This window comes from Larimichthys crocea, chromosome I, assembly GCF_000972845.2.
Source record: "Larimichthys crocea isolate SSNF chromosome I, L_crocea_2.0, whole genome shotgun sequence".
Taxonomy (NCBI): domain Eukaryota; kingdom Metazoa; phylum Chordata; class Actinopteri; family Sciaenidae; genus Larimichthys; species Larimichthys crocea.
This window is the reverse complement of record NC_040011.1, coordinates 11,520,315-11,664,493: the sequence shown is the minus strand read 5'-3', so window position 1 is coordinate 11,664,493 and position 144,179 is coordinate 11,520,315. Positions and strand designations below refer to the sequence as shown.

Genomic DNA, 144,179 nt, shown 5'->3' with positions numbered 1-144,179 from the left:
CGTCCTCGGTGATCTCTGTTGGCATTCCTGTCAGGATTAGTGGTGTGAGGACAGAATAAAAGTCAGCTAGGGGCTCTCTGGGATATAGACTTATTATAAGCTTGTTTAGAGTCTTCTTCCCTCCAGAACATCTTTCGAATGTGTTATCACCGCCATATTTTGACTATACAGAATACCTCTTTGGTCTTAAGAGTGTCTGGGGTATGGCGATAAGGAGATGTTGCGTGAGGACGGAGAACAGGAAAGAAAAACACGAGTAAGTGAACGTTTCATGATCAAGAAGCTTTGTGAAACTGAGCTCTAGATTTGGACACCAACTCTGTCTCTGATCATATAATGTGATAATAATTGTTATTTATGAGGTCATTAGAGTAGATCGATCGTTTGTTTGTACTTCGAAAGTTTATCAGCCACAATTTCCTCATCAGTCAAATCAGTCAACCTCATTTGTCAAGGTTTCCCTGAATAAAGAACGGAAATAATAATTTATGACACAAATGTGCCAAAGATTTTCTGATTCCAGCCAGACGACAACAACAACAAGCTGTGTAATACCAAACTGTGTTTTTAATTATCTTCATTTAACTTTGTGGACCTTTATTGAATTAATTCCAAAAAATAATGAACAGCCTGATTTTATTCTGAGAGGCTATAAAGGTTAGACAGTTTGACAAATTATTATCCAAACAATCTTATTATTGAATTGAATATTTGAGCTTTTTAATCATTCAGAGTTTAATAATAAAGTTGCACTTTATGTGTTTGTCATTAAATTGTAGGGTGTTCTTTTCTTTATCATTTTTATCCTTTTATCCTGAAAGTTGATCGACCGCCGTCGACATGTTCAGTTGTTTTTAAATTTCCTGCAGAGAGTTGTGTCAAAATAAAAGTTACTGGATTTAAATCCCACTTCAGGAAAAGTTGTTTTTCACCAAGACGTGGAAAAAAACTTTGGGAATGTTGTTGCTGAATCTCCCCACAGGCGTCATTAAAGTTTCATCTAAACACTAAAAAAAGTTTTGTCTGTACACTGATGTGCTCAGCTTTGGATTCGTCATTGATCCGTCCATCCGTTCATGAATTCACTCCTTCCTTCCTTTTTTTAAACTTCTGATGGACTTTGTTCTTTTGCTTTTTTTTCAGCTTTTTCCAGTTGAAAATATCAAACAAATCTTTAAAAATATGTTTCTCTCTCTGTCTTTGCAGTCTCAGATGTGAGTTCACACATTACATTCAGTTTACAGCACGTTTCATCTGCAGACTCAGCTGTTGCATTTAGTGAAATATTTAAATCTGAAGAGTCTTTAGAGTTCAGAGACTCTACAAAAATAACCAGAATTTGATTTCAGTGCTAATAAATGATCATGTGCTGTGCTGTTTAAACACATTAACTAAAGTTAAACATGCATAAACTTTTACATCCTACTCAGAATTTAATGATTCTAAATCTAAACTAAAACTTTCCTAAACACACAAAGAGTCTCTGAGACTGAGCGGACCTTCGATAACATGCAATCAAATGATCTAATGTTGCTCGGGGCAAAAGTTTTTAATGTTTTAAAGGTTTATTTCAAAGGTTGACCTTTGAAAAACTCTCATCGTGTTACAAAGTGAATCACTAGTTTGTTTCACAGTGAAGGAGACCTGGAGCTTCGTCTTTAGTCCTTGAAACATGTGATGTAGGTTTGTTCGTGGCTGTACTCTTCCCTGTGGGTAGGTTGTGGAGATCTCGGTTTGTTTATGAATGTATGCAATCAGTGGATTTGTTCAAAGCTCATTCAACGTTCGCGTCCTTGTTGTTTGAACATGCTCCCTTCATGCCTTTGGCTTCAGGTGTGATTGGTGATGTGAGGAAGAAGACCGGGTAACTGATGAAGACTGATGAGCTTCTGATTCATCATCAGGCTGCTCACGTCGGCTTCCCTCATGTTTCTGTCTTTCAGAGTCGGCGGTGAGGTTCGACGGTAAATCCTACCTGAAGTACCTTCACAGGATGGACGAGGACAGCCAGAGCTTCAAACTATCGCTGAGGTTCAAGACTTTCCAGGAGCAAGGCCTCATCGTGTCCACCAACAGCACCAAGGACTGGGGAACGTTACAGGTATTCTTTCTTTCTGAGGCTGCACGCAAAGAGGAACAGATGATTTGTTTTGAACAATTTGTGGCAGATGTACTGTTCTTATGATTTCTTGTTTGTTATTAACAGATGGAGCCTGTTTTTCTTTATTTTCAAAGTTCAGCCTGGAGTATCGGATGTTGTTCTGTGCTCCTACAGCTGTTCTTCTGTAGCTTGTTCTTAATACCACACATATATTTAAATATTTTAAGTCCTGGTTTGAAGTTTTTCTACTTTTACCCCGCTACATGATCAGACAGATACAATTACTAGTTACTTTGACGATCCAGATCTTGAAATATGATTCTTTGTTACACCAGGGTTTTAAAGGTTGAACCTGTCCCACTATAGTCTCATAAATTATTAAAATCTGAACCAGGTCAAACATTAAAATGCTGCTTAAACCCACTGACAGTATAAAGAAAGGACGGCGTATGTGTGACGTCGGCTTCACCTCACAGCTGCTTGAATACTCCACATTATCAGTATTAATCCAATATAACAATCAATAAATAAAAATCAATATTATATAGTTTATTTATCTATGCTTTTTTTTTTACCACTGAAGAGTTCTGAATTTGTTTTTAATATTACATGAAGATAAACTCCAATCCAAATTCATATGAATGTTTCCTGAGGCGATTTAAAAGTTGACGCACGCTTCAGCTCGATTAATTAATGCAGGCAAAGTCGTCAAAGGTCCCAGTGGTGAAAACAGTTTGACTCAGTGGTGCTGGAGGATCAGGCGTTAGCAGTGAAGCATAAAACCAACAGAATCAGACTGAGTTCATACATTTTCAACTCATTAGATTCTCCTGTCACCGGCAGTTTGTTTGCATCGGCCGGCTCGCAGCAGCACTGCGGCATTCATCTCAAAGTAGTCCAAGGACGAACCGAGCGGAGACGACGTGCACGCCCGAGCCTGTTGTGTTCACCAGGCATAAAACTCTCCTTTCAGCGCGTCGCTTGGAAACGTCACAGCAGCTCAGGATGATAAAAACACACGAGCAGCAATTCAATTATGACTAACTGAACAAGAGAATCAATATTTTCATTCATTTGAAGGTGTAAATATTTGTTGCGTTCGAGCTGGCAGGTCATTTATTTTTCTGCTGCTGAGAGATTAAATCTCTTCCTGATTTTCTGCTTCTGTCAGTGTAATGTTGCTGTTTGACACTAATTTGCTATCAGGATGATAAAATCCGAGTGTGGCTGATTTCATCTACGGGAGTTCTCAGCGGGGAACGGGAAAGCTTTTCAATCCAAAATGTTTCCTGCTCCTGATCCACAAACACTTCAGCCGTGCCGACTGATATCATCTTTAATGTCAATATTATATCTGCCAGCAGTCGTGTTATCAACGCAGGTGTCAAAATGGCAGGTGTTTAAAATATCTGCTGAACATTTTGTGTCTAATCTGTTTGTCCTTTTCTGTGTTTACTGAAAACGCAGATCTTCTAATAGCAGAACGCTCCCGTGTCGCCTGTTGACACCCTCGGGGAAGTAAAATCAAACCCGATTTCAACTTGTGCAATTGCAGCAACAGTGACATTTCAGGCACTGTGCCCTTCTTCAGCGTGAAATACCAGCAGCGTCCTGGGCCTTTTCATATTGTGCCAGTGTGACAGTGAGAGAAAGATTCTGTTGTCAACTTTGTGATTTCCTCGTTTTTCTCTCCAAACCTGCCAAATCCTGCAGACGATCACACGTTTGAGGCTTGTCTGTCCTTTATCTCCGAGCGGCAGATTGTTTCATGTTTTTGTGTGTGTGCTAAATGCCTGATTGAATATCAGAGGCGGCGGTGAACTCCCACCCAGCACAACATTTCCAAGTTCCACAGCGGATTAGGAAGCACGTCCGGGTTTATTCTTCCCTGTTTTGTGTTTTCCCAGCGTAATCAGCTCATCAATGCCCTTTTTAAACTGGAGTTGTGATGACTGCTGGCACGTGAGCCACATGTTGCCCTTTCCACGCTGAGGGAAGCAGCGAGACTCCTGCAGGAGTCCAATTGAAAAAGCAGTCCTCGTGATTTATTGACGTGCTTCTTTGGAATTGCAGAGGAAAAAGGAAGATTCATCTCTGCGCTGCAATACAAGCTCTACTGTACCATATTAAACGTGCACGTTGAAAGGGAATAATGAATTGTTATATTCTTTGGGAGGCATGAATAATTCTCTAAAGCGATCACAAAAAACTCTTTCTATGGGACTGAAATGCAACGTGACGCCTTCCCTTGTGGGCTCTTCTCATTTGTGTCACATCCGTGTGCACTCATGCAGAATATTCAATCATTTTGATTCTCGGAAAAACTTCAAACAGCAGTGTTCAGTCTTTCCCAAGGTTCCACCTCTTGGGTTTTGGTTCTCGGCTCACACATGCATGAACGAGGTCCCTGCCTGATTTCACTGTGAAAACAAATGGCTTCAAAGGGAATATCTGAACATGGTCATCTGAGAAGTCCCTCGCCTGTTTCCTTTTTTCTTTTTGTGATGACTTCAGAGAAACTTCCTGGAGTTACAAGACGCTATTTGTGCGTTTCATACCCCTCAGGACACGAGCCGCCGTGCATCTCAGTCACTTTAAACCAGATCTCGCCATCAGAACGCTCCGTCAGGAGGCTCGTCTTCACAAAATACAAATTAAAGTTCAGACTTATTAGCTCATGCTAATTCTCTTTTATGTCTGGACGCCTCTTACTCCAAGTCGTCACTTTTGAAATGGAAATGTGGCGAGCCGGGCGGAGGTAAAGGTGACCTGTCAGTGGAGAGAAAACGTCGTCCTTGATGAAGATTGACAGCTAAGTGCTGACAGCAGAGCGGTTTGTGGACTCGACCAGGATGTAGATGAACACTGGTGTAGCATCGGTGGACCGACACTCATCCCACACTGTAATCTCTATAAACAGATCTGAGTAGTATTGGCCAATCATGTTTGAGCATGCTTATCCAAAGAGGGAAACAATCAATCTACAGTGCAACTAGGACACGTTAGTGCAGAAATAAGTACAGTGACAGCTCTAGAAGGTCGTTGATTTATCATCCTTAGTTGTTGGGAGAGGAGGTACTGAAGAGCTGGTGCCTGTATGAGGGCATTCAAGTAGCTGGTTGCAGTACCAGAGATGACTTTGTAGCGATTATTTGAATTTAATGCAGGTTTCTGCAGGTAGCCAGTGATCAGCGGGGTTGATTTTGGGGTTGATTGAAGACCAGGCACCCTGCTGCATTCTGGATCATCTGAAAGGGTTTCACTGTGCAGGCTGGGAGGCCCGTCAGGAGAGCGAGATGATCACAGCCTGTATCAGGAGTTGGGTAGCATGTTGAGTTACGTACGGCCTGATTGTTCTGATGTTGCGTGCAGGTAAACAGTCGAAAAAAGGCCAAAATGACAAAATTCTGGGAAACTGGAAACCAGCTGTCGTCTGACAATGATTTATCTTTTTATTACATTCATATGCAGATAAATGTTTACAGAGATTAGATTATGGATCTAGATTCTTGCGTTGCAAATTCATAATCTGACAAAAACTGGTGCACAGGCGATCAAGTCTTGGCCTGGATATTTATTATCTGTAGCTACAGTGCAACCCACAAAACTGTCATCAGATGATCACGGATGCGTTCCCGCGATCTTCCTGCGAGCAGGAACGACCTCAGCGTCTTTCTCAAGGACAAAGTGTGGAGAGCAAAACGTGACCTTTCACGTAACGGACAAAGCTTTTCCTGTGATACCAAAGTTATTATGTAGCACAACAAACGAGTGAGCGTGCTCAGTGAAGCCTCCTGCATGCTCTGCTGTGCACATACATCACATGCAAGCACAACACATGATCGTAGCAGCCGTTACTGAAGACTGAGCTTTGCCCGGCAGTATTAAAGCTCCCTGCAGGAAGCTTGCAGCGTTTGCGCTCAGGGTGTGTGATTTATGGAGTCATGAAGCACTGCTGCTGTAGAGTTTCAGTCCCTGCGGAGTTTGACTTGACACGGTGCCCGCGCTGCATCGGCTGTGCTGATACTGTAAAAATCCTGAATGCGTCACACCGTGCTATCTGCCTTCAAATATCCACCATAAATCACACCAAGCCATGTGAAATAGATTAAAAGACAAGCGACAGGCGCCTCGGATGTCTTGAGATTTTGACTTGTTCTTCTGCCAGCGCTTCAGCATCTTCCCATGATAAGCCAACGCCAGAGCAGCCCTCATCTCCCTCCTCTCCTCTCCTCTGTATGCTGTCATTGATCCCTGTGAAGATTTTGGGTGATCCGTCTCTACAAAAATTAATCATCCCTGTTGGATGTTAAATCATCCCAGCCACAGGGGAACAGTATCGCTTCGAGAACACCCTGCAGAGCCTGAATGCTCAACGACCTGTCCGCGCTATCCCTCCGAGTTTTATAGAAAGCAGAAAAATAAAAATAGATCTGCCAAAAATAAATAAAAAAAGAAAAGAGCTCATTGTCCTGCAGCAATTAAAAAAGCAGGAGCCGAGCAGGTCGGTATCAATAATTCATCACAGCTCCCAGTTTGATGGGGTGGTGCTCGGCAATTTTGCAAAATACACACTTCATCTGTTTATTTAATGGGGAAGATATGAGGAGCTTTCCGTTACATAAAGAAAACATGAATAAAAAAAATAAAAGAATCTGCTGGCTTGTTAGTTTGTGGGAACGCTGAGCGTGCAGAAATGTTAAGAGGCTCCCGCTCATGTTGCTGAAATGCTGAACAAATGTGTAACTGCGCCCTGCGTGCCGCTGGACAGGAGGAACACGTGGAGCTGACAGCATGAATGTAATAATATTGATAATAATATTTAAAAAGGTGTTTGTGTCAGAGATTTGAATGTTGGAAGGGAGGAGGGCAGCTTCAGAGGAGGCTCTGGTTCGGTGCTTGGTCCTGGGTGATGGAGTCAGGACGTTAGTATCAGATGAACGGAGGAGGCTGCAGGATGTGATTGTGGCGATGGAGTCAGTGGGGTAGGAAGGGGCCTGGTTCTGGAGGGCTGTGGAACCAGGAGCCAGTCGAGGTTCTGGAGGACAGGGGTGATGTGGTCGCCCCGGGTGCAGGTGTGGGTGAACAGACGGAGTTTGTACTGTAGTTTATTTAAAGTTTTGGATGGTGTGCCGTCAGTTCTGGAGGTGATGAAGGAGGATGAGACTGATGAGGGTGTAGCTGTCAGGATGAAGCATATTCTGGAGACCATCGCAGTGGGTCCCTCTTTCATGGAGTCCGCCACGTTGAACCACCATATTTCTACAGTAGCCCAGAATGGACAAAACAACTAAAACCAAACACTGGATCTACATAAGTCCTTTTGTGTTTATATCTAGTTTTGCAGCCGCTGTAGTTTCTCCTTCCTTCTCCAACTTTGGTACATGCATACCAATTTTCCATCTCTCCATACTAACACAGGAGGGTAAAACGTCTAAATATCGATATCTCAAAATAAAGAAGGTTCAATCTACAACATGAAATCATGCCATTTAACAACGATTATGTAACGTTCTGCATTCAACGCATTTTCACCAAGACGTCTTCTGACCTTCAAACCAACCAAATCGATGTTTCCGGAGCAGAAAATTTGCTGTAATTTGAGCAAAAGAAATCAATATAACATGTTGCATAACCATAAAACAACAAAGAATAAAACTGCACGTTAAATGTCACAGAATGTGTAAACACATGAGGACGAGTGCGTTTAACACATCCAGATGTTTAGCAGAGGACGTCTGGAACTGAAACGCGTCTCCTCCGTTTAATTCAATCAAGTGTAAATAAAAGAAAACGACCGCGCTGCTGCCTGAAGGCAAACATCCATAAGACAGTGTTGTGTTTAGACATTTATACTTTAGAATAACACAGTTCAAAACAATATTACCTGAGAGATTCCTCTTTATTGAGTTTGTTATGAGCATATAAACAATATCAAATTAAACTGACAGTTCGGTTTTCCCATAAGCAAAGACAAATAACTTCAAATGAAAGTTTGAACTCCGTCTCTCGTCCTTAACTTCCCTCACACTCCCAGACGAGGGAGAAAGAATGAATAAAACTCTTTATATAACGTGTTATCTGGATCCTCCACAAAGCTCATCGGTCCATCATATCTAACTTGACAAGTTTCAAGGTTCTGGGTTTATTTCCTTCATTGGGCCTCAGCTTCGATGTTTCTGGTAAATTAAAAGTTTTGTTTCTTCTCTTGTTGCTCGTTTTCCTTCTTCAGCTGACGGATGGACAGCTGTGCTTCAGGTACAGCTGTGGAAACGCCTCCCCCGGTTCATTACTGATCAGATCTGATCCAGTGTCAGATGGCCAGTGGCACAGCGTCCTGCTGGAGGTCAACTCCACCACCATGAGACTGACCCTGGACCAGCACCATCCAGCCTTCACCAGTCTGTCCGAGCCGTGCCGCCTGATGCGCTCCCACGGTGCTCTGCTCTTCGCTTCGTCCTCTCCGGAGGTCCATCAGCGTCCACATAATTTCATCGGCTGCCTAGAAGCTCTGGAGCTGAACGGGGAGCAAATAAGAGTCGGCGACACGTCGGAATGGGCCGGGCCGGGGAGCAGGAGGGTGTTCGGTGTGTACCAGTGCTGTGGCAAGGCCGGAGCCTGCGAGAACAACCCCTGTCAGAACGGAGGGGTCTGTGAGGAGGAGACCAGCGGAGGTGAGTTCACTGAAGAGGTCTCAAGTCTGAAAACTTGACCTGCTTCATCCGGACTGTTTGATTTACAGTGGCCTGGCAACATGAGCAGACAGTGCACAGGGGTTATGTGTTATGTCACCTTTTTTCCAGCCATGCCCACGTCACACCACAAAAGATCTTGTGAGATGTCTTCAGTAGGAACCATTGACATACTGTATATAAAGATGGATGACATATTTTCTCACAAAATAAAGTCAAAATGTCCCAGATACGAGCCGAGCATCAAATAACTTTATGAACCCAAACGTATCCAAGAAAAGAACACTCCAACATACATCAACTACCTAAAGGGCACATCAGTTACATCAGGTTCTGTATTATTACACAGGCGAGAAGTCGAACTAAAAAGAGTTTTCAGACAGATTTGTTTCCTCATGGGACTCTTAGCTCTTTATGGCCTGTGACTGCGAACTTTATTACCGTCAAATTGGCTGAATGCATCAGTTCAAAAGCTAAAAAACTGGTGTCAGAGAGGAGCAATTACATTGTCTTCCTTTTTTTTTGCATTGTGTATCATAAAATAGGATGTCTCGTGGCCTTATTCTTAAGGGAGAACAGCATCCGATAAGCACACCTGCAATTTTACAGATAAAAGAGCAGGAGCTTTAAAATAATATTATTCTTGTAAGTCTCTGTGAGATTGTGGCACAGGCGATGTGTTCTTTTTCTCAAAAGGTGGATATGAAACCAAACATAAAGCTGCGAAGACGATACACATCTGCGTGCTTTGGGAGAAGTGTAAACAATCGTACCGCACAGTTGTTATCGGGAACCTGACGCCTGCTGGGGGATTTACCTGTTGGGTCACTGAGCGGCATAATTTTAAGAAAATCTCTTGTTGGCCCCCGTGGACTCAGGACACGAGGTTACAGCCAGGTGTTACTTTCTCAGGATTCTCTTCATCATCTCGTCAAATCACATTTTCTGTTATGCTTCAGGCTCAAAGCGAGTAAATATTATTTCCCAGAAGATCCTTCCAGGTCAAACAAATGTAATCAGACAGGCGGCAGAAAACAATGAAGGCCGTGGATGTTTCTTTATTTCTTCAAGTCGTCCCCCTGCTGCTTCACTGAGGCTGCAGGAAGTCACAGAACAGACGGAGACAGTGAGGCTTCACTTTTGAGGTCTTGATTTATTAAGTGAAGTAACAAAGAAACTCCACAGTACTTCAGTGAAAGATCTACTTACCAGCTTTTGGTGCTTTCATTATGCCATGTTCTGTTTCTGCAGTGAACTGGTGTGTGCTCATATTGTATGCATTAGCTCATTAAAGATGTACCAGTCTGGCTTTTGTCGAGGTCGCAAAGCCAATTATTGGAACTTCAAGCTTAAATCAGATCAGATTTTATTTGTAGAGCCCAGAGTCACAAAGTCCATTTTCCTCTGAGGCTTTACAATCTGTACAGGGAGTGACACCCTCTGTCCTTAGACCCTCGGTTCGAGTGAGGAAAAACTTGCCCACAAAAAACTTTTAACAGGGAAAAAAGGTGGAAGAAACCTCAGGAAGAGCCACAGAGGAGGGATCCCTCTCCCAGGACGGACAGACGTGCAATAGATGTCACGTGTACAGGACATTTATGTACAGTGTAGCTATAAGAGCTAAATTTCAGGTGGTCGGACATTAAGTGTGCGTTTGGTGGCTCGATCCATCGACCCGATGTTTCTTTGATCAGAAAAAGTCGACCAGAAGACAAATAAACAGACAGATCATCAGTCAATAAAATGAATCATTTTTCCACCTCTAACTTCACAGCCAGGGACTTTACACTGAGGAGTAATTCACCTGTTTTGTTTTTCCAAATCTCCTTTTTATTAGTAATAACATGAGAGTGAGAGTCCTATCACTTCCTCAGGAAACAGCTTGTGTCCTTCTGGTCCATTTCAGACTCCGCTGGGTGTAAATTGGTCCGCTGTCCTCTCAGGTGGTTTTCTAATAAATAATAAAAAGAATTTTAAAAAATAAAAGCTCTTATGAGGAAACGTGATGTTGATTTTTCTCTTTACATCAGTGAGACTGTTTCTGTAGACGGACACCTGTGTCGCTGCTCATTACATCTGCAGCAGGAGCAAAAACAAATGACATGAACCTGCTGTTGAACCGTGTTGGAGGTTTAACTATCAGAAAGACGTTAGTGTTGTCTGGCTGGATCAGGTTGACCTTTGCTTTGATTATTTACTGCCTGCTGGGGGATCTTTGATCAGTAGCTCTTGTCTCAGACGTCTGGGTGTGTTTTATTTACTCCGCAGAGCTGCGCTGCAGGTGTGCAGGACTCTTCCACGGCGCCCGCTGTGAATTGGCCGACAACCCGTGTGCCTCCCAGCCATGTGCCCACGGCAGGGTGTGCGTGCCCAAGGCTCAGGGTTACATGTGCAACTGCTCGCTGGACAACGCTGAAGCACGGTAAACAAACACACACACACACATTTTATTTATTCACGTTTTAAATCAATAATGCATCATGTGTTTGCTGTGTAAAACTACAGCTCATGCTGTAAAAGAGGAGTTTGGTTTCACTAGTGTTCGTGTCTTCTTCATGAAGAAAATGTAAAAAAAAAAGATGTTCAAAACATCTGAAGTGATTCATTATCGGCCAACGAGACACTAATCAAAGATAGTTTGATCACTAATTAGCCGTTTATGTAAGAATTACAGCTACAACATGTAAGAATTCAGTTTAACGTGATAGGTATTACTCAGATTTTCATAAAGTTTAGAACAAATTGGGGTTTCTTGGCTATGAACACGATTTCCTGCTTCAAAACATCTTTTTCACTTCTTCATCACACAGCTTCTGTTTATTTGAAATGACGGCACGCACTGATAAAGTCACACATCTTATAGTGGCTGACTCCAAATGGAAAAGGTCTCACTGTCTCTGCCAATACTTGATAATATAATATATAGAATAATAATCTGCAGTCAGCATCACTGTCCCCTGAGCAGCACATTAAAGGACTAATGTGGTCAACAAGACTTTGGTCCAGTCCAAATTATTGTTCTATGTGTGTGTGCGACAACACAAACCTAGAAATGAAACATTTTCTGTTGCTTTTGGTTGATCCGCTGTAGCTGCACAAGAAGAAGCATCTTGTTAAAGTCAGGGTACATGGATGAGACTACAACCTGAAGAGCAGATGAGGACAGAGAGAGGAAGGTGAAGCAGCTGCTGTAAGACTGCAGAGCTCTTAGTGCCAAAACAAACTTTTAATGGACGTAATTTGACCGTGCACAATTGCCAATAAGGATTACGTGGTGGCTCGTTTCACGGCTGCAGGCTGCAGCGCTCTCATTCAATACTGGTCCAAATTCAAAAGCTGTTATCCCCATTTGTCACTTTGACACAAAAACATGAGAAAATAAGGCTCAGGTTGAAAAAGTGACCCTTTAACAATCAGAGAAGAAAATCCGCTTTGTTTGTGTTTTTGAAATATGAGCCGTTACGCTGCCTGCGCAGACAGCTCGCCTGATTAAAGTAAAGCGTGGTCAAACAGATGACACGCACGCACATGGCATCATAATTACATACACAGACACTTTATCACGATTCCAGCAAGGCCAACCAGCGCAACCCTCATTATATGCAGCATCACTTTCACCAAAGCACATGCCTGCGTTCCGAAAAAGCCGCTTATGGCCTTGAATTTGCATGCATATATGATTGGGCTCTACCTATAACACACGCTGTCAGACGCACACATCGCCCTCGCAACCAGCCAGCTGTATTCCACTCACACCACCGACGGCTGACAAAGAGAACAGCCGCGTTCAAATGAAATTACAGCGGCACATTTGCATATTCCTCTTTTCATTAAAGCAGCCTGTGGAATCACGCCTTTCCTTTGGGGCATTAACAGGCGTCCACGTTCGCGGGAAGGTTTTGATTAACTCTGTGAATGAAAAATGACCACCAGCGGATCGTAATTGGAGGAAGTGGTGGAAAACACGCAGATGTTTTATCACGCTTTTTTTTAAGCAGCCTAATAATTATCTTAACATGTGCATCACATACTAATCAGTCTGCGCCGTGGATGGCAGCACATATGCTCTCACTTTGTCTTGTAACTGTTAGAATATTCTTTCAGTGCAGTACGGCGCGTGAATCCAACACCCTGGACATGAGTGGGTGAAGCTCAGCAATGTAAAATAAAATGATGCAGCAGCACTTTGCAATCAGAGCTCTTGCAAGTGGGTCCTCGGGGTCGTGTGTGGGGGGCCCAGGAAGATGGAGGGTGAAGCTCTCGGTATCATCAGCCAAACTCAACATTAACTCATGGACGAGCTTTTGTCCCCTGCTCTTCACTGGAGCACTGCTCAGACCTCTTCACAGTCATATCGCAGTGATTTTTTTTGGCCACAATCTGGACGATTTACTGAGCTGAAAAGTTCAAGTGATGGAAAAACACGCACATAAATGTTTGATCCTGAACTTTTTGATCCTGAATTAAATTTCAGTTTCAAGTGAAGGATAGCTTTGATTGATGTGTAGCCTAAAGGGAAAAGTCCCCTAGCTTCAGGCCATTTCAGACTCTTTCGAAACTCGAGCCTCACTTTCCATCGTTTTTTTATTTTTTTTTTACTTTTGTCTTGTCAAGCTGATATTTTATCTTACCCTTCATCATCAGACAAATTAGTCTGGAACCTCTCAATACATTTTTGTTTTTCAAGCCCAAAATTGCCCAAGTGGTTAGACCTACAACCAGTCAGAGCAATGCAACGTGTGGTTGTTTAACTTTGACAAATCCAGTTGGAATCTATCTTGGCAGCCACCTTGTTGTTTATGAACGTGCCTCAACAGCCAGTAAGGCGACACTCCTCTGTACAGTCATTGTATCAAACCGTACTGGATTAACGGTTGGGATTTGCCCAACAGATGGGTGGCCAAACACATCTGCCAGAGCAAGTAAAGGTTTTGTTTGGGGAGCTAACATGGCTACAGACCTACATGACCTACAGACATTTAGTTAACGTGTATAACCACCATCCACCAAATAACATAACATTACATGCACACAAGAAAAAGCACAGCAGATTTAAATCTTTTTTTATTCTTACAGGTGCCACAATCTGATCGAACTCTGTTCACCCAATCCGTGTCCCGGAGGCTTCGACTGTAAAGTCACTGACGGCTCCATCCACTGTGACCCGCTGCCCCAGGTCAGTCAGAATATCATGATACATCATATATTCTTTCAGTGCCTTTGTCGAAAGTGGCACAAATTTCTATTGTCGCGTCCGTCCATCAGGTATCTCCCATGATCGGCTATGTAGAAATCATGGAGATCGGCGCCAGCGTGCTCGGATTGCTCTTCTTGGTCGGCATCTTTGTTTGCGTCAGGAAACGTTACGTTCAGCAGAAGAAGAAAAAACCCGTCTGTGTCCAGGACTCCAACGGGTAAGAGCTGATTTTTCTGTCTAAAATATCCCCATTAAAAAAAAAAACATTACAAATGCTGTTTCAAGTGTTTAAACAACGTGTCAGGAGATTTCAAACTCCTTTCTAGTAGCACAAATAGAAAAACCTGTCCTCCAGCTTTCTTGACTTTCTGTATATAATGTTATAAATCCTTTGAACATCCAAGGGGAAAGTAGCCAACAAGGAAGAGAAAGAAACTTTTATTCCATCAACAAAGAATTTCTTCAATTATACAACTGTGAAGCTGTTCAGGGGCGTCAGAGGAACCTCTTGGAAATATGTTTCACTTGCAACAGAGCAGGCTAAAAATCGATCCGCTTCCCAGTTTCTGAAACACAATTTTTTACATTCTCCTCCGACATCCCAAACATGTAGACAGGCACATAGCTCAACTGTGCATCCAGCTGTCACTAAGCAACACTATCCTCCATTTGGAGTCCGTGTTTCTGTCCATAAACAACAATGATACACTCCATAAAGATTCATATTTAACTGAAAACATATTTGTTCACACTTGCAGCTACTTCCAGCACAGCCTGGCCAAGAGCCTCAAAGCCAACAACCAGGAAGGCAACCCCATAGAGATGAACTCGTTGGTCGGCCCCATCAACGACCTCGATCACTCGCCGTTCCGGTCGCTTCGTCCGAAAAGTCAGATCAGTTCATCGGGAGGCGTGGTTTCCTCTCCGAAGACGCAGGGTCCGGTCGTGTGCAGCGTTGCTCCAAACCTCCCCGCCAGGCCACCGTCCAGCTCCGACACTGACTCCATCAGGAAGAACCACTGGGACATGGACTACGAAGGTGAGTTGTGACGTTGTGTTTCTTCTGCAAGACCAAGATGCACTGATGTTGGTTTTTTAAATACACACCGGCATCACAATTCTTTAAAAATGAAGTAAAATTACAAATATCTGTGTCAAAATGACAGTACTGATTGGGTTATTGTTCTTATAGTTCCAGGAAAATACTTTATATAAAAGGAGAAACTGAAAAATGTCACAATATGTTCTTATTTTTGGTTTTCTGAGAGGCTTTTCCATTTGTTCCAGCTAATAGTAGCTCTATTTTATTTGACGGTATCGTCAGTAGCTCGAGTACATGCTCCAAAGCCAGGCGGTGATATAGGAAAGGTCAGGACGGGCTGCATTATTCAGTCATTCAAGGTCACTGTAAACAAGCATTTCATTTTCATGCAGAGTGGTGCATCATGGGAAACACTGAACCGCCTTTAGAGTCATCCGTCAACACCTAACGCTGATTAAACTCCAGACGGAGAAGCGTTCATATTCAGCCTGATGGGACGCGATAACATCAGTAAACAGCCAGATTTCTCTGTTTTCATCTCTCAGCATGTCTTTATTTTCCACTTTCTCTCCGTGATTGATCCTCTCTCCTTCCCCCCGTCTCTCTCCTCTTCTACGTTCTTCTATCCCGTGTGATTCCCTCCTTTATCCACATCTTCTGTTTTCTGCTTTCCCCTCGCTCCCAACCTTTTCAAAATCCCTCTCGTTGGGCTTCATGCAAGAGTCATGAACAGATTTATTCAGTCAGATGTGCCTGAAGTGAAATCGATCCATCCAGAGTAAATAAAAAGAATGCATTAAATCACGAGATTTAGTTTTAAAGTGCAGCTTTTATCGCAGTAAACCGAGATGATGACGTCAAACATTCAGTGTCTCATCTTGTATTTCATTTCCACCTCGCGCCTCCCTTCATCTCCCTCCAGTCCGTTTGTCTCGTCCTCCTTCCATTCATCACACTTACTTCATTCCTTTCTCCTCTTTTGTTCTCCGTCACTCTCCTTTGCCTTCCTCACGTTCTTCTCCTGCTTGCAGCAATTATTATTTTTTTTCTTCCATTGAAGAAATCAATACAGCTCAGCCGTGACTCATATTCATTCACCGCAATGGGCTTTTTTTTTCGAGGCGGATCAGGCGTTCGTCATGCAATCGCTCTCCAGGCAACGCCCGCCTGGCAGGTCATTCATCTGCTTGACCTTATCGCGGAGAATGAAGGACACGTTCCTCTCGTTCTACACTTGTTATCCAGGCTCCTTCTTAGAGGGCACGGCAGCTGAATCCGCTACGCAGATCCCGGTACTATGAGCTAAATCTGTGACATGCTCTGCAGGGGAGTTCAGGTGACTCACCTGAGATGCCCCAAAAACAGCATCAAAGAGTTGCAGGATGGGAAAAAAAAAAATTAATTAGGCCTTCTTCTATCACCATCACTATTAAATTGGTGATAAAGCATCCAATCAAACTGTCAGCCATCATGAAACGATTTATCAAATGTCAAGATATTAAATTATATGTTGCCGGAGAGAGAAAAAAAAGAACATACGAGCACGAAATAAGATTTTGTACCAGAAATTATAACTTTTTAACATGAGGCTGTCGACAACAAAATATTAAAATATTTGTTGTCAACATCCCTGAGAAGCAGCTTCATTTAAAAACGTCCAAAACTTAAAGACATGTTCAAAGATGCAGTGAGGCGTAGTCTATATTTGTCTTGCCGTGACCAAATGAAATTAAAAAACACCAAAACCGGGGCAGTTGGTAGCGTAGTGGTTTATGCGGCCGACCCGTGTGTTGAGGCTACAGTCCTCGCTGCAGCCGGCCCCGGTTCGAGTCCCGCATCGGACGGCCTTTGCTGCCTATCTTCCTGTCTATCTTCAGCTGTCCTATCGATAAAAAGGCATAAAGACCAAAAACACTTTTCCGACCTGCAAAAACATGAACACAGTTTCCTGTTTTTAAAAAACTCACTGCTGTGTTTAACAGATACGCACTGGAGGAAGAAATAGTGCATTCGTTGGGGACTATTTTCAGCGGCGCATTAATCCACATTTGATGCGGCAGCAGGACAGAGTCTAAATAAACTTCAGTGTTTTCAGAGTTATGAAGAAACCCAGTTTGACTCGCTGATGTGTTTTAATGCACCTCTGTGGCTCAGAGCAGGAGACTTTGTTCATTTCATATCCCGTTTAAATAGAAAAGTTTTACCTCACTGTCAAAGTGCTGATTACTTACAACGTCTCTGTTTGGTCGAGTCGGTGCAGAGCAGGAGGATTAATGCTGATGCCAAATATTTAATTAATCATCCAAATTTTCTGACTGGAAACTGAAATCCACGTTGCTCTGCCGTCAAAACATGCAGAAAGTTCCAGATATTCGCCTCAAAACCAAATTTTAAACATGCAGAAAGTTCCAGATATTCGCCTCAAAACCAAATTTTTTACTTTTAAATGGAAATTTCATTAACAAATTAAAATTTTTGTCTTTTTTTCAAGGCAGTTTAATAAAGCATGCCTCGAGTCGTGTCACAAATTTGGTATTTAAAAATAAATGATGGTGAATTTGAATTTAAATTGTTTGAATTTAAATTATGCTCAAACCAACACTGAAATAACCTCCTGGCATCCGGCATAAATAATTATGACTTTCATTTTCCTTTATATGCACCGTGTCACTGCTCAGAGTCTCCAAACTGACTTCACAGGTAAAATGCAAAGACCTTAACAAATGAACAAAACTGTGAAAAAACAGTTTCCTTCTCATTTCACGAGGCCTTGAATTCTCTTTTCATTCTCTCTCTTTCTTTCCCACTTGGATTAAGTTTGACAAACGATTCAGCTTCAGGTGAAAAGTTGGCTCCAAGTTGAGCTCGGTTTAAGTGAACACATTATTTTAAATTAACGAGCGTGCCATTCATTATCGATATCACAGCCCGAGGCTGATCCGTGACTTCGTCAAGCGATGGCTTCCTACTGAGACCGCAGTGTAAGAGATGTGGCACAAGATCCACAGTCCTCATTATGCGCAGAAACGAAAAGATACAAACTGCAGACCAAGCTGCTACACAGCAGCAGAAGGGAGGTGGACTGTGTGGATGCTGGGCATGCAAATCCTGAGAAAGTAACAGGAAAAAAGAAAGATTGAAAGATTCTGGCTTTGGTTAAATAAAAAGTGAACACATTCTTTCTTGGGGGGAAGCAAACTCAGACCCCAGCCTCCTCTCGAGGTGAAATGTTTTCTCTCGGGGCGTCTAACAGCGGGATGAGAGGCTAGTACTGTACAACACACACCACGTGTCCACCATCAAAAGTTTCCCCCGCTGTGTGTCGTCATGCTTCCACCACCAGTGACCGATTGAATGTGAGCTCCTCCTGAAAGCTCTTGAAGATATTGAGCTGAACTTCTCAAATTTATTTAATGAAAAGATGGTGCAGTTTGGTGGGTGTCTATTAACATTACAAGGCCTGTGAATAGATGGCACTCCGCGGCATAAAAAATCCACTTCAAAATAAAAGCACAGGATTTTGTTCTTAACATTTTTTTTCCCAGGCAAAGGCCCACGACCCACTGAGAACGGGTCCGCGACCCACTTTTGGGTCGCGACCCACCAGTTGAGAATCACTGATCTACACAGTGTGAGGAAACATGCTTGTTACCTCTGTTATATATTATATATTTGCTGTTGCTTGTAATATAAGTTAGAATTTAAATGATCGCAGAGTCACGGACTGCAGTGCAGAAACAATCCTTTAAAATCCTTTTAATGTTTCAGTGGCAGAAAAGATTTAAAGATGCTGTCGGTTCTTCGTCTCTTCAGCTTGGAAACATCTTCATCACTGTGTAAATACTAAATCCTCTCATCTGTTCTTTATGCCTCTCTTTCTTCTCTCTTTCACTCCATCTATAACTCTTGAATTCTTCCCCTGCTTCTTTCGCTCCCACATTGTCACCTGTCGTTCCTCACCTCTTCCTTTTGATTTTTCTTTTGCTCCACCATTCATCTCTCAGCCTCGTCTTCCCTCTAAGTCTCTCTCTCTCTCTTTTCTAACTCCCTCTGCCACTTTGTCTCATTTTCTCAGCTGGGGGTCTGTTTAGTATTCTCAGTGACTCAATTAACAGCAGGAGGCGTTTTTAATGTTGTCTTGTTTGAACAAACGGTATAATATGTCTGCCTTGTTGCCTCGCCTGGTTTGAGACTTTGGGGGGTTGAAGTGCAGGAATTTGAGGAGGTAATCCTCGAGGATCCTCGTTTTGTTTTCAGATTTCGCCGCTCGTCACCGCGGGGCGTTTCCTGTTTGTCAGAACAGCGTGAGCCGTGAACAGAGAACTGACAACAATGGATTTTTAAGCATTTAAAGCTGCTACACGACAACTTTCACTGTGTTAGCTGTAGTGTTTCCATCACCCCGTTCTCTGATTGAGGATTCGAGCTGAGAATAAGTTTGTAGAAATAGATATAAACATAATTACTTTGCTTGTGCAATGTGAAAAATGGTAAAACATTCCTTCTAATAGCTCAAACGGTCTCAAAATGTATTTCTTGTTTTGTCAAACCAAAAGTACAGGCTGAGATTTAATTCACAGCGATATAAAATAAAAGGCAATTAACTCATTCATCAAGTTAAAATAAGTTGTATTAATATTTATTATTCTATCAGTGCGAGTCAACGAGTTCAAGTGCCAACAGTACGTTTTCTGCTTTTCTTGACTGACGACACGGCGCTTCAAAGCATTTACACGAATACAAAGACCAGCCGTGCGCACAGATAACACCATGAAAGGGAAAATAACTGAATCACGGCAAGGTCGTCGACAAGCTGTGTCCTCCATCAAACTCAGAAAAACAACTCTTCACCTGCCACCGCTCTTAAACCTGCTGAAGAGGATTTAAGGAGTCTACCAGGTGTAGCTTCTTATTCAGGATTAGTGCATCGAACAGGACATAATTTACCATTAAGTGTTTCAAGGTTGGGTAAAATATATAAGTGATTAAATATTAAGAGCACACAGAGCGATGTACGAAAAGCTTGAGGCTTAACATCAAGGTTACCCTTGAATCGTCAATGTTAGTTGATGATAATTCTTTTGATCCGAGAAGAGATTATTCTGCTTTTGCTGTCATTAAGAGTCTGGATCTGTCATTTCTCTAAAATATTAAATGAACGTGGTGTCTGTAGACATCTACCCTCCTCCTGTTCCACTAATCAAACCCACAGTGAAGGATTTAATATGCAAATAGTCAAATCTTCTTTAAACCCCAAATCCATCCTGAACTCCCCACACAGCAGAAACCGTCACAGTGTTTCTTAGTGTTAATCTTTACGTGTCAAAGAGTGTTGATTATTATTGTTGTTAAAACTATTTTCACGTGCAAGTGTGAATTTTGAATATGATCATTTTGTCATATTTGGTTTCGATACAACTGATTGAGTTTCTACAGTGGCTTTTAGAGTTCAGAGCTCCTTAGAAAGGTTGAGTCTAGTAGTGTTGGGAAGCTCGAGTCTTTTAACCGACTCGGATCTCTGCATGAAAATGAACGAATCACTCATTGAGACTACTCATCACTCCCGATTAGTTCATATTGAACGAATCGTTCACGGCCGACACACCACTAGAGCCTGGCCATGATTTTTCTTCAGTTCTCCTCTATAAACCTTTTGATTATTTCAAAGTTTGGATAAAAATATTAAGAGTTTCAATGTTTTCCTCTCTCCTCAGTCTATCCGGCAGACCCGGACTACTATGGCCGTCCAGCAGTCCAGGAGTTCCCCCAGTTTGACATCGTAGAGGACACGTACTCCACCTCCACCATGGACTCGCGGAGAAACTCTCGATTCGGCGGCTTCCCATTCCCACTGGATCGCTGCGACCGCCGCGCTCCCCTCCCGCCCTGCTACAGCAACCAGAACCTGGACGACTTCCTGGGTCCCGACGGGCTTCCTCTTCCCAGCTCCCAGTGCCCCAACGAGTACACGGCCATCAGCTACTACCCCACCCAGCACACCCGCAGCCTCGACAACGTCTCGGGTGGCTACAAAAGACTCAGCATGCGTCTGAGCGTGGCTATGCCGTCGTACGCAGAGCAGGCCAGCCCGCCGCCGGCGCCGAACCCCGCCCAGCCTCAGACGAGGCCAGCGGGGCAGAACCCGCGCAGCTTTGACGGGTCGAGTATGGTGGAGAGCGATTATGGAAGCTGTGAGGAGGTGATGTTTTAAGACCAAGCTCTGGTTCAAACCTTACATACTTTTGTGTCAATTAGCGTCCTCTCCAGTGATTATTCACTTTTAGTTTCATCTGGGAACCTAAAACAGTAGAAGTACATGTCTCTGTGTTCTACTACCCCTCTCTAAGGCAGCTTTGTGTAGAAGTACACTTCTCAGATGGGACTCTTTGAACACCAGCTCAGCGGTTTCTCGCTGTGAGATCTGAGTCCTTTTTTTTTTCTTCATTTCTCTGATGGAGATGAAAGCAGCATGTGAAACAATAGTTCAGATGTCTTTCATTTGTTGGACTTTTTAAAGCAGTGTAGTCTCGCTGTGCCAGACTAGACGGGGGTAATTCAGGACCGCGGAAGGAGTTCAGCTGAAGTTCATCATCTATTTGTCAAAGAAAAAAAAAAAAAACACAGACGCCACTCCTTAACTTGTCCGGGTTATGAAACCATGGACGGTTATTACTGACTCGACTGTTTCAAAGTAGAGTCTGACTTCAAAACATGCCTGTACTGCAAACACTTCTTCTTCTCACACACTTGTCTGTTAAGCCGAGCACTCTAAAAAAAGAAAAGCATCAGCTCCAGCTCTGCCAGGCGTCGATAACGGTGTGTTTACTACGCAGCGTCTGATGTGACTGAACGTGCGACAGCAGACACTGTTGCCATGACGGTGGCCAGCATGACATTCAGACAACAGCGCTCATTCAGAAATGCCTTTTCTGATGAAATCCCGATAAGGAGCTTTGATGAGGACTGTTGCATTGTGTGAAAGGTAAATGGGGTTTATCGTATCCACATTCTGCTTCGTGTTTTATGCTCGTGCTCATGAAAGAAAATCAGAAAAACACACAGGTGTGTGTGTGTGTGTGTGTGTGTGTGTGTCTAACACTGGCCCACTATTTCAAATCGATCATTTCACGCAGGACAAACATTTCAATCTGCTCAGTGTTGCTGTTGTTTATTATCGCTGTCTGTTACAATGAAGGGGGCTGGATCCTCGTCTAAAAAAAAGGGGGGGTGCGGTGATCGTGATGTATGTAGATGTATTTGAACTTTCCGTGTTGCTCGTATCACGTGCCGTGATACCGTACACTCTGTAGATTTTGCTCCTCGTGGACTTTAATTAGTGTGAACTACAGTATTTTCTTTTGGAGGAGTCATTAGTGTTTGTGATAAAGTTCAGCTCTGCGGCGCTGCTGCCCTCCGTGATAAAGGGAAAGCTTAATGTGGGGTGGTTTCTGCAGCGGGAGCCAGAAGTGTCTATGCAGCCATTTTAAATGGTGTAAATATGCAAGCGTCAGATAAAAGAAACGCTTGTTTTGGTCAAGAACTTCCAGAATGCAGCATATCAAGAAGTGAATGTGTTACACTGAAGAGCAGAGTTCGGCCTGAACAACATTTTCTAACATCACAGTTAAGAGCGTCGATATTCACGATCAAACAAACGTTTTATAAAGAACGCGAAGCAGTGATTAAAAAGGTGTTCCTTAAATTCATGTCCGTGCATAAACTTTTAATTTCTGGTCTTATTTTTCAGTGAACTTGCTCCTAAATTCTTTATTATAAGAAGAAAAAGTATTAACGTGATGTGAATGGAGAAAAACAAGTAAAGAGTTGTTATTGAGTGTTTTCTAACCGTCTAAACTCACTGAGCCATGTAACCTACTGTGGAAGTCACGCAATGTCCCTTTTAGTAAACTGAACAAACATACAGTACGACGGTCTGTGTACTTTGTTCAGGTACTCTGCATACTGTGCATGCTCGCACAACAACCATCGTTACCATGTGATTATCCAAACAGCAGCGCGCTGTGATCAGGTGGATTCCAGCGCAGATAGACTAAAATCAGATTCTCCAGCTGTTTGGACAGTTTGTTTGTGTACACAGTGTTTACCGCTGCCTCCATGTGAGCGTGCTGGGGATGCAGATGATGTTTGTAATATCAAGGATCGCATCTACAGCTCAAGGAGGCAGATAAACATGAGGGCACAGCTTGTGATAGAACGAGGCGTTTGTCGAAACGCGTGGCTGTTAACGGACATCAGCGTGATTCAGACAGGCCTGGGTGGGTTTAAAAAGAAGAAAAAACATTTGTTGTTAATGTCCCAACTGCCAAGTTACTCCAATCTGGCACCATAGCAGTCAAAGCACGCGCTCAGTACATGTTTCAGTCATGTATTATTGCTGAGATGCTGCTGAGATTTGGCACAATTTCTGGAAAAAGAAAGACCAGGGTTTGGAGACTCGCGTGGCTTCCACTGTACGTACAGTCTCGTGGAGTTTGTCTTTTCAGCCGATGATCGCTCCTCATATCCTCGTCTGAAATGGGGAAATCTGTCTTGCAGCAAAGCACATTTTAAAATCACAACAGGGCCATGTCAGAGGAAGACTTGATGGATATTTACTGCCTCAGCAGCAGCTGGATAAGAGGATTAATATCAGTTTTATCGCTTCAAGCTCAATGAAGGACTGTAGCTTTGTGATGGGTTTACTGATTTGTTGCTTTTTAGCTTTCTCTCTCAAACATAAAACATGAGATATGTGTATTTGTGCTCAGCTGAACGCATCACAGAGCTATAAACCGACATCGCTCCTCTCATTAGGTCTCGCTAACTGATTTACAGTCTTACTTTAATGATAATGTCTTAAAGTTACGCAAGAAGAAACAACTTTAAAATCTGAATAACGGGACAGAAAAAAACTTGTCAATCATTCTCACGGTATCCAGAAACTGACACCAAATTATTGTCGAGAAAGATTTGCATGCACGTCTTTGAAAAGTGCTTTGACGTTAATATCCTGGATGAATAATCTGGGCCTTAATGAATCAAAGTTCTGCAGTTTTCTGTCATAAACTTGAGTGTCACTGGAGCAAGAGTTAATGTTTCAGGTAAAAAATGTATTTGACTAATCATAACTGGACTAACTTCACTCCTGCTGTTCTCAGACTTCTTGGACGCTCGATGTCATCTCCACTTCAGATTTGTATCTGCCATTGTTGTTGTAAATTGTGGGTTAATGCACAATGTCTGTCCTATCACTGGTGGTTTAACTGTGACTGCTGTTTAGATAAAGTTTTTTTTTCAGTCTTTGTACAAAGATCTTATAATCTAGAGATATTGTGTTGTACATACTGTGTGTAGCTGTCGTAGGTTGTTCCCTTGAATGTACGGTACATTTGTTTTCATTCATAAAGTTTATTTTTGTATCAATGTGGGCCTCCCCATGTTTTGCTCTGTTGTTTCTCTGTGAGAGATTTTTATTAAGATGCCGTCTTTGCATTTTGTTTTTCCAATATTGTAAAGAGAATATGAATAAAGATATTATCTTCTATGAGCACTGATTGAAGAGATCAGACCTCTTGCTGCTTTGTGTTTTAATATATTAAAAAAAAGAAAACATCTGTGGGCTTATCACAGTCTGGAAAGAAGTTTTTAAAAAGACTTTTCCAGACAGGATTAGTGTTATCGGAGGAAATCACGGGTTGCTGGAATTTGCCCACATGCACATCGCTGACGTGAGTCATCCAGACTTTTTTGGGGTAGTCTCAAAATGACCGCCTACTGTTCAGCACTCTCAGCTTCAGCGGGCTCCATGCTGGAAGCTTGTAAAAAAAGATTTATATGTAAGAATGGGTGGGCTTGCTGGAGTTTCAGGATCTCGTGATGGAACTGGAGCCATGCTAGAAAATTCCCAGTTGCACCACAATTTCAAAAACACCCACGAGGAAAAAAAAAGACTGAAGGATGGGACAGACGGGTGCACAACTCATGCTCATGTGGAGCATCTCAGCCCATCCTGCCTACACAACAACTTTAATAAAAGTGATTGACACCGAATAAGTTGAAAGTTTTGCCTAAACGTTGATAGCAGGGGCGCCATTTGACTCTACGACAGGAAACAATATCAGAACTCATGGAGCGACTCTTGTTCAATCAAACTACTTGGTCGGAACCAACCGCTAATTATTTTTCTTCACAGATGGCTGAGGGTGGAAGAGTGTGGGACTACTTCACCAGAGACCCATCTGATACAGTCATCTGTAATATCTACGCAGGATCTGTCAGGGAAACAGAAAAAATACCACCAACTTATCTTAAAGATAAGATGCGATAAGAAGACAGCCCACACTACAACAAGGCTCTGATAAGACCACAAAGTGGACCCCAACACACCCGACATCAAAGCAGCTGGACGTTGATCATGGAAATGATATCCAGCCAAACCCGAGCTCAGGTTCCCTCTGAAGAGTATTTCCAAACTTTTTCTGCATTGTCCTGGATTGACTGCCCTTTGTGTCTTAAAGTAATGATGGATGGACGTTTCTCTTTACTTAGCTGAGCCATGATATGAACTTCTAACACAACTAATGGTCCTAAATACATTAAGAAGGCAAAAAAAGTCCACTAACAGTTTATCAAAAAGCTTCCTCATGAGGGTGACTGAGAGAAAAAAAAAAATCTAAAATATATTTTACTTTGTTTACACTTCATTGGTCAAGCTCTAGTATAAAAAAAAAAAACAGAGGCACCCTTCAAAAGCAATAAAAAAGGCAGTCACATGAATCCAGCACCAACACAAGGCAGTTTAAGAACTTCCCAGAGGGTAATTTAGTGCGGTACAAAGCTCTGAAGCCAGACTGGAGTTCATCAGAAATGTTGATGGCGTAATTTAAATGGGGTAGAACTATTTTATCAAGGACTTTGAAGCTGAAATGGGTTTGAAGTTAAAAGCTTCAGGTTACAGGCTGATCCAATTGCCTGAAAGTACTTTTGAAGTACGCCCATTGATGACGATCAAAGTCTTTATAGAGTCTTAACAAAGAGAAGTAAAATATGCGGCGGCATGATGCAACATTTGCACGCAGTAAGTGTGTCTTCTCCCCGAGTAAAAAGTGAAATGACTTACAGGATCAATTAAGCGGCGTTTCAAACTGATATCTCCTTTTTTTAATTTTCTTTGCCGAGTAATTCATTAATACGCTGAATGATTACAGTGAAAAACAGCCAGGGAATGCAGGAAATTAATACATGCAATTAAACTTATTCTGCCACCGCGAGTGCAGCTCAGGCCAAATCCTAGAGGAGCCAAGGCCTGCGTCTGGCAGTCTGAGATTTTGTGAACGCTTAAGTGTGACGGGATGAAAGAATGTGTGAAACAGAGAAACAGAAAGTGAGAGATGGAGGCGTGGAGATAGAGGTGAGACAGTTATTTCTCTGCGTGCTTCAGATTCTCATTACGACAGAAGCGGCTCTTATCTGACCCAGTCAGCAACTTTCTGCCAGATCCAGATAAGCCGTGTGTGTGTTTGGAGGTAGCTATAGCACACTGCATATCAGAGACTACACACACTTTCCACTGCTCTAATTTCTGTTGCCTAGAGACCTGAAATATGTCATCAGACGGCGAAGATATATTTTTGTTTATTTGGGTGATCCTACTTTCCCCCAAACTACTTCTTCTTCATCGACTCGCTCAAACTTCAGCTTCGAGAGGTGTTTCTCATCTTTCCTTTGAACAATCCGACACTCCCTGCTCTCAAACTCTTTTGTAGCTGCTGCGAGATCTCTGGATGTGACATGTTATCACCCACATTCTTTTTTAAGAGAAGAAACTTTCAAACCACAGAAGTATCACAGGTACAGAGTACATCAGAGGCAGATGTTGAACCGTTTTCACTTGGATGTGTACCACGTGTTTCACGCACATTTGATAGGATCGATGCAGTCACAGTCACAACAGTGGTTCCCGAGATACAAACACTAAGGAAGCTCCAGCAGAGAAAACAAGATCAAAATAATAAAGGTGCGTATCTGAAGTAATCGAAGACAGAGTGGTACCTACAATCCACTGCAATCTATAGCACAATGCTACAACAACAAGAAGTTCATCATCGGTTTGTTGGGTCTGTTACGATGCACGTGCTGTTGCAACGTCACTTTCCAGTCTTCTAAGGTGTGTAGCTCGTGTGATTGCAACGTCTCCTTTCTGACTCTGAACTGACTCTGAACTGAACTGAAGACGCTAACGTTACAGTGAAGAAGAAGTCAGAAGACAATGCTAAACCTTCACCTGTCTCTCTTTAGAAACAACTCAACATGAGTGACTATGTTCTGAGTGTACACCAATGCAAGCATCACTTCTGTTACCGGAATGTGCTGGAAACCAACACGAGGCCTTCAATGATGTAAAAGATGATTCAGAAAAATGATTCACATCCTCGGCTTTGGCGACGCTCTTCCCTCAAGTACCCACTTCACCAAACTTCCGCAGAGGAAGTACAAGAATCCCAGCAACTGAAGAACGCGTACAGACCGAGAGAAGCCAATCTGCCGTACCACGATGGCACTGGAAGATGCAAACTGAGTAAAGGTGGCTTGTAACTGCGTCACACAGATCAAACAGTAATGTTTAAAAGGGAAGCTGAAGATCTCAACGGCTGATTTAACCTCTGGTGGCGACGTCTGGAAAACAGATACCAGATATGATGAGAAAGACACAATTTCAGTGACTGGTCAATACTACCTGAACTACAAAGAGAAACAGAACGCTTCCTGCGCCAGAATCTTGGCATCCTTGCCTACAGATTCTGCATTCATATGCAGATGTGTTCATAGAGATTACCTCAGCATCATCTGAGCACCTTTTTCCTGCAGCATGCAACAACGCAGCTTCCAAGAAGCAAAGCCAGCCTCATCCTGGCGCCTGTGTGGATATGGAAATATCTTTGCATTGCAATGCAAAGTTCCTTTATAGTCCAGATCTGCCTCGTGTTATTGAAGAGTCATGTATGAAGCCTGTTAAACACTTTGTCTGTGTTGTGTCGATCAGCTTCTATTAAACCGTTCTGATCCTTGAAAGTTGGATTTCTGGAAGCAACAAGCACTCAGAGAGTGTGAAAGCAGAGTTTGGTTGTATTAATGAAGCACACAAGATTAGAGATTCAAGAACAAAACATTTGCATAAAGAGATAAGAAAGGACTAACGAGAACAATGAGGGAGACAAAGAGGCAGTCATTAGGTGTGTGGGCTGGTAACAAGACAGATGGGGCGAGTTTGGGAGAGCACAAGGTCAGATGAAAGTGTTCAAGCTCAGAATCTAATTAATGTCTCGGGATCAGATAAATATTTCACCTTTCTGCATATTTACCAAAAACTTCATTAATATGCACCGTCCATCTGTTTGTTTAGTAACAGCTGTGGATAGATTCTAATAATTGTGATTATAATATTGTTTTTTCCTGACGTAGATAAACATGATTCATCCCTCGCTCACACTCTTTTTTTTCCCTTCTCATACCCACACACACACACACACACACACACACACACACACACACACACACACACACACACACTGTCTTTAGGCCCCAGCTGTGAAGCTGCCTGCCCTCTCCAACCAGCTGTCAATCACTCTCCCCCGTCCCCGTCATTCATGCGGACATAAAAACAGCGGAAACACACGAAAGCGCCGGTGTCCGACAGCAAGGGTGTTAGTACGTCAGGTGATGAGACCACAGAGGGAGCAGAGCCAACACCATGCTTGAGTCTGTTGTATTAGTGCTGTGACAGGCATGTAGTCTGCAGTGTGAGGCTTATTTATGACTCAGCCTCAGGCATTGTTGAAGTGCCATGGAGCCATGACATGCTGCATTGTGTTAGTTAAAGCGTGGGATGGTAGCAACAGGTAGTCTTCAATCTTTTTTCCCATTCAGCTCAGTGAGGTTGCTGGGTGGACGCATTAAACTCAGTACTGATCAATGCTACAAACAAAATATTAAAGTTATTCATCTGGTCTATGTGCACTTGTTTTATTTCACTTCAGAGTCTCTATTGTCTCTCTGGTGTCTCTTTTCTGGGTCTCAGTACGGGTTACAAACAGGTTGTTAGTGAACGCCGCACTACAACGCTGACAGGTGATTTGTAGCTGAGAAATATTTAGTTAAAACAGATCAGACAAACTTTGGCCCTGTGTGATCAGTCATCGTTTAATTTATTGAAATCTCCACGGCGTTTGCCCCGACGTTCTTCGAACAAAGACACATTTTCTTTTCAAATTACTGCTAATTCAAAGTGATCTAATTTATTTCTGATGTTTTTTTTATGGTTAAATGAAAAACGGGTCATGTAGATTTAAAAAAAGTAACTAAAAGTGTTAAAGTGTTAAATCTGAGGTGTGGTGGTGAAAACGAGAACGCTTAACGGGGCGAGATGCGACCAGAGACTCGCTGCATTGAACATCACTGATAATACACCGAGCTATGTAACACATACGCATAAAAATCAGCTTATAAAGAGATTCATAGAGTTAGCGTTACATTTGCTCTTCATCCCTCTGAATAAATCTGGGAACATTCAGAGGTGTTATTTTTCTTAATCCACCAAAAATGGATTAAACCCTGAGTTAAGTCCTGACAGGTTGAAATGAGGATTAGAAAAATGAATAATGAAAATACATTTGTCATGAAATACAGAGGCGCCTCCATCTGCTTTGCTGCAACATTAATCAACACAAATATTCAAATTTTAGTTTGATATATCGTTTCTAGTGACGGGGCGACATCAACAGTCGTGATTAAATGGACTGAAATGAATTCAAGTTCATATTCAGAATATAAAGCACAAAAAAATGCTACAAACTGTAAATACTAAGTGAGACATCTGCGAGTCACCTGCTCTCTGGATAAGCAAGTCAAGTGAACACCAGACACCTCCATTTGCAGAACAGGAGGAGCTGCTCTTAATAGGTTAATACCCAGTACTAGGTTAATAAAACACAGTCAGCACCACCTCTAATGCTCTGCTTGTCTTACATGTTTAGGTCCTAAACCTTCATCAGATCTCGGTCCACCAAGTGAGCCTCAACCTGAGATTGTTTTGTTGAGTATGAACAGCGATATTTCACGACCTGAGAAAAAGAATCAACGATCTTTGATCAACAAAGACACTTCATCACCGTCACGTTTCTGTACCCGACACCCTAAAACACAAAGTCAGATTTAGTGACATTCAGTGGTGAAGTTGCACACTGACGGTGAAACAAGGGAACGGCGTGTCACCTGCAAAATACCAGTTCAGCAGCTACAAACCAGCAGCTCAAACAATCCCTGATCTGAGCTCTCAAAGATATTTCAGTAACGACATTCATATTCTCAGTAAAGAGGGAGGAGGGATTAACATCTGCCAGATAAAAATGTTGACTAGCATCGCCTCCGTCTCCTCAGTCTCAGCATGTTTACCACAATCAGCACAACAAACAACAGATAACATGTTCCCATCATCATGGAGATGACATGTTGTACACATGACGCCGTTCTTTCATACGGCTTAGTGTCATATTTTATTTGCTCAGCATTCAGATGGACACAGTAGATGCTGCTGGAGTCACTGGAAACATCTCTGGGAACGCTGGACTGGTGCCACCGACCTCATTGTGTAGGAAAGTGATAGAGGACGGCTGGCGGCTGATTTCCCTGAAGACAGAAGCAAACACCTGCTACCTCATGATACCCTCATGAAATGTGAGATTTAAGATTAATAGCTTGAAGATTCGATGCAACTTGCTGAATGGAAATGAATATGTTTTCCTCTAAGGTCAAGAAAGAATCTGCACAGATGAATTCAAAATGTAGAAAAACAACACGGCCGTGTTTAAATGGCAAAGCATGAAGAAGTATGGCAGAGGATGTCCGGGCGTTCAATCTGCACATGCAAAGTGGGGACATCATGTCTCACATGAGTCATTTCCTTTGTGTTGTGACTGTCCGTCACTGCGCTCGCCATGGTTGGATTCATCTGCTAGAAGATCAACGTTCCTCCCACTGCATGTGCATGATGTGTGTAGCTTCAGGTACACAGCAGACTACATACGTCTTCATTATGTTCTGCACTCTTGATACTGCCACAGTTTTTCTCTGAGTCAAACAGTTGGTGAGGAAAAACGTTGAGGAGAAATCATCACGAAACACGTCTTAAAACTAGATTACCGTAAAAGTAATTACCTTTTTAATTGATCGTGCTTTAAAAGGTGAATTTTCCCAAGTAAATCACCACAGTCCAAGTCCCACAGTGAATTTTTTGGGCTTTTAAAGCCGCTCCAGGGACACAGGGTAGTTGCTCACTTAATTGACCGTTGGCTGAACGCCTCCACAGAGCAGTCACATCTTAACAGCTGTATCTAGACCTGTCAACCGTTAGAGTTTTCTTAACATGTTCCCAGGGTTAGGATCAGAAAACAGAGCAGCAGTCTAACATCGCGTGTTGCACGTCGGTAACATGATGCAGATATTTGACCGACGATGCAGGAGTATTCTTCACCGACGACTCCAATAATCCATTTTTTGGGGTAGCTCTTTGTTACACTGCGTCTGGCGTGAAGGTGTACAGTAAATATTTAGAAAGGAGTACCACACACTCTCTCTCACAAACACACAAACACACACACACACACACACACACAGGCATAAACACACACTCCTGTCAGGCCTTGTTACTGAAAATACCGTCTGAGCTTCCCCGAACAGCATCACGGATCAGACAAGCATCAAGCATCAAGATGTGTTTGTGAGTCTGCATTTGTGGTCCTGCTGGTGTGTGTGTGTGTGTGTGAGAGAGAGAAAGTGTGTCAAGTGTGTGAGTGTGTGTGTGTGTGAGAGAGAGAAAGTGTGTCAAGTGTGTTTGTGTTTGTGTGTGTGAGAGAGAAAGTGTGTCAAGTGTGTGTGTGGGTGGGTGGCTGAATAGTATTTTGACGAGACATCAAACAGCTTCAATTATTTCAGCACCGCAGGTGTCATCCTCATTATCCACTTACAGCAATCTGTGTGCTTGAGCGTGTGTGTGTGTGTGTGTGTGTGTGTGTGTGTGTGTGTGCGTGTGTGTTGAAAGATGAGCGAAGTTAACAATCCCATTATTTTTACACGGGAGGAGAGAGAGTTCATTTTTAAATCACGTAACGACTTGAGCAGAAACCTGCGTGTTGCACATGTATCGGTCCAGATATTGATTTATTTTGAGGGAATTATTGCCCTAATTCACCATGATTGATGTATTTGTCATTTGCAGTCAATACTGAAGCAGCGTTAACGCCGATTTACAGAGATCAATGATGGTTACCAAGACAAAGACAAGTTCTTGCTTAAAGGATGAGGCTGTTCTATTTTACTGAACAATTTGCGGATCATTTCTGATTTCCCTCCTCTGTCTGATGCCGATCGGTTCCTCCAAGAAAAGCATAATTTCCTCAAACAGCTGCTCAGCAAACATTGTTAAAAAAAGAGGAAATGGTGCATTTGTTGGGGACTATTTTCTGCAGCGGATTCATCTACATTTGGAGTTCTAGTTAACGTTTGTGTCATCCAGTGCAACAGTGATGTGTCTTTGATTGATTTTTTTTGGATTAATGAGACATTTCCATTAACCCAGAAGACAATAACAATAACAGTTCCTACTATTGAGCCTTTAGGCCAAGCAGAAGATGTCATATATAATAACAATAATAATTAACTTCTCATTTAATTAACTTTTCAGGAAAAAACAGGGTCACAACAGGTAAAATAAAATGCCAAGTACGAAATAATAAAATGAAAATAGAACTTCAGTGCCGGTGTGTGTAAAAAGTCATAATATTGGTTGAGGGAACTCATGAGCGTGTGGAAAGACTGAGATACGAACTTTCAGTGTCCAGTGCTGGAGCATATGAATGACCACTGATACTCTCTTTACCCACCTACCTTACCTTGGTAAGATGGACAGCTGTACATACTGTGACTTTATTTTACACGTCTATGTCATTGTTGGGTTTTTATTTTTCATTTTCTTATTACTGTTTGTGTATTTGTCATTGTCTCCCTGTCTTTCACTCGATCTGATCGGTATTGTTGTGGAGAAATCACTGAAGTCAAAGGTCGATGGTCAGGAGTTCAGAAAGTGTTCAGGAGCCTCTGATGTCTTATGCTGTATTATTTATTGACGCTTGGCCAAGGAGAATTAGAGACACTCTCAAAGTTCATCAGAAGTGCCTGAGTCGGTCTCACATTCTGCCCAACTCATCCTGGTGGATCGACTTTAAACCCCAAGATAACACCACAAATACTACACGCCCAGAATGAGTCACAGAGAATGTCTTTACCCATGGAGGTGTTATTGTCAGCATATTCTAGTCTGGAGACACAGATGTCTGTTTACGCAGATTGGACCGTCAACAACAAGCTATCTATTATGTCTATGAAGGCAGCAACAGGTCTCTGTGACCCTGGACACCACAGTGTTGAGATAGACTGGAACCTACTGTTCCCAACCAAAGTCAAACAACTAATACTGCTGAGGACCTCAAGGCCCACACGGGACCATGTGTAACCTAAGGATATAAACTTCCATAACAGGATTTTGCAGCATTCAGCAGTCTAGTTGTTGATTGTAACCACCTCGCCTCATCTAAGAGTCCCAAGTGTGTACTGAAAGAGGAACTACGGTGCCCAAGAAATGCAAAAAAAATGAAGGAGCAGTGATGTTTTGTTGAAGTTTGTCTGTTCTGGGTTCGACGTGGTGGAGTATGGATGAGAACCTGCAGCATTTGAAGATATGAAAGTCTCATTCTAAGGTATGAAGCAGATAAAGACAAACATTTACACCATGAAGAAGAGAATTTTATAGTTACAGATCGCGGACTGAAAGTGAGGATCTAAAACAGCGTCAGTGCTTCTTGTCCAGGTTCTCTGAACTCTGATGAACATCATCGCCTCAAAAACATTCCCTCGTTTGATGCTGATGATGTGACTGTCGTTAAAAACCTCCCAAAGGTTCCTCAGTTAGGTGCAGCGATCAGACGAGTGTGAGCGTGACATTACGTACATCATTCTCAGACTCATTAAACCTTTTCAGTGAGCGCTCGTCACATGAAGCAGAAGCATCTGCATTTATTATATTTCTCATTTATTCAGATTTGTAGCTACATGATTAGAGTATGAAACTGCACACACCTTATCAGGTATATTCAATGCACGGACGGCGTATGGTGCATAGGTTAAATAATAAATATGCAGATTTGGACATGTGCATTAATATCTACTTATATTAATGATAAAGTATGAGTGTGTTTCATAGAAGTTTCTGCATTAATGTCCCACATACACACCTACATACAGAACATTGTGCTTATTCTTAAAAATCACGCGACCTTCACGTGACCATACAGAGCGCTGCGGCGACATGTATGTGCATGTTCATGTTCGACTCTGTAGGAATGTGTGTCCTGTACCTGCACATGTAGGCCTCCGCGTGTCCACGTGCTCGCTCATCACGTGAGCTCCTCTCTCGTACTTTAATAAATTTTCTGTTTTCTGGAAACAGTGCACAGCCCTTCACACACAATTCAGTGATTGTGACTGTGGCCGGTAATGAGCCCAGGGGACGGAGGAAGGGGTCAGAGGTCGGAGAAAACCTATTACAGACCCACACACCTCTCGTGCCAGGCTGCAGGGATTTCTTGGAAATATGGCCTAAAAATTGCACCTCATTGTTCCGCACCTATAGGACGGTATGGAGCGGAAACAACAGGTGATTTACTGCAGCGAAATCGTCCTGAATTACATGAATAAATGGAATCAATAAGAGAGGAGGCTAAAAGTGTCATTAGATATTTATTCATGAGAGACTATGATACATGTTCTATATAATAATAGAATGGCTACGTTTATATGTATTCAGGTTTTTATTATTTCCCCTTTTCTGTATGAAATGCTTCATAAATAAATATCATTGTCATTATTATTAACAGCTTGCAGATATTATAATGTGTCTGCTTTCAGCACTATGAGGCTTCGTGCCAATAAATCGGTTTTATTGATTTGCAGTTCTTTCACCTCTCAGGTCACGCGGCAGCTCGAGGTGTGGAGATGTGGAGGTGGAAGATTCTGCGCCAACGCAACATCTTCATTTGTAGTTCTGTCTTATTTCTACCTTTCATATAGTTCATTGTTTGTGTAGATGTAAGCACAGGTTAACGTCTTAACACAGTTATATATTTCATTTCTATGCAAATGTTTAATTCCTCTGCACGTACTTGATTTTACGTGTAAAAGTCCGACTTCTCTGCAAATGTTCAATATTTTAGCACAGATTTTATTTTAAATTTATCTCAGGTTCATTTTAACGTACACTGTAAGAAATGTCTGTAGATTTTTACAGTGGAAAAACGATGACAGTATTAATATGACTGTGTTACCTTTTCCAGGGAATTTCTACAAAATAAAGCAATTTATATTAGAGACTGTTAAACAACGTAATATTTAAAGGCATATTTATGATCTGATCTTACCATCATGGTTTGACAGTTTTTCACCGTAAAAATCCAACAGACATTTTAAAATATGGAATATCCTTTTACCATAATATTAGAAAAGGTTCAAGCATATTTATTACAGTAAAAACAAAAGTTGCTGATACTGGATGCTTGAATTTTCCTTGAGATCAATATAGTATCCATCCATCCATTCATGACTTTACAGCTTACTCAGAATTACAGCCTGCTGATGTTAATTGTTGATTTTCATGCCTCAGCTGGATAACAGAGTTACGGCATGCAGTATTTTGAAAGCAGACATCTGGATTTTACACATGAATCTTAAAACAAACACGTCAGTTGTAACAAACCGCTGAAGACAACCTCAGTGATGACGAGACTTCACCTCAGCATGAAACCTAATAAACGTATTTACCGAACTACAATAACAGAGGCGTCGGAGCAGAACACACTCGTATGAATCATTTTTGTCTTCGTGTCGGTTCGTCCTGATGATAAAAGCGTCAGATGAGAAAACACAATGACAACCTGTTCTGACTTTTTGGAAAGTTCAGTACGTCGAGGAGGAAACATTCAAACTAATTTAAACAGATAACTTTTTTAATTACCCTGATCAGAAAGTGAACTTTTAATCAGGTGCTTGATTTTCTGCTTTTTCCAATCACACAGCACGGTTGATCATCAGACATCCATTCATCATGTTCAGGTGTCTCTGTGCTGCTGCTGCTTCTTTTTTTTTCTTGACTGACTCGGTGAGTTTTCGCCTCGGGCTCTAAATAAACCTCTAAGAACACGCTGAGTGTGAACGTGCCCTGAAATTACTGATAGTTTTATTTATGCATGATGCTCAGGAGAGAGAATATGTTAATAAAATAAAAACTGTGTAGTGTGTGTGTCTCTTTGTATGTGTTATTCTTTACACATGAGATTTTGTCTGTTTGCGTGCTTCTCCGAGTTTGGTCAAACATCCCAATGAAGCGCAGCTGTGTTTGCATATACTGTGTGTGTGTGTGTGTGTGTGTATTCTTACAAGAAACCAACACACATCGAGTCCCATTATTCGCAGAGGGAGGCTCGGCTGTTTTAAGCACCAACAAAGTGCATGTCAGATGAGGGAGAGGAGTATTTGCCCTGTTTGGATGAAAACCCAAAGACTTGGCGAACGTTCAGTTTGATGTGGAAATGAATGATTCAGATTCTCTGGGTACCGTCTTGTCTTTTTATGCCCCAGCTGCCACCTCCTCCTTTTCTCTTCCTCTACTTCTCATTATTGGACCAGTACCGATCGGTCTAGATCTCCGTGTATCATGTGTTGGATTGTTTTAAGTACGAGCTCCAGCGCTGCTACGCGTGGTTCATTTCAGGCAAAAGTCTTTTTTTTATTAGCTTTAATGTAACTGCAGCAGAGAGGAGCCTTTGAGTCTGTGACAACATCCAAGCTCTTCACTGTCAGAATGAATGATGGAATGGGTGGCTGTGATCTGGAAGTTATAGCCCTTTAAGTTTGAAAAATCACGGGAAGTCGCCCGAATGTTCGTCCAAGTTGGATGAACGGTGCCTGAACCAAAAAGAACTGAGTGTCAGCTGAAAAGTTCTTGTTCTTTGCTGACCTCCAGTGACTGAAATTCACATCTGGCTGCAGTGATGTAGAGGTGTACACAGGGTGCAGCATGATGTCACTGCTGGGTGCAGGTACAGGTGCAACAGTTGCACACAAGGATGTCAAAACTTTCAACCAAAGTGAAGCAAAGTTTTATGGCTGGATTTTAAAGTAGCAAACGGCAAATGTAGTACATGAAGGAGGACGCACGGTGGTTGCAAAATGCTTGCACACATGTCAGACTCTGTGGAAGAAGACATGCAGCGTCTCATTCTAAGGTAACAACAACATAACCATTCTATATTTTTCAGGTGATTATACACTGATGAAAACAGAGTTCTGAATATGTCTATGTCTGTCATATTCTGTTAATAGAGCCCTCTAAATCTGACACACTGGACCTTTAATACTGTAGTTCCCAGGTCAGGTGATAACTGCTGTTTTTCCATCATTCTGTGATCTGACTTCATGCTGCACGCAGCACGAGTCTGCCAGCAGCGGGTACAGTAGAAGGAGTTGGATGAGAAGTTGGAGGTGTGCATCCATCCAGCAGCTCACTGTGTCTCCTTCTTTGTTCCATTACTTATTTGAATAGTTTTGCTATCAGTAAAAAGCTCACAATGACTGTTTGATGAATGACAGCGCTCCGTGTTAATCCCACTGATGGTCAAAGGTCAGTTTGTGTTTGTACCACATGCATGGGGAGGTTTTCAGACCCGGGCTGCAGGGGATTTGCTGATGGGGAGCAGAGCTGGCGTCACATCAGAACCAGAGTCCATGTAACTGGACTCAGCAGCCTCTATAGACGTGATGACAGAGGACTAGTCAGTGATATTAGCTGCTGGATGATTGGTGATGTGCAGTATAAGAAGCAGCTGCACTTCTCTCCGCCTCACCACTCACAGTGAAGAAGCCTGAATATTTCCCTGACACCTAAAGAGCTCGCTATAAATGCTGCAGAGATGTCAAGCTGAGTTAAAACCTTTTCTATTTTAAAGCAGCAACATACAGGATGATTTGATCTATTTCAAAATATATCAACAAGAATCTTTTTGTCCAATGCAAATGAATTCCTCATGAGTCCCGCGCCAAACATTTTACATCTGCACTTCCAAATTTCCGCTGTCCTCCAGCTCTGTAACCCAAGACAGGAAATGGTTCTGTGGGCTTTGTGTGTTTGGAATAAACAGAACTCGATGAATGGAACAATAAGAGGAAAGATATTCTGGCCCAGCAGTCTCCCAGGTTTCTTTTCTCTCACTCTGACTGCTCATAAAACTAATTCAAAGAGGCAATAACCGTGAAGGGGATTTTTAATAATAGCTTCACCATTTTTTATCTGCCACTAACTGACTGGCTGCCGTCCAACACTGAAACACCCTCACTAACACTATCACCTGATCACAGCTGCAGAATGCGTCTGTGCCTTTTGGTCATTTATGATATTTTAAATCTGATCACAGCCACTTAACGCTTAAAAAAAGACCTGCAGTGATCCTATAGTGGATTTAATGTAGATTAATATGTGTGTTTAAAGTCTTTACAAGACAGAGGGACGTGAACCGACCGATGATGACTGGGAGGCGCGCTTCCGTGGAGATAAGGGTGCGCGCGTCGCAACATCATCTGGAAGAGCCGATAAGAAGCCAAGCGAGAAAGAGCATCACTGTGGATGAAAGGAAAGCGTTCGGAGCGCAGGTGACCCCGGTGGAAAGATGAACAGATGACGGCAGAGACGGAGAGAAAGACACACGAAGAGAGCGCATGACTGAGAGGAAAGAGGGGGTGACCGGAACGCGCACTTTTACGCAAAACCACAGCAGAGAGAGAGACAGAGCGTAAAGGAGAGAGAGAGAGAGAGAGAGAGAGAGCGTAAAGGAGAGAGAGAGAGAGAGAGAGACAGAGAGAGAGCGTAAAGGAGAGAGAGAGAGAGAGAGAGAGAGAGAGAGAGCGTAAAGGAGAGAGAGAGAGAGAGAGACAGAGACAGAGAGACAGAGCGTAAAGGAGAGAGAGAGAGAGAGAGAGCGTGCGCATCCCTGCTGGATGCTATAAGGCTCGTGAGCTTCCTCCACGCTCAGAGTTGAAGTTGCTTTCCGCACGTGAGAGTCTGAATGGCGACAGAGCGCGGGCAGCTGACACTGAATGAAGCGGGAATCACGAGTAACCGGACGGATCTGTGAATGAAACATCAGCTGATTCACAAACTGCTGCGAGAAGCTTCTGACCTGCGTTTAGACTTTCTGCGTCTTTCTGTCCTTGAATATTTTGATCTCTGAGGATTCCTTTAAAACAAACACAGATTTGTTTCCTCTTGTTTGTCTGTGCCAGCTTGGAGACGCATCGCCCCGGTGCCATTACGCGCAGCGAGGCGCACAGCTCCCCGGTAGTCTGGCAGCCACATGGACGCGGGTTGTGGGGATGCTGAAGGAGCTGCAGCACCCCCTGAAACCAGGCACCATAAAGACACAGTTTATGTGACGCTTCCCCTCTTTGTCACCGGGATATAGACTCCACGTGTCATAAACTACATGTTTAAATCCTTTTAGAGTCCTTTAGAGGAACTCCCTCCTCCTCTCCTGTAGTTCTAGTTGTGATTTCAGGTTCAGGTGTTAACAAAAAAAAAAAAAAAAAACTGATCCCGGACTTTCAAATTAAAGCCACAAAATGACGTCATGAGTCCACATCAACACCCCAACTCGGAGTGACCGACTTCCAGCGTCTCCGGACATCTCGTGCGTTATGCTGAATGGACCGACCTTCCGCGACCGCGACCCGATGCGACTCGTCGACCCGAGGCACCTCCCGCAACTGATGTCCTTGGAGGACCATGAGCCCACTATGGTGGAAGGGACCCTGGTGCCCCGCAACTCCACGCCGGCAGGGGAGGAGGGGACTCCGGGTCAGCAGCATCAGTCCTTCCCCTGGGTAGTGACCCTGCTGGCCGGCGTCCTGATCACGACCATCGTGGTGGATGTTATAGGGAACCTGCTGGTCATTGTGTCCGTGTTCAGGAACAGGAAACTCAGGAAAGCAGGTAGAGGAAACTAAACTCTGTTTTTATCAAATCTGGTGAATATTAAATAGTGTTATATCCCTGTGAACTTGAATTTATGCTCTTGTACCTTCAATTCTCTCATAAGATTGCCCTTTAAAGCTTTGAGCAATGTTCTAATTTAGATTTCTTAAGTTTTCACATGAATTCTATTGAAATATTCTGCACAAACATCATGAAATCCTTAAAACAATAAGTCCTTAAATGTCACTAAAAAGATTTTATTATTACTGATTATGATACACCACTACCCTGCAGACACTACGTCCACTGACAGCAGTGAGAGTGAATCTCCACACTCCCTGCCTAATGATGACACAGTATGCTTTGTAACATTCAGTTTCTGACACTTTCTCCTCGTTATGGGATCATCAGCAGGACAGGTCAGGTTGGAGAAGTTGTTCCACCTCCTCAGAGTTGCACTCCTCTGTCGGCTCCATGCGGTGTGACTCCCAGCAGATCGCTTCTTCACACTTTGACAGGAGGTTTTTTTTTTTTGGCAGCTGCAGACGATCAAACACCGAACACTGACATGTTGTTCTAGTTTTATACAAACAGACAGAATCTCTGTCACCCGTCAGTGACAGTCAGCTCTGCAGATGCAGCTTTTGGAGGGTTGCCACGCTTGGCTCTCGTTCAAGGACTTCTGGAAGCTAAAAGTAGTGAAGAGAGAGTCGGTGACTCACTGTAATCGATGTGTAAATCTGATAGTAGCCACTGACTGATGTGGACTTGGAAGAGCAACACTGTGCATAAATAACCCAGGCACTCAGGACTCCTCAAACACACAGATGGAGAGAGAGAGAAAATCAATTTAGCCTCCTAATTGTTATCTCTCACTCGGCAGCATGCTCTGAAGCAGAAGATATCACATTAAAAGCACTCAGCGAGGACGGGCGGCCTGTTTTTCTTTTTGCACACATAAGACAATATATGAATATTTATGAGCTTCCATTTACGACCCTGGTGGAACTTCCTGTGAAGCTCCAATATTAACAATCAAGGCAGGGAAATCAATTTAAATGCTTGTTTGTTTGACGGTCAAAACCAAAATCAGCCCGAGAGGAGGAGGAGGAGGAGGAGGAGGAGGAGGAGGAGGAGGAGGAGGAGGAGGAGGAGGGGATGCCCTTGATTGAAAGGATTGGAGAGCTGCCATTCAGTGAAAGCACTTAACCTAATTTCTGTGTTAATGGACTCAACAGGAGGTTGTACTAGGAGGAAATTAACGCACATTGTGGCAAAACCTTGAGCACGACTGGTTGTGAAAATATTTCACCACTAACAGGTGGTGACAGGTTTAATGTTTATGCAATGTTTGGTTTTGGTTTGGTTTTGGGGCGGCTGTGGCTCACAGGCAGAGCGGGTCGTCCACTAATCAGATGATCGGCGGTTCGATCCCCGGCTCCTCCGGTCTGCATGTCGAAGTGTCCTTGGGCAAGACACTGAACCCCAAATTGCTCCCGAAGGCTGTGCCATCGGTGTGTGAATGTGTATGAATGGTTAGCTCCACAAACTGATGAGCAGTTGGCACCTTGCATGGTAGCCAATGCCATCAGTGTATGAATGTGTGTGAATGGGTGAATGAGATATGTAGTGTAGAGCGCTTTGATGGTCGGAAGACTAGAAAGGCGCTATATAAGTACAGTCCATTTACCATTTACCATTTAGAAAAAGGTTGTACAGTTGAATGCACAGAGCGTAGATCACAGTCACGGTTCAGGTGCAGAGCTGCTAACTCCATCTAATAAACCTGGACTGATGTTTGAACACTTTACAGCCGCACAGCTAGATCTAATCATATCACATGCACGTACAAATACAACCACAATCATGTGATCAAAAGTGCACCGAACTGTCGAGATACTAGTGAGATATTTGTTTAAATCTGGTGATAACAGACGTTCATTCCTACAGACTTCTACAGCTGATCTTTCACATCGCGAAGCATGTGGGAAAGTTGGAATTTATGTTTGTGCAAGTTATCTAGTAATAAAACGATGAGTGAGGAGGACGGGGAGACGGAGAACACCGAGGGAGTGTGTACGGAAAACTTGTTTGCTTCTTCAGCATTTCTGTTAATGTCAAGCTGCTCCAGCTTCTGTTTCTGTGGCTCTCCAAGAAAACCTTTTCTATGTTTCAATATCGAGTTGTGGGGAAGGAAAGGTTATTTCCATCGTTAAATATAGAGACAAAAAGATACCTGAGCACTGCTGTCTCATATTCTTTTGGATGGACATCAAGGACATATGCCGTGTCCGTCCAGAAGAACTGGGAAGATTATTGTTACACTGAATTTTTGGATGTGAATGTGCCTCTTGTTGATTGGCCTTAAACCTAACAAAGAGGTGAGGCTGCCAGGCAGAAGTACTCGATGTACACGTTCACTAAAACTTTTGCTTTTTCAACGTCAAGCACATCCACGCTAAAATAAAGTCACTGAAAAGATGTGGAGACATTGGTCAAATGTGACTTTAATGTCTAAATAGTTTGTGACATGGAGGTCACCAACTATTTCACTGATTCTGGTGAAACTGGATCATATTTTATGATTTTATGGAGGAAATGTTTCTGGTTTTCCCTCTGATGTCCTCCGGCTGCTCCGCCTCATGAAAACTGCAGTAAAAGATTGTTTGGACGTTGGTTCCTGGGTTTGATTCCACTCTGTGTGTCTCTGTGCCTCAGTGTCAGCCACAGTAAGAAGACATTAAAGACGGTTTTGCTTCAGGAGGTTTAACTCGATTGGCCCCTCAGGCTTCAACGCCCTGCTGCCCAAATGTGTCTTTCTTTTCTGGCTCTGACCCACAGGATGGTTTAAAATTGAGTTTCTGAGTCTTAACGAGTTACCTTGCAGACCTGAGTCATGTTAAAGACACTGCAGACTGTCAATCCAAGCATCTTCTGCAGCAGCATTTTACTGCAGGAGTTCAGACACTAAAAACTTTGTGTAACTTTTCTGTAATGAAATAACAGATTTTCTTCACATCCGTACGTCTGTTCTCACTCTATGTAACTTTGGGCTCCGGGTCGGGAGAAGTACGTAACGCTTTACGGCACTAAGTCACACAGCAGCAACTATTTCACTGATTCTGGTGAAACTGGATCATATTTTATGGAGGAAATGTTTTCTGGTTTTCCCTCTGATGTCCTCCGGCTGCTCCGCCTCAACTCTCTGTGATTTACAGAGTTTATGACGGACAGTGAAGTAAACTGAAGCTGCTGTTAGCTCTTGTTGGCTCAGTTTGTTAGTTGGGATCAAAGCACCATGGGAGTGTTAGTGTTTGTACCACAGGCGTTTTAGACCACCGGGAAGAAGGAGAGGAGGTTTTTTTTTTTAGACCTGGGTGAGTGAAGTCCTGGAGCAGAGTCAGTGTCATGCCAGAACAGGAGCTGGGCGATCAGGCAGATACAGTGTCCATATTTACCACAGTGGGTAAACATTTCCCCACTGTGTTGCTTTAAGATGGAGTAATCAGTAGCACGGACAAAGAGCAGATGTTCATGAAAGGATCTGAGTGACATTTAGAGTTCATCACAGCCGGCTCTGCTGTGGATTACTCTGTCAGAGTGGGTCTGTCGTCTGACCCCGATGAGGGGAGAGACGCTGATCCACCGGCTCCAAGATCAATAAAAAATATTTGATCCGTTCATGCTTTGAACATAATTTATTATTATATTTGTATCTTCAGGTCTTTTTACGGAGCTCGAGCAGCTGCAAACCGAGTGTGTGCAGATCATGAATGAAGGTTATCTGTCGGCTTTGGGTGGATCTTTTGACATAATGAACTGTGACAGGATCAGGTAATGTGTCTCTGACAGGGCAGATGGAGAGAGGAGATGATGGATGGAGGGGAGGGCGAGAAAATGCAAGAAGAGGAGGATAGCACGCTGGAAGAAAGAAAAGGAATTCAGAGAGAGAAACTGGGAGACACGAGAGACCTGACAGGGCAGGAGAGGAGGGAAGAGAAGAGTAATTAAGAGCAGAGGAGAGTGATTGAAAAGAGAACGCTGTGGGAAGGTGAGGAGAAGAGTGTGTGAAGGAGAATCAGGAAGGCAGGAGATGAATTGAAGAGGAGGGCTGAGGAGATGAGGTAACCTGAAGAAAAAGGGGGAAGGGGGGAGATAAGAGAGGACAGGAGAGGGAGATGAGATGAATAAGGAGGCGACGGGAAGGATAAATGAGAGCGAGGGAACAATTCATCCAGTTCTCCACCTTTAACCATTACGCCTTCACTCAGGGATCACAGGCATCCGGCAGGCTGATGGGAAAACAGGAACTAAATGACTTTTTTTCACTGATGGATGGATGACAGCTTTGGTGAAGCTGATGGGAATGACAGAATAATGTGGCTGTTTGTGTATTGATTTATGGCCATGCTAATTTGTCATTGTGACAAGCGTGGAGCTCCGGAGCATGACCGTGACCGCATGATAGCAGATTTATACACCCAGGCGACAGAGAGAAGGATGATTCAAAGTAACACAGCGGAGAAATCTGAAGTTCTTTATTCACTGTGGTGAATATGTTCAGCTGTACTCGAGTATTTCTTCTGATTACATTACTTATGATCAAAAACTTGCAAGACGACAACCAAACATCAGCAAGGTCAACAACACAAGACCTAGCAGTCACGAACCTGCAGCGTTTTCTCTGACATTATAGCAGCTCTGGTTCTGGCACGACACCAGCTCTGCTCCCCGTCAGCATTCCCGCACGCTCCGTGACTTTAAACCTCCTCTTCTTCTTCCCAATGGTCCAAAACACCTGTGGTACACTTTACTTCACTGTCCATCATGAACTCTGTAAATCACAGAGAGTTGAGGCGGAGCAGCCGGAGGACATCAGAGGGAAAACCAGAAAACATTTCCTCCATAAAATATGATCCAGTTTCACCAGAATCAGTGAAATAGTTGCTGCTGTGTGACTTAGTGCCGTAAAGCGTTACGTACTTCTCCCGACCCGGAGCCCAAAGTTACACAGTGTGAGAACAGACGTACGAATGTGAAGAAAATCTGTTATTTCATTATAGAAAAGTTACACAAAGTTTTTAGTGTCTGAACTCCTGCAGTAAAATGCTGCTGCAGAAGATGCTTGGACTGACAGTCTGCAGTGTCTTTAACATGACTCAGGTCTGCAGGGTAACTCGTTAAGACTCAGAAACTCAATTTGAAACCATCCTGTGGGTCAGAGCCAGAAAAGAAAGACACATTTGGGCAGCAGGGCGTTGAAGCCTGAGGGCCAATCGAGTTAAACCTCCTGAAGCAAAACCGTCTTTAATGTCTTCTTACTGTGGCTGACACTGAGGCACAGAGAGAGACACAGAGTGGAATCAAACTCAGGAACCAACGTCCAAACAATCTTTTACTGCATCAAGCTTAGATCTAACTTTGTACAGTCTGACATCACAGATAGTGTATCTATGAAGTGTGTGTGTGTGTGTGTGTGTGTGTGTGTGAACCTTTAGTCGATTTCCTCCTGGAACTCTAAGTTGAAACTTGCAGCTGGAGCTGTACATGTTTCCATTAACTCTTCATGTGCTGATCCATCAACACATTTTAAAGGTACCGTGTAAACGTAGAAACTTTACACACCCATGCTTGTCAGCAGGTAGTTTTCTTCTTCATGTCTTTTTTTTTGGTGGATTACAATGTTTACTGACACATCACTGCCACCTAATGACAATCAGTGGAATAGCATGAAAGCATTGTGTGTGATGTCACCTGTTCGATCCCGGCTCCTCCAGTCTGCATGTCGAAGTTTCCTTGGGAAAGAAACTGAACCCCACATTGCTCCCTGTGAGTCGCTTTGGATAAAAGCGTCAGCTCAGTGCAAGTGTACTGTGTTTAGTTTACATGTTAGGGTATTTTTACAGTGTAGTATTAGTACTTTTACTTAACACAGTACAAACAAGACAGTAAGACACGTTCTTCTATTCCAACATAACTCTTTGGTGGAGATTATCGCTGCAATGATTAGTTGATTAATCGATTAGTTGTCAACTATTAAATTAATTGCCAACCATTTTTTGAAGTGATTCATAGTTTTGACAAAAAAAACAAATTCAGCTTCTCAAAGGTGAAATTTCTGTAATCTCCGTGAGTATAAAACAAGACGTCTTGGGCATTTTATGGACAGAACAATGACTTGATTATTGAAGAAGATCAATTGCTAATGAAAATAGTCGTTAGTTGCAGCCCTCGTTAAAATAGTTTTCACACTCTCCATGCAGAACCACAAAACCTTGCAAACTGAGTCCATCTGCTCTAGAAGAAGATAATACACTGACTTAAATCTGATATATGAAATATATGTCATGAGAGAAATGTCAGCAGTCTCACACAGATGGAGTTCGGTCAGTTTTGAGTGTGGGATGGAGGGTTGGTGTTACTCTCGTATCTTGAGAAGTAAAGCTGAGCAGATGGCTGTTCTCTGGGCGTTGCACAGAATCCCAAACCAACCGGTCAGACAGCTGGAAGCCAGCGAGAAGGGAGGGGGGCTGCTCTGCTCTGAAATATCCCACTGAGGAGATTTACTCCTAAGATAAGCTCACGATTCTTCTCTGACCTTCATTTTCATTTCAAGACGCACCAGAGTTCACTGTGAGGAAATCCACAAGCCGCCGACGTCTCCGGAGAGATGAAACTTATTATGTAAATGAGCGAACTTTCTGCAGAAGACAAGTTTCACTCAGTTTGAGTCTGTGATGACCACCAACAGACATGAACAAACATACATGCGTAGCTATAATTAGGCTCGGCCTTTTATTGCGTTTTTATTAAACTGGGAGTGGACTTGTCCGTCCAAATCTCTAATCAGATCTGTGCAGGCTGAGCCTTCCACACGTTTTAAAGCAGCATTGCAGGGGAAGTTTTTGTGATTTAGTGTTTGAAAGCACAATCCCACTGAGGTACAGGTGTATTTGATTACATTACCCATGGTGAAAAACTAACACTAACACTCACCAACCACTAAAAGTCAGTCCCACATTTACTCTTGTCCTTCTTCATCACCCACTTTTCTCTTCTTAGCTTCATTCATCAAAGTCTTATGTCTTTTCTCCTCTGTCATTATTTCAATAGAAGCTAAATACAAATACTAAGACCGATCCCAAGTGCTACAACACTGCGACAAAGTGACTTTTCCTGCATGTCCAAAACTCACATAGTGTGGCATCTGTAGCACCATTGAATGACACACAAAAAAGCATAAAATGTGTTAATGAAGGGCGCCCTGGTAGTTCACCTGGTACTGCTGTAGCAACCCTGGTTCTGTTCTGGCCTGTGGATCTTTCCCTTTTGCTGTGAGTGCCTAAAAAGTTGAATAATTCTTGAGTTTTCTACAAGAAAATGTTGAATAAAAATAAATAAAAATATCAGTGAATCATTTGCAGCATCAACATTTGGTGACTGGCCAGATGTTCCATCATTATTATGATAAAAGCACAATATGGACAGCACTGGGATCCTTTCAAAGTCTAATTGCTGTAAATCAGTCGTTTATAAATGTAATTTGTCTGAGACCACTTCTGCAGTGAAATCAAACCTCATGATCAATGTGTCCATTATGTCATCAAAAAACCTCCAGCAGAGTTTAGGAGCTACAGTACAGTGCGACCCAAAAGTGGTGCATTTAACTATATGAGTTGTTTGAGAAGTTTTTTCAGAAAGTTTTGTTGTGACACTGTTTTTTCCTCGTGATCTCGTGTCACCTCACCATTTAGTGAGTATCAGGTGCTCAAAGACGTATTGTTGGTGAGACGGACACTGGATTGTATCAAAGTACTTCAGATTGGAAGCAGCCATTGGTGCCGAACCTTTTTTTGGCTGTAAAACCTGTTTCGGCTGCTCCTGATGCTGACAGCAGCGTTTCATCTATTCATCTATTTCTCCCATTATGAATGTCATTTTATCCGCGGCAGGTCTGACAGTTCATTTTCTCTTTTCAGCCGTCTGAATGAATGCCTCTTGTTAACTATAGGCAATATGAGGAGAGCAGTGTAATGCCTACCTGTCATTAAACCTTTACGGCTTCAGTGTTGGGTGACTGTACTGCCCGAGCAAGGTCACAGCTGGCCGGCAGCGAGTCCTGCCACGGTATGGTACAGTACTCGCTGTAGTAAAAGGATTTTCAACAGCTCTTAGAAGCACGGACGGACAAGCAAGTGTCACGGAGGGCTGACGGCGTTGTTGTTGCCGCTTGGTCATAGCAGGTGAACTCAACAAGTCGTGCATGTTTACAACAACGAGCTAAATATTGCATAGAAAAGAATACATGAATACAAAGACAATGTTTGAAGATGGTGGCAAAGATCTGGAGAATTCTTAATGTAAGTAAATGTTGGGACACATTAATGGTGTTTGCATTTGAATTGTTTGGCTGTGATTATAAAGGTTCTGGTAATGATGGTGTGTAATGGTGCATAATGGCTGCTTTGGCACTGTTTGACGATTATGGACAGTTAACGAGAGAGTCATCCATCGAGATGACTTCCTGCATGGCTGTTGAATAATCGCCAATCCAATCCAACAAGAAGAACTCAGACTGTAACGTGTGGATACTGATCATTGGGCGTTCGGAGCCTCAGATTGGCCATGAAGAAAAAAGAAAATGCTTTCTCTCTTTGTACACTCCAATGTCATGCACACAAATGAACCAAAACATGGGAACAAATTGTACCTTGTGCACACAAATGCATTTAGAACGTTAGTATAGTTAAATGCAGCCTCCAGATATTTCGTTATGGCTCCTTACTGGTGGTTTTCAGGCAAACAGCTCCTCTGAAAGGGGTGCAGTTAACAGTTCAGGGATATTTCTCTCTCCAGAGTCATTTCTGAACCTGAAAAAGTCTTTTTCATATCACACCCTCTGGGATTGGACTAATCAACGAGACAAACCTAATTTGGAAACGCTGCCATTGCTCCAGGCGTGACATGAGGAATGTAATTGTTCTTCTTTCTTGTTGTTCTAAGTTTTTCAGGTCCAATTTTATTGTGAGTAAAACTGTTACTCTAAGTTACTCTAGAGCGTTTCTTTTAGCCGTGGATAACTCACAATCATGAGACCTTATAGTGAAACTCCCGCTCCACAGAGAGTAAAAGAGAGATGTTAAGGCAGCAGAAACAGGTGGCAAGAAGCCAACGAACGGCAGCTGCATTATGAAGGCATGTGCTCTGCTGCGGCGTGTGACATGAAGTCATGACCTCCCTCGCCCCCCCGACATCGTGTCCGATGAGCCCGACCTGATCCCAACCACCTGCGAAACTTCGTGCTGCAGCAAGCGCACCTGTCCGAGGACTCAGCCACTCCGGTGCGCTGCCACAGCGCCGTGATTTATTTGATCTAATTTCCTTTAACTGCTCGGATGCTTTATCATTTTATATAATTCTGTCTGTTTGTATTTGCAGCAGTGGTGAGGATGTGGCCGCTGCTGGAGGCGTTTGAGACACAGTGCGTCTCATTTTTAACCTCACACCCTCAGATTGTGACTTTGGAAGTAAATTTGTTTTATAGATTTCTCTGCTGTGTTTGTCTCGTTACGTTTAATGCGATGCAACCTCACACCCACTGACATGGTGCTGCATACCATCACAAATCTATGTTTGACTGTCACCTCCTGAAAGGTTGGAGTTTTGTCTGATGTGGATCACCGAGGCTGTTGTCAGGTTTTCGGTGGCGTTATCAATCATGTTTTCACAAAAATCTGGAAAATGGTGTATTGTGGTAAACCGTCTGTCCTCAGTCTGGTGGTTTGCTTATAGAGGAAGCAGCTCTTTGGCTAACATGCCCAGGAGCCAATCATGAACCATGAAGTCAGGTAACGTGGCCGTTCTGACCAATGAAAGAGCAGGAGGCGGTGCTTTAAAGGTCATATTTACCTTCTGTTCGATGAAATCTTCCTGAACTGTTGCAGTGTTTATGTCATATGGGATGCATAGTAAACTAAAATAGTTGTGTGATTGCAGATTAGGTCATGTGAGGGTTTAAAATATTCTGCAGTAGTGAGTTGCTGCCCCGAGTGAAGCAGTTCAAGTGTCTCTGAGTCTGGCATAGAGATGCAGTCATGCAGACATTGTACATAGGTTGTGCATTTGGCTATATTTGATGACTAAACCTGAAACACTGCCATGAAAACTAGTTGCAGAACAGAAAAAGAGTTTGAGTGTTCTTTAAAAAGTTGTGAAGGTCACGGATGAATGGACCATCCTAACCTCAGTTTGATAACCTCCTGTCTCTTCACAATATTCCTGCATGATCCAGAAATGTCAGTTAAAGGTTGAGTGACGCAGACAAAGTGTCTATTTTTTCCTGCAAACTAAAACTCCGTATCTTTCTGTTTCGGGGGTTGACAGCAGTGTTTGCTGTTGTACTTGAAGGTAGACGCAGCAGTCAGAGCTGCCATCAGGATCACACGCTGGCAGCGGCGGCGGCGGCGGCTGTGGTGTTGAACACACTCGCTTGAACACGCTGCTGAGAAACTCAGCGGAGTGAAAGAACGAACACAACGAGCTCGCTTCAGAATAGACTCTCTCTGCGGTGACGAGATGCTCGTCTGAGCGCGACGTGCTGTTACAGTAACTTTAAAAACTTTATGCTGCCTCCACACGACAGATGATCTCATTAGATTCTGGAGCCACGCGCTGCATACATTTACATTTCAATGTAGAAAAGCCAATGTCTTTGAAACGACTGCAAAGATCAGAGCACGCTGATGGAAATCTTCCTTTATCGTTTGTCTTCATGAACAGACTAATCAGCACAACTGGTTGTGTTTAATTTATCATTGGTTCACATTCATGATGTGCTGGGGCTGTGTCTATTTGTGCTCAGTGTAACCGCTGTGAAATACAAATAGGTTTTTATTTCACTGATTAGCCGGCTTTATCGATGACAGCGCTCGCTCACATTATTCACTGTCTACATCGCTGGACCACAGCTCACTCAGCGCTGCAGCTCAGTCTCATACATCCACCTGAATATCCTCAGCTTCAAGCTTCAGAGACATTTCAGGCTGACGTGTGGCGTCAGGTTGTGTTTCTTTTTTTCACTGCTGCAGCCACAAAGCTCTACGGCTACACCATTCAAATGAATGCAAAAACCTGTTTTTACTGCAGCACCAGAGTTGGTCTGGAGCTGATCTAAGGCAGTATTCAGAGTCTGCCAAAAACCACCTGTGAGCGATGAAACATAATCAACGTTTCTGACGATTACAAAAGCACAAAACCAAAAGATCATGGAGCAAACTCTGATACCTCAATAAGACACTTAAAACCAGACCAAAGCTTTTGGATAAAACATCTTACAGAACCTGACCTGGAGGACTGAATCTTCAGAGATGTAGTTTTAACGTGGCTCCTAAGATTTCAACTATTTCAGTACCCAACAGCGCATAAATCACTTAAAGATATCACCACTTCAGCAAACTAAATAACCTGTAATATATATATATACACAGTATTTACTATCAAGGCACCATCCAGCATTCTGAGTACATTTGTTTTGACTTCAGCTGCTTTTCTTTCTTCATTTTCTCCTTTAAATTGACTCGTGTCTCTGGTGCTGTTATTTCCTTCTAAGTAAAGGATCTTAATGTGTTTTTCCACCCCTGCTGACCTGCACCTCGTGCTTCTATATAAAGATAAAGTTTAAATGTGGACCGTGGGCGCAGCTGAAGCACCTTCGAGTACACAGCATCGATATGTTTACAGCACGGTCGGGTGTAATGAGAGCGGCTGTGGCTGTGGTAAAGACAGAACCACGGACTGATACACATTGGCTGGCGGTTAACAAGCCACAGCTCTTCTTTAAGTAGCCTCCTGTGACGCACTGGAGACAAAGGGCAGAATAAGAACGATGAAGCTTCTTCATAATGAAGATGGAGTCTGAGGGTGATAAAGGCTGAACAGATCAGCAGGTAGAACAAAGTGTTGTTAAAGTGGACGGAGTTAACAACCACACACTCCCCTCCTAATTTGATAAAGGCGTCCACCAAAACATCTCCATTACAGCAGTTTGTCAGAGATCCGACGCTGCTGGAGGGCTAACGTGCACAAGTCTGCTGTAAATGTTTCATCATTAAGGTGAAGGTCGGGCGATGCGTCATCGTTGAAGAAGACAAGTGGTACAAATTTATTAGGTTGGCTACGTACCAATGGAGTCAGCCTGTCACAGTGACTGGAATGATAAAGTGAGAGTATTTGTTGTCTGCAAATGGGCTACAATAAAACAGTACCACTGTATCTATATATCTTTATCTGAGTTCTCTTGTTACCCAGATACAACTTAGGGCTTTGAAAAACATTTCATGTAATCAACAACGCTTTCATTTACTAAAGGGCTGAATATACTCTCTATAGAGACGGTGGATATGCACATGGTTCTGTTTACTAGGTGGCAATGGGTCATAAATTTCAGGCTGCATGCTGACAGTCTACACGTACATGCTGACTGAAGAAATGGACGTCATACAGACCCTTGAACCGTTAAATTTTCGCTGTCAACAACAGTTTTTCTTTTTCTTCAAGGTAGAGCTGTAAAGAGAAAGCCTCCTTGCCTATGAGGGTTTTTTAATCATCAAAAGAAACAAAAAAAAATGTAATAAATCGGTAGAAACTGACGATTGCTGAAAATGATAAACCAGATATCAGTTTAGTGGATGAGAGCAGGGTGGTAACATACATTAATGGTAGACCATCGGAAGTTAAAAACTTCTTTTAACTTTGCTATGTTTCTTTTTATTCAACTGTCTGATCCCATGTGCCATGGAATAGTTGTCACTCATTTAATTTCACTAAAATAATAGTTAAATGTTATCCTCACGGTGGCGCTCGAAAACTAACAGTGGTTTAGTCGGGATTCATCTGAACAAAAATGTGACACCAATGGTTTTACTGGGAGCCTCTGGGACTTTAGTTGGTGGTAATGAAGAAAGAAACAATCTACTACTTTTTCCATTTTCCTCACTTTGAATTATCCTGAATTCAAATGCAACCAAATGGCTGTCGCTGAAAAGACTAATGTGGCTTTAAACATTAAAAGTCAAAAACATTTTTAAGACTCAACTTTACTTTTCCTGCACAAACCTTTTTCAAGTAATTACATCAACAGGATGAGAAGAGAAGATTTGAATAGAAATAATGAAAATTAGCATAACACAATAACAGCTGAGTTTTGGTTAAAAGATCTTCACTCAAAAGAAAACAGAAAGAAAGCAAAGCAGAAAAAGAAAACAGCTGAATTGGAGTTAGAGGGAAATATTATCTGAGACAGAAACCTAGCTGCCTTACTAATACAGGACGGACACAGGAGAGTTTTGTACAATGGCTGGAGAATTGAAATGCTGCACAGTCCACTCGAGGCGACAGCAGGGAAATGTTAAACTCCTAAATCAGACCCTGGAATTTCATTTCCCCATGTGGGAGACCTTTACAGCACATCAGCAGGGGGCGAGAACTTTTTTTTTTATTGTCAAAGCATGAGCCGAAAAACCGTCATGAACTCTAATCCACCTGCTGCTGCGACTGGAATACAAACCAGCGCTCACTCTCTCTCACCTGTCCTCGCTAGATTTGGACAGTCATATTCATTAGCATGTAATGATGGCGGAGACATTTAACTGGGAGTGATGAGCTAAATGATCCGGATGCTAATACACTTAGAGGGGAATGTGATCCGGCTGGGTTTTTGGGGTTTATGGTTTTCGTCTGCTGCTCGCTCGTCTGTTTTTGTTTGCTGCTTTCCGTCGGTACCGTCCTGTTCCGAGTTGATCCGAGGCTCTGCGTTCTGAATTTGTTTTGCTTTTGTTTGTGTTCTGCTTCATTCCTTCTATGACAGCCCTTGTTTCTTTCTTGACATGTTGTTTTTACATTTGCTGGCTTCAGATCTTGTCTCTCAAGTTCACTTACAAAAAGAGGCCAGGAAATACACCACTGTTTTACTCTCAACATTTTCTCCTAACAGTATTACCTCATATGTACGTGGTTTTGTGTGTTTGAATCCAGAAGCTACTACTCTCTAAGAGGCCAAAAGATATTCAGCTTACAATGATATAAAAAAGGTACAAGCAGATAATCCTAAATTGGGACCAAAGAACGTTGGTTTTTGATTGATCTGGAGCCAGACCTCGGGGGGGAGCTTGCCAACGAGCACCTGGTGACCCTTAGTTCATGGAGCTCTGTAGGGCACAGCCTGAGGTATCATGGACCCACCACCCACAGGTAGAGGCATAAAGGTCAGGTGCTTTGCCAGCTGGGCGGTGTGCTGTTTCTTGGCATCACGAACTGGTCCTAGGGACTGGTAGGGAAGGAGCTGGAGCTTGTGCAGACATGAAACAAAATCCTTGAGCTGGACTCATCAAAATTTGGTTTCAACTGACCAATCGATTAATTCTTTGACCATTGTCTAAGCAGCGTGATAATCGTTTTACCTACACAACAGTTTTTAAGGTGAAGGCACATTGTGTTTGCCTTCAATCTGATGTGTTGGACTCCAGAGCAGCCCCACATTCAGAAACTGAACTGCATTTGTAACTACAACCATCTGTATGTTGTTGGAAAATCAAACCCAGAAGAAAAAGAAAGCACTGGTTGATGTTTGGCAGCTCAGACGGTGTCCTCTAAGGACACGTTCCCCCAAGTATTTCAAACAAATGATAAACATATGATGCCGATCTTCAATGATCATCCTCCAAAACAACCCAATCAAGTTTCAAGTCTTAGCAAGCTGGCGGCCTAAAGTGTTTGATTTTGAGAATGTTTCCAAGACAAGCAAGAATAACTGGAACTTACTCACCTTTTATATTCTCTTCTGCTCATGTTCTACCTGTCCATGACCTGTTTTCTCTCCTCGTGTCTACAGGAAACGCCTTTGTGGTGAGCCTGGCTCTTGCTGACTTGGTGGTCGCCATCTATCCCTACCCGCTGGTCCTGACTGCCATTTTCCACGATGGCTGGATCGCCGGCTACATCCACTGTCAGATCAGCGGCTTCCTCATGGGTCTCAGCGTCATTGGCTCCATCTTCAACATCACGGGCATCGCCATCAACCGCTACTGCTACATCTGTCACAGCCTTAAGTATGACAAACTGTTCTCCAACAGCAACACCATGTGCTACGTCGTGCTGGTCTGGGCGCTCACCATCCTCGCCATCGTGCCCAACTGGTTCGTGGAGTCGCTGCAGTATGACCCACGGGTGTACTCCTGCACCTTTGCCCAGTCGGTGAGCTCGCTGTACACTATCACGGTAGTGGTGGTTCACTTCATCCTGCCGATCGCCATCGTCACCTACTGTTACCTGCGTATCTGGATCCTAGTCATCCAGGTGAGGCGGAGGGTCAAGCCGGACTCGCGGCCAAAGATCAAGCCGCACGACCTCCGCAACTTCCTCACCATGTTCGTCGTGTTCGTGCTCTTCGCTGTCTGTTGGGCACCGCTGAACCTAATCGGACTGGCGGTGGCGTTGGACTCTAGGCTGGGTCGGGCGATACCGGAGTGGCTGTTCACGGCCAGCTACTTCATGGCGTACTTCAACAGCTGCCTCAACGCTGTCGTCTACGGCGTCCTGAACCACAACTTCAGGAAGGAGTACAAGAGGATCGTCCTGATCATCTTCAAGTTTCACTGCTGAGACGAGGCGCTGAGGCTGAGGCTTGTGACAAGAACAAGCTATTAAAAAGTGATAAAAGAAAGACAAACTTAACCTTTACAAGGAGGGAAAACAGTGCTAATGAAAGAATAAGAAAATAAAGGCACACATTTTGTATGAGTCAGAAAAATAGAAGAACTTGAATAGCTGGAGGTGTGGAGGAGAGGTGAGTGGGTAGAGACAAAGTAAAATAAATGATGACGCACTGAGAGTTATCAGTGATGCCTTCAGGGAAAATGAGAGACTTAAAAATAGGAGGCGGGAGGCCAGAGCTCGGGAGTAACTCTTAACTTAGTAAAGTGTTTTATCATCATGTTCTTTAAGTAATTCACTCACAAACTACGATTCAGATTAAACATTGTGATTCCCCGTTTTCCCCTTGATTCATTTTGATGCATAAACTTCACAGTGAACTGGTTACAAGTCAGAAATACCCAACGCTGTCAATGTTTCCCAGAAAAATGAGTTTTTATCGAAATGAAAAACAGATTGGTGCTTTTGGGGAATATTAAGTCGTGTGATATTTAGTAATCATCATTAAAAGGTGCTGCACACCTGTCAGTCAGTCTGTCTTCTTGGCTATATAGTTGTTAATAACAGAAATTATTTAATTCTTTGGATTAAGAAGCCGACAAATCACTGGGATGAAATAAAAAGACAGAAGACATTTGTTAAGAGTTGCAAATGTGATCACTTTAGGCTCATTCAAATCAAAACTTGCCGCCGATTGACTTGAACTTCAGTCGCTTTGACTTGATAGCATTACCCAAACATTCATTTTTAAAAGTTATTGACATGAATACATCAGTGGTCTGCACAGAAGCTCTGACAAACAAACACATGGGCTGTGTATCAAGAAGTTGAACAATGCAACAATTCAGCATCACTCAGTGTGCACTCCCAACACATTACCTTGTATCATTAATGGCAAACCATCTACCTCACAATCATCAAGACTAAAAGTCTCAAATCTGTCTCACAGAATTAAAACTGCTGTGCAGTTTTTTGGTGTCTTTCAAATCCATTTATTATCAGCTTGTTCTCACTAACAAGTCATCAGATGTGGCAGCTTGGTCAGTGGTTCTGCATCAGAATAGCATCACCCGTAGGTTTCTAAAGAGATGCAGTGAAACTTAAAGTGTGGTGGTCTTGCCAGTCCCAGATCATCTTGGATGGAGCTGGAGGCTAAAGAGGTTTAGTAGCCACCGTTCAGGTTTTTAGGGCTTTTAACCAAAACTGCAATCTTTTCCCAAACCTAACCGAGAAGTTTTTGTGCCAAAACGCAACCATTTAAATTCCTAAAATGGGAAACGCATATGACGACCCTTTTCATCCAAAGTGACACTTGAATTTGAAGTGTAGGGCTGCTGACCAAGCTGCTGTTTCTGAGCCGGGATCGAGAACAAGTTGTTTTACTCAATCTGGACTTCCTGAATTAATCACCTCGTTCATACCCGCTGGTGCCGCACAATATTAATAGAATTTGCATTTTCGATCTGGAAGTGGCATAAATATAAACGTTGTCATGTAAAATCAACTGTCAGTTTGAGACAATAATTAGTTTTACTTAAGTTTTCAAAGTTATCTTTGTCATTAATTTGTAATTATTAATATAAATAAGTTTAAACAGTTTTATATGAGGTGAGGGGGGTCGGAGTGACTTGTTAAGGAGCAGGAATTCAGAGTTCAAGACTCGGACTTTACTTTTAGTGCCAACATTCTGGAAATTAAACTTGTGACTTTGCAAAAACAAAGACTTTTTTGGTTTGGAGTCTTTTTCCCCTCTGGGACTGTCTCACCTCTTCACATCATCGGTTTTCTTCTACCCGGGTCAAGAACAGCTCAGGTGGGATGGATGGACTCTCCACCTCCGCCTCTCCACATCCTGGTGTTAATCCGTTCATGTTTTCTCACACGTGGACCGGACGAGTCTGTGTGTAAGACGCTTCGATGAACAAATGCAGAGCGAGAAAAAATAAATAAAGACAGAACACAGTGTCTCTGCCATTCAGACGAACGCTGTGTGATTCCTAACTCATCATTCCCACATCACCTCCTCTCCCTCGGGAATGAAAATATTTACTTATTAACATGAGAATGACAAAAAAAGACAGACATGAAAAATGAGAAATTCATTTATGGTTGTTCTGGACATTTTTCTGACCACATCACTGTGTTTCACACTCTTGGAAATTGGAAGATGCACGTTGCATATGTATGGATAAGCAGGGGGTTGCTGCTGTTGTGATAATCTGCCTGTGCTTCAGTGTGTGTGTGTGTGTGTGTGTGGATCAGGCTGTTCTGGGACCAGTTCTTCACAGGGCAAGCTGTGGGATGGTGTGTGTGTGTGTGTGTGTGTGTGTGTGTGTGTGTGTGTGTGTGTGTGTGTGTCCATTTTTGTGCCAAAACGTTGCCGGTTTCAAACCCATCAAACGTCTTTAAGGAGAAATTTAAAGTGAAATACTCTTTTGTTGTTTCTTTTACTGCTCCTGTACGTTTGTAAGTTTGTTTACATGAAATCCAAAATGTTAATCAGTGACCAGGCTAGCTGTTTCCCCTTTCTTCCAGTCATTATGCTAAGCTAAGCTAATGGAAGATGTTAAAGTATTGATTATTGCTTTTATATCATTTAGCATTGCTTTGGTTGTAATTTAGCATATTAAGTACATTTCACTCTTAATATTTGATTTTTTTTTGTTTTTATATCTTTAAATATTAAGTATAAGCAACTGAAAATACAAGAAATTTATTTATAGTTACATAATAAAATATAATAAAAAATATTAGCACAAGGATCAATCATCATCAAGTTTCAGCTACGTCTACCAGAAAGCACAGTTTGTTTATAAAAACTGCTTTTATGAACCTTCAAGTTAAAATGTACGCGTCTGTATTAACACTGGGCTGAATGAGGTTGAGCGGGTGTTACATATAACGTTTGTTTCAACTGCATAAATGACTAAATTTCAGTGTTCAGCTGATTCTAACTACATACTGAAATATAATCGTACTGAAACGACGGTTATATGCAAACTGTATGCCTCCAAAAAACAAATTAAAGTCTGTGCAATGATTCTTCCTGATCATTTTGCTCCTTTGAAGGTTAAAAAGTTTGATATTAAATAAAAGAAACTCAAACACAGATGGATGTGAATTTACATCCATACGAGCTGCAGTTAGGGAATCGACCGCAGGTATCGGCCAGTTAGAGCAACCTGGCGAGCTGCAAGTATAATTGGCCCAGTGAGGGTTTAAAAAATAAAAAATAAAAAATACAGTACCGGCCTTTTACATGTAGTGGTGCCGATGAAAAGTTTCCTTTTTTCCTCTTTAAAAATCAATGCAATGATCCGAGCTTGTTGTCTGTGTTTGCATTGGAAGCCAACAGTAAATCAGAATGTACCTGTTTTCCTTTCATACGCTGTTTTGCACATCGCCGTGGAGAATGTTTGCTCTGAATGTCTGTGATGTCGACGAGAAGCCCTGGAAAACACGTCTTAATAAAAGAACGTTCACTGTGAGCTGCAGCCTCTGTCTGTCTGTCGCTTCCTTCACACAACACGTGAAAAGACATTTCACCCGATTCAATCAGTTTGCTGTCAAAGAAACGCTCCTTGATTGGCTCGACTTCCTCGCAGATGTTTGAACTTTGAGTTTAACAATGTGAACAGTCAGTGGGGAGGAAATCTTGTGATTTTCTGCTGCAGCTGGATGCTACAGTACAGAACGTGTTCAGTAACAATCACTCCTGAACCTAAATCAAGTCTTTTAGTTGCTAACTGTAATCATACCTTCAGCATAGTGGTGTAGTATATTCGGTGGTGATGCAGTTGGAGATGTTTGAAGAGAACACTGTCTTAGTCGTATAACAAGTTTATTACAACAAGTTCAGTATCGCAACAAGTAAAACGTTATTTTGAAAAGCTCCTGGCCGAATGATGAGAGACTCTCCTGATCTATGCGTTACAAACCCTTATATACAGTGGAGGTTATACAAAACAATACAATACAAGCAGTCTACATAAACAATAGTATAAATCAGTGTAAGATAGGGACAGAGGAACAGAGAGGCCCCAACAATTTGCTCTTAACCTTTGACCTGAAAATCCCTTAACCACGTCAAAGGAAACACACACAGGAAAAAAACACGTATGGGACTTGAGATACCCGATGACTCTCTTAACATATATTACAACAACAAACCTGACAGCTCTTTGGTTCTTTGGTACCCCTGTCCAAATAGGACCAAGATAACAGCTAGCAGGCCAAACAATTATCTTGATGTAAAGCATATATATATATGTAATAGTACAAGCATCAAGATATAACTATGCGTCTATGTGCAGACACCTCAGTGGCACTGGCATTTGATGTAACCCATGAATCAAACACAGACCTGGTCGTAACAGTTGTCCTGACAGCCTGAACTCTCATTATACAGTGTATAACTCTCTGCCCTGTCTCCATGTCAGACATATAAATCACCTCGCCGCTCTCTGTATCGGTTCAGTCTATAGAAACCTCTCACCACACTGACACTCGTCTGCTCTCCGAACACAAACCATCCATCCCTCTGCCCTCTCTTGAGCCCGTTGCTGTGGTAACGGGAGGAGATCTTAAGGGACGTCCTGTCAGTCTGGAGGAGTTGTCGCCGGGAGCGATGCCGCCGGTCAACGCCGTCTTTCCAAACTGTTTACACCAGGAGGAGAGGAGGAGGAGGGGGGAGAAAAAGCAGCAGATCGGGGAGGTTTTGGGAGACCAGAGGAGGTGACAGAGGAGCGGAAAGTGAGATAAAGGAGAGAAAAGGAGAGGAGGGATGAGGAGCAATAAGATAAGAAAGCAGAGGTGATGGAGCTGAGGAGAGGCGATAAGATTTCTTGCTGCCTTCTTTTCTTGTCATAAGACATGTCGTCATCCAAATGTAATGCACATCATGGAAAAAAAAACATGATGGAAATATGACGTTTATGTTTGTTTCCATCATGATCATGTTTTCTTTTTAATCGATACACTAACTTCTACCACTGCCACCGACTGTCATGTTTTGCTTTACATTATCACAACCCAAACACCGCTGTACAGAGTGTATTACAAGACTCATCATGTGAAAGCCGGAGTGGAGCAGCTGCACAGACTGTGTTTGCAGCTTTAGTTGAAATAATGGAAGCGCTCTACTCTGTCCATTGCTGTTGCTGCCGTGTCACGCAGTGACGTGAACAAATTCTCCAAGAGCGCGGGCAAAACATGCAAGAAATCAATAAATAAATAAACCAGTCACGGCAGATTGATGTCCACCATCAGCTGGGATCTGCACATTACTGACTGAACAGGCAGAAAAACAAAATACAAAAAAAGATAAAAATCCAGAACACAGGACACAAGGAGCAGGAGCAACAAGACGGAGGAACAAAACTCAGAACACAGTCGACTAAATACACATGAAGACAAGATGACGAGTCACAGGTGAAACTAATAAGGCTGGAACTGGAGGAGAGGGAAGAATTTCAAAATAAAACAGGAATCCTGTGCAAAAAGTCGCTGAATCACCTGACTATTTACATATATAAAGGTTTATTAAGTTACATTTAGCTCTTACTCTTAACGAGCTTTATCATTAGTTAGAAATACTTGAAGTTGCATCTTGCCTTCTGTCATTTTTCTATGAATTCATCTCCTCAGTTTTTCTCCCGCCTTTATCTCATTTATATAAATCATCCAACTTTGAAAAGTAAAAAAAAAAAAGCAATTAAATGAAAACAACCTCCGGCAGGATTTTGCTTGACTTATGTAACATGCACATGTTACATAAGTCAAGCAAAATCCTGCTCATGTTACGACTGTGTGAGCTGTGAGCTTGAATTTTAATGTAGTCACAGACAATCAACATGAGAGAGGCTGAGACGTGACCCTTAAAATGCACAAAGTTCTGTTGGCGGTCCGTAAGGTCAGACTGTTAACGAACTCATTATTGATTGTCCTGCGCATGGAGCTGGAGAACCCTCCATGACGGGAACTGAAAAGCCCGCATGAATAACAGTATGAATAACAGCTGACCTCTCGTGGTCTGTGGTTCACTTTCAATTGGTATTATGTAATCCAGCATACTGAGTGACAGCGGGCTGATTAGTAACTGACCATCTTCATTATGTGAAGAGCTTTGGATGTCGTCAAGTGCTACATGTGCAGAACTGACCTTCTGGAGGAGAGTTCAACAAAGCCAAAGGCCGGACGTCTGATAATCAGAACAAATCTATTAATCATCTATTAACTTGTCCTAAATCGCTTGTTTCAGATGAACAAGAACGTACTTGTTGCCCTAAAACCGCCTGTTCGCCAACATTTTGGACAGTGAAGTTATGTCATCTAGGACAAAACTGTAGTTTTGGTTCTTGGTACTGAAGCTCAGAAAAGAAACTAAATCTATAAGTGCAAACACTGACAGCAAACCTCCATCAAAAAGTAAAGAAACCTTTGATTCTGATCTTAGTTTTGAACCTCATATTAAGAACATAACCAAGAATCCTTTTTATCATCATCTATAGAACGTTGATTGAACTGCAGCTCTAGTGGGCTGTTCCTGGTCTGCATCTTTCGAAAGTGGTCCAAGGAGGGAACAGTGGTGAACCAGTGACGGGGTCATGGGATCAGTCAGGGTGCCCATGCCGATCCATGTCCACTGCCGAAAACGGCAACGTGGGCATCAGAACATGACCATGGAGCAATGGAAGAAGGTGTCCTGGTCTGATGAATCACGTTTTCTTTTAGATCTTGTGGTTTTCATCCTTCAACCCATTCAGACCCACAGAGTCAAACGTGCAGTTGTTACTCAGCCGAGAGTAGACTGGTTCTACTGGGCAGTGTCCAGTATAAATATGTGAACTATGATGCTATATAAGTACATTTACCATTCACCATAATCATTCACCAGCTGAAAAATCACTGGAGAAAGTCCCGAAGCTGCACATGTTCGTGTTCAATCATCTGCGTATGACTTCTGCTTTTCAATTAGAGAGCGACTGGCTGGTTTTGCTCATGGCGAGCCACCCACCACTTCTGAAGGATCATCCTCTTAAACAGAAAATATACATTATTCCCGGCTCGGCTTGACTCGCTCTCTGAGTTTTGAAATGGAAAACATCTTTCCAGAGATGAGAAGTAAGAGCAGAGAATCCTTTAAGCCGAGTGTCCACAGGGAAGCTCTGCTTATCTTGTGTTTTCAGTCAGAAAGGTGGTGCGGCTGCATATTTCTAAGAGCGTTCAGGGAACTGCCTGCTCTCCGAAACCGCAAAAATATTTCAGCTTCATCCATAACAAGACTCTGACAGCTTTTCAACAGTCTCGAGTTAACAGCGGGCGCTACACTCGCTCACACAGGCATCTGTTGAGCTTCAGGTGAGACACCTCAGGAGGAAAAACTGGACAGGTCAGTGCTGAGGGGCGATATGTTGGACTGTGAACGGCAGTCGGCATCCTGTAGGCGTCATTGAGGGCATTGGACAAACACCCCTTGTCTTCACTATCATGGTTTGTGTTAGAAAAGTTTCAATAAAAATAAAATAATTTGACGCCGCATGTGATCGGCCACCTCGCAACATCAGCTGACGAAATAATCTGCGAACAGTGAGTCTTTATGGATTAAACAATAACGGCAATATTCACCCTGGTGATAATATATTACAAAGTCTACCATTTAATCCATGTCAGAAAATTAATGAGCATGATCTATTTTTGGTATTTCATTTACAAGCTAATGAAATCTGACACTCCCCTGAGTTAAAGGATTAACCCAAAGACCTTCCTATGCTTCAGTCATGGTGGTGGTGTTTGGAAAACCCAATATTTCTGAGGTGGTGAGTGTAAAAGTCAGAGAAACACTAAAATCGGGTCATGCCATGTTTTCAAAAAGATATTATCTCCATTAGTAAGCTTATAGCAAAGACCCTTCATATGAACAGTGTACCGAGGGAAATGGCTTAGCCTTCACATTTATTAATGGAAAGATTGACCAAGTGGATCTGGTGCCAAAGGTTTTGGATATATAGTCAAATATGAGTCCAAAACTTTTTGGATTAGGACCAGCATTGATGTTTTGAGAGGCGTTGGGGTGTATGGTATGACATCTGGACTGAATAAACTCTGTGAACTATTTTAAATTGTACTAAGGTATGTCTGCTGGATTTCATAAAGAACTGCCTCCCATGCCTCTTCAGTTTTAACTGATCTCACAGTGCCGTATGCGTGACAAAGGATGCTGTCCAGTATGTTATGTTTAGGCATATGATCAAAGTCTACGCACTAATCCAAGACTTGTATTTGTTGGAAAGACACTAAAGTTTTCCAGCGGCATCGTTTATTATGACAGTTTTTCAAGGCATCTCTGAGGCAGGAGGAAAGGTTGCGGGAGATTAGACGTTCTTTGTGTACTTTAGGGAAGTTAAGAAAAACAGTCTTTAGAGTCTTATCATGAGCTGAGCGCTTCGTGTCTTATTCTTTTAGGCAATTAATCAATGATTCATTTATTTTTCTGATCGGGTTCTCTTTACTCCAGAACTCAGTGCAGCTGACATAGAACAGTACAGCTAGTCTTTGCTCTCTTCTTTTCTTAGCTTCCTCAGTCAACATCCTCTTCTTGTTACACTGCCCGCTTGCCCAGCTCCGGTTCTGGCACGACACTGAGTGGCTCCACTCCCCATCGGCATTCCTCAACACCCCAGACCTGAAGACTTTCTGTTCTTCCCTGTGGTACACCTAATTAAACTTGAACTTTTTTAGTACTTATAAACTGCCGCTACTATTACTACTAACTACCCATGCTCGAATTGGTAGTTTACACTGTTGTGGTTCGTCACAGAACCACAGTTTCATAAAGAGTCTTTTTAATGTCCCGTATCACGTAGACTCTGCATTGTGAGACTGAACAGAGCTCAGTTTACAACAAAAGCAAGTGCTGAATACAGTCGGTGTCATCAAAGTGTGTTCTGGCCTCTTTGCTGAGACGATAATAAAAAAAAAAGCTGGAAACTATCTGTGCTTAGAGAAAGGGGGCGAAGGAAGACCGACATGATACGGTTCTGTAAAACCCTGCAGCAAGAACTCAAGAGGGAAACCAATAAAACAATTCCATCTTCCTTTACAGCCCTCTATAGGGCATTTTCACCATTGTAAAGATAAATGCAGGACTGCACGTGGTCTATAATGAGCAGCTCATCTAAAATGCATGCTGCTGTTTCTGGAATACATGGCTTTACATTAGAGACTCGCCCTGCTCCCACACGGGTTAATGTAATTCCATCTCTGGCTGACCGTAAGTGCAACGCACGCTTTAAGGAGGGAAATTAGCCCCAACAGACCTTTTTCTCTCCGTCCCAATCCAATCGGCCTCCATCTCATTTCTATCAATTAGGCAGAAAACAGGATTACTCAGGCTGCATGTGCAGCAAATGTTGAAAAGCGTCTGCACCTCAGAGGATACGGGAAAGAAGAATATGAACTAAACCTCGGAGCTGCAAGGTCCAAAAACTGACAGGCTGTTAGTACAGGTTGAACAGTTTGCCTTTATGTGGTTAGATACCTCTGACAGTATTTCTGATATTTTGAACAATAATGAAATGAAATGACAAATTTGACAGATTAGCACATTTCATATTAATGTTTACACTTTATCAAAGCGTTAACGACAATCCAAAGATGCATTAATGGGGATGTTCTGTGCACAAAGACCAAGAATAGAGTCTGAAATTCTTTTTCTGAGAGTCAATTACAAGTTTGTGGCTGGTTAAAATAATTGGAAAAACTTAAGTCGGAGCAAACATTTAATTCCCAGTGGCCTTACTCCAGTCTGGTAATCCTGGGTGTAACTGAGACACGACTCCTTCGTGAATTTATCGTGGCGGACTGATAACGTGTCCGTCATAATTTAGGGCATTTCATTTTCTGACCTCTAACCGTGATCCACCCCGGCTCAGATGACGCATAAATTAACAGAAGTAATCTTCCCTCTCCACGTGAAGCGGGTAAAACGAAACACTCGACACGAAACTATGAGGTGAGTCAAAAGGTGTTTTTGATACAGCCGCCTGCACAGCACTGAAAACTATTAAATAAAGTAGAAAGAAATAAAGACATAGCTGAGTTACACTGATCTATAATCAGCAGTGACCTGACAAACAGCTAAAAAACAACCATGAGCAAAACAGATGGTCTAATTTGAAAAACTGGAAAAACAAAGTTACTGAAATGTAAAATTACTGAGTTACTGTCAAATCATGTGTTGAGTAACTCTAAAGGAGAATTGTATTGAGGTCCAGACTGTACTGATTAGAAGATCTTTGGGTGTTTCAATGTGTTTAAAGAAGAGACACACTTACTTCTTTAGGACCTTGTTGTCATGGCAGTGTGGGCATAACTAGTAAAAGGTCAAGCAGGCAACCTCTGCGACCTCCAGTGTTGGTTTCCTGGCGCCAATACTGCAATAAAGTCAGTAATAAAGAACGTAAGACAACGGAGGCTGAGCCCTCTTGTCATTTACGAACCACCTCATACGTGATTGAACTGCCGTTGATTACCTGTGACCTAACGTTACGGTAGCTCATGTCTAATCATCTGTGCCTTGCTCACCTTCGCTCAGTCAAGGTCTGATTAGAGACTTCCTCCTTCGAGCGTCTTTGCTCGACTCGACAGCGTGGGACTATGATTGGCTGAGTTGGATTAGCTGCCAAACCAAACTGAAGACAGGCAGTAGCTCAGGAGTTCAGCTTCACTGACACACAGTTGTCTTTTCTGCCCAATGCATCTTTTTAAAAATTTAATTTCTGGATATATTTCAGTTTGTATGAAGAGTAAAGTCAAACCATGATCATCGTTGATGGTCCATGTTGGGTTGCCACAACAAAAACCAAGTCTCATTACGTTCCATCCAAATGAATCGCAAATTTTAACCAAATTTAGAGCAATGCAGCAAAAGAAAACGCAAATTAATGCCATTAGTGACTGAAAATGAATGAAGTGAGAAAAGGGATGAACACCATTCTATTCATTTGGTGTTTTGATGATGGTCCAAATTCTTCCATAAGTGTTCAGTTGGACCGAGGTCTATAGTATGATTTATTTTCATACTGAATGGCATCTGCATTCACTGTGTTTCTCATTTATTCAGGTTTTTCCTTCAATTTGAAAAGAACAAGAACAAAAACAAAACTTTGAGGACAAGAAATACTTTTGGCAGCTACCTAAAAAAGAAAGCGCACACGTGGATACTTTCAACGTTATTTATTCTGAGCGAGGAAATGTGGAAATGAAAGACTGCTAAGATGAAAATATGTTATGTGTTTTAAGTAATTTATCAAATAAACATTTGCAGGTTTTAGTCTGTCCAATCTGGATCTGGAAGATGACGTGTTGGGCTCGTTCCGGTGAACTGAACTATTGATCGGTTGATTATATAAAGTACAGAATTGATTAAGTGACATTTAAAATTATGAATAAATGCAGCCTTTAAATGAGCATCAGTCCTCTTTGGGTAGCTGCACACCATTCATCATCGTCGTCTTTCTCTTAAAGTGTCCAGTGGGGAAAAATCTCATCCAAACTGTTTAGCACATGAATTCCATCCATCGAGAACAATGGGTGTTTTTGTCATTTTACAGCAGATGAAACATTTTTGTGACATTTACATGTGCAACAAACGGATATATACACAAACTCCAAGTGTGATGCTACAAATACTTTACACATAAGGCTCATAGCTTTCAGCTTTTACCAATTTTCACTGATAAATACTTGAATTTCTTTCGATAAACGATGAAAATCAAAATCCTTCTACTGCCACATGAACAGAGACGACGCACAACAGTACAGAAGCTTTAGAAGGAACTTACAGTACATGTTGATGTTTGTCTGCTTATTAAAGCAGGTGGATGGGGTTGAATATAACACCTACAGCTTGTAACTAAAACCTGTGTTTTATATTACATACATATTGCATTATATTACATGCAGAGCCTCTCTGTAATTAAACCAAAGTGACATTTTCAAGGTTAATTGTAAGTCTTAAAAATGCATGCTGTTGAAAAAGAATATCATTGAACATTAATTTAATGAATACATTAAAACATAAAAACACATTTAAAAAAAAAAGAATCCGATCAAAAAAAATAAAAGTTTTAAAGACGAGAAAAAAAAGGTGTTAAACCAAAGAGCTCCTACACAAAGACGGTACAACTAAAGGTTGATAGATTTTATTTCGGGGTTGAGTACCAGATCATTTTTGATTGATTCTCATTACGCTCATCAATCTGCGTTCTTATCGAATCCTGGCTCGTTGTTGCTCTCGCAAACAGACGGAAATATGAAGACAGTTAAAAAAACAACTTTAAAACATAAATTAAAATATAAATATTCTCTGTGTCAAAACAAGTTCAGCGTTTGAGCCAGATGTTCCACCATCAGGTGACTTTATGGGATTTTATCTCGTTCCCTTTGAAAACACAAATCTTGTAAATGGCATTTCAGTTCAGATTATTTGGCGTCGTAACCTGTTGGTAATGTTTAATCTCCCAGTCCAACGGAAACCTTAACTTTAGAAAATGCTGCTGCTGCTTCTTCAAACCATTTCTGTACAAATCCAAAGCGGTGACAGACTTTATATTACGTGATGTTGTGTGTAGGATCGCACTAGCTGTGTTAACGTACAAATGTGTTGCAAAGTTTTTAACCGAAGTACGAGTAATTCACCAAAGGAAAAACTTCCATCCACTACCGCTATGCAAAGCAGGTGGTGCCAGTCTGCGAACTATAAGAAGAGTCAGTGGAAGTGGTAAACTGAATTACTGTCAGGTCGAAATACGTTGATTGACTGGTATAGAAAATAAAAATGAAATTGAAACATCTGTCCCTACAGATAAAATGAGACGACTCGTGATGAGATCCGTATATTTGTAATTATTATAATTATTATAAGACACACAATCATAATTACGTAATCGATTTTTCCTTTGATGAAAGTTACTTGTGTACTCTTACTACTGTAAACATGATACATCTGTACTTGTACATGGTGGTGTGAACAGGAGCAGCTGGTTGATGAAAGAAATTTAAAAGCAAAAAGAATCAATCTTTTGTTTTTCGAATAATTTGGATCTGGAACTGCCAATTTGGATATCAACCCTTTTTTTTGTTATATATATAAAAAAAATCTGTAGTCTTTTGCTACAATAACTTTAAAATTAGTTACTTGATTTGAAGTTTGATGTTTTAAATGTCAAAGTAGTGCGCCGCTTCACTGAATAAGGCAAAAAAATCAAAGTGCAACAAAAAAAAAGTCGATTTTGTTTTTTCCTAAATGAGGTGGTCAAACTCTAAAAGCTCTGAATGTCAAGCTGTTACGAGTCCACGTTTAAAAAAAGTTTTAGAAGACCAAATCGATACTAGTTTGTGAGGTAGTTTGATTTTTTTTGACTAAAATATTAGAACCATCAAGATACTCAGGTTGTCAAAATGCTAAATTAACCTCTGAAAATCCTTTAAACTTTTAAAATCTGTTCAAGTCATCTCCTAACTGAAGGAATGATTTAGCTTTTATCATAATTACGTTATCGTTAGATTGTACTACGTGACTTGAAATGCGAGTAACTGCCAGTCGTCGTGGACACTGTAGTATTGCGGCGGTGACACGATAAATCCTTACAGCTTCGTAATGTTTAAACGTGTGATGGATGAACCCTAAAAACGCCGCCGTATCCAACAGCAGCAAATCAAAGAGGAAGAAATGTGCCCTAAAATGCTTTCTCAACGGCCCGGGGTGTGTGACATCCACCTGCCGACAGTCATTTCGCTTCATCACTGCACCATGTAGGTGGAGAACGTCTCTTTCTGTCCGTTTCGGGCGATGATTTGCTCGATGGCGATGTAGGTTCCCGTGAGGAACCCCACGAACCCGATCAGGCTGATGACGACGTTCCGTATGGTCGACAACGGCGACAGGCCCTCCGAGTGAAACACCAGAATCTGGAGGATGGGAGGGAAGATCAGCGCCAGGAAACTGCTGCTGACCGAGCCGACCAGCGAGATGACGAGGTCCAGCTCCGGTATCAAGATGGCGAGAGCGCCTGGAGGAGGAAGACGGACAGAAAGACCGAATGAGAGAGAAGTTTGTAACAGAAGTTAAGAAACTCATTTTAAGTGCAGACGCCACCAATCATTTCAACTAATAGATATCAGCAAGAAGCTTCCCCGGTTGATTACTTTCATTAAGACAATTACTTTATATATAATAAGTTTTCTGAACATTTATGATTAAATGCAAATGAGGCACTCATTTGCATACAGACATATAATCATTGGATAAAGCCAGGTTCATTTTGTTGACATGTCAGAGTCAAAGGTTTTTACTTTTTCTCACTCCATTAATTTAGAAAATAAATCAAATCCATTCAGAACCTTCAGAATATAGACAGGAGCCTTTAAACTCATCATGAAACTTCCCTAGTTGATTACCGACATTAAGACGATTATCGTTTGTATAAAGTCTTATGAAATGTTATGTTTAAATATGCAAATGAGGCATTATCTAACGCTAACGTCTGGTGAAATCTACAGACACAAACAGACAAAGTGAAGTCGAATAAATGACTATTAGTCTGAAAGAAGACGTACGTCTATGCACTTTGGGAAAACCCTATGGATGCCTCCACATAGAAGCCTATATATGGTGTGACTCGCTGTGCATCCATCAGTGGACACACCCTTTACTTTTCTAACACAGAACCATGATCAAACGTGACGTGAGTTTTCATTTTTGTCATACTCTTCTTCATAAAGTGTTCCATGTTGACGCTGATGAGAGCGTTCACTCTTTAGGACTGTGCTCCCCTCTCTGTGAACCTTTGCGTCTGCAATAATATGTTGCATACGAGTTGCATGAAGGTTATGGATATGAACAGAAAAACTGCAGAATGTTTGTTTTGGAGAAACTCCAGTGGCCTTAAGTCTGCAGGAATGTCTTCTTAGAGATGGACAATTTTGGTATTATCTCCACTGTGCACACACGCATCGCGATTCTGAATGCAGCCTTTTATAGACTAAATGTGATTAAGACACCAAACAAACAAAGACTTGATGGGATAAAGAGCGTGGGAAAACGGTTTCTCAGCATTTGCAAAAAAAATGTTTGGCACTGAGAAATGAATACATTTGGTATTTTATGTTTAAACTTTGTCAGAAACGATTTGAGTGTTGAATTTCACTGCCAACTGCTTTTCAAGGATTAAATTCATCATGACTGGTCTGGTTCTTTTTGATATAAGCTCCCAGTATTTTTTTTTTTCCAGCTACTAACATAAGAAAGAGATTTTGAAGCTCCGATATCAGCTGGTCTTGAGTGACAGAAGCTTTAGAAATGTTAAAAGTTCTCGATGCTAAGACGCATCGTGATGTGGACGTGAGAAGATTCGGCATCGATGCAGTGACAGAACGTTGACTGTTGATCATCAGGCCTCAGCTGAACAATAAAGTTTTGAACTTAAGTTGTTACGTCTGACTTGCATTGAATTGTATTAGGAATCGTACCGGGAGGCACAAATTAGCCACGTACTAACGTCAGCAACCATAAAGAATACGCTGAGCAGCTAATCAGACGTAAATTAAGGCACTGTCAATGTTACCGACTCTAAGACAGAAGAGAATAACCCAAACTGTGGCCACTTTACAGATGAAATAAACTTGTACACTTTGTTTATGTACTGAGCTGGGTCATGTACTATTCAAAGGATGAAGCTTTTAGACCGTTGAAAGCAATTTCTAAATAAAAAGGGAGTACAGCTTTAAAACCGAACAAAGAAAGTGAGAAACTTTCTACTATGGGTCTCTTTTCATTCTGATTTTACACATATGTACTCCGGTGACACGAGAATTGTCATGTGTGATTGAAGATCAGGTAGGGAAAATTAAAGCCATGGCAGATAACGGGCCGAGAAGGTTCAGAAGGCAAGCAAGAGAAAGAAGGACGGATGAGAAATGAGGTGAGCCGTACCGCGGGATGAAAGGGGAGGGAGGAGACAGGTGGAGGTCGCAATGGGAGAAAAACGGCATGTCAAGAAGCAGAGGATAGAGATGCTCGCTGGGAGAAGATGAAGCTGTGATTGTGGGGTTTGTTTTTCATGTGTCGGCGGGAGCGGCCACCACGCTGCCATGGTCACCGGGACCTGAGTCATCTTCACCCGTTGCTGTGGAGACAGACATAAACAACAACAGGCAGTCGTGTTTGGACAAAACAAGCTCTGACGTAACCGAGGTGTGTGTTTCCATTCCTGCTGACACACACACGTTTCGCTTTGTCCGTTAGCATCTTCTCTGCAGTGAGCGGAAAGGACGAGTCAGGTGTTCTTGTTCTCTCTATAACGTTGGGCACACGTTAACAGCAGGGCTCTCTGAACCTTAATCAATTATGCGCTGCTGCTTGTTCACAAACTCTGTCATATTAATCTACGGGGTGATGGCAAGGTCGCGCTTTCATGTGACAAGTACGCCGAAAGCACCTTGCCACCAGGGAGTAAACCTGTCACGTCTAGGAAAAGCCCTCTCGCCATCGAAGAGATCCCTTCAAACTACACTTGAAGGTTACCGAGCCATCAAACGAGGCATGAAGGAGGACGGCGATGCACGGTCTTAAGAAAGAAAGAAAAGCCTCCACAGCAAATAGACTGCAAGGCCGTAGCTAAGAAGGCGGATACTTTCCCCCCGAGAGAGACAAAGAACGTGGATCATCGAGCGGCTTCAAAGGGCCGGAGAGGGAACGCTCCGAGCACACTAATGTTGTCATACATCCTCCGATCTTAAAGAAACAAAGATAAATATATACTCCACGTTTCTACCGTCGGCCAGCTGGGACTTTGGAGAGCTGGAGAGCTTCACTTCAGAGAAGGAGAGAATGTAATGATGGTGATTTTATGATGTCAGGAAAAGGAATGCGTTTAATAAAGGCAAGGTGTACCTCTGAGGTCGGGCATCATGTTTGCATCTTGAAGACGAGGAAGGTGTGATAAGAAACTCCCGTGTGTGACATTAGCAGAAATGGAATATAATATGCAAAGGAATGTTTTCATTAGTTCAATAAGAATGGTTTTGTTTTTGTTGCCTTAGAATGAGGCTTTTAAATCTACAGACCCACAGGTCCTCTTCTACAGAGTCCGCTATGTTGCACTGCCGTGTTTCTACAGTCGTCCAGAATAAACTAACTAAACACAAACTTTTAAGTTTTTCACGAGTTTCATGGCCACTGTTGGTTCTCCTTCATGTCTGAAAGGACTGGGTGAAGTGAAGGGGTTTCAGTCTTTGGCTACACCACTAGATGCCACGAAATCCTACATAATGTAACCCTTTACATAATGCAAACTGTTTTGCATTGGGTAAATAATGAAACATTATTAATGTAACACACACGCTTGAACCAGAGAGAAAATGCAAAAAGCAGAATAAAACTATGAAAAATAAAAAAATAAAACATATGGTCAGAAATGGAAAAATCCAAAATCATTAAAAGCCATGTGTCTAGATAAAACTGTAATCTGTGCACTTGAAAATTTGAAGACGAAACAGTTATTAATTCAGTGCAAATATTCTGTGGATGTCAGGGATCAAGTCTGGCATCAACATTCTGCAGATAAAAAGACGTCGAGATGTCATTTGATCTACAAATCACTGAGTTGTTGCTGAGTCGACAGAGTGACACAACCAGCCGTGAGCCAGTTATGGAAAGCTGGAAGAGAACCTAATGCTGTCGAGACAGGAGGAGGCTCCAACGCAGGGTTCTTAAGACAATAATAACAGTAACGATATCCTGATGCATCTTTTGGACAACAAAACTGGAGCCACTAGCGACTAGAAAGTCTGAGCTTTTATCTTCATACCTGCCAGCATCCAAAGACACGCTGGGCAGGCCAACCCGGCTCAAATAAGCAGCCAGAAGAAGAAAATAAAGACTGACTCAGAGGGAAGAAGGGATGTGGGGGGTCTCGCTGCCTTTAGACTGTCAGCGGGCGATTCCTGAACTGAGCCCACAATTTTCAAATCCACTGGGTGAGACAGCTCCTCAGCCTGGAGAAGTCAATTACCTCCAGAGCTACAAAGCTGTAGCCAGCGGTCGGGGATGCTCTGAGGTTGGATCAAAGATTAGTAGGGAGGGTTTCCTTTTCTCTGCATCAACCTGAATGTACTAGACACCGTCCCACTGCCTCATTTCTTCACCTCGCTGTTAGCAATCACCAAGCAGGATGGAGCCACAGAACCTGGCTGCCTCCAGCTTGGGAGATGACTTTCATCTGGCACAGCCAGAACCGGATGATCTGCTGCTCGGTGGACTATAGCTCGTTAAAGACGGGAGCTCAGTCTCCCCAACAGACTCCTTTCACCGGGACCAACAGCAAGTGAACAGTCAAGGTCTTTGTATGCTAACGTTAATTAGCTCAGCATGTCTGCTCAGCATGGAGTCAGCAGCTGCAGCTACAGTAAACTTCTCTGACACTCCAGACAAAATGATCAAATCATGGACCAGCAGGATGGAGAATAAAAAGGTCTTCTTCATTCTTCATCAAGACTAAATGCCTCAACAAATCAGTCAGATCAGGCTTTTTTTCTGAGGATATTAAGAACACATCCCACTCTGACCCTCCTGCATCTCGCCTTATGATTTAGTTAGTGAATGACTTATTAAATCTGTGTCAGTTGCCGTTTTAAATAGCACCTCAGCTCAGTCCCTGTGGGTAAATATGTCACAAGTGTATCCATTTTAAATAAAAATCAGTGGAGGTGGTTTCTCTCTTTAAAGATTTTTGAGATGTATCTCATTCCCGTGTAGCGCCTGATGGTGGCTTGTCGATCATATGAACAGTATGATTTCTTTTATTTCAACAAAAAGAGAAAGAAGAGACTCAAAACCATGAAAAGATTGGAAAATGAAAGCAGATCATTTCCTGTTCCTTGATTTATTAATCTTTAGTTCGGATAAAGTGCAGACACTGTTATTTAAACTGGTTGTCCTGAAACATCATATTCAGATGAAAGGTTTGCATCAAACCTCCACTTCTGGTTTTTGCAACAGACGCACCAAAGATGCGTGCACGGTTCTTTGGGTTTGAAGTGAAACATCATCATTGTCAACCAACAGTTGTAACTAGAGAGAGAGAAAAAAAAAAGATCCTGTGTTTTTGTAGTTCCAACAACTCCAACAGAGTGATACGTCTTGTCTTTCACTGATCGCCTCTTGTTAATTTTACCGTTCGTGCAGAGTCGCTGTGATTGGCCAGTTTGTGCTGGCTAACCTTGATTGGTTGTTTGATTCAAACTGGGTTCAGTTTTAAGGGTAGATGGCCCACAAACAGATTTCTTTAAAGAAACATTTTAATTAAATATTGTTAGAGTCAATCATTTGAAACTAAATTATAAAATTGCTGCTTTCCTGCTACACAAACTGACCAAGTTGTGGAGTAAACCTCTCACACTGTAAAAAGAGTTTTCTTCTTTTTTGTAGGAACCAGATTGACTTTGCCTCAGGATGAGGTGCTACACTTTTGCAGAGGTGATTATTCTATGTTGTGTAAATCCTGCAATGGTGAACTGAAGTCCTTGCTGTCGGCTACAAAATAATATGTTGCCGAACGTCTCCTGCAGATGGTCGAGGTTATTACACTGGAGAAGGTGATCTACTTAATGGATGTCGACATTTCTGAAACAACAGCAATTAGATGATGGAAAACTCTTTTAACGTGCGATGGTTCAGTGTTTTGTTTCGTTTCCTGATGGTAGGAGTTTATTTGTCAGTCCAACCTGTCAATGACAAATCCACAACTCATGATTATGAAAGACAAAGCTGAAAAACAAAGATGCTGATTTTTCCATTTCTCTGTCGCAGTCTCGTCATAGCCGGCAGAGTCTATCATTTAACACAACATCCATGATCCCTAACAATCATTACCTTGGCATCAAACACTCCTCCTCTCCAATTTTGTCTGAATAATTACCCTCTCTCCATCGCGCCTTGTTGCCGTCCAATTCTTCATGAACACAACCTCTGGCTCACCTCCCTCTCTCGTACTCCTTCATCACTGTGTTGAGTCAGCGAGTCTCCTCGCCCTGATGAACCGACTGATGTGGAAAAACTCTTCTCCAAACCAACAGCTGCGCTCGGGATTAATCACTTTAAATTGTTGCTCTAAGGACGGATGTTCCAGACACGCTGAACCTTGTTCTGTCTCAAGCCTTGACAGGCGAGATGAAGCTGTAACTATTTCAGAGCCAGCACAAGACCAACGACGTGGCCTGAGAAAGACTACGAATAACAGCCATCCATAATGATGGTACCAGGGTGATTTACACAGCAGATTCTGCTTTTTCTGCTGTAAAGAAGTAATTAATTATTCCATTAGCCGAATCATTAATCAGTTCCCAACAGTCATTAGTTACAACTTACCATGTGAGAATTTGGAGACGTTACTATGTGATGGACATTTTACCTCTATGCTAGTGGGTTGACTCTAGAGATGGAAATGTTGGTCGACTGAATGAAATAAGTATAGGATCTAAATCTATAGGATGGACTGCTATGAAATTCATGGTCCCAAGAGGATAGATCCTCAAGACCTTTGTGATCCCCTGACGTTTTATTTAGCACATCCATGGGGTTGACATTCATGTTCTCAACTAGATGAATTGTGATAACTTTGGTGATCCACTGACTTTACATCTAGGGTCATTACCAGGTCAAAATTCTCAGACGACCAAAAACTAGTTTGTGCAAACTTGAGCTGCGTACCAGCTTGTGTTTAATGGATTAATGTTAGTTAATCTAACCACAACTCTAAAACATTAACATAAAAACAGAGTACAAAGCATGTTCTCTCAACAACTTAGCAATCTTAACTTTGCTGTCACAGAGGAAAGTGTAGTGCTGTGGAATGCACCTTTATTTAATATATACTCTACCTCAAGCCAATACAAGTCATCACGACTCCGGCAGCAAATAAAAATCATTTTAACTTGGCCAAACAAACATTTTATGTGAGTCTGAGGAGAGGGTACATCTAGAGGGTTTTGCAGAAAAGTACAAACATTACGTTTGCTCTGCAATTACAAGCTTTTGTTGGAGGGGTTGGCTGTGCCCTCCTCGCTAAACTATTCCTTCTAGATCCTCTGCAAATAGCATTTCTTAGGAAATAAAATAGATTATTTCAGCCCTTGGGATACACTATAAGAGTAGTCTGAACCTTTGGCCAAGTGGAAATGGGATGTACACTCATCAAAGTTACCATTTCAATTTGCGGGAGCTCATGGTTGTTTGAAATTACGAAAATACAAGGTAACAGGAAGCTGTCATTACTCTTCCCCGTGAGTGTGTGTGTGGATTCATTTAATCAGGAGGTGACAGTCTGCTGGAGGGTCTGGAATCAATTTGGACTGTGACGATTATTTATTTAATTTTTATTTAACCTTTATTTAACCAGGAATAAGCTATTTTAGGGAGTTACACTGAGTCAGAAACAAGAGACAGATGATATAAAACACACTAAAGCCTTACACCAGGTGGTTTGTGTTTAGTTGGGAAAAGCTCAGACCTTTGAGTGGTCGCGTCCTGCACTGAACTGATTGCCTCAGCATGCGTGACCGAAGAGAAAGCTCAGCGCTCAGCAGCATTGTATTTTGCTCCCGTTGATACTCACAGATATAATTACGGTTCATTTTCTGCTTCACGTTAAAAGCTATCCAGCGGGAGGCTTTTTGTGCTACACCTGTAGACAATACAACATATTTTTTGTCACAGAATTAGTGGCAATTTGTTAGTGGTGGTGTTGGCACTATTGCTCTAGGGCTATTCAGTGTTTCAAACAAAAACACTTTAATTAGGCAGGTCCGCCCGGGTATATTAAGGGTCCCAAAAGTATTATTAGTACCTTTGGGCATTTTTTAAAATACTTTTTATCTGTGCAGGAGAACCATATTGATTAAATTGATTAATTAGTGGACAATATTGCCTCGCTCTACCCTCACGAGCTGTCAGACAAAGAGAGAAAGATTTGTTGTGTCAGTATGCATGTTTCCATACTCATACTTAGAGTAGTGTTCACACTGTCAATTATGTAAAAATTCAGGGTACTGTAAATGCCTAGATGGTTGAGTGTGGAAAGCTGGACACAGTACAAAGTGTAGACTATACAGAAGTGTACTAAAAGAAGTATCCAAATTGAGACCTGAGAGAGATGCGACGACAATTCTCTGGTATTGTGTTAGTAGACACGGACAAGATGGATATTTATCGCATGCGGCCCACCTGCTGCTGTGAAAACTGCAAGGTGAATAAATTTAAGCAGTTTAGTTAGTTTAGTTTAGTTAAGCAATATAGAAATAATATATTGGTATCTTTTAGTTTTCAAAATGTTATCAAGGTGAACAACACCTTTTCCAGGATGTCCTGTCATATGGAAAACGACCGGCACCACTGCCAAGAAGGGCTGAAAAAAATAAAATATTTAGTAGCGGTACTGCTCGTGACATCTGGTCAAAAGTTGTTTTTGTTCATTTCGAGCTTTCTTTAAAGCTACACCCTATAGTTATAGCAAAGTACAGCAGATGTGTCGGCATTGAAGAACGTCTAAAAAGGAAATTATTAACATAAACATCTGCCCACAATGTGGTTTGAAATCTGTTTTATGCTCACATTTCCAAGCAGTAGTGCAGTTTTACCAGCAAGCCTCGGCTTTCAAGGCTCTCCATGAACAAATGCCCTTTAATATCATGTAGAATTATTTTCCACCTGACCAAAGCAAAGCAGGTGCTCTTGACTCCACTCATGTCACAAACAGCTGAAAGATCACTAAAGCACTAAATGATCCAAACCGTGCAAAGCACGCTCTCCGTAAACGTGGATGTCGGTGTAAAAAACGAGGACATAAATATACAAAACAGCGCGTGGAAGAAAAGGCTCCAATTAAATGTCAAATAAAAACAAGGACATGCTGCTTTATTACCGCAATTTAAAAACCCCATGAAGACGGTGAAGTACCCAGGCGTATAAAAACATACCTCTTACTGTTAAATAAGAGAGATTCAGCCTTGAACAGCTCCTGGATTGTATGTGTGAGCGGGCTAATAAACAGCAATGAGGAGAGAGTGCGGCGTGTTGTGTGAACATGTGTGAGAAAAGGAACAGCGTGGCCTTCGGGGTGGAATAACAACAATGTTTACTTTCTATAACAGAGACAATTGAGGAAACGGATTGCTCTAAATTGTATGGCTGTGGGGGACAGTATGATAAATAAGGATGTTTGCTGCTTGTTTAGAGCGTGCTTTCATGAATAAATCCATATCAATCTCTTCTGAAACTATAATTTTTCTAAATAAGTGACGTACGTCTTGAGCGAAATGGAAAGCGGGCCACGGGGGTGAGCAATCATGTTTCCTGAACGAGTTGTAAAAAATTATATCAGATTATGAGGACAACCTGCTCACAATCATGAGCGGGAAATGGTGGCCTATAAGTAGAGACAGGTAGTAGATTTAAATTTGGTGCAGGGTTACAACTAATGATTTGTTTTTTCCATTATCTAATCAATTAGTTATTTGGGCCATAAAATGTTAGAAAATTTTAAAAGTTTGCCAAAGCCGGAGGTGATGTCCTCAAATGTCTCGTTTTGCCAACAACCCAAAGATAATCAGTTTACTGTCATAGAGAACTAAAGAAACCAGAAAATATTCACACTTCAGGAGATGAAATCAAAGATTTTATTCTTAAAAAAGGCGATTCATTTAATAGTTGACAACTGGATCGGCCCGAGTGTTCGTTGCAGCTTTGCCGTGGTGCCGAAAAAGAACATGGCTCAGTCATTTCCAGAAAAAGGGATAACTGCCTGACAGACAAACTGAAGTGACGGTAGAAAGGGCGCACTCAACTATGTGAAGGGCCGAACCACATACAACCATACAACAAAAGGTTTAAAAAAAAAAGAGGACAAAAGCATATTTTGAAACACAACACAAAACCACCAAACTAGATATTGCAGTAGCACCCAGTTATGAGCTGCTGGTCTTCCTTTGTGGCACATTGTGCTACACGAAATGTCATCAAGAGACCTTTCCAGCCTGCTATGCAATTTGTTGTAAATATAACATTTCATTGTGATGGATCCCCAAATAAACACAAAGGACGTACTGGAGTCACTCAAGGGATAGCAAAAATGAAAGTCTAAAAGACCCTCTGCAATGCTCATGACTGCCTGATCACTAAATCTGAAAGTGTTTGACTGAATGAACACCAGGAAAAGCAACGGCGTCATTAAAATCGCAAATGGTTTCTCTGGGATACATGAATGTAGCAAACAAACTTCCTCAGATATCTTGTGTGCAGACAACTTGATTTTTGTTTGTGGGGGACAGTAGTTGATTAAAGACACATTTTATGGTAATCTATACATTAGGTATGCCCATAAGTTTAATTTCATTTGAGTATGATTCATCCTCTGGGGACCATGAATATTCGCAGCAGATTTAATGCAAATCTCGTACTGTTGGTTCAAGGGAGACGTAATGTAAAGTTCAAGGCCATAAAGAGTCATCTTCATGAATTTTCATGGATTTTTCCATGTAATTGTTACCCAAGCATTGGCAGATTGGCACCAATTATTCCTTAATATCCTTTTAAACTTAGATTTCAGAAGAACCACACTTCCGTTTTTTGGTTCGTACAAAATCATTTTCCTCCCTAGAGTGTGTTTAGATATGCCTGGATGCCTTACAATCAATACCAACAACTGAATGTTGTACCGACAAAGTGGACACATCCTCCAAAGGCCTTCAATGTTCTTTTCACTTAAAGAAGAAGTTGTTCAAGAAAATCTAAACTAATAAAAGTCAAACGCTTCTTTCTTTCAACAACAAACATATTAAGCTGCAAACACTTCTGGGAATACTACAACACAATAATGACAAACAAACAAACAAAAGAAGCTCTCGTGGGCATTTAACTTTAACTCCTCACCAAACAAGGTTGGGGATAAACAAGCAACATGACTGTTGTCCTCTCACACTGACCTCTAAGAGCCCTCGGGTGTTACTCAAGGTTTTTGTCCTACGATGTGTCAAAAAGACACTTATATACCAGCTACAGAGAGGAGTTCTGGTTGTCGTCACATAACAAAGATGAAAAAAATCAGTTCGATTCACAGTGGTCCTTTTTGATTCTTTCATTTTATGGACTCTCCTCTGTATAAAGCTTCAGCTTATTACCTGAAACTTGAAAACTCAAAAGTCCCATTATGGTGGGATACTGAGCTACCCGCAGCATGCTCTTATTTTCCCAACTCAGCCAGTCTGTGATGTTTTATACCAGAAAATACCAAGAGGATAAGAGAGGCAAAGATCAAGTGTGAGTGACTTTAAATTCTTAATACTAACTTTCCATGGCTCCTGTGCTGAAGCACACCGCCCTCACAAATTCAGCCCTGTGTTTTGTTTTTCTTTTCGTTCTTTATGCAGTGCCTCTTTTCACCTGCAGGCTGAAGACTAACTAGCTCTATTTCATGTATTTTGAAATGAATAAGAAAATATCACACCAATGGTCCATTACTCCATTGTAAGGTTTACAGCTCTCTACCTTCTGAGCTGATTAGAATTTTTAGGACCTTAAAAATTTGGGTCACGGACCAGAATATTTTGAGCAACCCTGATCCAGACACAGAGTGAGAAAACATAATGACTACGCAGGGCTGACAACGGAAAGAAGGCTGAGGAGGAGTGGAAATGAGGGAAGATGAAGTTGGAGGGCGAGGCTGACCTTCCCTGCCCAGCAGGAGGTCCATGCTAAAGACAGAAATCCCCAGGCTGACCTGTCGGCTCGCAGTCCGCCAACTCTGGCTGTGCTTCTTTTAGCTCGGGCTGACACACTAAGTGAGCTGTGGTCTGGATGTTTGGGGACAGCAGGTTGTCATTCAGAGATAAGGCTGTTCACAAACGTGACTTGCACATTCAGACACCATGTTCTGATTCGTTTCTCAAATGTGACCTTTTTGGGCTGATTGTTCTTCCTGTCACTCGCAGGTGATCAGGTGAGACTCACTGCATTGAAGAATTTCCACCTTATCTTACAACAGGTGCTGTGATAACGACAAAGACCGAAGAAGAGGTATGCAATGTGTCATTACGTGCGCCACAGCAGTCACATTCGCAGACGTTTCTGTTTCCTGTGGTGACCCAGACATAAATATCATATTCCCACAACACACCACGTATGGCTCGATGTGACCTGTTTTTGGTAGGAGGTAGTTTCCTCTACTTTGTTTGTTTCTTGTCATACCGTACCTTTAAATACAATAGAGTACTTCACTTTACACCTTGTGACGAAGAAGCCATTTATCTTGCAAACTAGCTTGGCTATTTACAAATGCCAGGATTGTGCAGGATGTCAAATGTAACGCAGATGAACGATTCTATTAGAAAGTTGACTAAAGTCACACTACGAGGTTAGTATAGGGTGGGTTTAATCCATAAAGCAGGGGAAGTCAGTCTCAGTCCTCCTCATGCCTAAACCCAACCAACTCAAACCCACAAAAGAAACGAGTACAGGCCAATCAGAGACAGGTAGGATGTCCCTTTTGTTGAGCAGCGGTGTAGAAACACTGTCAGAATAAAAGAGTCGCCGTTCAAAATGGAATCTCCACCAAAACGGAATAAAACTCAATGATACTTGTATGGTGGTTCCGGCTCTGGGTCCAGAGGTAAAATTGTAGCAGAATTTTATTTTGTTTTGTTTCTTATGAATGAATTCAATACCCGTGAACATTTGTCCTAGTACAGAAGAACTGGACTACCATAACCCTGACCATGAACTGGAAAACTATGTAGCACTACTTAGTGGTGCGTCTGCTCTTCTCTCCTTTATTGTGGCTAAAATAGATCTACAGTTGGTTCATCACCTGACCTCTGATCTGTGAGTGTCACTGCCACTAACAGACACAGGGGTAATTCAGATGGACTGAAACAGCGCAGAAAGCAAAGGCCAAACAACAGAGGTGAATTATCTCCACAAGACGTAAAGGTGAATATGTGCCTGCATCGTGATTCTGAAAGAGTAAAAAAAAAAAATGACAGCACTATAATAAGTCCAGCAACATGCAGCATGCGGCATGCCACCTTTGTGCCACAGTGCTCCAGGACGGAGTACAAAAGAGAGGAGGAGGAAGAAGAGGAGGAGGTTCACGCGACATCCTCGTGTCCTCTCTTGTTCCCGTCAACAGCTTAACAACACAGCTCAGATCAAGCCTGTGGCAAAGTGACTGAGACGAAAGAAACACTTTTGAAAATGCATCCAATAAAGCTGCCATACAGAGAGGAGATAATTCTCACCTGGTATAGAATATATAGAAAAAGAGAGGGTTTTATGGAAAATAAGAATGGTCTAGAATTGGGTTGGGTTTTCATTAGCAGTGTTTTTGTGTCTAATTGCAGCATCTTTCAAATTATTCTGACAGTTTTTGTTTGTGGAAAAATTAGCTAATGGTGGAGAAAATTGGTGCAGTCTAACAACCCATTCATTTGTGTCCTCAGCTCACAAGAGAGGGGCGAAGGAGCAGGGGGTTTATTGGCATGAATCTCTTTCTGCTGCGAGGCAAGGCAGCTTTATTTTAAAAGGCAAAGCAAAAGCAGTGCCTTTATCGATACAGCACATGTGGACGTTAACGATAAATCAAATGGCTCTTATGTGAAAGTGTTGCTAGAGTTTGTGAATCGGCACCTCTGGCGTTGTTTTGGTTAGCCGGTTCATCTGGTTCTTACAACTTTATGGTCAAAGGAATCAAATATTTATTAAGTTAAAGATTTATTTCTGTGTTAAAAGGAGTTTTTCTTTGCCCACACCATGTCGAAGGCTACAGGGGGTCTCAAACTAAATCTAGCTGCTAAAGAGCCAGAGATTTTCTATAAGAGGTGGTTAAGAACAAGACTAGAACGAGAGTGAATAAAGGACTGTTCTTCATGTTGGTTGAAACTAACTGAATGCTGATCTGCTCCATGTCTGATGGATGTGCTAATATGTTACCATATCAACTTCATGAGGGTGTTGTGGTGCTGAAAACATTTGGCAACATGCGATTACAACTTGATAGGTTGATAAAGTTTGTCAAGGCTTTTTCCTGTGAGGTTGTTTTAGAAATCTAGGATCTGCCAGGATTGGTCAAGAATTAGTTGATGCAGCGTTACCAGAGGGTGTCTGTTAAAGATTTATTAACTCATCAGAGGGCGATCCTTGACAAACCCTGTAACATGCTGTTATCATGGCACATACAACTTCAAGAATCAAGATAAAGACATGTAGCATTCCCACAGCTGCCACTCAGAGGCTCTGTGATCCAAATCAACAGTAACAGCAACAGTAAGGTCCTCCACCCCTCAGCCTATCTCTGCTAAATTAGAAAAGAGCGCTCACTTCAGAAGAAATCTTCCTGCATTGAAATGAACTGACCTTTCGATCCGCATGCAAGTCAAAGCACAGCTCAGCAGAAAGAAAGCGATGAGCGAGAGGGACGAGGATTTGTTGTTGTAGCCACTAGATACACAAAGTAACGTCAAGCTTCATTTTACACTTGTGCCTCTTAAAATCAGAATAACTTTGGCACGTCACATAATTCTGCACTTACTGTGACTTTTTCCACCATCACCTGAAAGCCATTCTGACATCACAGACTGCCAACAAAATGTTCAACTGATCTCACATGAAGAAAAGGCATTTGGAAATGTTAAACACCAAACAAACCAAACAAATATGTTTGGTTTGTTTGGCATTATTCCTCCAAATCTTAGCCACCTGTTCACTTAAACACAAACCTTTCCCCATGACAAAGACAAGAATGCGACAAGCTGAAAAATAATATTTGAAATGTATGTTTTGTGTTCATTGATGAAACTAGACTATAAAGTTAGTTATGTGCAATGTCTTTCAGAGACCAGGACCCATCTGACCCATGAGAGCCAATAAGTACAGCCTGACACACAAAAAAAACCCATTAATCAACGACCCCAACATGACCGTACTCACAAACCGCCACTTTTACTATGCATTACAGTAGCACAATTGTCAGGACTGACTGCTGGGAGCAGCTAGAAGCTGTCCAATTGTTCCAAGTGTGTTGTTGAACTGCAGAACAACAAGTAAACTATTACCATTACGAAATGGCTGAAACTAATAAGCAGTTTCATCCAGAAACTAACACTAAATCTGAAATAGCTCACAACATGACCACTGTTTTGGAAGCAAAGCTTTTCAGATGAAACATCAGGGCTCCACTACTCTGACAGAAGTCTTTCTGGGTATTAATAGCTTAAAGTTTCCTCTTAATTTGAACTTGTACTTTTCATCTCTTTCCACCATTTAGAAGAACAATAAAACAGTCTCAAGAGTTATGCACCTGTCTCTGTGGCAATGTTCAGGGGGTTGTTTCTTTGTACTCTGCCAGCCTCTCTTTCGCTGCACACTCTGATAACCTTGCAACGAAGCCCACATCGCTAAAATACTGCAGCAGCAGTGTAACAAAGACAAAAGATTCTCTCTGTCTCTCCGGATGCCCAAGAACTGTTCTTGATTCAAAGACCAACACTCTCAGAGGCATTCTCCAAAAGATTTACTCTGCACATACGCAGATGACGATGCACTGCTTCCATCTCATCTTGTATTCTGATACAAAACCAAAAGCAATCTTCTACTCGCAGATGTGCATGTAGGGGCAACATGCTTCCTCCTCTAGTCCCCTGTCCTTCGCCTCCTTCATTCAAGCACGCATCAGTGGGATCCCACTGGAAGCCTTTTCTTATTGCTGCACCATCTCTACATTCCCAACGCGTCCTCTGCTCTGCGCCCATGAAACCACAAACTGCCATGCAAATGACCCGGCAGACATGAAAAGGCCCATGTATGCATTTATTTCATTTTATTGGCTTATCAACATGCATGTGCAGAAACCTATACAGCGTGGCAAATGTCATCTGCATAATTCTCTACAGGCTCCAATCACAGCTAATAAAGGAAATGAAAATCCCGGGGCTAAGAAGTGCCGTGGTTCTCTAACTGAGTAAGTCTGCTGTGACTTGAGGTTTCATTTGATGTGAAGTGCAGTGAGGAGCGAATGGCAATGAGGTTGGACGTTTCTTGCTGGGAAAAAGCTGGACTCATATTTCCCCAATTACAACTGTTAATCCATGAGAGTATGATTATACCAACTGGGAATAACATTTAGGAAAATATATCATATTGACTGGTCATACATACTCGGCTCATGGTTTCCCTATCTATGCTTGGTGTAGGATCATTTGGATGGCAGCCAAAAATCACATTGCTGCCAACCCAGGGAGAAAATGTGATGTTCTTGGTCCAATATACTGCCAGTGTGGTTAAATTTAAGAGCTAGCGTTAGTTTGGTTCCTCCAAATAGAGAGAAGTATGAGCTTCAACACTATCTGTTCAGTGTGATGTGTCCGTGATGTGTGGGGTCTCAACAATACATGCACCTTGTATTTTGTATTTTTCCTTAACACTTAATCGGCTAGTTACTGGTGAAAAGGTATCAGTCTAATGAAAACAAAATACCAAAAACTGACATCCCTAATACCTACTGTATAACCACAAACAGAGATAAGTACTATTATATACTACCTAAAGCAGTTCCTTTTCCTGTCTTTGCCAATTTAACAGCATAAAATAAGAATATTGTTTTGCTTTTTAGCTACTAGGAGCCCAAATTCAAATTAAAAAATTACGTTGTTATAATGACAGCATTAAACAAATAAGGGTTGATGAGTATTTCAGTCTGCTTCCATCAAAGTGGGCCAACCTGACATGTACAACTACCTTATTGAATCTCGCGGGGGAATATATGTTGATCAGCCACAATCTGCACACGTCATTTACTCAGTAACTTCATTAAGTGACCCTAATTAACTAACGGTTTTCCACAGACGTACACATTTTAATCCTCTCTGTGGATGGCTTGAAGCCACAGATCTTTAGAGAAGTAAAGTGAATCGTAAAACTCGACTCAGCAGCTTTCAGACATGGTGCCATTAGGCACTTTTACCCCAAAGACGGAGTGGTGGTCCTGAAGACAGGAGCGTAGCAAGTGCCAGCTTTCATGAATGGTATTACAGCATCAGTGACATCACCGTAGAACAAGTTAAATAAGCTGCATGAGCTCTATGCCTCTACCTCTATAGTGCATTGTATTCTCTGCCCTGTTACACTCACTTACGGCATATTCATGCATAATAAAAAGACCTTAAACACCCTCGATGCTGAGAAACCCGACTTCAAATCACCACACATTTGTGCTAGATTATGAACCCTTCACATCTCCCTCGAGGCTGATGTGATTAAACTGCGGTCTTAACATCCATCATTTAATGGAGACTTTTATGCAAAACACTTAACATCACCACAAGTGGGTAGGACACATAACACCTACTCAGAGAGGGAACTTTCTATTGTATAGTGCTGGCTGTAGAGGTTTCAAATTACAGTATACCCATGAGCCTATGCATGAACCATATACAAGGTAAGAGAAAGACATAACTGAAGATGAAACAAACCCAAAAGTACCTCTGAAGAAGCTAATCCAGGTATGATTTTTCACTTTTTACGTGCTGTTGTGTGACGCTTTGAAGGTGAGGATGGAGTTAGACAAGGCGAGTTTGGACAGTTACAGTGGAGCTGTGGATCACAACCTTTTTGTCTTAATAATAAAGATAAAACTTTTCAAAGGCGTGTCAAGTTTCAAGTTTGTCATGGAGTGCTCTGACAATATTTGACAGCATCCTGCTGGCATGACAATAAAATTACAGAAAATATAGGAGACACCGCGGTGGCTGTGATTCAGAAGGTAGAGCGTGTACCATGCACCAGTCAGAAGATTGTGGTTCAAGTGTCCTTGGGAAAGATACTGAACCCCAAATTGCTCCTGAAGGTCTGTGCTCGGAGATAAATGCACAAAGCTTTCTAAAGTATACCGACCTTTGAGCTGAGACTATTGTCATTTGTTTTTTAATATAGTTCTTTCTAACAACTGAATTCATAATAGCAATTCAACGATTTCCTAACCACCACATATCGATGCTACAGTACGTGTAAAAGATAAAAAAGTATTAAAAATGAAAAGATTATATGGATACATAAAAACTGACAATGTTCCACTGTGCTATGTTTAATTGTTTGTGAACAGCATAAATCTCTTTGCAACAAGTTTTAATGACTTGTTTCATCATGCTAAACTTCAGCAAATTGCATTTTGAAATGATAAAAAAAAATCCGTATGCTATTGATTGGATACCTAATATACATATATGTGCTTTCTCTCACAATGAAAGGTGGACGTGAGCTTCCACCCTCCTCATTGCTTGTAGATTAGCCATCGATTTCAGAACTCAATTATGACTTCAGTTCCTTGTTTTTGACAAAGTAGCCGTTCTGGGGGCCTCGTTCAGCCTCTCTTTATCTACATAATAGAACAATGGTGAACCTCTACTCATTTTAACATGAGGCCCTGGCTAGTGTCATGTCCATTCATATCCCAAAATCGAATTATCGGCATCAATCACAATCAATTACAGAATGTAATCAAATAAGAGTTAGTCAACTGGTTTTAAAAACCAGAAGAGAAGAAGCTGTAATCACGTCTCTCCATGAATACATTGATTTTTTCTCCTCAGCCACATCTTCCAGCTCTTTCTTGCTGATCCTGAGGTGTTTCCAGGTAAGGAGAAATGCTTAACCCCTCAAGTATGTGGATCTTCCACTAAGGGAGAAGTCAGAAGGGGAGGAAGCAGGAAGCACCTTAACTGACTCGTTTCAGTGTGAAGGAACGGCACTTCTACTCAAGTGAAGAAAAGTTTGGAACAAGGCTTAAAGTATCCAGAAGTTCACGAGTAAAAAAAGTTGTATCACAGAAATTTGTTCTGCTTTCGTACCCTGTTAATCATCTCACCACTCCAGCTGTGATGAGAGCATTCTTCCATTTCTGCTGAAATTAAAGAAGGATTTCTATCTCCTGGACTCCTGCTGCCCTCAGCCCAATTTCAAGTTTATCATCCAAGAGAGAGCTGTTACTAAAGACCACACATAGAACATTTTGGGAAAGTAATTTTCCATCTTTCACCGATTCCAATGCAAACATTTCCCTCTTGTTTGTACTTACACGTGAAGACGACCAGGAGGCTGCGGAGCAGCAGGTCGACGGGCCTCTCCCACCTCGCGGACACGCGAGCCACGACCGGCGGTATGAGGATCTCTGCCGGAACGTAGAACTGCAGGGCGAAGGTGATGAAAATACCGAAACAGTACAGCAGCTTCACGGCCTGGTACGTCCTGGAAAAGAAGATTGATTAAGAGAGGAGGGTAAACTGACCGGAGAGTCACAGAAAGAAAAAAGAAACATCAATCATATTTAAATGTCTTTAACGCAACTAATAGAAGCCTTTCATAAAAACATAAACAAGCATTAATGCAAGACCTCAACTTTCGTGTTCGAGACCCATCAAGAAACATCATCATAAAATGAAGATGAATCAATGGGTAATTTTTGTAAACAGCAAACGCTGCTCGATTTTTAAAACCCCTTTGAGTTTTCAACCTCAATGAACAACCAATCTATTACACTAATTAGATGCATCAGTCCAGTCACATGAGGCGTTTCAAAAAGACGTCTGTCTCCTGTCGTCGTGACGATAGTAACAAGTAATGAGCAGAAAAATCCAGTCGGCGTGTTTGGTTTTAGTTCCTTTATCATCTCGGACGACGATGATGGCACAGTGGGAATAAAAGGAGCACAAGGTTGAGATTTTGTCTCAGGAGGGTGGAAGATCAAACCTCTACAAACCAGAACACACACACACGAAAATATAGTTTGCTCTGTGAAAGAGAAGATTGTTTTATATTTCATGAATAATGGCAGCTTGAAGTTAGAAACTGTAGAAGATTCCAGAGTGTAACAATGAAGAGTGACGGGTCTTAAACAGTGGTTCCCATCCTTCTTCCCAAAGACACCCCTTTTTTCTAACATTGAGCGAACTGACTAAGTGACACATTTTATGGGTATTTCATAATATATTCAATATTTAACAATAACAGAACAGAGCAACTGATAATTAACCAAACACTGAACACAATAACTGCAGGAAGTTTGTGTCAAACAAACAATTTTGATGAATTTATCTCAGATTATTTAATCTGAGATAAATTCTCCTGGTATCTTTTTTCTGTTGCTGGCCACTAGATGGCATCACAGGAACACTCCACCAACACTTTCTCATTCGTCTCTTCCTATAATTCCACTGTACTGTCGATAATGTAACGCTGTTATTGTTTGCTAAAAAGCTAATAATTAATTCAACACTGTTGTGTTTTTGTTCACATGAAATTGATCCTTCAGTTCCTCTTGAAATAAGGCACCGCCGTGCAGTGTAAAGAAAGAAGCACGTGAGTTTTTGGGAAGATATCTGCGTGCACCTTTTTCACCCTGTAGACTGAGCTGAAATCCGCCTGCCTGCAACATTTAAAGACTTTTACTCTGCACGCTGAAAAACACACGAATCAAAGCCAGAGCTGAACAGAGTGTGAAAAGAACAGCATGCTGTCAAACGTCAAATCAGGCACCAACATCTACTTGTGATCCGGTGAATGTTGGCGTTATCTTACCAGCAGTTTGGCAGGTTGAGAGTGATGCTCCCTCCTATGTGCTCTCCAAAGCACATATATCCTATGGTACCGAGGCTGATGTAAAGGAACGTGACGATGCCCATCCCCAAATACAGAACCGGGATGAAAGTCTGAGGCTTCTGCATCTTGTTCTCCAAGGGAAGAACCTGCCGACCCAGAGAGACAACCGGACTGTTAATAGGACAATGGACCGTGATGAATGTGTGATTTGTGAGTCATCCTCTCCTTTGACATTTGAACAATATTAGAGGTAACAAAGAAAAAAGGAAAATGTCTTAACAATGTTCCTGTGAGTTTCTCATTTTAAAATGTCACTTCCTCTCAGGCAGTGAGGTCTTGATTCTGGCTTATGGCTGTTATAATGAAGGAGAAATTTGTGTTGACATTTCAGCAAAAGTATTAAAATAATATTCTTTCAGCGCTTCTAATTGAATACCAATGAAGAATCTTCTTCTGCCTGCAGCTTCTGCAGATCATCTTAAAACACTGACAAGAAGAGACACACATAATGTTCATGTTTAGATATTCCAGTGTTTGTGTTCCTGCCATGTGTCCTCATCATTTTTACAATGTGGACAGTAACGTTCTCAACTCACCACCTTTGTCCTTGTCCATGAGTATTATCTTAAAGACTCTGAACATGACTTGACATGAGTATTTTCGGTGCTTTACCTTGCTGCAGACAGCCCTTTCCAACTCCAAAGCAACTCCACTGACAAAACACGTCATTTTACCTTGCAGAACACAGGAGTATCTGCTTTACCGATGCCTCAATCTGTAGCAATTTACGTTAGTTCGGATACAAACTGACGTGTCGAAACATCAAAGTCAGTTAATGAAACAAACTAACTGATCAAGGCTGTGGTGCACCACAAACTCCTTATGTTCTGTGAGGTAAAAATATGTTTTATTAAAACATAAAGTAAGTATTTTTGTGAAGTCAGGTTGCTTTGAAGAGAGCATTGACTGACGGCAAGGTGAAGCGGTGTGCATGTTACATATGGTAAGCCTACTACCCCATTTACAACAGCAATCTTTAACTGAATATTTGATCTGAATAAGGAGAAATGCAAGTTGTATCATAATTGCTGATTTCATATTAAGCTCGTTGAAATCTAAATCTCTAGTTTGGCCACATTGTCAGGAACAAATTTAAAGTTTCGAGGTCACCAAACTCTGGCTCCAAAGTTCGCCGACTTTGCCTAATTTGCAGATTGAAATCTGATCATACTGTAGACAGAATGGGGATAATGAGAAGGCTTATAATACCCGGTGTAAATGCAAAGACCCCAGATCAGATGTCATAAACCAGACAATGCATCCAGACACGCATTTCATGGTAATACCAGATGTGAGTGTTTAACATTTTCTGTCAGTTATCGGCAGCCGGTCACGTACCACTCCGATCCCTTCAAAGGCAAAGATGGCCGTCCCGAAGAAGAGAGGGTAGTCTTTAGCTCTGCCGACTTTTGGTAGGGTGATGGGGTACGGGATGTTCTGGAGAAACCAAAAGAGAAAAGACTTGAACATTATTTCTACATGATACACAAACTGTACCAGCTTGTTGAATGCTCATCCCTGACCGGCTGAGTTGTTATTTCTGAATACCAGAAAACTGTTCCACATCTAATCATATCACATTTGCAGTCAAGAAATCCATTTGGATAATTTGTGATTAAATTAAGGAACAACACCTTGTGCCAAGAGGACACCACTCTTTAGTCCTGTTGGACCAAAGCTTGCAAATTACATTAGTTTGGAATAAAATAATTAAATATGATTGAGGTCTTTGATGAGCAGCTGTGAAATAAGCAGGATAATACAAGTGGAATCATTACTGTAAAATAAACCCAACTAGGAGGAAAAAATACAGCTTAAACCCTCAAAATCTCTTTTGCACACTGCAGGTCAATCCCACGGTCATAAGACCTGTTAAACAACGCTTCGAAATGAAATACATCGGCTGGGGAAGGATCAGCAGAGTGAGCTGAACTTGCTATAATGAGGAAACCCCCCTGATGACTTCACTCTGGATGGACATATTTTATATTACTCTTAAAATGAAGGTCACAGGGATGAGCTTAAACCTTAAAACCTTGATGAGGAGTCATTAAAAATGATATGGGAGTAGGTACGTGAATATTAACCACATGAATATTAATGCATTCTGTGGTTAGAGGCAGAGCTGAAAGGCAGAAAGGGCATCGAATCAGACCTGGCAACAAAAAGAAAGATGTTCCAAGCGGTTTTTGAAAAACTTGTAGCCTTTATGCTCGAGCTTTCTAAAATGTCCTCACTCAGGTGATTCATCAGCCACAGAAACAACCTACGGGTCACATACATCTCAAAGTGCAGCAGCTTTGTACAGTTCCTGATGCAAGAAATTGCTTTTTTCAAGTCCAGGCCCGTTGTTCCACGTATCCATTAAGGTTAGAAGCTCCATGATGAAACACACTTTAACTGGAAAACAGGTAATCTGGGGACTCTGTCACCATCAGTTCTCCTGTTATCCATAACAAGTCCAGTATCCAATCAGAGAGACGGATTATCACACGGAAAGAAAAGATCACATTAGATTATTGCTTGGATTGGAAAATATATTTTCCACTATTCGCAGATTACAGTTCTGTGCACAATGAATCTCTCCCAAACACACCACAGGAAGCTGTTTTTGAGGAAAGGTCTCACTGTGGAAGCAGAAAACTCTAATAATCACTTCTCTGTGTGCTCATGCATGCAAACACAGAAAAAGCTTGACTAGAAACGAAGCTTCAAACTGTGACGGTGGTGAAAATTCTTCTATTGTCTGCTCTTTAGTATTGGTAGCTGGAATCAATCAGATAAAAAGTTAATTAAAAGTTTTGCTATTACTTATCACTTGAGTAACATTAATAATAAACATTATTGCTGATTAATTAGTTTTTTAGTGTGTTCATCTTTCTTGTCCAGATACTGAATCCCAAAAACTATAATATTGTTCTTGTATAGTATCTCATTTCCATCTTAATGACATGTTTTTAATTTTGCATCGTACAAAAACAAACAAGCAGATATGTTGCTTCCAGCTACTGTGTTTTTTAATAAATCAGATTAGGAAACAGAGTTTTTGTATTTAAAACAATAAAAAGTACATAATCTGTAGTTCATGAATGCCTGAGGGTACGAAAGGCTAAGGTGTAGTGAGCAACGATGGACGATACACAGCTCTGAAGTGTTGTTAGAAATCTGGTTCATTATGTGGATGAAATCATAGTCAGCATGAAAAAAAGGCAGAACTGAAGAGAAATCTGTTTTTTACCATGAGCGAGTAGAAGTAGATGAGGACCAAGCTGGCCGTCATGACCAGGTTCGCCACCAGAGAGAGGGGAGCCAGGTACTTCAGGTTGGGGGTGAAGACCAGCAGGATAAAGAAAGGCAGGAAGCAGAGCATGTAGAGGCGGGAGTCGAAGCTCGGCACCAGGACCTGGGTCTGGTTGGTGTAGTTCATGTGGCAGTTGAAGGTGGTGGCGTTGGCTGCTTCTACCACCTGATGATGGCAGAGGTGGAGAGGGAAGCACAGAGAAATGAGTCAGTTTATAAAAGGCAGAAGGAAGGAAAACTCTGAAAATCTGTGCCTGGATATGATATTTTTATGAGGAACCCTTCACTTTCTGTTGAATTACTCAATCATTCAGCTATGCATTACAGGAACACTAATTAGTTCACAGCATTAAAAACAAGTCTGGAAAAAGAACAAGAAAGTGACGAAAGTTTCAATGAAACGGACTCAGGATTCTGCCTGGTGTGGTCGGTGGGACAGCGGAGTCATGTCAGATAGAGACCACCATCTAGTGGTAAGAAATAATACTACACAAATGAAGTCTGTGTATGGCCACACAGAATTTAAGTGTTTGATTTGTTTACACTGAGATCTGCTTAAAGTCTTCTGGACATGATGCAAACACACAAAATACAGACTAACATCTGTGCTGTGTACACAATGTTTAAAAGGACATGGGGTCCATAAGTTACTGGTAAAAGGTCACGATAAACATGGATCAAACAACAGCTATGTAGGAAAATACTCAACATTTAACATAATAAAGAAAAAGAGACGTTCATAATGATAAAATAAATCCTGTTTTAATTCCTCTGAATGCTCCTGTGCTGTATTTGGGGTTGTTTCTATCTCCACCTCCACCAGAAATGTATCTGTAGCTTCACCAGTGCATGCTGTCATGTGTACAACAATAGCTAAAGGTCGTTTGGTGTTATTTAAATGTATTCTGTTAATGCTGGTTTCTTCTACCATCGAGTGTGGTCGTGTAAACTTTGAGAATCGACCCACTCTCTCTGCGAGCACATGTACTCACATGGGCAGTGCTCTTGCATAACTTTGGGAGCTGCCACATAAACCAGAACAACCTTCATGTGATCATCCTGACGGAGGCGATTCCACAATCAGAGTAAACAGAGCTCAGTTTGCACGCTTAAACTTGAGCTCAGCTTTTACATTCATCGGTGCATTTGAGTGATTCTGAGAGCTGTGCAGGTCAAAGGTTAGAAGGCGAAGTAACCGGTCTGTTATGTTGACACAGCAAACAGCCCCCCAGTGCAGCAGACATGTAAATCAGAGGAATTATATGTTTGAATGAAGGGATTTATGTCAAGTTGGGTAAGTTTGGACAAGCAGAGCGTGGAGTTTGTGTGTGATCGTGACCTGTTTGATATTGTCACTGAGGAAGACAAAGTAGACGCAGCAGAAGCCCAGCTGGGTGATGATTAGAAACAAGTTCACCGTGTGTCTGAAAGAGAAAGAGAAACAAAGGGTAAGCACGCGTGAACAGCAAAATGCTGAACCTGATATCAGATCAGTGTGTGCTCATACAGTAGGTACAGGTCGTCTCTCTGGCAGGATTTTTAGATCAAGTCCCTTTAAATTTGTCTCTGTCCACGGCAAAACTTTCCTGCGATGCTTCATTTCACCTCTCTGTTTACTTCTGAATCATTTTCTATGAATGTCCAAGAAGTTCTCGGGAAAAATAATCATTTGTTTCCAATTATAGAAACGTTGAACCGTAGTGTTGCCTGCAGACAGATTTCTAATTTGCTGTGCGTCGGCTAAAAGACTCTCTAGACTTCAAAAGCAATTAAATGGAGTAAATTAATTTGAAGTGTAACAGAAGAAGAACCTATAAAATAACAAGTTTACAGACCATAAGAGAGCAAAACTCTTCACCGAGTTACAGAGTACATTTCTTTTCAGAATATCTAAAAACAAACAAAGAAATTAACCCTATGGGGATGACCTGATTCAAAGACAAGAACATTTGTCTTACTTTCCCCACTGCGAGTGTCTCCTCAGCCATGAAACGTTTTCCATCCCGTACTGCACCGCCTCACCATAGGTCAGAGACGGCCTGTTTATCCTGGACGGGGGGGGAAACAAAGTCTTTTAACTGTTCACATTCAGCTGTTTGGATAAGATTACCGCTTTGGGGGATACACGCCTTTTCCATTTACACAGTATGTGTGATCCAATGTACACATTGGATGCTGCCTAGTAAAACTATGGAAAAAACCTAAACCGTGGATGAAAGTTGAAGTGAGGTCAGATCAGAGACGTAAGCAGGTTCTGCAAGGAGTGCTCGTTGCACTTTAATCTGAACAAAATCAAGTTTTCATCACTCACTGACACCGAGTTACTGTTTTCTTCTTGTTTAACCTGTTTCTGACTGGTTAAGTTTGTTTCTTTTTTAGAAATAAAGTTGCAAACAGGTTTTGAAAAGTCACTTAATATAGCGAGAACATTTCCAAGTTATCAAAACTGGTCTAGGATTGATTTTGTGTGTAAGCCTGCGTGTAACGTAGAATAGAGCTTGGCTGATATAAATGTTAAAATATCCCATGACACGCACATGTAATGACCTAATGACTTTTAATGATATTTAATGATATTTAATGACATTATTGTCCCAGATGCTTTATCTTTGTGTTCCAGGTGCTATCTGTATTGCCCCCGGCACAACAGGACTTTCCTAAAGTTTCTTTGTTTCATTGCCACATTGTTGACATGTTGGACCTGAAACCTTGAACTTTGTATCCCCAGAGAGTGATTTACTGACTGCACCACTGGGGAGAGACATGGCTTTCAGACGCCCACTCACAAGCTGAGAAAATGACATCACGTGAAAAACTGGGGTATTTTTGTCTGTTTAAATTTAAACACAAATCGAAATGTTGGTGATAAAATTCTAAGATTCTCCAGTGAGTTTGCAGTTGTTTATTCCACTAACTGAAAATTCATGGACCTGGTGGAGGAGAGTTTTTGTTTTGTTCCTCGTGTTCCTGAAGCGGCTTTGTCTCCTCGGGATCAGTGTCACCTTTCAGAATTCTTTCCCAACTGGAGATATTGTTACTGCACAAAGAAGCTGCCTCACTTTTCAACACGGTCAGATCAGCTTCTTTATTTGCAGAAAAGTCTTGCAATAAAATGAGTATGAACAAGTTTTCAGGTGAGATGAGGTCTCATTTCTTTTTCTTGGATGGCGATGTAGCGGCCCGGCTCCAGCTATCACAACATTTACTCAGTTCAAACGTTACCTGATACGGCACGGATGCAAACATGCATATTTAACACATGATGTGTACCTTTTGTGCACCACACCCTCTGCTCTAAACAGAACACTTGCACTATATTGTGGGTGTAGATAGGCCCAGAGTGTAGGTCATGTTAAAATAAGAACTGCATTCATGTACAAGCTTTTGGGTTCAATTCTTAATGTACATATATTTTTATGAACACACCAGGTTAGAGGGTTGCTTGTACAATTAAAAGTCTCGTATATATCCAAGCAAAATTAGTGTTGACAACCTTGAACTCAACAATATTCAGTTCATTGTTGGGGATACATTAAATCAATGAATCGACTAACCATTGCATCTCTAATTGGAAACGAACTGAGCTGAGTGATCAGTGGACGGGGGCTTATATTCATCCGGAACATCAGAATTTTGTTTTAAAGACTTCAAGTTCAAGAGTTATAGGTCACAAAACATAAAGTTTGCTGGTGTAGCACCACCATCTGGGCAATCAGTGCATTCTTTTGTTTAAGTCGTGTCTGGTTTTGGGAGCTTGAGCTGTTACAGTCTCTGAGAGCACAAAAGAAGATTCATCCTAACAGATACGACAGATCAGCTTTGAACCCTGACGAAGGGTAAAGGTGGGATACAATTATCAATACATGGACTGATAACTACATATTTGCAGGCTTAGTAAGTGCAACCTGTGGCTCCTGCGTGACTGTGAGGGAACAAGAGGAAGTGATAAAGCGACTCTGCGATAAAGGAAGCTCAGAAACAGGAACAGTAGTCTTTTTCCCACAGGCACTTTTCCTCTTTATTTCTCAAACTGATCTGTGACTGTGCTTCTCTAAAGGAGAAGCTTGTCGTGGAAGCTCTTCATTCATGCTCGTTATCTGCTTAATCCTCTTTAGAATGGCGGGAGGGGGGAGCTGCTGTATTTCCCTGCACGAACAGGGCAAAGGGCGGGAGACACCGTGGATGGATGGGCGGGTTGGCTGACTGCTAAAGGCAGCACAACACACACACACACACACCCACACACACACACACACACACACACACACACACACACACACACACTCTAATGGAAATCTGATACAGTTAAGAGCACACGAGTGTGTTAATCACCTCAGTTGTCACACATTACCAGCTGTAAAAGAGATAACGGATCATTTTCAGGGTTTATTTCCATGTTGGCTCAGTTGCATAACCTGACGGCTTAAAACTAGACAACAGTAAACGTCTGATTTGTGGAGCTGATCATAGGTCGCAGTTACTTCACGTCTGGCCTCGGTTGGTACATGGTCCTGTTGATTACACGGTAGAAAAAGGGTGGAGAGACGTCCCTAAATAGAGAGTAATCTGTCAGCTGGTGACAACAAACAAGTCGCTGTCGGCTTAGTAAACAAATGACAATGAAAACAGTGAAGCTGTGGTTTTGTGGCGCGTACAGCGTTTGATTATTTGGCAGAAGCGGACCTGCTGTGAGCGAACGGAGGCTGAAGAAATTATCTCCAGGCTGTGCTTTGGAAACAAACAATATATTTAAAACCCTGCAGAAGAGGACGACTTGTTGCTCTGTAAAGTTTTCCCAAAAACACTTCAAACAAGCGAAGGTTCTGCCCTCAGAGAAGAGGAGTCAACGGTTTGACTAAACAGTTTGATTAACGGTGGTTCACTGGAGCTCTCGTGTTTATATTTCAAGATTTCTGCTTGCATTGCATGATGCTGTAAAAAAAAAAAGTCTGTGCTATCACTGAGGAGGCGCTGACATCTAAACCCGGTGTTCATGGTTCTAATTTCAGAGAATGTTATCGGTTGTTTAACTTAATGTCACCTGCTGTGGAAATGCTGGTTAAGACTTTCAAGGTGTTGTTACTCACTTTGCACTGAGGTGGTGGGAACATTTCACCAGCACCTTCATACAGTGGACTGCGACCACGCCCATACATAGCAGGCTGATGGGTCCGAGCTGGACAGAGAAAGAGAGAAGAGGAGAGAGTCAGGGGATTCATTTATTTAATCTGTCCATGATTGATTGTAGCACAGCATCAAAGAGAAGTCACACCAACTATTCCACCGATTCTGATGAAACTGGAGCGTATTTTATGGAGAAAAAGATTCCACTGAAAAGAGAAGTTTTTTTTAGATTCTGGGAGAATGCTGAGTGGGAACAGAGCAGGTGTCATGCCAGAACAGGAGCTGGGCAAGTGGGTAATATAATTGTGCTCAGCAGCTTCTATGGACATGATGGCAGAGGAGAAGAGAGTGAAGAGGACGCTGACGGAGGAAGCTAAGAAGAGAAAAGGAGAGAGTGAGCGAGCAAGAAGCCGCCGGACAAGAGTAAATGTGGGACTGACTTTTAGTGGTTGGTGAGAGCTTGGTGAAATAAAAGGCTGAAAGACAGACGCCGAGCTGGGCTGACTGCTGCTGGACTAGACAGTGAGATCAGCTGCTGCTGGGTCTGCTGTTGTTCAAATTTATTTAGAGTATTAAATATGAAGTGGGGCGTAAAGAAAGTTATAAGTTCAGTTTTATCTTACTGAACACCTGTTCCATGACGATGCTCTCATGGTATCACTGTATCTCTGTTACTCAATGTCCTTCCTTGAATGCAAATTTAATTTGAAGACGTTAAGTTTATTGCTCCATCAGTATCACTTCAGCCTCTGAATCATGAGGCTTGTTTCAGTTTGACACCATGAGAATGATTTCTATCACGTCACATGATTCTGTGAACACGGATGGGAATGCTCATTACACACAGCAGTGAAAAATCTAATTTTAAAGCCAAAAATAACACCCCTGATCATTAAAATCTGTCCTCATGAATACAACCAACTTCCTCTAATGGCAGTTCAAGCTCACGCCTGCACTGTCATCTGACCACAACATACTTCCCCTGACAAACGGCTAACTGTGAGCCCGACTCCAGCCTGGCTGTGTTTGTAATGTCACAAATTATCTGACAGGGACGGGAAAATAATCTAATTTTGCATTTGCAGACCTGACATGTGATCGGATAATAAAATCCGTGTACTCACCACCAGGCCTGCGTTCTTGACGGCCAGCGGCAGCCCCAGCAGCCCCGTACCGATGTTCCCTTTCAACAGGTGGATGAGGGTCTGACAAAAACTGAAGAAGCAAACAACAACATAACATTTCTTATTGTATATTCAGATCATTTGGACTGTTTCTGATGACCGTTGAGTGCATGTTACTGACGAGGTTCCTGTCCGTTCTCCAATCCTCTCGTAGTTGCGTTGAGGTCTGGAAGGTCCAGGAGGTGAGGGACAGAGCGCGTCCATTTCTGAGGGATTCTGGTCAGAGAACAAAGAAGCTGAGGAGGGAAGGGATGAGAATAAGTGAGGGCAAAAGCCTGCGTCACACAGCAGTGTTAATATGTGGGAAGCTCATTGAGTTAATGAGTTAACTGCACTTTGTGATTCTCCTGCATTTGGTTCAAACATTCCACATATTGTTTTGACTGCTGTACTAAGTATTGATACTTCAATACGATGTGTTATTCGACTCGCTCTCTTCCTAATGTCAGAGACAGAGCGTGACACTGTAGTACACACAGTGTACACGCACGGCTCACAAAGTAAAACACACCATGTTGGTTTTGATCAGCTACGTCGATAGCGACGAGCCTCCTCCGCACACGGCTGTGAATCATGGGTTAAAAAGTCCGAAATGTTTGATTTTTGGAGGAAACTTGATTTTAAAAAAATACTGCCAGCGAGAAAGAAACAGAGAGATGCAGGGCAAGCAGGTGTGTGTGCAGGAAGAGACAGGTGTGTGTCTGTGTGTGGGCAGAAAATCGAGGTGAGCAGGTTAAAGTAGTTCACTTTAAAAAGTAAAAGTTACACTTGCTATTCCTCAGTCACATGAACACAGCACACTGCTTACTGCAGGGCTATTGAGGCCACGCCCCCTACCTGCACAGGTGATTTCTGTACCTGGAGCTGGACTTGATAAAGTTCTACTTACAAATAAATCTGTTGTCTTTTGTTTTATTTTGCATGTCTGCTTATAAAACATTTTATATTTATGTTTGGATATGATAGTTTACAGTTAAATCCCATTGATTCCTATAATTCCCATAGAGTTTCTGATTTGGGATATTTCCAAAATTACCCAACTTAACTTCCTATGAAAAGTTTCTGGAAATTGAGCAGAAATTGTTCCAGCTCTTTGCAACCATATTGCGAGAAGCTCTCATGACTCTTATTACTTAGGAGTAGCGAGGAAGTGTTAGGGCATGTTCACGTTCATGTTCATGTTCATGTTCATGTTCAGTGTGTGTGTGTGTGTGTGTGTGTGTGTGTTCATTGTTGCATCAGCGGGCAGAATGTCTGGTCACAGCGTGAAAACTTAAAGCGAAGTGAAACTGAGGCCCCTGTGACTACACAACAAACACTGACAATGTCACCTGATGGTTTTGTTAAGGTGGCAGGAGACCTTTGTGTTCTTTTAATAAATAAATCAGAAGTACTGCAGCGTTGTCACAACATGTTGAATATATAATGTGTTGTTGTGACCTCCTGCCACACAGTGAAAGCCTCTTTGATGATTCACCGTCTGCCCGCCACGTGAGATTACACATAATCCCACTGTGTCTGTGTGTACAACTACGGACTACACTCTGAAGACAGGGCGCTTGTTTTCCATACCTTCACCTCGGATATCTACATCGCTGGAGGCCATCATGTTGGGTGGTTTAGTGAGCGGCTGGGCGTGGTCTCTCCCCCAGCCTCGTGGATCCTAACACTGGGAGATCAGGGAGTACAGCATTAACAGCTACCCACTGCGAGACACAGAGACGTGGTCATTAACACCGCCGGGGTCCGAGCAACCGCCCGCGAATGACGGGGTCGTTTATTAGAGGGTTAACTTCAGGGTGAAAGGAAGTTAGAGCAGCCGGAACGTGTCCTGTAAATAACATGCGGCCCCTTTTAATTAGTGGGAAATAATTGCAAATTTTGATTATGAATCACAATAAGTGTTAGTTGGAGCAACAGAAGAAAATGCTCTGTCAATTTCAAAGTAAAACCGCCTGATATATTATGAATCCAAGGTATAATGCAGCTGAGAATACGAGAGAAGTGACTTGGCCTTCAGTTTGATGTCGACTACACACCTGTAAGGTTTCAGGGCTGCATGTTACGTCATCGTGCCGCTACAGCGACAGACGTTTAACACCTGTCGGAGGTGTTACATGTCTGTAAAAGCCGTAGCTCTTGCTGCAGCAGGTGTCTGCGCATAAGCAGAGAATCACAAACGTCAAACCTGACATCCTCAAATGTCCAGATGTTCAGTTTATTATCATATCAGACAAAAAAAATTGAAAATATTCACATTTTAGAGGTTGGAACTAAAAAATTTAGACTTTTTTTCTTTATTTATTGTTTGTTTTAATATTCAACTAATCGATTCATCGTCTAATCGTTCAATCATCATAATAAACTCTCTCCGACACATGTTGTGCTCTTGTTTTCTAAGAGGAGAGGTTCGGATGAGAAGGTGTGCAGATCAACGGTCAGCTTAAAGCCAGACACGCTGGTTCTGTCTCTGAGCAAGGCACTTAACCCGAGCGCACTTAGCCACGATGTTACATAAGAGCAGCGTGAAGACAGTTAGTTCAAGCGGAGCGTGTGAGAGCTGTGTGTCGCTGCTGCCGCTGCTTCTAATCACACGAGGATTTGTACAAAGGCTTTGCTGTCCACCTGCCTGAGGACAAAACAGTTCAGACTAGGACTGTCACAGACGTTATTAAAGACGTGCACTGTTTATTTTACGTGGACGGGCTGCATCAGTAACCGGCAAAAACACCCTGAGGGTACCATGGTGATAAAATCCAAATCTTTGTTTGTTTATAACAAAACTCGTGTTCCTGTGTGACACAGCCAGAGAGAGGAGGAGCAAGCAGGTGTGTGTGCAGCGAGGTGTAGGTGTGTGTGCGGGAAAAAAAAGAGAAAGCAAAGCAAGATGAGCAGCAGTTGCACTTGTGCATGTTTGCTTCATGCCGTGGTATCAAAAGAGGCATCGAGTATCGGTTCTTAAAATTCTGCTGTCGTGACAACCTTAGTTCGGACACTGCAGCGTTTTTAGAAAACCAGAAAAAGTGTGAAGTCGTTCTCTCGGTGGTCATAATGTCAAGGCTGGAGAGCACACTTTCTTAAGCTTTCTGCCACAGCAGGTTCAGATCCATTTAATTATGAAAGTCACGTTTTAAAGAAGAACAGCGTGTGCGACTGTAACCAGACCAAAGTCTTAATTATGAGCTACTCAGCAACTTCAACACAATGTGACGTGACATGAAGAGACTGTGACTGACTTCTTAAATATCCTGATGTGTGTTCTACAGTTTCTTAAAGACAAACTAACTTCCTTAAAAGAAAAAAATGCATCTTTAATGGTCCCAGCTCACCGAGTTAACTCTGGTCACTTTATTCTCTCGTCCATTCATACAGTGATCATGCAAGGTGCAAACTGCTCATCACCTGGGGTCCAGTATGTTGCTCGAGGACACTCGGACTGAAGCTGCAGAGAGATCGAACCACCGCTCATGTGATGAGTGGACGACCTGCTCTAGCCTCCTCATTAAATTACATAATTTGCCTTTTTATGAACTGTTACAATTAGGCTGGTTCATGTCTGACGTGCTGTTAAATCTTATGTAGGCTCATCGCGTCATCACTTATAGTTGATATCGCTTATTTAGTCTGATGTTGATTTATTTAGTCTTTATCTTTTATCTTATTTAGCTGATTATTGCTCATGTAGTCCTCTGCAAAGCAACGTCTGCCTGCAGCACCATACACACCATCATCTTCACCCCCTTTCTGTGATCTGACACCAACGTGGTCAATCACTTTTTGAAGTTGTTGCACATTATTCAACTGTGAATTTGATCTTTTATATACCTTTAATACATATATATATTTGTTCTTAATAGATGGTTACTTGTTTACATATGTTGTTTTTGTTTTTTATTGTAGCAAAAAATAATTTATTAAAGTATTTCTGATTCTGTTAGACTGAAGACTCAACGTACAGAAGGAAAGCAGCAGATCCTCACATGTGGAGAGAGTGAATACTTTAAATGACACCCGGCCTGGTCAGTCAGACTAACTGACAGCTACACACTCTTCTGTAATAAGTCATTTCAGGTCAGACATCAGAAGCTACATAAAAAAAGGTGCAAACAGTGAGCTTTATATTCAAAGGTCTGAATGTCAATATTAAACCTGATAGTGGACGCAGCTGCACAGTGTTTACAGAGGACAAGTTAACACGCAGCACATTCCGTGTGTATCCAAGGTGCGGCCAAGCCTGATCAACAGTTTATCAGTTTACACTATTTGATCTGTGGTTGTTCTGGATTTTACATGGCTGCACACACACACACACACACACACACACACACACACACACATAATAACTCTCTGTAATGGACAGATGAAGATCAAACCAGGAAACAACATTTAGATTTAATCATTTAGCTGACGCTTTAATCCAAATTTGGAGTCTGGGGGAGCCGGGGATCGAACCGCCGACCATCGGGACGACCCTGTGCACGAACCGTTGGATGCTATCCGACCCACGCAGACAGCGGAGAAAGGAAGACGAGCTAAAAACGCTACCGAGAGACTAACAGGAGCACAGCAGGACTAACACAGGTCGGCTACACGGAGCAGCTTAGCTGTTGTTATGTGTCACAGCCCTCGGGGTTAGCCGACGTTAGCCGTCTTTGTACCCGTAAACAGTCAACACAAACGGCTCGCGACGAACCGACCAACGTACCTGAAGCCGCGCGTCGTCTCTCCCGAGTCTCGAGCTGGCGCTTTACACGAGGCTACCGTCGCCGCAGACCTCTTATTTTCATATCGCAGTCATGTCTGGTTGATCAGAGCACACACGGCACCGATTGAAGGCAAAGCAGGAGGCGGCTCGGAGAGCGGCGGAGGGAGGGAGGGAGAGAGCCAGCGGTGCGGTCACATGACCCCGGCCCAGGCCCGGGCGTCTGCGTGCGGGTTTGACGTGGCGTTGCCATAGATACGGATTAACAGTTGGTGCGTTTAAAATAGCGCTACGTTTAAGCGCAAAGTTTAACATGTTTAAGCTTTGTTTGTCGAAATTTTGACAACTTAAAAGCACGCTTTGGTTCTCTTTGTTTAAATCTAATATAACTTGAGAAAAAATGCAAGTCACTGCTCTGTTAGTGCTTTTATTTTGAAAGTATTTGAACGACATGGCGTTGCCATAGATACGGGTTAACGGTTGGTACGTTTAAAATAGCGCTATATTTAAGCGCAAAGTTTAACATGTTTAAACAAAATTTCGACAACTTAAAAGCACACTTTGGTTCTCTTTGGTTTAATCTAAAATAACTTGAGAAAAACGCAAGTCACTGCTGTTAGTGCTTTTATTTTGAAAGTATTTAAACGACATGGTGTTGCCATAGATACGGTTTAACGGTTGGTACGTTTAAAATAGCGCTATGTTTAAGTGAAAGTTGACATATTTAAGCTTTCTTTGTCGAAATTTCTACAAACTTACTTCCGTCAGCTTTGGTTCTTTGTTTAATTTTAATATAACTTGAGAAAAAACGCAAGTCACTGCTGTTAGGGATTTTATTTTGAAAGAATTTGAATCGCTTGGTTTGTGATCCGGGGGTCGGGCCAGACTACATTAAACTTCCTTTTAAAGGTTATCTACACGGTTTATATTTAATTTATTATGTCTCCCTCTGGTATAATAATCACTTAAAATCCAACTGAAAATAAATTAAAATAACATAAAGGCGTTTGAGATGTAAAAAAAGAGAGAAGCTTCCGGGGTGACGTTTGCTGTGTCAACCAAAATAAAAGCATAAAGGAAGTGGGTTTACATTTAACTGTATTATAAATCAAAGCGAATTATTTATATATAAATACACACATTTTGTATACTTAACCTAAAAAACACGCAATTTAAAAATATGCACATCTACAAATAATGTACTTTTTTTTTTCCATACCGGAAGTCATGTTGCGCCGTTAGTTAGCTTCACAGGCTAACCGGGGTGTGCGGTGCTCACATCACCTGAAGGTTCACAGGTGAACGTCCACAGGTGAACGTCACAGCTGCTTTCACTGTCCCGGGCTGCGCCACATCTCTTGAAACATGACCGTAAGTTCTGACTTCTACATCTTTATCTTTAGTTTGTCGAAATGAAAGCAGCGTGTGTTCAGCTAAGCAGGCTAGGCTAGCTCTGAAACTTGTTGTTTTTTTATTTAAATCAGAATAAAAGTCGTTTCACTGACAAACACTCCCACAGACTGTGATCTGCACTCATTGTTCGTCACAGCTTAGAAGTCACATTCAGTGATGAACATGATCCGTCAGAGGATTCAGTGTCAGTTATGTAACAGCAGCGTTATTTACACTGTGTGACAGAAACACGAGTTTGAGGTGGCGATGACCTGCGAGGGGTGTTCAGGAGCTGTGACCAGAGTGCTCAACAAGCTGGGAGGTGAGACACACTCACACACACACACACAGAGACACAGACAGACAGACACAGACAGAGACAGACACACACACACACACACACACACACACACACACACACACACACACACACAGACAGACACACACACTCTCACACACACACACACACACACAGACACACACACACACTCTCTCATACACACAGACACACACACAGAAACACAAACACACACACCTCACACACACACCACAAACACACACAGACACAAACACAAACACACACACACTCTCTCCTCCACAGCACAGACACACACAGACAGACACGACACACACACACACACACACACACACACAGACAGACAGCGACAGACACACAAAGACAGACCACACACACAGACACACACACACAGAACAACACACACACCAGACACACAACAAACACACCACACACACAGTCTTTCAGATGTGCCTCTGCTGCAGTAAATAAATGCTTCCTTTGCATATTCTCTCTTAAAGCCAAAAGCTGAAAGTCTGGAGCGTCACAAGAAGACAACAAGTTATTAAATGATAATATTGTATTTAAACTCATAAGTCATAAATCAATGATTTTTAATAGCACATTAAATACAACAAGACATTGCCCAAAGTGCTGCAAACATCAAAACAAAATAAAATACATTAGGAAGGAAGAAAAAAAAAAAAAAATAAAACAAGTTAAAGACAAATTAAGCAATTACATAGAGTAATGGATAGTCATAAATACTGTAGACAATAACAACATTGAGAATTGATAAACTCTTAAAGGGCCAGCGTGAATAAATGTGTTTTAATCCACGATTTGTAAGGCGTTCCACAGTTTTGGAGCTGCCGCTCAGAAAGCCCTCGGCCCTGAGCGCCAGTCAGATCTGAGGAACTACTATCATAAGAAAATTGGGTTGGGGGTGTCGAGGACTTGACACTGACACAGCAGAGTAGCGAGGAGTGGATGGGACGGCGGAGAAAGTATAAATAGTAAATTAGTAAATATAGCAGAAATCCGGTCAGGATAAAAGAGGTGCTGGCGGCATGTACCACCGTGGTATAGGTCATTATACAGACAATCGCGTGATCAGGAGTTTTAGTCTATTCATAGTCAATTCTATAAGGAGCTGGTAACCAATGTAAGGATGCCAGGACAGGCGAGATATGTTCACGCTTGCGTGTGCCAGTCAGGAGCTCCAGCTGCAGCATTAGATATTTGTGCTTGGCCCATTCTAACATACAATCCTGGAGGAAACGAAAGCATGAGTGACCTTCTCGAGGTCTCTAGGGGAAAGGAAGGGTTTGACCTTGGCTAAAACTCTTAACTGATAAAAACTGGCATTGGTACTGAATATTCGAGTATCAGCTACCCACGTGCTTTGGTCTATAAATATTGACGTTGTTTTTAAAAAGTATCCGTAGTTTTACTCCAAGTTCAGCTTTTTTTTTAGGACGCACTGTGAAACTAAAATCAGAATGCAGTGATCTGCACAAACTTTTCATCCTGCATCCTACTGAAACCAAATTAAACCGAATCATCTGTTGTTATTTACATATTACACATCTTCTCGGCTTCTTTGGAGTGTGAGTTGTAGCTCATGTGAAGTGTTTGCAGACGAGGTGAAGCTGAATCAGCAGCTCTCTCGGTAAAAGTAAAAGTGCAGCTTGCATCACGTCCTCCCCCGTGACTTCTTGGCTCTGAACGTTGAGTCAGACAGAAAGTCACCTGATGCAGCGCTGCTTCTTTTTTTTTTTACTTTGGCTTAGTCATTAAAAGGTCAAGTGCTTCAGTGACATCTGTCTCTCAGTGTGTGCAGAGACGTTACAACCAGAAACTAGTGAAACACACACTGACCTTTAGATCATCTTAACATCGGGACTAAAGCATCTCATGGTGAATCTCATACAGTCACTGTGAGTGTTGTTGTGCAGAGCGCGCTGCAGACCGTCTCAGGTTCAAACAAAGTGCCTCTTTGTTCTCCGCGCTCTCTCAGATGTGAAGTTTGAGATCGACCTGCCTAAGAAGCTGGTTTGGATCGAGTCCGACAGAGACGTGGAAGTTCTCATGGAGACACTGAAGAAATGTGGAAAGGAGGTCAAGTACAACGGCACCAAATGAAGGAACAGGTGACACGACGGACATGAAGTGTTATCACAGATTTATGTTTATTTTTCCACATAATTATGTTTATGATCTCCATAAACATGCCGTGAGCGTCGGGGGCCAACATATCCAATAACATTTTTCTTTTTCTTTAGGAAATCGTCGCTGCTGATGCAAAATGAAGATTTATTCTGGATTTTAAACTCGCTGCCTGTCAGGAAGAGTCTGATGGATCTGAGTGACCGCCCCCTCCCCCCTCATTTAAATGCCAAACCGCTCACACGCACAAAAATCCTCCTCGGATGCAGATCGTCTCTCAGTGTTGCGATTTACGAGGTCAGAGCTGCCGAGCATGTTTAGAGAATGACAACAACCCCGAAGATCGTGGCGTTTGACATCCTCTAACTGTGTTTAGTCTGTGATGGAGGTGACATGATGATCTGGCCTGAATAATCACTCGACACGTCTCCAACATATTTTCTGAGAAAGAATAAATCGCAGCCTTTCCTGTGTCGTTAAATTGACAGTAATATTTTACTTAATAACTAACAGATGAGCTGTACAGTGACACCGTGCATGCTCTTCAACATGAACTCCAGCTGTAAAATCAGAAACATCGGGACATGATGGAGATTTGAAGCATTTATTATGTCTGTGAGTGCTTGCAAAAGGTCACATTAAAGCTACAAAATGAGACACTAGTAAACTTCCTTAAACACTTAAGTACATTCCCTGGATTGTAAAGTTTAGTCTGCCTGAACCACGACTCGGTATTATTGCATTCATTGGATTTAACATGAGGAATCATGTGTCATCTGATCTGTAGACCTGCACCGAGGAGGAAACTCAGTCCCGTCTCTCTTCCCTTCAGGGACCACCTGCTGGACTTTATCTTCCATCACAGTTTACACTCTAAAAACACATTTAGAACATATCATGTTGATTTGATTTTTACTAACATGTATGTGTTTTCTGTTCACAACCTCAAGCCCTTGATGTAATTCACTCTTCATGTTACTTTAGGAGAAAGATAATCACTCTGTCTCGGGCTTTTGTAATCTGTCTTGTCTTGGTATGTTCTGCACACACAGAGGAAATAAAAGTTCTGCCTCCACACGTCACTCTAGTTTTACTATTCATAATACTTTGTCTTTGTAGAAGTTACTAAAAAACTATTTATAGTGTCCAAAAACTTTGATTTGGGGAAGGAAAACTTGCTCCTTTTACAACCCAGTCCATGACTGACAAGCTGCTGCTGATAAGACAGAGATATCAGTCACGAGTAAAGATTTTATAATCTTTACTCTTAAATCAAAAATCAAACAGTCTCAGTTCTCTGTCCCGTTCAATAACTTAGGATTGCGGAAACCTGAGTGTCATTCTTGCTCTCTTGAAATATTTCAAGGATCAGATCGATTCTGCCTGTGAATAATCCAGGACATTGTCATGCATGCCTTCATGCTTGACTGGATTCTTGTAATTCTTTCCTTTATGGCATCAGTGAAAATCCCTCTACTGTCTGCAGCTCATTCAAAACTCTCCTGCCAGGATTTTCACGACCACATCACATCGATCCCGGCTTGTTGTCTATCTGTTCCTTACAGAGCTGATTTTATTGATTACTTATAACGCTCTGAGAAGCCTCACCCCGTGAGGTTATACAGCTGAGGTCAGGGCTCCAAGACCTGTCTGAGGAGATCAGGGCTGCTAAAATACACTTTTTAAAAGCCTTTAGTTGATTCTGTTTGTATTTGTGTTTTTTGAGTTTTATAGCTTCTAGTTCAGCATCATTGTGGTTTGTTTTAAATCCGTGACAGAAATAAAGTTTATTTTACTATTAGGAAAGGAAAACTCCCCCATAAAAAAACCTTTTTAACAGGGAAAGAATTGGAAAATGAATCTTTAACTTCTTTTTAACTTCAGAGCTTCAGTAAGAACACACACATCCAGCTGTTGGCATAGACGGTCCTGATGAACGCTGAACCTCTCCCTGCTCTCTCGTTTGTGTGAAAATGTTCAGGTTGCATAATAACTTAATGTTGCGACCACCAGGAGGCGCTGTGTGATCAAGCCTTGCCCACTTCCTTCAGAGCTTTTTAATTGTTGCTCCAGGAGACAAGAAGAGTTTACTAGTTTGGAATTAAACAAAGAATTAAATATAAGATGATATAATCTTCACATTGATAAAAACTCGTAGGTCTCTTTGCTGATGTGGCTTCTGTCTGGAGATAAAGAAACCCTCCTCAGCATGCACGAGTCTAAAATGCAAATAAGTGAACATTGCTGCAGGTGTTTCACTTCTGTGCCACGTTATAATGTGTGCCATGTGGTCTTATATCTCCTGAATGTACATTTGAAGTTATGCAACTACAAACTTAAAGATAACATGTCATTGATCCCCCCACGAGACAGACCAGTACAGCATACAGATAAAGGTTTGTAATGCAGCTGATATTCCTGAGCATTGTGTAAAAATGGTGATGTATGATGGTTTTGAATTTTGAGCTTTAACAACCTTTTGGCCAAAGAAATGATCAGGCTGCTATCACAGACAGACCCTGAGCCGCTGCCCTCACAGCCGGTCCAACCCTTGCGTCGTCACCATGAGTGACACCCAGCAGGACGGTCACCACCGAGGCGTAGAAGAGGGTGCCGCCGCAGATGTAGACGGTCCAGCCGAGGTAGCGCAGCAGCTCGGGCATCTGCTGTTCGATGGAAACCAAGAAGGCGACCAGAGCGGCGGCGCAGAGAGCAACTGCAGAGGAAGCACAGGAAGCATTCAATGAAATGTCTGTCAGACAAAGAGCTCAGGAGCTTTCAGCTGCCCTGGTGCGTGGCAGTTTGTCTGTATATGCTTAGAACTTTGCTTTGTCATACCAGAGAGGATGTTGAGGACCAGAGCAGCGATGGCCTTCTTTCCTCTGCTCAGTGCAGGCCTGACCGTGAACACAGCAGTCAGAGACAGCACGCTGGAAGCAGCTAGAAACATCCACGACAAACTGTAGGTACCTGCAAGCAGACGGGTTCAAATGTTATGGTGGTGCAGGTTCATGTGTTCTTATGTGTTCCTCAGTGTTAACCCGAAGACGCCTCACAAGGCCTCAACAGAAGGACTGTGTCATCCTTCCCTCCTTCCCTCCCTATCTATAGAGGAGGTGTTTCTTTTCACAACCTGCCAATCCAAATGTTGTTCTTATTAATTCTTCTGTCTTACAGTCTTGCTGTGACTTCAACATACATTTCTACGTGTGTCGGGAAAGTAAAAAACAAAACTTATTTTGATGTTTTATAATCTCCACAAACAAAGGATGACATCATGCATGCTTACCCAGCCAGGCTGGAAACGTCATGCAGCTGGAGACGCCTTGGTAGATGCTGCAGCCGGCAAACAGTCCCTCGCTGGCCCCCTCGGTCTCCACCAGCCACTGAGGCGAACAGAGACTTATTGTGTACAGCACAAACTCCACAGATAACAGGGTTGTCAGTACAGTCACTGGATTCCTCATATTACACTCCCACATGCACAAACACTGTCTCTCTTCAGTGCATCGGACAGTTTGACTCTCTGGGTGACGTTGGTTAATTCTCTTCTGAGCCGGGAGAGTTCGGTGCTCCAGATTTTCCTTCTTCTTCACGTGCTGCCTTTGAGCAAGGCACATAATCCACAGGGAGCTGTTACACTTTGCACAAGCAGGTCTGACTGTCTGACTCAGTGGGAAGCAAAGAGCAAACCATTTTGTATCTTCTCCATGACTACTGACATCCACCATGTAACTGGGATAAACAGTAAAGCTTTCCCCTGACAAATGTTGGCGTCCGTTGTCCCACAGTCGATACAATTAATGTAATATACTGAAGCAAACACAGCCTGTTTGCTTCCATCACAGAGCTAATGTTGACCGGCGGGTTGCCAGGTTCAGTCCAATGTCTTTTGTTGTACCTGATGCCCTTTTGAATGAGGCAGGGTAGAACTCCACTGAACACACAGCAGGGGAAATAATACGTGAGCTTCTATCGAATCTGTGCACTCCTTAGATAAATGGCCAAATATATATAGCCATATATGGTGTCTGCATACTTTTGTTCATCATGGTTTGGTTACTTTATTTTCTATCACTGAATAAACTGACCAGGTGACATATTTTATGGCTATTTCATGCAAAACAATGACAGAACAACTGATGAACGAAGCAATAGCTGCTGAAGTTTGTGCCAAACAAGCAATTTTAAGCATCAGAGATGTTTTTTCTGATGTTATTAGTAACTTCTGATACAATTATCTGTCTAGTTATGTGTTCTCTTTGTTTTAAACGTCGTCTTTTGACAGATTGAGTGTTTTCTATGAGCTCTTTGGTTCTTTTTAACTGCACACTTGTCTAATGAAAGAGGCTGACCCCCTGTGAGTGTTTCAGACTCTTCTTCCAACGTTGTGGTAACATGTCGGAGAAGGCTCCTTTCTAACAACAAAGCAGCTCCATAGAGAAATTATTATGTTTCCAGTTTTCTGTGGAAGAACTTGACTCGACCTGACCCTCAACCCCATCCAGCTCCTTCGGGATGAACTCGAACTCCAGATCATCAGTGTTCACTGACAGCTCTCTGCAGCCATGCAGGTTCATCTCTTGGAGAGCCTGAAACCAGACGAGTGGAGGTCGTTATGGCAGTAAAAACTATGTTCAAATGTCCACATACTTTTGGCCATATAGTGTACATCATGATTGGCATGACATCTCAGCTCTATTAGGTTTATTGACACACTAAATATTCACACACACACACACACTGTCCTCAGCTGACCAGGTAATATACAGTATGTGTTTAGGTGTGTGTGTCCCATGGGTGAGGGTGAGGGTGAGGGTAGGGCGGAGTTAGGGCTGTCAGATCCTGTCCAGGGTGCCAAAACAAACACACCCATCACCAAGAGGTTACGTCCAGTCAGGGAAATGTGCAGTTTGACTGACGAGAGCAAACAGTCAGCCGACCCTGCGGCTTCGCGTCTCTCCGGGAGTCTCTGCCGTATATTTCCTCTCTGTTTGGTGAAACTTTATCATCCTGTTCTGGCTGGAAACTCGTGCGGAGCTTTGCCCATAATTCACATCAGAGGAAATGTATCATGTAAATGCATACTGCTGAGGGAATTACACCCTCCTGATCCGTCACAGCACGGAGGAAAGTGAATCATATGCAGGGTTTAGGTTCATTTTATCTGCACATGAAGCGGTGAAAGCAGTTTATGTTGTATTATTCGACTGCACCTCTCGTCTTTACCTCCGTCTCCACCTGTCATTTCACATCCAGGAACTCCTTCCTGCCTTTTCCCCACCACTCCTCATAACCCGACCTCTTAGTTTGCTCTGTCCCCTTTTTTTTTTCTGGATATGTTTGCCTGTTTTAATCTGCTTGCTTGGTTTTGATTTCTGCCAGTTTTCAACCATGAGTAAACTTACCATAAATAAACTAAACAAATAAAAAGTTTCCTTGAATGGAAACTTTATTTATATGTTTTTGACCTCAGCCTTATTTTCCCATGTGTTTGTGTCTAGTGCTGAACGAGCAGCTGCAGTGTCTAATCTTTCTACTGCACATCATCAGTGTGCGTCCAATAGACGTTCTTGTTTTTGCCACTGACAGGTTCAGATTGTTCTGATGTGCATGACCTTGCTTGCAGTGTTTGTTGCGTACGTGTGTGGTCGCCTGCACAGCTGATGAGGATCACGAGTGGGTCGGTACCCATTCCATCCATCGATCTCTCCGTTATCTGTAACCATTTATCCTCATCAGGGTCACGCCTATCACAGCTGACTTTGGGGCGAGAGGCTGAGGAACACAGCAGGGCACATAGAGACAAATTTAGAGTTACCATTGAACCTATTGAGTGCACGTCTTTGGACTGCTGGGGGAAGCTGGAGTACCCAGAGAGAACCCACGCAGACACGGGGAGAACATGCAAAGGCCCCAGCCGAGGTTTAGACCAGAAACTAGGAACTTGCTGTGAGGCGACAGTGCTAAGCACTGCACCACAGTACATTTAGATCAGCTTTTTCTTTCCTTTCTGATTGCATTAAGGCTTAGACTCTGCTCTTTTGGTTATTTTTACTCTGTTGGTTTGAACAGCATCCGCTCCTCCAGGGCCCGGTGGCTTGTGTGGAGTTGCATGTTCTCTCTGGCTTCCAAAGACACGCTCTTAACGGGTTCAGTGGTGACTCTAAATTGTCCGTAGGTGTGAATGTTTGAGTTTGAATGGTTGTTTCTTTCTGTGTGCCCTGTGATGAGCTGCCAACTTGTTTTTGTAATGATAGAGATTTAGTGATCTAAATAAAAGTCCTTTATGCTGGCAGAGCCATGATCAGCCTCAGATGTACTTAGCTCTGGTATGAGCTGGATGCTCCCTGCATGCCTACACTCAATACTTTTTGCCTTAATTATCACATTAGCGTAATGTTGTTGCTTGTAGTGTTTAGTATGTCAGGGAGTCCCATAGTTCTGTGTAATTCCCTAGAAAGAAACTCATGCTATAAATTCATGGAGCGACACTGCACTTTGGTCCTCATTATGGAGAAATTAGAGATAGTGTATAATTGGTTCACTTCCAAAAGAAATGAATTGCCAGTATAACCTAGAGAGGTACTTTCAGTCCGGGCACAGCGGGTCAACTGAAAATGTGAAATTTCTCTGCGGGCAAAATTACAATTCAGCGTGATGAATTATAGTCTCCAACTAAAAGTAGATAATAAATGATTTTTTTTTACTTTTAATGGAGCCATTATCCCAAGGACATTTCTCCACTACGCTGCTCCTGTGACCATCGCAAACATGATTTAACAAAGAGCTTTTATTTTGATTTAACTCGACGTCAGGCTGTTTGTGATGCCCGTCTTGTAGCCAGTGACAGTATAAAGACTGGACAGCATGACTGACGTCACCTGTACCGCTTCTTCCGCCTCCAGGTTAATCTAAATATCGGCAAAGGCGTGGATCATTGGCGGACCTGAGGCGGTCCAGATGATGCCTGGGTGCTCTAATAAGCCACCTGTAACCACACCCGCCTGTCAATCAAAGTGTCCACGCTCTTAATCCTGCATAACTTTAAGCCTTAATATAATGTGAACAGGTGAGTTGTATATAAATTCACCCTCAGTACAGTTGTCATGAACGGGGAAATTAGCTACAGAGACCAAAACTGTTTTTTGTACCAGGCTGTAAACATGTTTATTTCTGCTGTGAAGTTGGACATTTGGACATGGGGACTTATGGAGACTGACTCACTTCTGGAGCCAGCCTCAAGTGGACGTTAGAGGAACTGCAGTTTTCCCCCTCCCCTTCCCAGCCACAGAGGAGGAAATACACATAAAGTGTGTAGCTGTCCTCCAACTCTGCATGAACACGTAGCACTGACCAACGTTGAGAAATGTTCAAGAAAACCAACAACACAAAGCCACGTGGTATTTACGGCGGCTTCCTTGTTTTGGCGATTTCAGTTTTTATTTACATTCCAAAATTAAAGAGGGCCTGAAGCTAGATGAGATACGCTCCAACTGTGAGAGCACAGTAACAGATCAGATAGGAATGTGATTATCTAGAATCACGACGACGTGATCTTCTCTTCATTCGTCACCTGCAAACAGATGCATGTAAATGTACACAAAACGTACACACACACTCACACACACACACTCAGGACGAGGAGGAGACAGAACACGAGACAGAAGCAGACAAAAACAATAAACATGTACATACATGCACACGCACACAAACACGTATACATGTGCTGTGTGTGTGTGTGCAGAAGCTGCGTTGGCAGAGCCGAGATGACATTGTAATAAGACGCCCACAAAGGGAAGATTAATTACACTAATAAGTGAGACTATAATGTCAGGTTTCACCCTGGGCTGATATTGCATCGTGAAGATTGATGAATACTTGGTCAGCTACTTTGAGGCTAAATGGTGTGAACGTGTTTCCCTTTTCCGGAAGGTTTAAAGTTCATTTCTGTTCTCCGTGCATCGGACTCAAATATTGTGACATTTAACATTCTGTTGGCATTTAAAGCAGCGGTCCTAAAGCGAGCGGGAGTCTCCCACCATGACTGTGTGCTTCGTCTGAAGGAGACGCTGAGAAGCATGTATGAACCTGCAAAGAGTGCAAGCAGAGGCAGAGTTTTCATATCTGCTGAGGCTGCGAAGAGACGTTCTGCAGAAAGACTCATTTAAGATGAATGTAAAATTAGATTAAACGAACTCCTGCTGCAGTATCTGTGCGAGTTTGCAGCTTTAAGACTGCAGACGTGCATGTTAAAGATGCTGCTTTCGCTGTTTTCCAAGTTCGTATTGTGTGAAGCTGCAAGATTTCAGGATTATATCAAGGTTCAAACAAGACATGAGGGTTTTAATGAAGTCAGTTCAATAATGAAGACAGTTTTGAACCAATATTGCCACTTGAAGATGGTAAAACTATTAAAGCTACTGTAATATTACACAGGGACTGAAATACTGAAATACTTTGTAATCAGGCTGGACTTTCTCACAGTGGACACCTTGGTCTGTCAGAGGAGTAACAGATGTAATTGATGCGATTAAAAAGGCTGAATATGAAACATCAAACATGTCTGAATTCATTGTGCGTTTCTGAGATAGGTCACTCCTGATGCTCTCGTCCATCTCCTGTTTAATTCATACAAACAAGTATAACATCACAACGTGTCTTTCAGGTGTCTCCTCGTATGTAAACTCTTCATTCAGTTTGGCCTTTCTGCTGGTTTCCATCACAAAAAGTCTCCAAACTCTCAGTCTAGTCTATAAAACATGTTCCTTCATTACGTGTTTAGTGAGTATCTAAAAGTACCACACGCCTAGAACTTTCGCTAACCCTGAACTGTGGACAAAACCTTCCAAAATAAAAGCCTGAATCATCCCATAAATTGCTCACACAGAGCCCCTCTCAAAGTTTAGTGTCTCAGCTCCCCCTTAATTGTGCCATGAATGGCATTTATCTTCCCTAAACCTTAAATTAAGTTATTAAGGCCTTATCATTTCTGTAAAGAGCAGACTGCAGAGCATTAAAGCCTCCACTTCTTCTAGTTCTTAATATAAAGAGTTTCAACTCCTCGGCTCTTTTGAAAGCACTGTCTGTCTGCTCAGTGTGTTCTCAGTGTAATGAGACAAAGGTCTGCCCTCCATCCAGCCACACTCGAGCGTAAAAATAAGTGTTTTTATGTGTCGAGAGCTGAAAGCTTTTACTGCACAGCCTGCAGGCTCAGCCTCTGATGTGTCCATGCGGTGTGTGTGTGTGTGTGTGTGTGTGTGTGTGTGTGTGTGTGTGGTGTTGGTACACCGTGTCCGAGCTGCAGTTACACGTCACCAAACGTCTGCAGCTGCTGACGTCTGCTGCTTTGACTCAGCACAGAAAAAAAAAAAAATCATCTTATTTCTCATTGGCTGACAGTGTCATATGTATTTTAAATCAGATTTTTTCTTCATTGGACGTATACGATGTAACAGACTGCAACAGACTATGGCTGCATCTTTTCATCATATAGAAATGTTCTGCACATCAAACACGTTTCCCCCTAATTCATGTGACATGTATCAAGGTCTCTCTAACTAAAATAAAGCCACACTCGGTGTACTCGGCCTGGTGTGACCAGTATCCAGGGATGTGTTACTCATTACCTTAAGATGACATGTTTAAGGAAGCTGGCTCGAGAGGATTTTAAGGAAAGGTAAAGTTTCAGTATTCACAGATTGTGAATTCACATATGTCTCGACCTGTGAGAGGGTTTTCGTCCATGGGTGACCGTCAGTGCTGCACAACAACAACAACAACAACATGTTTTATCACCTGTGCAGATTTTGTCTCTTCACATTCCCCTCGTGAATAATCATGTTTGCACATGATTGTGGCTGATCTTGAACACTCATTGTGGGCGACTGCGTGTCCTTTACAAATCCCTTCAAACCTGGACTGAAGCCGCGGCGGTCAGGTGCTCAGTTCATCGGCTCTCCTCTGTGTCGGTGTAATTACAGCCTGTAACCCTCCATCAGGGTTTTCTCTCTGTGTGGCGGCTCAGCCCGGAGCGACTAAATCACAGACTTCCCTCGAACGCACAAACACATCGCCCTGTTGCGCTTTAGCCGTTCATCCGTCCAGTCCACCGAAGGACAAAGACAGCAGCTCAGATTCAGATCTAGTACTGCACGGGAGATATGCAACCACCCCACAGTCATTCAGACTAAGTATTTTAGACATTTTTACTTGATCAGACCCAGAAACTTGACTCCAACAGCTATGACTGCAACCAAATATGGTTCAGCAGTGGAATGTGGATGGGTGGAGGCGTATTCGAGAAAGATATCATGATTTTCTCTTCAAGTGAAGAGGTAAAGTTTGACCCAGGGTTTGATTATAGTCGCGGTACCTCTGCATTCTAACGAACAGAAGGTGAGTTGTGCGACCTGGAGGGCGAGGATCATGTGACAGACCAAGGTGTGTACCTTGGTAGCTTGTCTATCTGTTTCTGAATTATTGTGTCCTCCGACCTTGGTGAGGCCTCTGGGTCTTCTGACCTTCTGGTAGCTCTGGACTCCAAACTAAAGGATACTGAGCATGTGCAGTCGTGGCTCCGACCATCTGGAACTATAAAAAACAACGGACAGCCCGTCGTTAGCTCCAAGAAGCTGCTAAAAATCTCACCTGTTCATCCTGTAATGTGTTTATTACTCGCTGTTTTAGTCTTTTACTGTTTTTATTGTTTATTTTTGACTATTTCCTGTTTTCGTGACTTAGTGTAGCTGTTTTTATTGTGTTTAATATTGTGATCGCCTGTTTTAAAACATCTTGTAACTTTGGTTCTGAAAGTTGCTTCATGAATAAAGTTTACAAGGAATCTGACACAGATATAGACAAAGGTAAACAAACATATTTACACACACACATTTGTAGACAATAAGACAATAGTTCAATGGTGCAGAGTGGAAATGATGTTAAAATAAATTATTCATGTATCTGAAATGTTGACTGAATTTACTTTAATGAAATAAATCTTGTATTGAGTTATTTCAACTCAAATATGTTATGTAATTGAACATTTTTCGAGTTGAAATAACTTAATTACAATTACATTTTTTGAGTGTACTTCATGTACAGGTAGATATGACAGTATATCGAGTGTATGAGTGATGATATTCACATGTTTAAAGAACAAAAACTGAATTTAAACGTGAACAGTGCAAATAAATAAATAAATTACAGGTGTAGTGGATGTTTGAGGCACAGGTTAGTGTTCCTGATGCAGCCAGTTATAACTTTGACTTGGATCTAATTTAGTTTCATTCTTCGGGGCGTTATGAAGTTTTCTGTTTCTAATTTAACTTTTCTTTTTTTGTTCGACCAATGAGGGGCACTGCATGGCAAACATGTGATTTACACCTTTAAATATGTTCACATGAGCAAAAAAATCCCCTAAAAAGACCCAGAACTTCTTGTGTTTGTGTGTGTTGTGTGTGTACTTCTGCAGTTTGAGCAGCAGCATGAGGAGGAGGAGGAGGAGGAGGAGGAGGAGGAGGCCCAGTTTGACTGAAGGCAAAACATCTATCAAAGTGAAAAGGCTCCCTGTCCCTCAGCGTACAGCAGTAATCATTTTAAGAGCCGGTGTGACCTTATGGAGGAAATCGTGGTTGAAAGAAGCAGCTTTGATGTTTGTTATTGGGTTTAAACATTCGGAGTCCTCTGCTGCCTTCGTCCTCCCCCTCCTCACCTCTCTCATTCAGTTCACTGCACTGTTTACGCACAGGTGAGCCTGAAAGAAATCTGACTTAACTCAAAGTTACATTCAGCTGAAGCGTCATGGAAGTTTTTCCAATTCTATCCGTCCAAATATTGAGCCTGTTTGTGAGGTTTGTGTTGTGAATTTCCACTGAGTGAGATCAGAAACACATTCGACTTGTCGTCTGTCATCGTCTGTGAAAACTCGTTTGTCCACGTTTGCTGACTTCTTGTTGCTTTTCTCAAACTTTAAACTCCCGTTTGTTACCCTCGAAGGAAAGTTCATGAGAAACAAAAGCAGAACAGGTGAGGTGGAAAACCAGCAGCTCATTGGCTGGAGTTGAAGGTGAAGTGGAGCAGACAGGCTGACAGACAGACAGTGTGGCCAATCAGGAGGAATGACGGACAGGTGTGCAGGAAGGGACTGACCAGCTGAGGACACCTGTTGGACAAAAGTGTCACAGTGAAGCACACAGGTGTGAATGCTAAACTAAATGATGGCTGAATTCCATTTAGTTGCTTCAGTTTTTAGAGCTGGCGTCAGTGTCTCCTGTCAATCATAACACACTATTTCACTTTGTATAACAGAACATAAAAAAATGATTTGATCATCATGAAATATTTTATTATGAAATGATGTGTTGCATTTCTGACTATGAGCATCATCTTACCTGAGGAATGGTACTACAGTCACAGTTACTTTAAATTAGGCCCCATGACAAACATGAACTCACTCTGCTCTGTGTCTTTCTTTGTTGGACTTATCTCAGATGATTGGATCAGGTTTGTTTTTACCTGAACACGTCCTGTAATTATTAAAGCACCTTCCCACCTGCACTTGGTTTCAGTCAAACGTCTCTATTTGTGTCGGTGGTCTGTGCTGAAAATGCTGCAATGCCATGAGTGACCACTGGATGAAACCTGCAGGAAGGCTGAGCTTCAACATTATATCCAGGTCCTCTTATACATCCAAACATCACCCACTGACTGTTGCATGACATTAAACATTTGACATTAAAGTGTCATGTGAGGATCAGGATCGTCGTTCACTGGATCTGGATCCAGATTAAATCAGAGACTGTGGGAGCTCGGTATCGGCTTCATCTCGTCTGACAAGAGTCAAATCTTCTACATTTTTGTTTACGCTGACACGCCCACGTTCTTCTTTTCTTTTGTACGATGTGGCAGCAACACTTTCACAGTATTTAGTAATGTTTAAATGTGTGTGTGTGTGTGTGTGTGTGTGTGATGTCTTTCAGATGTCAACCTGTTTAGACCTGCAGAGCTGCAGATGGATAATTCAGCAGCCCACCGAGGAAACATAATTACAGCTCTTCACTCCATCACCTCTGTAAGACATGTTAGCTCAAATACAGAGAGACAACTGCCACGTATACGCAAAAATAGAGAGAGAGAGAGGGAGAGAGAGAGGGAGAGAGAGGGAGGAGAGTGGGTGAGGAAAAAGGAGAGAAAAGGGTGTGAAAGGAGAGGAGTGGGAAAAATAAAAGCAGGGAGACAGAGAAGGAGACAAACCGAGGGAAAAGGCAGGAAGGGTGAAAGAGAGGATAAGTGATGTGGGAGGAGGAGAGAGAGTCTCACGGTATAATGACACCTCCTCCCCTCGTCCCCTCCTCTTCTCTCCATCATCGTCTGGACTGTGGCTTCCAGGCAGAATGGAAAACGCCACGTTGCATCGCAGCTTTTTTTTTTCTTTCCTCCTCCTCCTCCTCCTCCTCCTCCTCCTCCGTCCCTCCCGTCCAGCTGTTCCTCACATCAGCTCTGTGGGAACAGACAGGAGCAATCCGAAAAAAGTCCAAAACAAACGGAGTTAAAGGAGCGTGAGGAATGGATTTGGAGCTTGATTGCTTCTGTCTGTCTGTCTGTCTGTCTGTCTGCGGACGGCAGGTGTTGAATCATGAATCTGGGCTGTGATGAAGTAAACGTTCCACAGGAAGTCAGAGCTTTAACCTTTTATTGAGTAATATCATAAAAATGCAAGACTCCATTTATCATGCCCAGAGAAAATAAGCACACTAATACTAAATACCTGTCAGAGTGAAAGACCTTCATGAAGATATTTATGCAAGAAATATTTCATATTTCCACATCTTTCATGTGTTTCTTTCAAGTACATTAGGCATAACTTTAAGCCTTAATATAATGTGAACAGGTGAGTTGTATATAAATTCACCCTCAGTACAGTTGTCATGAACGGGGAAATTAGCTACAGAGACCAAAACTGTTTTTTGTACCAGGCTGTAAACATGTTTATTTCTGCTGTGAAACATGGGGACTTATGGAGACTGACTCACTTCTGGAGCCAGCCTCAAGTGGACGTTAGAGGAACTGCAGGTTGTGGCTTTACTTCATAGGCTTCATTTATCGGCCACGTACCCCATCTCTGCCCTCGCCATCCTGATAAAGATAAGCTGCATGATGACATGCACTTTCAGTGGCTCTCAGTATCTTTGTTATGATTGATTTTAAAGTTTTAGAAAGCTCTTTGTTGTTTTTTAAGTTTAACCTATCACACAAAGAAAAGTCTTTTTAAACATGGGCGAAGTAAAACTAAAACATGATGTGAGATGATGTCATAGGAAAAGAAGGACATGAAGGCTCATGTGAACATTTACAGGATATATGTGGAAAGAAACAACAAAATAAAGATAAAATATAACATTTATTCATATACAGCTTCTCTCAAACGGCAGTAAAAGTCCCTCAGAGAGAATCAGTGGTTCGGGTAAAGCTGCTGAAGACATTTCATGCATTTAAACCCCAGAGAGTAGAACTTCGTTTCCAGTAAGCAGCATGATGAATGCTTTAAATATGAGTGAGTCAGTACTGTTGCAGACTCTCACTGTACTCGAGGAGTACTGATCCTCAACCAGCTCCATGTGTGCTGTCCTGCGTCTTAGCCTGACCTTTGACCTCTAACCCTCCCTGAGGAGGAGGAGGGGGGGCAGAGGGCGTGTCTTTGGGTCAAGAAGGCGACTTCAAAGCCGAGTTATCCTTAAATTAGAGCCACGCAATGTTTACGTCCAGCTGATTCACGCTCGCTCGCACTTCAGCCTCAGATTCCCATTTTAGGGAACGCCGTGCGACGTCCTTAAATCACACAGGGCCGCGCTTCAAGACGCTGTTGACTTACTCAGTATTTAACCAAGACCACAATCTTTTCCAAACATTAAACAAATTGTTTGGCTCCCTAAACAGAACCATGAATACCTTCATCATGCTTTAGTTGGCACGAAACTGACAAGATGTTGACAGTGAACGTTTGGCAGATATGTTTAATATCAGTAAACTCATGTTTAAAACATTTCGGGTCTTCCAGTAATTGTGAAGTCACGAACAGAAACGGTCTGTGTGGAGGCAGCAGGAAGCTCTGCAGGAATCCTTTCACCTGCTCGTGTCTGCAGGGTTCAGCGTGGACAAACCTGCATGAACATCCATCATCTGTCCTGCAGAGTCTCTCAGGACCTGCATGCACAGAAAACCAGACGTGGACTGGTAATCATAAAACCAGCAAACATTTTTGAGCAGATAACTAAAAGTCTGAGGTAATTAATTAACGAGACGAAGCTCGGTGTGAGAGAAAGGTGACAAATGTAACGTAATGCATTTCATGTTTATTTCTTAGAATCCTCGCTGGTTATTAACCAGTCAATGTGCGGCAGGCTAACAACAGCAAAATGAAGTGAAGCTGATATTTTATGGAAATAATCAGATTTATTGAAGAACATCTTCAGTCAGACGGTTACTGTCCTCAACCTAAATCACTGCCGACACAGACAGGATCAGTGTTGTCATTATTTTTATTATTATTATGTCTTATGTTATTATTGTTATGTTATCTTATTGTTATGTCTTGTTATTATTATTATTATTATATTATTATTATTTTATTATTATTATTATTATTATTGTTGTTGTTGTTGTTGTTGTTGTTGTTGTTGTTATTGTTATTATTAAATGTCCTGTGATTGAAGTGATTAAACATATTCATGCAATCAACTCTACATATCAAACAGTCAGTAAAGAAACCACCAGAAAACATTTTGGAAACGCTCTCTGTGACATACTGTACTCATACTAATGTCTAATTACAGTTATGAGCACTAATAACAACATTTTTAACACGTTATAAAGCATAATAAGGTCAGATATTATCATGTGATAATTGTCTGTTTTCCTCTGGTGCTTTATAAATAAAGCATAAAGTTGGAGCTTATTATTACTTGACACTTATAACTATAATTATACATCACTATAAGCTCAGTATAATGCTTCATAAGTATGTTTATAATGCATTATATGGGCATGGGCGTCACAGAAAGTGTTTCCACAGTTTTGTACTCGTATATCAGGGAGTTAACACGAAGCCCCACCTCCCAGAGCAGGAAGAGTGAGGGAAGGTCTGGAGGGGGGGTCTGCGTCCTGACTGGGACGTCCCACTGGAAATGTCTTCTGTGTGAAGTGGTGAGGCTGTTAGATCGTCCCGGGCCCCCGCACACTGCTGACTTCTCTCTTCTGGTGTCCCTGCTCTGCAAAGCGAAAGGTAAGAGCTGCACAACTTCTCCTGACTCTTTATCACTCATCATGTGACGCCGGTCTTGGAGTGACTTTAGCAAATTGTGACTGGTCTGTAGAAGACTTTGTGTTTCAGTTTTTAGTCTGAGAGATTAATGGAGGGAGAGAACAATGAAAGTTTGCAGGAACCTGCTGATTTTTTTGTGTAATAATCCTCTAAAAATACACTTTTATGTGCAGTAAAAAGTTGCTGAATTGAACTCGTGTTCTCTAAAAAATTAATTCACATTTCTTTGTCAGTTGCCATAAATCAAGTTAAATATAGAGTTTATTTTTCTCCCATTCTGACCAAAGTGCCACGAAACACTTTATCTGCAATTAATCTCAAGACTCAAGACCCTGGATTGAAAATTCACACTTGATTACCTGCAACACATTCTCCAGCAACTGCCCGCGTCGCTGTCAGTGGTAATTTCTCAATTTTCCACCTCTTTCCTCGGTCTGAACACACTTTTAAAAACTTACTTTAAAATAACTGACACCTGGTTTTGAAAAAAAATGCAGCTGAGGTGGCCTCAAACCTCAGCGAACAATCTCCTCTGTTATTACCCGCTGAAGCAGCCGCGAGGAAAATCACTCCCTGCAGGTAAACACAAGCTGCGATTATGAGGGTTCATTCTCTGTGGAGGTATTGTGTGCCACATCGGCAATAGGTGGAGGAGGAGGAGGAGGAGGAGGTGGGGGCTCTGTGGTTACGAGCTGGGGTAGGAGGGCAATGCAGACACAGGCTCATGTGGTGTTTAGTTTAAAGATATCTTTTTTGTTTTGGGAGAATTCAAGGATTTGCAAATGGACCTCTGCAGGTTTATGGAAAAGGAGAGAGAGTAAAGTACCAAGAAAGAAAGAAAGAAGAGAAGGAGGAGTGGGATTGTGAGTGGGAGTGGAAGAGATTTCAACAAAAGCCCAACAGAGCAATGCCTGACAAATATCTCCCCTTCCCTCCCTGCTTAGCTCTCCTCATCCCTCCGCGACTCCCCTCCCTCCCTCCCTGATTACTCCCATGTAAAGGAATGCGGGTTGCCATGGCGATCGGTTACCAGCTGTTTAAGGCGCTCTGTTAGTTCAGATGCCTTCAAGTGTCGGGATGTCACTCACGCTCACCCGCGGGGAGAGCGGCTGGCTGTTAGCGGCTGAAGTTCTTGCATATTTATATTTTTTGGGGGGTGATTGTTGATCTGAATGCTGAAGCATACAGTGTGTCAGCAGTTTCCTGTTGCAACATGATTGTTCCCTCGTGCATAAAGCTCCATAAAGCTCCATATGTTTTCCTAGTTTAGTGTGGGGGAACTTGGCAGGTCTGCACAGAGCCCTGATCTCAACATCATCCAACACTTTTGGGATGACGAAGACTGTGAGCCAGGGTTAGGGTTTGAGGTTCACATCAGTGCTGGTCCTGGCTCATGATGTTGTGCCTGAAAGGTTTCTCAGGGTTGTTTCAGTGTTCGTCACACCTGTTGAGGATTTCTCTGAGCTGTCTGACAGACAATGTGTCTGCATTAGTATGAGCGAGGTGGAGACAGAGCGTCTCTGCTTGCTTTCATTGTTGAGGTGGCAGGTTTAAGGCCTGAAATGGGAGGAGGGACGGGGGGTGTTGGTGGTGGTGTTTGGAGCTGAGGATACTGGGAAATACCGAGCCAGCTTGGCAATCTCTGGAAAACTCTAATCCCCCGACAGGAAGGAGGGATTGTGCTGCTGTCTGGGCTTCGACGTGGAGAAGAAAAACCTAGAGTTTATACTGTCAGCAAAGAGAAACAAAGAGACAAAGAGGAAAAAGAGATGATGAGAAGGAGGGAGGAATGTTCAGGGAGACAAATAAACTGTTTAGGGAGGAACAAAGGCCAAAAAAATTAAATTAAGAAAGTGTGGGGGAGGACTAACAGAGACGTGACTCACTCCTGTTAAAGATGTGACCTTCAGTTTTTACTTGATCTCCATCTTTGGTGCTCGATGGTGTCGTGTTGCTGCACCAAACGTTCCTGAAATCCAGAAATCTTAATCAGTCGGACCGCGAGGCTCTTTCCTCGGGTGTCCACTTGAGTAACTTTCTCTTTAGTACTGCTCCACTTCAAACCACACCGACTCGCTGGCTGTCTGCCTTACGGACCACATAAAGTTTGAAGCCTTTTGGCTTCTTACAGTGTGCATACAACAAGAAGACCGAGACAGGTCAGTGCGGATGACAGGAATGATTCCAGCCACAGATTCACACAGAGGAAACTTTGATCCTTGATCTTTTCGGAGAGGTCTGATGAAAGCAGCATCAAGAGCAGGTCCATGCTATTAACGGTAATAACAATAATGTAAAACAGAAAGAAAAGAGAGAGCAAGGATAAAAGCAAAGAGCGATCAAAGCCAAATGAAAGGATCATTTTCTGCAAAGGCTGAAATAAACCTGCAACTGATCAGCAGCTCAGTGTCGTACAGGATGTGTTTGGATTTTATTTTGCAGATTCAATATTCTTCAGTCAGAGGAAAGACGTGAAAACTGGCTCAGTACAAAGTATTTATCGCCTCAAGTCAAATTCTGTAGACAACCACAAACAGACGATCTGTCCTGATGAAGGGGGGAAGAGAAAAAAGAGGTCAAAGAGGTGACAAAGAAACTCAGGTTACATACGTCCTGCGTGCTCTTATTTGTGCTCTTTGTGCTCAGAGTTTCCTGAGTGGTAAGGATGACTGGTGGTCTCTATGAAACTACTCTTTGTCCAGAGGAATGTAAAGGGGTTTCCCCCCACTCTGCCGTACTCTCTGGAGAGAAATTGAATTTGTCAGGTGTCTTATTGCCAGTTGTGAAGGCAGTCTGGATTTAGGGGGCTTGATATTTGATATGAACGAGAAAGTCGCTGCTGCAGGTTGCTCAGATCGAACTTTTAATCGACCAGAGTTGTAGAACTGACCTGAGTTTGAAAACCTATTCAAAAGTTCTTCTGCCTCACGTTAGTCCATCATTTAAGGTAATTAAACCCAAACTGAATACTTATAGTGAGATACACGATCATTTTATGTCATTCAGAGATGTTGATAGCTCTTTTCCATCTCGACCATCCATCCCGTATGACGTGAACACAGTATAAGCGCTTCAGTGAGCGCAGACCTCCACCAACACCAACAATCCTTAAAGGGCGTCACTTACAAACAATACAGGCCAATCTGTCGTCGTCTATCACCAACAACTCAGATTAACGAGCTATATAACGCAATCAAACCCTTACCGAAGCTGGTCAGGTGAAAGGCTTCAGTCTCATTCTTTGCTCTACTCATCAGTTCTGATATAACTGATGTCAGCAGTTCACCATCCGTCACTTTATGAATTTATTTTTACTAAGAGTTTAAAGAGGCTTCACTGCCCGACTTCACCTGTTTCACCTTTTGTTTTCCTGTCTGGTCCCAAATGGTGGAAACCATCAGAGAAGAATTTTCCTTCATCTCTTGCTCATGTGGACGGAGAGTTTTTATCCTTAGACGTTTCTTCTTTCTTTTCTCACAAAACTCAACCAGCATCCAATCTGAAGTGTAATTACAGCCGACAGGTGACCACTGAGAGATCCAACTCTGCTGGCACAACCCCAGCTATTGCAAATGAATTAATAAGATGCTGGTTCTCTAATAATACCAACATCTTTTCTTTCTCCTCTGCTCTTTTTAATCCTTGTTCTTGGTCAGAAAAACAGAAGCCGACAATAAACCTGAGATTTTATTCCCCCATCATAAAAATCGACTCTGTCGACAGAGCTCAATAAAGACAAAGGGAAACGCTGTTCATTCGTAGCGCCTTTGCTGAATGTTTGCCTCTCCACAGTCCTTTGCATGCCGGTGTTGTTTGTCTGCACTGTTTGCTGGCACACAGGCCGCTGCAGGTTGTTTTTCCAGGCCCATACTCTCCAAACCCGGCTGTTATGTCACCGAGGAGCAGAAGAAAGAATTCCTCTAAATCTGCTCCCTTTAAAGAGCGCCTGAAAAAGAGACAGAAGCAAAGAAGAAGAGATATTAGCCAGAAGGTGCAGGTTGTTTTCCTCCGTAGCGAGTTTACACTTGCTTACCTAACTAACCTCCCAAATTAAATAGATTGGAGGAGAGAAAGGCTCCCTTTATGAGCCTGAAGTTTCCCTTTTAGCCTCGACCCTGTTTGATTATGAGCGCAGCTTTCCAAATAAAATAATTTGTTTTGCTGTTACGTCAGTCCGTCCGGCCTCCTTTTCCGAATGACTCTCTGACCAAACAGGAATACGTTAAAGTGGACGTACGACGGGAACACGGTGTCCCTCCAAATCAAATACTGACCCCGCACTTTTTGGAGATGAGGCTGGTTTTTATTTTTCCTCTTTGAGATGCCATCAGACACGCTTCTCATATCGATGTCAGGAGCTCTTTTTTTTAAACTGAATTTCCCGTCGGCAGAACACCTTGTTTTTTTTTGTTTGTTTGTTTTTTTTTATTTTAGCTCGACTTTTTCAAAAGGACAGAGAAGTTTCCTTGTGCGCAGGTTATTCAGAGACGTCACCGTCTGCATCCTCTGCCAGGGTTTCTGTGTTTTTCCACATCCAAGCCTGCTCATGACTTCTCATTTCTGGACCATCGCAAACAGTGGCGACCATTGTTAAAGTCCTGCCTTGCCTCTACATCGAGCACGGGAAGATCTGTATTTTCCTTTGACAGGTGGAACAAAAACAATGCCAAAAAATCACGATGCATCCTGTGCTACCTTCACCTTTCATCGTGTTTTTCTAACGTCTAAGGTACCAACAACTACATCAATGCATCAGAGCATACGGGCAGATCTGTGATTTTTTTTTTTTTGCTTAAGAGAAATGAGAAAATCCAAGAAAACTTCTGAAGAAGAAGCTAAACCAGTGTGATGTAGTGTGTAGCATGCATTTGCTGTTGTATGGAGGACAAAGGATGACATTAGTACGTGGTCTGTAGAAATCGATGAGACAAATCATTCCCTTGCATAAAGTTTCTTGTGTAACAACATGACAAAAGCTGTCAGCTAAGATCTCAACAGCAATTAACAGACTTATGCATGACAGTAAAAGTAACATAGCCGTTGTTGTGGCCATCCCACAATGTCAACAAGGATGGTAGTCTTTGTTTATGGCAAAGAAGCCAAGACAAGACAAGAAGCCTTCTTTCGGATTCAACATAACGTTATCTGCCTGGTCTGCTGTCGAGGTCTTGTGGTTGGGCTGTTTTTCGTCCGGACCCTCATCCTGGGTGACTCTGCTGGAAGTTACTACTTCTGATGGTATCACTAAGCAAACACACTTGGAAGTAAACAGAGCATAGACAGTTCTCAAGAAAAGTCCACAACAAATGAAAGTGAATCATAATAATCTAAATCTGTGAACTTCAAAATGCAACAGACCTGGAAAAGAATATAAAAGAATATAAAAGCAATCAAGAAGTTTTCCTGAAACAGTGATAAGCCTGAAAAAAAACAATGCCAGGTACATGACTGATGTAAATTTGGAAAATACAAACATTTCATTAATGCTACAGTGTCATCAGATCATTATAGTTGCAGTGTTTTATTGCCTCTGAGGGTCTTATCTGATAAAACTCGTACAAACTCGCTCTCGATACTACATCAACATCTCAGCACATTTCAAACTCATCCGTCAATTCTGAACGTGCATTTTGCCTTTTCGAGGGAGACAACAGAAGAAAAATGCGCCTACAGGCCGACAATCAAAAACACCTTTGTTTACCAAATACCAGAAGGTTCTTGTGTCGCTCGAGGGTTCGTCAAAGAACGCACGTCAGCGCACTTCACCGCAGGTCGACTGTATGCAAACTTTACCCTTTTCACTGCATCTGTCCAAACACGTCGCTCTATTCAGACGCTTCGTGTCAAGAGGCCCTGCCGTGTTTTTTAGGACACCCGGCAACCAGCCAAGCCAAGTGTTCTGCCACCCCCAAAATGTCAAGTTCACTTTCCCTCAAGGCGATGTTTTCCAGAGCCACGGCATTCATCCTGTAATCCTCTGTGTCTGAGCTGATAATTGCTGTGCATGTTGAAAAGAAGTTTAATGCTCCAAAAGATCATATTGTTTTAGTTTTATTGATTTCTTGTTGGTTTAAACCTGCTGGCCTTTTGCCTGAGGTGCAGGAATTCCAACCATTCCCAACCCTGTTTTGTAAACCTTATTATCCCCCCTGCTGATCTCCTGCAGCGTTCAGTATATTGTACACACTGTGTCAGCTCGTGTCAGTCTTATTGCCCCGCATGAGGAATTTCAAAAGTCTGAGGTGCAGTCTGGTGATATGAGACGAATTCCAGCTCATTCTGATATCGAGCTACAAAAAACGCAAACGCCAACATGAAGATGAATGAAACAACTTTGATCTACAGGCAACCTGCTGAGACACTTCCCCCTATATACTATATGTCCTTTGATGATGAGGATAGAGATGTCTGGGGTGAAACGGCTCACTTCATGTAGAACAGAGAAAAACGTTCGGAAGACCAAGCAATGCCACGCTCCATTACCGAACAAAGGAGCCCTTATTTAGTCCTTCAGGCGAGACATGACGAAGTTAGAGAAGCAGGGCTGGAGAAAGCGTTTGGAGTCCCCCAACAATGGATGCTCAGACAATCAGATGGAGAGGAAGATAGACCGATAGGAGACTCAATGAGGCTCTCTCACGACAGCCAGGAAATTTATATGTTGCATTCGATTAGATAAAACCAGCCTACAGTGATAATCATGACCGAAATGCCACTCTTATTCTAATATAACCCCCCAAACAGCACTAAGTAACAAGAAGCAAGAGTCTACCAAGATTGTTGATCTGTGAATCAGTACTGTACCATCCATAGAGCAAAGCAACAAAGCAGTAGTCCTATTGAAAATGCATATTTTATCTTACTGCAGAGAAACTGGTAATAACCAAGAAATTACAAAACATTATGCAATATATTTAAGATCATTTAGAAACAGTGTTGTCATGTCTTATAAATACACGCTCCGGTCACTTGTTGCAGCCAGTGATTTGAAACATTGTGCTCCTATGAGAATATGTTGGACATGGAGTTACTGTAATTGTTGGAGTTACTAATAAATTGGATTTGATACAGAGAAGATTAGCATGGCCCCTGCAGAGGATGACACGCAAAATCGTGAAGCGTATCCACATTTTTGGGGCGGCAGTAGCTCAGTCCATAGAGACTTGGCTTGGGAACCGAAGGGTGGCCGGTTTAAGTCCAGCATGGACCAAAAATATGGAAGGTGGACTGCCAGTTCACCTCCTGGGCACTGCCGAGGTGCTCTTGAGCAAGGCACCGATCCCCACCCAACTGCTCGCGGGGTGCTGGTCTGGCTGGCTGCCCATCTCTCTCCACATTTGCATGTCTATGCCCTTGTACTGCATGTCAAAAATAAAAATAGAGTGAAAAAAGAATTTCCCCATCGAGGGATTAATCAAGTATATCTTCTTCTTCTTCTAATTGGTGTCAGATTATCTGTTGGAAAATGTTTTCTTACTCTTGCTGTGGAAGATGTAGAGCAAGATGATACATGCAGCATAGCTGAATATGATATGACACGCCTATAGGTGGAGGCTTTTATCCAGTATATAACTACAGATGGCCCCAGTGGGAACTGCACCTCGCTGCACCTATTCAAACTGCCTGAAATCACACACCGGGGTCAGATTCGCACGTATCTGTCACAGGCTTTACAAATGTAAATATGTGTTTAGAGAAGCTGTATGGAAAGTCATTTTTCCAAACAGAGTGCTGGTGGAAACATGAAGTGTTAAAGTGTGCTGCCGTGGAAAAAGGTTTCATTAAAGCCCGGAGCTGTTTACACGCCTGCTCCCGTCCAAGTGGCAGAAAGATGAGCCGATCCAATCTGAAGGCTAATTTAGTGCAATCAGCTACCGTGCTCGCTCGAAAATCTCTTTCAGCTGGGTGAGATGATGTTCAGCGAGAGTCAGTTCAACAAAACCACAAAACAGCCACAGACACTTTGAACACGACCTGCCAGAAAACAAAGCCGACACTGAGGGTTCTGACTGGGAAGCTGGAAAGTTTTCATTACTCTGTCGAGGGAGTTTTATTGCACGTTGTGTCCAGATGCTCTGGTTGTCTTCACTGCAGGGCTGGTTATCGTTCAGACTGTATCAGCCTTATGTTGGTCCTCATTGTTCGCACTGATTCTGAAGCTACAAACGTAAAAGTTCTTTCAGCAGATTCAGGCTGTCACAAACTTATTTATACAATAAATAAATGAATCATAAAACTTTGGCTTTGGATAATAATAGTTTTGTGTGAACATGTTTGTCTCACCGGTCGCTCTGTTTGTCTCCACAGACTTTAAAGATGAGGGTGTGGATTGTCTTTGTCCTGTGCCTGGCTGGCCACGCCATGGCTGCCCCTGTAAGTAATACTGTGTGTGTGTGTGTGTGTGTGTGTGTGTGGTCTGCGTTTGTCTTCATATCCATGTTCCTTTCTTTGTCTTCCTGAGTGTGTGTTTCCTCCTGTCTGATCGTCAATTCAGTGAGTTTCCATGGACGCCTTGGTGTGTGTGTGTTTTCTTATCCAAGTGCAGTTCCTGTGTATATCTACTTGCTGTGTGTGTGTGTGTGTGTGTGTGTGTGTGTGTGTGTGTTCTTCTCATTGCAAGTCTGTGAACATTAAATATTTGCTTTCCCAAATCCAATTGCTCCCCTGAGTGTGCGCTGCGTGTTCGTGTGCATGGAGACTCAAAGTGTGTGTACGTGTGTGTGTCTGCTGACTTCCTTCCTTCAAGTGTGTATTCATGTGCAAAAGTTTAACACATGTGTGTGTGTGTGTGTGTGTCTCAGACTGAGGAGGAGGCCATCGTGGACGAGCTGGTGACTGAGGAGCCAGTTGTTGAGGTAAATCCATCACCCATGTTTTCTCCTTGAAAAATCCTTAAAATCCTGGAAACACGGACTTAAATAAGACACAAGATTCATGGAGCTTGGAGGAGGTTTTCTCACTTCTCTCCAAAACATTTTGTGGCCGACTTTGAGAAGAAGAGACGAAACTACTTAATTATTCTGATGCCATAAATTTACTTTAGTACCGGTAGAAACCGATTTTTCTGTGCAAAGTTAATTACATCAACAAAACAAGAACCTTTTTTCCATGACGAAGACGAGACAGTAACGCTCTTAAAAACAGATCTTTCATGGTAAAAACTAAATGACGAAATGCGGGTTTAGTTTTGCATCCTCCTGATCCGTTACGAGAGCCGATCCTGCAAAAACAGCCCGAGCCACAAACCACCAACTTTATGTATTATAGAAGCTGTCCAGAGCCTCTCGTTTCCTTTCTCACCACAGTGCTACAGCCGTGAGAAGATCGAAACAGACTGTGTCTTCATCTCTTTGTCACACAGACATTTTGACTGAGACTGGAATAAAGAATTCAGAGGTGTCGTTGACTGAAACTTCACTATGAAGGATAAATAAATTATTAAAATGTGACTCGAACAATGATCCTGCTGACGTTTCACCTTCACACTCGTCTGCCGGCTTGTGTTTGTTGCCCTTTGACTTCATTGTTGGGTTGTCATTGGATCTTAGCGCTTACTTTAGTGTACAATCCTATATTTGTAATGCCCCGTCTCGGCTGGTGTGTTAACTCGACCCAAATACCTTCTCTCTGGTCTGAGTTTGATTTGGCGTCTGTGTTGTGTTTCCTGAGCCAAGCAGCTGTTCAGAGAGATGATCTGATCTGTGATGGAGCTTTTGGGGCTTTTTTTTTTTTTGACAATGCAGCCAAAGAAGTTCTTTGGTATTTGTTCATGTGACAGCGGTGGTGACTCCTCGTGTGAACGCCCCAAAGTTGAGTTACTTGAATCGATCCATCGCAGCAAACTCAACGTGAATACAGAGGCCTCTAAAGATATAAAGTTATTCATGATTCAGGGACATGATGCCATCGTGTTTCAAGAGTTCGAATCCCAACATTTGGGGATCGTCTATTTTATGCCTAACAGAAGCATTGCTGCCTTTCTCAGGTCTTTATCTTTAGTCTCTTCAATCATCTGGTGACCTCTCAGGTTTTGTTTGGGATTTGTTTTTGGGGTCCCAACCTCCAGATTAAAACAATCTAAAAAGCAAAGCTTCATCATTTGTAAGAGGCACAAGACGTTCTGTTTGCAGCTGACTTGGAAGTCCCTCATGTCAGTTTGTTCCACCAGGGCTTAATCTGGTAGATTTTTACCGAAATCGAATCACTAAATTCCTCCTGAATCCATTTGTCACCTCTGAGGTTTCCCAACAAACAGACATGAAATCCTTCCAACAGTTACATCTCCGTCAGAACACAGTGTCCTTCATTGTAAACAATCCAATACTGCCAAAATATCCGTCTACGAAACAGCTGGAGCGAGTCTTCATGTGAACGTTTTATCATTTCCTGCTCCAGAGGTCCAGCGGGACCAGAGATCCCACAGCTGTTAATTTTAGCCGCTCGCTCAGCCTTGCCAGCCGTACAGGAAGCCATTACGTTTTTTCATGGCTTCACCACATGTGGACCCAGCTGCTTGTTGTTGTTGGATATTATGGTCTCGCTGCTCCCAGACTCTGTTTGGCCTTCAGGGAGGAACCTTCTTTAGCGGTGACGTTTCAACTTTTATTTTTTTGAGGAAAACCAGGGATATTTAAGTGGTTTTGGTTTAAGTGGACGTCATGCAGAAATAGACACGAAGACCACTGCGCGGAAATCATCTGCTGACCAAGTTCAGAAAGATGGCTGTTAGCAGTTTCTTCCAGTTGCCCACTCTGATCACTTCGGACCCCCAGATGATAATAAATTCCTCTGCATGTGGCTCATTAAGCTTCAGCTGCTCACAGTCTGACCCCTGATGTTCTCCAGGAGCCTGAGGTGGGGGCCAACCCAGTGCAGATTGAGGTCGGAGAGTTCGACGAGGCCATCGATATCGGTGAAGAGGTTGAAGAAGTTGCTGCTGAGAGTAAGTTCACAAACACACACACAAATGCACACATTGCATTGATTTACATCACTTCCCAGGAGGCTTTCCCATAATTAAGCTGCATTCCTAATCCTGTCCGTGGGGACCTGTAGAGTTATGTCCATAAAATGTTGCCATAGCTTGGAAGCAGAAACATCTGCACGCTACCTGCTCAGCACCAAATAGACACAGTTTGAGTTCAAACTTCCATGAATCCTTTCGACTGAGAGGAATAAAAATGTATCATGTCTGTTGTCTCGCACATTAACGATATTTCATTTAGCTGTGTTTCCGTCCTCTGCCCTGAAGCTAAGGTATCTGCAAAGTTCGGTGAAGCCTCAGACTGGCAAATCAAACAACAACCATAATAACAGACTGCCTCGTTCTATGAGGAGGAGAGGGCTGTAATTATACGTTCCACCCTGTTTAAGTGGCAGGAGCTGAACCACAGGCAACACCAGCAGCTGGAAAACAGTCCGACTGTACAAAGTGTTCAGGATGAGGTATTTAGTTTTTAGCTGGAAGATTTAGATTTAGACTTCTGTTTAAAGTAGCAAATACCACCACAGAAAAATAGACATTTTGACGTCTCACTCTCCTCTGGTGGCGTCTGTCCATGCAGATATCTCCAAGCTACACTGTGGTCGTCACCATATTGGAGGTCCTGCCTCCGCCACCTCCTGGTTAATTAAAAATGTATAAAGATGTGAAGCATGGGTGGAGTTGAGGAATGTATTTGTATTTGTGTGTTTTTTGTACCAGGCTGTAAACATGTTTATTTCTGCTGTGAAGTTGGACATTTGAACATGGGGACTTATGGAGACTGACTCACTTCTGGAGCCAGCCTCAAGTGGACGTTAGAGGAACTTAAGCATCTTTTAGAGTGTTAAATCATCTATATGTACCTTGTACATGTTGATATTACATTAATGCTTCAATCAAATTGGAGAAGAAGGAGGACAGAGGGACATGCAATACGATAGTGGGTGAAAGTGTATCTACAAGTGCTGCATCTTTAACCAATTAGGGCACAAACACTGTAACTTAAAGCATTTAATTATGTCTCTCTACCTGCTTCCTTCAATTCTAAAGAAAGACCAAAGTGACAAACATATTTTGCAACCTTTTATTTGAGGTTTGCAGTTCAAACAACATGTGATTTTATAGGTGAGATATATCTTTAAATTGCAAAAAAAGCAAAGTTCTTATTTTTAAAGTCAGGAAAGTGGGGCCCGTTTCAGTCGGGTATAAAGCACTACAGTCTCTGGACTGGACGTGTGCCTTTAAACACAGAAAGGGAACTACAACGCCCTGCTGCTCTGCTCCACACGTCAAACTGTTTGCTTTGTGTGTTCAGCTTTAATATCGGCATTTTTCCATGACTTCTGCTGTTTTCCATGAGGCAGCATTTCAGGACTGTAATTTTCTTTCAGCGGCTAAAGTCAGGAACAAACTCGTTAATGACAGCTCTCTTGTTTATTCAGTCATTTCGTCATTAGTCTTTTCATTCATGAATGAATTCATTTCAGTTTTCTTCTGGCCATAAAAAGGGGCTGGGCTGTTTGTGTCTGTGTTGGGTCATGGCATCTGTTTGTGAGCGAGTCTGTTTTTTCTGCACAGATCTCTGCCTGAACTACCACTGCAAGAAGGGAAAGGTGTGCGAGGTCGACGAGGGCAACACCCCCATGTGTGTGTGCCAGGACCCCTCCACCTGCCCTCCTGCTGAGGGAGATTTCGAGCATGTAAGTCAAACATAAAGTGAGCTCATGAAATCAGTGCACTACAACAGGTGTTTGGCTCTTGGCTCCAGCCCACCATCAGGTTTCAGTTCTGGCCGTCCTTGGGAAAAAGTTTCTGTTAGAACATCACGCAGAAGCTCAGAGCCGTGAGAACTGAGAACTCATCCGTCTGTGATATCCTTCTCAGGTTTGCGGCACCGACAACAAGACCTACGACTCCTCTTGCCACTTCTTTGCCACCAAGTGCACCCTGGAGGGAACCAAGAAGGGCCACAAGCTGCACCTCGACTACGTCGGACCCTGCAAATGTGAGCGCTCACACTGTTCTTCTGACGTTTCCAGTGTTTGCAGAGAGTCCAGACTCAGATCAATGTAGACATTTACAGTAAATACTCGGCTGTGCATGCAAACTAACTTTCTCTCCGACTCAACACTCAAATATTTAATTCAAAGCCAAAGATCAGTGGTAAGGTCAGGAGTTCAGAAAGTGTTCAGGAGCCTCTGATGTCTTATGCTGTATTATTTATTGACTCTTGGCCAAGGAGAATTAGAGACACTCTCAAAGTTCATCAGAAGTGCCTGAGTCGGTCTCACATTCTGCCCAACTCATCCTGTTGGATCGACTTTAAACCCCAAGATAACACCACAAATACTACACGCCCAGAATGAGTCACAGAGAATGTCTTTACCCATGGAGGTGTTATTGTCAGCATATTCTAGTCTGGAGACACAGATGATCTATTATGTCTAAGAAGGCAGCACCAGGTCTCTGTGACCCTGGACACCACAGTGTTGAGATATGGTGGCACCTAGTCTAAGACAAACAACTAATACTGCCGAGGACCTCAAGGTCCACACGTGACCTCGTGTAACCTAAGGATAGAAACTTCCATAACAGGCTGATAGTCCAGCGTTATAAAGCTTTGATTCACTCTGAGAAATATTGTTTGATGGGGAGCTTCTTTCACAGAACCCAGCAGATAGAAACTGAACCCTGCATCCAAACCGTGATAAAGACTGAACTTCATGAATCATTTCATCTGTTTCGAGTACTTGAAGTGAAAGTCTGTTGCCTCCACCCTGGGCACACCCCGTCTCATGGGAGCCAGATGTTAATGTTGCACTGCTGGCTTGAAAAAAAAACTCTTTAATCAAATGAGGCTGAAAAATCTCATAATCTCATAATTTTAATGGCAAGTTTCACACTTGAGATTAATAAGTTTTGGGAGACTGTGACTTTGTGGGAGTGAAAAATAACAAACACCACAAATTAAAAGAATACTTAATACTTATATAATCATTGTGATTCATGGTATTTATTAAAAGCACCTTAGCAATATGAAAAACAACATACCTGAAATGCTCGTTAGATAAACGAAGCACTTCTCCTCATATCTAGTTTCAGTTTATGATTTTTCTTGTTTTTTTATGTCGTTCTCGCTTCGACACCATGTGAGCTGTCGTAGTTTCTGTTTCTTTGCCTGTTCACTATTGATGGATTGGGCTGTATCTTTTATCTCTATCGTGTTATAGTGTTTTGTTCCAACTCATCTGTGTGATAAGCTTCCAAACTGAAGCTCAGCTCGGCTCTGTCTGCTGTCAGCGTGGTGTTTCTGTGACTGATGGGGGCGGATTACAATGTCGTGTCGGGCCTGCAGGCTGCAGCTCAGATCTGTCCGGACACGCGAGCTACATTTCTTCTAGTGTTCAAACTGTAACATGACACACACACACACACACACACAGGGCTGAAGGGTTCAGATGGAGATCTGGGTGGAGTCCAGTACACCAGAATACAACAGGATGAAGATTTAGATGTTTCTGTTGGCTCCTGTGTGGAAGTGGGGCCTCGAGGTCGATGTGTGAATTATCATCATGACTAACTGTGTGTTCTCCCCACAGTCATCGAGCCCTGCATGGACACCGAGCTCAACGAGTTCCCTCTGCGTATGAGGGACTGGCTGAAGAACGTTCTGGTGACTCTGTACGAGCGCGACCAGGACAACAACCTGCTGACCGAGAAGCAGAAGCTCAGGGTGAGTCGTCGTCGTGGTGAAGACGGACGTCTCTGGTCTCCCTGTTGAAGAGTCTGCATGCTTCATGTGACCTGCTGGATGTTTTAGATTCATTTCACAGTCTCAATCCCACGAAGTCAACAAAGAAAACTGTTAAACGGGAAACCAAAGTAGCTCTGTCGCAGCTAACGTTATCTCGGCTCCAGACCGATGTGTTAAAACACACGATAACACAAACTGTGAACCAGCTGCAGTGTTCTGTTTTTATTAAAGGACGACTGGTGGCTTTGAAAAGAGCACAGGTCGGGCTGCACATTATGTTACAGGCGGTTCATTCCTCTAAACAATCATCCAGTCAACATTTAACGTGCATGTAAAGCTGTGGCTGATTTTTACTGGCTACCTTTTATAGGTATGAGAATCACATTTACATGGAGCAATAAGATGTTGTTTGCTTCTTTGTAGGAGAAATAACAGATTCATGTTACAAACTTTGAGAGACATGAGCATGGACAGTGAAGGTCAAAGACACACGGTGTATTTAAAACAGAGTTTTATGCTTGAATCGGCTCGTGAAGCTCGTAATGTCTAATCCAACAGTTTAAAGACGTCACTCACGCTGAGGAAATGTTTATATGACTGAAAAACACCAGAGAGAAGTTAGCCTGCGTTCTCCAACCATCACCAGACAGTCGACGGTGTTTCTGTACGACTTTATTCTTCTTGAATTGACTAACGCTGACCGTGTCCGTCCGATCTTTCAGGTGAAGAAGATCCACGAGAACGAGAAGCGGCTGCAGGCCGGTCCTCACTCTCTGGACCTGCTCGCTCACGACTTCGAGAAGAACTACAACATGTACATCTACCCCGTTCACTGGCAGTTCGGCCAGCTCGACCAGCACCCCGTCGACGGGTACGTACAGGAAAGACGAGATGCTGGTTTTCTATCCAATCAGACGCAGACTCGTTGGGTTTCATAGATGGAAAGAATGGTTTTGGACAAAGTTCAGGCACATGTAAGGAGCTGATTGGTTTTCGGTGTGGATGATGTCAAACCACAGCAGCTGCAGACAGACTCTGATGGATCCAACAGCTGCTGCTTTTTCATGATGATGTGGCTGCTAGACACCAAATGCATCAGCGAGAACCAAATTTACCAGCATCACTGTTTAACTAAAGCTTTTAGATTAAAGATTTCTTTCCCATAACTAATCATCATTCTTGTGTCTGTGTGCCGACAGATACCTGACCCACACAGAGCTCTCCCCCCTGCGTGCTCCTCTCATTCCCATGGAGCACTGCACCACCCGCTTCTTCGAGGAGTGCGATGCCGATGACGACAAATACATCGCCCTGGAGGAGTGGGCCGCATGCTTCGGCCTCAAGGAGCGTGAGTATCGACCGTATGCATGAAGACAGAAATGTTGCTGGTTCACCCCATAAATATGAAATATGAAAAGCTCTCTCTCTTTTGACCTTTTTGATTATTAATTTGGTCTAAAATATCAGAGAAAAGTGAAAAATGTCAAAAGCTGACCTTTGAATTTCTTCTTCATTTCAATTTCTATCATAGAAAAACAGAAAAAAAAACAAATTCTCACATTTTAGAAGCAGAAACTAGAAAATATTCTAAATTAATGTTTGATAATTTGTTATTAGACTTGTCTGTTGAACTATTCAAGCATGAATCAAAAACATAACCAGTATCCTTCAAAATCATAACGTGAAGGTTGTTTCAGTGCCATCATTTTCAAACAAAAGACTCAAAAACCAGGCAAATAATCCAAAAGGACAAATAAACGGTAACTAAGAATACACCGGGAAACAAGACATACACACAACATGGACAGACAAGGAAACAAAAGGAAACACAGGAGCTAAATAGACGTAGGTGTAATCAGGGACAGGTGAAACTAATCAGGGCCAGGTGCAGAATCAAAAAAGGCAGGAAAACAAGACAGGAAGTAGAATAAAACAAGACAGACAGAGTAGAACTACAAAATAAAACAGGAAATACGGAAACTGTAACAATTTTGTCCAAAAACAGTTGTTAGAAATCAGTTTTGGGCCAAATTTAGGGAGACAAATGTTGAAATACTTCAAATATTTCCTTAAACATTCATCAGTTTAACAATCTAAAAAATACTGTGCTGTTTTTTGAAGTATATTTTTTAAATCTACATGATATATATCTGCACTTTTCATTTATTTATTGTTAATATGTTATTAAAATGTTGTTAATACGATGTTTGTTTTCTTTGCGTCTGCAGAGGACGTGGACAAAGATCTCATCATCTAAGCTCCTCAGCAGCAGCAGCAGCAGTTTGACAACTCCTAGTCGCTACTAACGGGACGAGGTGCTGATCCCTAAGTTAAAAAAAGAAAAAAAATCACAGTAACGGTGCTAATTGCAAATTATTTTTTTTGTTTTGTTTTTTTAATAATGATCTTTCCTACCTATACCACTAAAAAAAAAAAAAGATTACAAAAGAGAAATGTGCACAGTCTGTACTAACATCACATGTTCATGCAACACCCAGTAAAGAAACTAAAGACCTCTGATGTAAATGTATGTTGTTGACAATATTATATATATGTTGTGATTAGTTCAGGGCTTTAATTGGAGATCAATTTGATTATCTTGAGGAGACAAAACTGTAAAGTCAAAAATAAAGTTTCTAAATAAATGCTCCCTCTGCTTGCTTTCTACAAAACAACGATTTAGTTTTCGCACTCTTTCGGTGGTGGACTCACTTTTTATTTTGTCATTTTGTGTATTTTGGTTTTTGATCTTTTGACTACTGCTTTACGAGTTGTTCATTTTTATTTGCCATACAGATTCCGACACGCGTGTACTGATATTTGAAACAATAAAGAGGATATATTGTCTTTTTTTTTTTTTGGACGTTGAGGGGAAAATCTCGCAGGCTGAGAGTTTTTCTCATAATTAACATGTTTCTACTGACACTGAGAGCACGAGCAAACTCTTTCCATGAAATAAAGATTGTGAAAAGATCTGGAAATCTCTGCATGCATTCATATCTGCGTTTCTTTCTCCTCTGCCAAGTTTTTTTGTTTTTTTTTGTTGTTGAGATCTGACAAGTTATCAGCGTGGCTCCAGTTTGTGTACGAGCAAGACTTGGACCATGTTTTAAACTCGCACAAGAATCTAGTGTCGCAATTTTTATCGAAAATATAAGAAGTCTCATTATGAGAAGCTCTCGTCTCATCCTGTTTTTTCATATGACATGTGTCTGAATGCGTCCTTTGTGCAGCAGTAATGCTTTTAAATGTTTCCTCGTGAGTCTAGTTTGAGACCAAAACAGAACCAGCTTCTGAAAAACAAACCGCTTCTGTCTTTCTTCTTTTCTGGTGCCTTTCCCTCAACCAGCGTCAGTCTGAAGTCACTCTTAAACAGGTACGAACACCTGTGTTTCTCTGGATAAGGACCGAGTGTGACTTGACTCGCCTCAGAAACAATGACTTGGGACTTGTCTGATGCTGCTGTAACTTCATGAGTAGACTAACTCCATCCAGGAAGGAGGTGATTGGTCGCCAAAGTGTAATGCAAAATAAGAATGTTTCTAATCAGACAGTGAAAACATCTGTAAACAGATATATCAACATTAGACGGGCTGACATGCTTCAGTTCTGCTGGTCAAGGTAAAAACAGTGTGTACAAATGTTCTCAGACTTCATTTAAACATGTTGAAACCTTCCACATGAAAAAGGTTTAGAGAATCTTATAATAAACTTTTTCTTTGCTTTGGTTGACCGACCACAGCCTAAACAAAGCACACATGGTATATTTAAAATGTGGGCCATAAAACAAGGCAAAGAAAGCCACAGGAACATTTTGTTCAAACCAGACCACGTGCTGTAAACAGTACCGACATGACTGATGTGTATGAAGGACTCTGTCTCGTGGTCCCCTGGGAGACGGGAGAGGGAGATCTGAGCACCCTGTTACCATCCCCACCCGTTCATCCAGACTCCGGTGTCAAGAATGTGAAACAACAGCCGAGCCTTGTCCACAAAGCCCGTCCCTCCTCTCAGCCACAGCAGGAGGAAAAACCTCGGACGCTGAGAGAGGGGAGAAAAGGAGGGCGTGCTACTGTAACAACAACATGAATCCTTCCTCCAGTTACTCCTGGAAGTTTTATCTGCTTTCTCTGCTGGGAGTTTAAAAATGCATCTCAGTCACACAGCAGGACTCCACCAGGACTGTTGTTACACCTGCTTCTGGTTGATGGTGCCAATAAAAAAAAAGCAGTGAACATGAAGTGACACATTTCACACCATGAAAACATATTTCATGCATCAGAATCAAACATAACAACGCTGAGTTTCCGGCAGGTACATTCATTTTCTGAT

General features: G+C 42.2%; 5 protein-coding genes and 1 non-coding gene across 9 annotated transcripts in view; 5 read left to right on the top strand and 1 right to left on the bottom strand.

Moving 5' to 3' along the window:
* fat2 (FAT atypical cadherin 2) overlaps window positions 1-24,579 on the top strand; it is a 101,785-nt gene extending 77,206 nt beyond the window's left edge. Inside the window, exons 23-29 of the mRNA XM_019260966.2 lie at window positions 1,944-2,101; window positions 8,334-8,775; window positions 11,062-11,215; window positions 13,870-13,969; window positions 14,059-14,207; window positions 14,749-15,029; window positions 20,747-24,579. Of these exons, the coding sequence (XP_019116511.2) occupies window positions 1,944-2,101; window positions 8,334-8,775; window positions 11,062-11,215; window positions 13,870-13,969; window positions 14,059-14,207; window positions 14,749-15,029; window positions 20,747-21,243 (1,781 nt within the window). The 3' untranslated portion in view covers window positions 21,244-24,579. The remainder of the gene's footprint in view (window positions 1-1,943; window positions 2,102-8,333; window positions 8,776-11,061; window positions 11,216-13,869; window positions 13,970-14,058; window positions 14,208-14,748; window positions 15,030-20,746) is intronic.
* A 14,886-nt stretch (window positions 24,580-39,465) lies between these two features.
* mtnr1al (melatonin receptor type 1A like) lies at window positions 39,466-56,257 on the top strand. Its single transcript, XM_010742925.3, has 2 exons — window positions 39,466-40,176; window positions 55,046-56,257. Exons 1-2 carry the CDS (start codon window positions 39,882-39,884, stop codon window positions 55,813-55,815), a joined length of 1,065 nt encoding a protein of 354 aa, XP_010741227.1. The 5' UTR covers window positions 39,466-39,881; the 3' UTR covers window positions 55,816-56,257.
* Window positions 56,258-67,086: 10,829 nt separating this feature from the next.
* Window positions 67,087-105,193, bottom strand: slc36a1 (solute carrier family 36 member 1). Of its 4 annotated transcripts, none has more exons than XM_019260967.2 (12): window positions 104,936-105,193; window positions 101,803-101,936; window positions 100,352-100,466; window positions 100,171-100,261; window positions 99,010-99,098; window positions 95,881-95,970; window positions 95,262-95,346; window positions 93,861-94,088; window positions 91,961-92,059; window positions 90,542-90,708; window positions 89,043-89,212; window positions 67,087-69,938 (listed from the first exon to the last, which is right to left on the bottom strand). In XM_019260967.2, exons 2-12 carry the CDS (start codon window positions 101,837-101,839, stop codon window positions 69,670-69,672), a joined length of 1,440 nt encoding a protein of 479 aa, XP_019116512.1. In that variant the 5' UTR covers window positions 101,840-101,936; window positions 104,936-105,193; the 3' UTR covers window positions 67,087-69,669. The 4 variants fall into 4 exon arrangements, with proteins under 4 accessions (XP_019116512.1, XP_010741225.1, XP_019116513.1 ...); XM_010742923.3 differs by having other exon boundaries at window positions 101,803-101,899; XM_027278586.1 differs by lacking the exon at window positions 67,087-69,938 and adding an exon at window positions 88,609-88,643 and having other exon boundaries at window positions 101,803-101,899.
* Window positions 105,194-106,144: 951 nt separating this feature from the next.
* Window positions 106,145-109,870, top strand: atox1 (antioxidant 1 copper chaperone). The gene is made up of 4 exons (XM_019260969.2): window positions 106,145-106,303; window positions 106,571-106,646; window positions 108,640-108,772; window positions 108,905-109,870. Exons 1-3 carry the CDS (start codon window positions 106,298-106,300, stop codon window positions 108,762-108,764), a joined length of 207 nt encoding a protein of 68 aa, XP_019116514.1. The 5' UTR covers window positions 106,145-106,297; the 3' UTR covers window positions 108,765-108,772; window positions 108,905-109,870.
* Window positions 109,871-124,942: 15,072 nt separating this feature from the next.
* On the top strand, window positions 124,943-142,519 carry sparc (secreted protein, acidic, cysteine-rich (osteonectin)). The gene is made up of 10 exons (XM_027285279.1): window positions 124,943-125,070; window positions 133,417-133,482; window positions 133,911-133,964; window positions 135,955-136,051; window positions 137,672-137,793; window positions 137,978-138,098; window positions 139,693-139,826; window positions 140,570-140,718; window positions 141,047-141,195; window positions 142,076-142,519. Exons 2-10 carry the CDS (start codon window positions 133,426-133,428, stop codon window positions 142,102-142,104), a joined length of 912 nt encoding a protein of 303 aa, XP_027141080.1. The 5' UTR covers window positions 124,943-125,070; window positions 133,417-133,425; the 3' UTR covers window positions 142,105-142,519.
* On the top strand, window positions 132,139-132,242 carry LOC113747373 (U6 spliceosomal RNA). Its single transcript, XR_003463608.1, has one exon. It is a non-coding gene; the product is annotated as a U6 spliceosomal RNA (small nuclear RNA).
* Window positions 142,520-144,179: the final 1,660 nt, after the last annotated feature.

Excerpts from the sequence above, each read along its gene's own strand:
- sparc (XM_027285279.1), top strand. The coding sequence starts at position 133,426 with ATGAGGGTGTGGATTGTCTTTGTCCTGTGCCTGGCTGGCCACGCCATG. Across the intron at positions 136,052-137,671 it reads TGAAGAAGTTGCTGCTGAGA|ATCTCTGCCTGAACTACCAC; the intron begins GTAAGTTCACAA and ends TTTTCTGCACAG. Across the intron at positions 139,827-140,569 it reads CCGAGAAGCAGAAGCTCAGG|GTGAAGAAGATCCACGAGAA; the intron begins GTGAGTCGTCGT and ends CCGATCTTTCAG.
- atox1 (XM_019260969.2), top strand. Across the intron at positions 106,647-108,639 it reads AGTGCTCAACAAGCTGGGAG|ATGTGAAGTTTGAGATCGAC; the intron begins GTGAGACACACT and ends GCGCTCTCTCAG.
- slc36a1 (XM_019260967.2), bottom strand. The coding sequence starts at position 101,839 with ATGATGGCCTCCAGCGATGTAGATATCCGAGGTGAAG. Across the intron at positions 100,262-100,351 it reads GGAGAACGGACAGGAACCTC|TTTTTGTCAGACCCTCATCC; the intron begins GTCAGTAACATG and ends TTGCTTCTTCAG. Across the intron at positions 92,060-93,860 it reads TCTACTTCTACTCGCTCATG|AACATCCCGTACCCCATCAC; the intron begins GTAAAAAACAGA and ends TGGTTTCTCCAG.
- mtnr1al (XM_010742925.3), top strand. The coding sequence starts at position 39,882 with ATGCTGAATGGACCGACCTTCCGCGACCGCGACCCGATGCGACTCGTC. Across the intron at positions 40,177-55,045 it reads CAGGAAACTCAGGAAAGCAG|GAAACGCCTTTGTGGTGAGC; the intron begins GTAGAGGAAACT and ends TCGTGTCTACAG.